General features: G+C 46.3%; 4 protein-coding genes across 11 annotated transcripts in view; 2 read left to right on the plus strand and 2 right to left on the minus strand.

Annotated features, from left to right (window-relative positions):
* Positions 1-4510: 4510 nt before the first annotated feature.
* Positions 4511-52621, minus strand: UBR7 (ubiquitin protein ligase E3 component n-recognin 7). Of its 2 annotated transcripts, XM_068254644.1 has the most exons (13): positions 52324-52621; positions 52096-52249; positions 47903-48036; positions 47763-47823; positions 45803-45898; positions 39484-39537; positions 37656-37761; positions 35846-36042; positions 31690-31854; positions 22293-22452; positions 20126-20187; positions 6978-11079; positions 4511-6751 (listed from the first exon to the last, which is right to left on the minus strand). In XM_068254644.1, the coding sequence occupies exons 1-12, from the start codon at positions 52362-52364 to the stop codon at positions 10987-10989; spliced, it is 1323 nt and encodes a 440-aa protein (XP_068110745.1). In that variant the 5' UTR covers positions 52365-52621; the 3' UTR covers positions 4511-6751; positions 6978-10986. The 2 variants fall into 2 exon arrangements, with proteins under 2 accessions (XP_068110745.1, XP_068110746.1); XM_068254645.1 differs by lacking the exons at positions 4511-6751; positions 52324-52621 and having other exon boundaries at positions 10925-11079; positions 52096-52308.
* Positions 52333-61362, plus strand: LOC137533319 (uncharacterized). The gene is made up of 2 exons (XM_068254646.1): positions 52333-52716; positions 61031-61362. Exons 1-2 carry the CDS (start codon positions 52545-52547, stop codon positions 61159-61161), a joined length of 303 nt encoding a protein of 100 aa, XP_068110747.1. The 5' UTR covers positions 52333-52544; the 3' UTR covers positions 61162-61362.
* A 39366-nt stretch (positions 61363-100728) lies between these two features.
* LYSET (lysosomal enzyme trafficking factor) lies at positions 100729-118635 on the minus strand. 3 transcript variants are annotated; one of them, XM_068252305.1, is made up of 2 exons: positions 118553-118635; positions 100729-101490 (listed from the first exon to the last, which is right to left on the minus strand). In XM_068252305.1, exon 2 carries the CDS (start codon positions 101472-101474, stop codon positions 101079-101081), a length of 396 nt encoding a protein of 131 aa, XP_068108406.1. In that variant the 5' UTR covers positions 101475-101490; positions 118553-118635; the 3' UTR covers positions 100729-101078. The 3 variants fall into 3 exon arrangements, with proteins under 3 accessions (XP_068108406.1, XP_068108407.1, XP_068108405.1); XM_068252306.1 differs by lacking the exon at positions 118553-118635 and adding an exon at positions 114424-114474; XM_068252304.1 differs by lacking the exon at positions 118553-118635 and adding an exon at positions 114265-114317.
* Positions 118636-118888: 253 nt separating this feature from the next.
* PTGDR (prostaglandin D2 receptor) overlaps positions 118889-144179 on the plus strand; it is a 193522-nt gene continuing 168231 nt past the window's right edge. For 2 of the 5 annotated variants that reach the window (XR_011023864.1, XR_011023860.1), the window contains exons 1-2: positions 118909-118983; positions 126351-126476. The gene's annotated coding sequence lies outside the window, so the exon portion shown is untranslated. Of the gene's footprint in view, positions 119066-126350; positions 126477-128426; positions 128521-144179 lie in introns of those variants that run through there. The other 3 variants (XR_011023863.1, XR_011023862.1, XR_011023861.1) reach the window with 3 other exon arrangements.

Here is a 144179-nt window from a genome sequence, read left to right on the forward strand (position 1 = left end):
CTAAATTTTGCGTAATTGTAAATAGCGATCATCACTAGTTAGAAGCCTAATGTTTTCAAAATGTCTCAAATGAACCTCAACCTAATGGAGGTTCATTTACTGTTTAGGCCTTTGGCCCATCCTCCCCCCCCCCCTTCCGGCACCTTACACTTAATGGGGGGGGGGGCAAAGGCATTGCACAGCGGGCACTCTTCTCCCTGCGCTGCCGTAAATCACTGCTTTTATAATGGTCGCCTATGGCAGCACCCTGGGCCGGATTTACCACAAGCACTGTAAGCACGTTCCTAAAGGCGCCTGATGGAAAGGCAGCTCCCAAGTGCCTCCCTCCCTCCTTCCCTATGCAGAGTCCCGAGCAGAGTGTAAGGCCTCTTGCACACTGCACGCGATTCCGATTCAGATTCCGCTTTTTAATCAGTTTTTACATCCGATTCAGACTCCGATTTGCAGTGTGCAAGGAGCAAACTGCAAATCAGAATCTGAATCGGATGTAAAAACGGATTAAAAAGCGGAATCTGAATCGGAATCGCGTGCAGTGTGCAAGAGGCCTAAATGAGGTTACTCACCCTGCTCTCAGCATTCCACTGATCAGATTTCCCTTCAGTTGGGGGGCACCTCTAGCTACCTAATACAGAGGATAGCTCTGGCTAAATAATACAAAAAGCTGGCCACTAACAGTCCAATTTCTAGCGAAAAATCGTTCGAGCGATCAGAAATTCTGATCGGACGAAAAATCGTTCACTACACCATCAACTAACCAATCTTTGCTTCCTATCTATCACGACCACCAAGAAAACTAAAATTTTCATTCGCCGAAAATTCATTCGGGCGACATTTTTTTCACTCGTTCATAATCGATTGTGTCCACCAATGGAGATTATTTACAACCAATCCGATCAGAATTTCTGATCGCTTGAATGATTTTTCGCTAGAAATTGGACCGTTAGTGGCCAGCTTAAGGGGCACCTGTAGCCACATATGATAGGCAAGGAAACTAATGGTGTCCGTACATGGTACAATAAAACCATTTGATTTTTCCGGATTATTCGACAAAAACAATCAAACCGAATGAAAGGTAAAAATATTTATTTTTTTTCCCATTAAGAATAGAAAACAGAACCAAGTGTTTACATGTGGTTACAGGTGTTTCTAAAGCAGGGACGTAGAAAAGCGTGGCAGAAGTTGCTAAGTGGTTAAGCGCCCGTAGGCACGAGCCTACAGTGCCTTATGGTCAATCCATCCCTGGGAGCGTCCACAACACACAATCAAGCACCACCATGAATCATATTCATTGCATCAATGCATGGCCTACAACAATATCAGCAATGAAGTAGGTTTTCTCTGATGCTGTTTACTGGAATCTTTTTTTATTTTCAGTTTAAGAAAATTTTAAGACTGACTTATAAACAGCAGCCATGGCAGTCTGATGTAAAATAAGCTTAATTCAGTTGCAAAACAGAGACGTAATAACTCTTTGAACTTCTCAGCACTAAAACCTTATCAACATTGTTTCCTCAGCCGGATAAAAGTGTTTTGGCTTCCATTTACTTTTCAGGACATCCAGCTGAGTTTGACTTTCTGTTTGATCGTATCATTTGCATTGATAACAGAACAGTGGACCAAAAGGGAAAATAAACTAATGAGATAATGAATTGTAAGTGTAGCGAGGATAATAAATAGATCATCAGTGGCAAAGAGACTCAAATTTTAAAATTCAGTTATGTAGCTTTATTTTTAACATTGTATCAGACTGTCACAGTTGCAGTTTAGAACCCACACTCTGCCTTCCAAGCTATAAAATAAGCACAACTATTGACTCTTTGAGCTGGCTGTTTAAAGCAGAAGGTTCAGCCATAATATGTCAGAAAAAAAACGTTTTGACTTCAGTGATTTTTATACAGTAAATAAAGAGAATTCTGTTCCTGGCATTTGCCATCTTGATTCCCTCTGACTAAAGCTAATACTGATGTAATTTCCTCCCTTACTTTTTCCGCCTAGAATCTGCACTGTCATAGCTAGCTTGCTTTGTAAACGTGAGCACAGCAAGATCGGATTTCAGCCTATCAGTGAGGAGCAGGGATGTGGGATGGGAGATAACAAGCCTCCTTCTTGTCGGCAATGTACCAAATAGAGCCAGTCTGACTGGGATAAGATTTATTACAGCAGAGACATTTCTGATTAGATTGGAGTGCGTGCAATGCCGGGTGAGGCTCCAGGCTGCATAATGAACACAGTGCAGTAGGTAAATGGAATTTGATTTAGTTTGACAAGCTGTCCACCATCTCAGAGAAGCTCTTTTGCATAGATAACGCCAAGATTTTTTAAACTCTTCCCGTACTAGAAACCGTAACTGTCCATCAAATCATTTCTTAGTAGGGCTAGTATCATGTGTATATGATCATCTCACCATGCCACTTCAGGTTCAATTTAAAGTGGACCTGAACTCAGAACGTCCTCTCTGCTCTAAAAGATACACAACAGAATAACAACCTTAAAGAGTAACTGTTAGCCCCCAAATTGAAATTTAAAACACTATTGCAATGTTTTATTTATTATATAAGTGAGCCAAAAAGCCAATGTACAAGTTAAAAATCAATCTAATTTTGTTACTATCTAACCTTTTCCCCCAGCTCCGGACGCAAGCCGCATATCAGATACTGTAGCATGCAGAGCATGCCTATGTCTGGCCGACCCCCCTCTCCCCCCCAGGACCAGGTGCCAATATATTCTCCCCACCGCAGCTGACCGCTCTGACACGGAGACAGAGCGGCAGCACTTCCAGAGCAGCACCGCAGAGCAGCCAGCGCCGTGCATCTCTCTCACATGTGATTCTCTCACGTGACTCGGCGGCGGCTGCTCTGCGGTGACGGTGCTGGAAGTGCTGCCGCTCTGTCTCCGTGTCAGAGCGGTCAGCTGCGGTGGGGAGAATATATTGGCACCTGGTCCTGGGGGGGAGAGGGGGGGGTCGGCCAGACATAGGCATGCTTTGCATGCTATAGTATCTGATATGCGGCTTGCGTCCGGAGCTGGGGGAAAAGGTTAGATAGTAACAAAATTAGATTGATTTTTAACTTGTACATTGGCTTTTTGGCTCACTTATATAATAAATAAAACATTGCAATAGTGTTTTAAATTTCAATTTGGGGGCTAACAGTTACTCTTTAAACAAAAAAACATTTCTTTGTTACGCCTGATAAAGATCCTAAAATAAATCTGCACTATTTCTACTTCCTAATTCATGGAAGACACATTGTTAACAGCCTGTGCTTTCAAATGAGCTTATCTGCCATCTCTGCCGTGGCAGTCATGAGAGACGGGGGAGTTCAAGTTACAACTTGTGATTAGACACAAATTAGGGGGAATTAGACAGGCTAAACTCTCTAAATACATACAGGATGCATTTCTCTCCGTTTTCCTTCTGTCCTGTGCAAGAGTTCAGGTCCACTGTAACACTCCCTGTGCAGGAAGTGCATGTGTGTATCTCATCTTGTTGCATGTCACTTCTGCTATGTTTTAAAGGGATACTGTAAGGGGGGGGGGGGGGGGGGTCGGGGGAAAATGAGCTGAACTTACCCAGGGCTTCTAACGGTCCCCCGCAGACATCCTGTGTTGGCGCAGCCACTCACCGATGCTCCGGCCCCGCCTCCGGTTCACTTCTGGAATTTCAGACTTTAAAGTCAGAAAACCACTGCACCTGCACGCCCGTGTCCTCGCTCCCGCTGATGTCACCAGGAGTGCACTGTGCAGACACAGACCATACTGGGCCTGCGCTGTGCGCTCTTGATGACATCAGCGGGATCGAGGACACGGCAACGCAGGCGCAGTGGTTTTCAGATTTTAAAGTCTGAAATTCCAGAAGTGAACTGGAGGCGGGGCCGGAGCATCGGTGAGTGGCTGCGCCAACACAGGATGTCTGTGGGGGACCGTTAGAAGCCCCGGGTAAGTTCAACTCATTTTCCCCTGACCCCCTACAGTATCCCTTTAAGATCAGGGTAAACCTAGATGTGTTTAAAGGACACCCGAGGCGAAAATAAACTAATGAAAACCGATTGCATCTATCCTCCTCCTAACAAGGACTTTTTAAGATATTCCGCAGTTCTATGTTTAAATCTACTTGTTAAGGTTTAAAGGGAAGATCCGCGCTGGAAATATAAAACAAACTGCACTCACCTGGGGCTTCTTCCAGCTCCTGGCAGTCGATCGGTGCCCTCGTAGCAACTCCTGCGTCTCCCGGTGTCCAGCGGTGAGGAAGCCGACCTCACCAGCACAATGCAGAGTGTGACAGTGGCGTAACAATAGCCCTTGCAAGGGATGCAGCTGCAGGGGGGCCCAGTGATTTCCAGTTACGCCCCTGGTGTGTGAAGTATAACTCCGGTTCCAACACTCTCCATCATGCACTCATCACACTCTGTCATTGACATGCTACCACTGTAACCACAGATTCCTTTCTACACCCAGCAGTCATTACTTCTTGTGGTCGATAATATATCAGAAAGCAACAAGGAAGACAAAGAAAGGTCTGAAACTACTTTATTGCAATGATGCGTTGGTCAACAAAAGATGTACAAGATGCAAATGGATCTATGTCACAAGGAAGAGATAAAGGACATCCGAGGAGAAAAACTGATGAGAAAAATAATTGTTTCTATCCTCCTCCTCCTAAAAAAAAGCCTTTTTTTGTTTAGACATCCCAGTGTTATTTTATATTTAAATCTAGTTCTTAAGTTTTTACTGTTTCATTGTCTCAGCTCAATGACACCTTCATTGAAGTACGCCAGATAAAAAGGGTCAATAATTCATAGATTTGAGCTTTCTTTTCTGCTCTCAGACGCCATTTACTGACAGGAAAGGGTTTATGGCTGTAATTGTCATCAATGAGGGTTATGCTATAGTATGACAGTCCAACCTGGACAGAAACTGTCACTTGCATACCTGATGTTTAACTCTTTCAGGCAGAGAAAGAAAAAAAGGAACACAGCCTACTTATTTGTGCACTTGGCACTGTACATACCCATGTCTATCTCCTCATGTCACATGTCACCTCGGTTGTCCTTTAAGGTTGTGGGGGAGGGGAGGGGGGGGGGGGGAGCATCTAAATACCATTTAAATGATCAAATGCAGCAGTGGCCAAACTGATACAGCTGGGCCGACGGAACGCTACACGCGGCTTCCTGTACGGAACTTCTCTAGCACACGTAGGGGCCCTATCTCTACAAGAGAGAACACAAAGGTTTAGGGGGAATAGAAACGGAGTTCACACCCTAAAAAAAAGGAGAGAGGGTAATATCGCGGATCAGAGGGGGCGGAGCAGCAACCTGCATACTCAGGAAAAGACACGGGATACTGGAGAGATCACTGTACTTTCATCCTCCTGGAAATGTGTGGCTGTCAGGGACCTGCTCATCTTAAAAAGGTAATATCCGAGGACGAAAAAAAAAAAAAAAAGCTACTTACCTGGGGCTTCCTTCAGCCCCTGGCAGCCGTCCTGTGCCCTCTCCGCAACTCCTCTCCCAGTCGGTGGTCCGGTGTCCTCTCCGGTGCAGACATCGCCAGCTTGCGCAGTACAGGTCAGATGACGTCAGCGTGACGGCGAGTCACACGCGCAGGTGCAGTAGATGCCAACATCTGCACCGGAGGGGACCCCCGGGCCACTGACTGTGACCAGAGCTGCAGAGAGGGGACAGGATGCCTGGCAAGGGCTGCAGGAAGCCCCAGGTAAGTCGTCTTTTTTTATTGTATAAACATCCTGGGACATTCCCTTTAAGGTGCCCATTAACGGTGTAATGTTTTTAGCGAACTTTCCCGCACTTGTGGTTGAATGTCCTTGAAGGACCACTATTGTGAAAAATATTATTTAAAATACATGAACACACAAAATCACACATTTCAGAGTAAAATGGGCTTTCAATTACTTTTCTCCTAAGTCGCTGTCACTTACAGTAGGTAGCAGAAATCTGACAGAACTGACAGTTTGTGGACTAGCGCATCTCCTCATTGGGGGAATTCTCAGGGTCTTGCTGAATGGCAGTTTCTCCGTCCAACTGCCAGAATAGTGTGCAGACAGGTGGTGGGGACGGCCTGCATCTTTGAATAGATCCTTCCCCAGGAGTGCTTTTGTAAAGAACAAAAAAAATACTGAGAATCCCCCATGAAGAGATGGACTAGTCAAAAAACCTGTCAGATTTCTACTACCTACTGTAGTGACAGCAACAAAAGAGAAAAGTAATTTATGGTACATTTTACTCTGGATGAACCATACTTCTCATTTGTATGTAATTTAAGTTTTATAATTTTTTGCGATAGTGGTCTTTTAAGCACACAAAACCTGCCTATTTAATTGGCTTTTTCGCTGGTAGCAGAATTCCTATCTCGCTTTCAAGCTGAAACCTGATTGGCTGCTTGAAACCGCTGCTCCTCCTCCTCCAGCTTTCTTTGCACCAGTGATGATAAATCTTCCCCAGATGAGAGGCTCCCTAACCTGTACATACATTAAAGCAGAACCCCAAGTCACATGCTGATCGACTGGAACGACCAACCTTAAAGGACAACTGTAACAAAAGGGATATGGAAGCTGCCATATTTATTTCTTTTTAAAGGACTTCCGAGGCCAAATGTTCCCCCCCCCCAAAAAAAAATCTAGATACCTGCATAACTTTGGAGGACGAGGACGCCGTTCGCGCCCTCCGTGCCATTCCGCCGGGTCCCCGCCACTCACAGCCCCCCCGAACGGCTCACGACCCCACATCTAGGCTCTCTTGCCTGCATAAAGATGGCCGCCGGCGCTGGCTGCGCACTCTGCATAGCCGCTAGTGTGGCTGCACAACTCTAGGGCCAACTCCCCCGATTCATGCTACAGGAAACAGCCTGTTGCGTGGATCGGGAGGGGGGGGGGGTCCTAGAGCTGCGCAGCCACACTAGCGGCTATGCAGAGTGCGCGGCCAGCACCGGCGGCCATCTTTATGCAGGCAGGAGAGCCCTACCCTGGCCGTGGGCCGTTCGGAGAGGGCCTATGAGCGGCGAGGACCCGGCCGAACGGCATCCTCCGTGATCTCCAAAGTTATGCAGGTATCTAACTTTTTTTATTTTATTTTTTTTTGGAACATTTGGCCTCGGAAGTCCTTTAAAGCAATACCAGTTGCCTGGCTATCCTGCTGATCCTCTGCCTCTAATACTTTCAGGCAGAGACCCTGAACAAGTGTTTGTCATTGTCAGATTGACCATATTAGCTGCATGCTTGTTTCTGGTGTGAATCAGACACTACTGCAGTCAGGCAACAGTTATTGTTTAAAAGGAAAAAAAAAATAGGTCAACCTCCATATTCTTCTTACTTCATTTGTCCTTTAAATTTGATATTTTGATATTTTTATTAAAAAAAATCAAAAAAAAAAAAATCAAAAAAAAAATCACAGGAAATCTTTTGCTTTCCTACAAAACGTTCAATGGAAAATGAATAGCCAAGGAATGTGCAGAGTGAAGCAGATGTGAAATGTAATGGCAGATGGATGAAGCAGTACAGTTGCTAAGTATTACAGCAATAACTTTGTGCTGCAATACAGAACTATGACCGGCAATGGGCTTCATTAGACTCACAATATGCAATCAGATTAGCATTGGATTCTCTGCACTAGGGATGGCCAACATGCTAATTATTCCAAGTTCATGCAAAATGTAGCATGTGATTGGTCTAGTTTCACGCTGCATACTTTTCCATAAAATCTGCATTAACTCAGGACAATTAGCATCTCATTGTCAATCCTTAAAGGGAAGGTCCGAACAAAATAAAAAGCAAGTTCTACTTACCCGGGGCTTCCTCCAGCCCCTGGGAGCCAATATGTCCCTCGCCGCCGATCCGCTGCAGATGCCCACCCCGCCAGGTCAACATCCTCTGCGGCTGCGCTGCTCATGTGGTCTGGAGCATTCTGCGCAGAACGCTCCAGGCCACGTGAGCGCGGTTGCGAGCAGTACAGCCATGCGCTCGCACATGTGCAGACGATGCCGGCATCTGCAACGGAGGGGACCCCGGGACTAGCTGTCCTCCCGGTCAGCACCACTGTGTCACTGTCACCCCAAGCACTGTCCTGGCAGAACGCCTCCTAAATCGCTTACATAGCCAGGAGCGTTCTGCACCTGCATTTGTAAAACGTGCAACTGCGCAGGTGCAGAACACTTCAGGCCGTGGTCAAGGAGGCCATGCGCATGCGCATTAGTCAGACTGGCTTAGTCGGTAACTATACTGGGGCTGCAGCACAATGATGAGGATCAGGAGGGGAGCAAGGGGCCAGGTTGACTTTTCACTTAAAGAGAAATCGTAACCAAAAACTAAACTTCATCCCAATCAGTAGCTGATACCTCCTTTTACATGAGAAATCTATTCCTTTTCACAAACGGATCATCAGGGGGCGCTGTATGACTGATATTGTGGTGAAACCCCTCCCACAGGAAACTGAGGACCAGGGTCCTGGCACTTTCCTGTCTGTGAACCTCATTGCATTGTGGGAAATAACAGCTGTTTACAACTGCCAAAAAAGCAAGCAGCATCTCCTTCCACTAACATCACCTACCAGCAGTAAAAAGGTCACCACGTGATAAATGTCAGAATGTAAATCAGGTAGAGGAAAGTTTTTACAATGGGCAAACACTGACTAAATCACTTATACATAATTATTGTAAAAACGAAGCACTTTTTTTATTACATTATTTTCACTGGAGTTCCTCTTTAAGGTTCCCTTTAATCTCAGCTCAGAGGACTTCCAGGAGCCATAGTGCAATCTATGCAGCGCCGCCAATTGTCACAGCGCTACACAACATCCACAGCCCACTGTAGGCAAAAGTGTGATAGGAGCGCATGACCTCTTTTATTCAACACCCGTCGCCAACAGGAAACAGCATGACTGGAGGACTAAAAGTTTAGTAGTTTTAACAAAAAGAATTGACAAGCCTAATTAAAAGAACCTCGTCACCAGGTAAAGGTACTGCACACCCTTCAGTCTGCAAAAGGAACGTCTCTACTGCATTCCATGCATGGAAGGAAGGAAATGTTTGAAAGCTGCTCGGTTTCTTTCCTCTCCTGTGTGTTTAGTAAAAAGAAATAAGGAACTGAACCAATTCAAACTCAACAATCCATGCATCAGTTGCAGTGAGAGGGGCGTCTATTGCAGAAATTCCTCTCCCGCTTTTAAACCATGTAAGCTAGTTCAGCCACAGGGCTTCTGGTGGGCAGGGCAAGTCATGTACTTGGGGGTTGGTCCGGTGTCCCTAAAGACCAGCATGTCGGATCTTCAGGAGATATCGGAGACGTCTGTGCACACACCATGCAATTTTCACTTCAGATGCTATTTGAGCGAGTGATCAGACTGATATTCAGTTCTGACATAGATCAGATATAGAAAGCTAGTAGACATGCATATGCAAATTATCCAAATTCCAATCATATTTCTGATTGGATATGGTTGAAAAATGTATCAAAAAGGACATCCACGGAATGATAGCCAGCGTTTTGAAACAGATCATTTGTGAGCTGGGGATCATTCGCTGGCAATCAGTAGGCTGTCTTCTTTTTTTTTGCCCGATCCGATCATTTTCTCGATCGTAAATGGGATCTTAAGAGAAAATCGCATGGTGTGTACCAGGTCTAACAATGGCTGTTCAAGGTCCTTTAAGGCGGAAGAAAAAGTATAGTGAGGACTGCTATATTGTTAGCGTAGTGGTCCTTTACAAGGGAACCTTAACTGAGAGGGATATGGATGTTTCCGTTAAACAATACCAGTTGCCTGGCAGTCCTGCTGATTTCTTTGGCTGCAGTAGTGTCTGGATCACACACCTGAAACAAGAATGCAGCTAATCCAGTCTGACTTCAGTCAGAGCACCGGATCTGCATGTTTGTTCAGGGGCTGTGGCTAAAAGTAATAGACATGCAGGATCAGCAGGACAGCCAGGCAACTGGTATTACTTTAAAAGGAAAAATCCATATCCTTCTCAGCTTAGGTTCCCTTTAAAGGATCGCTTAAGCCAAACAATAAAACTCAGTTTAGCTTACCTGGGGCCACTTGCAGCCCTCTGGAGTCATCCTGTGCCCCGCTGTCCTTCCACAATTGTCCAGCGAACATCGGTGACCATCTGAAAACTGGCCGGTCGCCGCCAGTTAAAAGACACTGTGCATGCACGGCTTCGAGCCGGCCCCATTGCCAGGAGCGCTCTGCACATGCGCAGAATGCTGCCGGCAACAGGGACGCAATGAGGAGGCACAATGCCGGCCAGCTTTGCGGTAGTTGCCACTGCTGGCAGGAGGGTCTCGGAAGAACTGCGCAGACACAGCATGACTCCAGTAGGGCTGCAAGAAGCCCCCGGTAAGGTAAACCGTTTTTTTTTTTTTTATGTGTGAACCCGAGGTGAGAGGGACATGGATGCTGCCAAATTTAAATTTTAAACAATACCAGTTGCCTGGCTGTTCTGCTGAGCCTTTGCCTCTAATACTTTCAGCCATAGACTCTGATCAAGCATGCAGCAGATCAGAAGTTTCAGATCTGACAAGATTAGCTGCATGCATGTTTCTGGTGTTATTCAGACACTACTGCAGCCAAATGGACCAGCAGGGCTGTCAGGCAACAGATATTGTTTAACAGGAAAAATATGGCAGCCTCCATATCACTCTCACTTCGGGTTCACTTTATGTCAACTTCAGGTTACGTATAGACTTGGATAGTGTGTTTTTACAATTGGCCATTTATAATCACAGGAGCGAGAAAATGAAGGTGTTTTGCAGTCGGTCTCTGGAGTTCTGCTTTAACTAATTCCCAACTGAAAAGGACAGTGATCAACACCATTGCCTAGCCTACAGGAAGCTATGGAAACTGCATCACCCAATAGCAGTGGAGGAATGCTGCCCGGAGAGGAACATTTACACATATAAAAATGAACACAAGGGAAGTGGTCTATGGAGAGTTTACAGGAGTTGATCATGATCACAGGGCGCGGGTTACGCTTCTGCGGTTAGCTGCAGTAATACTGCATGTTGTCCAGCCGCCTTCGCTTCTTGGAGCGCAGGTCTTCGAAGAACTTCTTAATGTCTTCGCTCTGTACAACCTGGAGGAAGAAATAATCCAAGTTAGCAACGCAGCGGATGACAAGACCCCTCCCAGAATCAGGGAAATCCAGGAGCGACCTAAGGCTACCCCATACACTGCGCCGATTTCCGGCCGATATGATCACTGTGAAATTGATAACGCAACTGTTGACCGATCGATTTCCATCCAAAAATCAATTCTGTCAATCTGCCCCGGCGGAAGATTTTGCTTGATCACGGGCGGAACGGGAGCGCGCTGTTAGCGGCGATCAACTGACGCAGCATAGCGGCAGTGATACATTACAAGCTGAAATTTAAACAGTAGAGCGCCCTCTACTGTTTGTACTTCTGCTTGTCACAGGACGGGACAGGAAGTGAAGAGGAGACAGGCCAGCGGGAGAAAGTGTCAGCATGGACGAGGACTCGCGCCGGCGGACAGGTTATGTATCACTGCTGGCCAGGGGAGCACACTTGGGGGGTGGAAGGCGAGCAGGTGGCAGTGGCAGTACCACAGGTTGTGAATCGATTTAAAGTTGACATAGATTCAAAATCTGTGGGCAGTAATGGGCAGCCAATAGAACCCTCTCTGATCAGATTCGATCAGAGAGAGATCCATCTGTCGGTCAGAAAGGGAATCGTATTCTCCCAAATTATACAAAGCTCCATCAGCCACGTAAAATAAGCTATAAAAATATACTAAAAAGATAAAACGCAAGACTGAACAATACAAATTGTAAATCATTAAAAAAGGTCTCAAGTAGTTTACAGCATTATAATCGATAATCTTGCATCAACACTGCTAAACATACAATAAGAAATAATCTTGTGCTGATACCACTACTTAGAGGGAACCTGAAGCGAGAGGAGAGGCTGCCATATGTATTGTTATTTAAACTATACCAGTTGGCTGGCAGTCCTGCAGATCTTTCAGGCATGAATAGTGTTTGAATCACACACCTGAAACAAGCATGTGGCTAACCCAGTCAGACTTTAGTCAGAAGCATCTGATCTGCTGCACGCTTGTTCAGGGTCTATAGCTTAACGTATTCGAGGGAGAGGATCAGCAGGACAGCCAGGTAGTGTGCATTGTTTAAAAGGAAAGATAGAAGGATGAAGCCGGCACCATCGGTAGTATTAATGCTCTTTTAATAAATAAAAAACATGCTAACAGCCAAAATGCGACGTTTCAAGGCACGTAGCCTCTTTCTCAAGCTAGACTGTGCATGACAGAATAAACAGTGTATCATCAGCTTTATATATTCACAACATGTGTTCAAGGCAGCCAATCTGGTTTGCACATACAAACAACAACCAATAGGAACAGGTCCTACCTAGTGGACCTGATAGGGAACTATGTTGCTGCCTACCTGATAGGGACGTTTGAAATGGTATCCCTCCCCTCCAGCATAACGCCTATCTCTGTAGGAGCAGAACTGCTTCACGTTGCCGGGCTGCTGCGCGGAAGTCCGTGCCCATAGGCCTGTTTATTCTGTCATGCACAGTCTAGCTTGAGAAAGAGGCTACGTGCCTTGAAACGTCGCATTTTGGCTGTTAGCATGTTTTTTATTTATTAAAAGAGCATTAATACTACCGATGGTGCCGGCTTCATCCTTCTATCTACTGCTCAGATTCTGGAGTGTTGCCAGAAACGCCGTGGCACATCAAGCCTGATCTCTCAGAGGAGTGCTCCACCACCCACTAACACAAGATTGTTTAAAAGGAAATAAATATGTCAGTCTCCCTATGTCTCTCACCTCGGGTTCCCTTTAAAGGGAACCTGATGTGAGAAGAATATGGAGGCTGCCATATTTATTTCCTTTCCAACAATGCACATTACCTGGCTTTCCTGCTGATCCTCTCCCTCTAATAATTTTAGCCACAGACCCTAAAAAAACCTGCAGCAGATCAGGTGCTCTCATTTAAGTTTTACTGGACTAGCCATATGTTCATATGTTTGTTTTGACTCAGACACTACTTATGTCAGAAGTTCAATAAGGCTGCCAGGCAACTAGCATGGTTTACAAAGAAATAAATATGGCAGCCTCCATACCGTCCTCACCTCCGGTTCCCTTTAAAGTATACCTGACCTGAAGTAAGCAAAGTATGTACATGGTGGATCCAACTAACTTTCGGCTAAGTTAACATTTTCAGCCAGGAAGAATCCAAATGCTGCCGGAAGTGTAGACCTTGATCTGATGCCCAAATTTGGTACAACATTTAACCAAAACCCCAGGCACTGAAGATGGAAGACTGGTATCACTTAGTGTTAGGGAGGGAGGAGGGGGGGGGGGGGGGGGAGGGAGGAGGAGAAAGGTTTGTCTCAGTTGCCTGGCAGTCCTGCTGATCTATTTGGCTGTAGTAGTGCCAGAATCGCACACCTGAAGCAAGCATGCAGCTAATCCAATCAGACTTCAGTCAGACACATCTGATCGTCATGCTTGTTCAGGGGCTGTGACTAAAAGTAGTTGTACGTTGGATTCACACTGCGTTTTGCATAATGTTCATGTTATGTGTGAGAACTGCGATGGACACTGCGCTCATCATACACGCTAATACAAATACAAGTTAGAAGAACGCGATCAGTGACAACGCAGAGAGGTTGACAGCCCCATAGCATTGTACCGGCGGTGAGCGGAATTATTCTGCAACACAACTGAGCACTGTGAAAGCACCCTGAGGGCTGGTTCACACTGGACGCTTTTTCATTGCTTTTCTGATCGTCGGCGATCAGTAATGCGCTGCTACTAATGTATCCCTATGGCTACATTCACACTGCAGCATTTGCGATTTCATTTCGCATCAATCGCAAACGCACTGCATGCAGTCTTTGGGGCGATTGCGCTGTGATTCTCGTTCTATTGACGGGATTTACAAGCACAAATCACGAGATTTTGCCGCTGAATTGCGATCCTGAACACGATCGCCGGGCAAGCCCAATGTGACCCAGCCCTTAGAGGCAGAAGATCATAAGGACAACCAGGTAATCTGCATTGTTTAAGAGAAACTAAATATGGCAGCCTCCATGTCCCTCTCACTTTAATGTTGAGGTAGGTAGGTGTGTGTGTACCTATAATTATGGGATTGTACGTTTCTATGTTACGTTAAAAAAAATAAATAAAAAAGTAGGAGCATGCTTCCAACATGCAACGATAAGTTAACCACTTGAGGACCCACCCTTTACCCCCCCCCTTAAGGACCAGCGCTGTTTTAGCTGATCTGTGCTGGGTGGGCTCTGCAGCCCCCAGCACAGATCAGGGTGCAGGCAGAGCGACCAGATCGCCCCCCTTTTTTCCCCACTAGGGGGATGATGTGCTGGGGGGTCTGATCGCTCCTGCCTGCCTGGGTGTTGCAGGGGGGAGGGGGCACCTCAAAGCCCCCCTCCGCGGCAAAATTCCCCCCCTCTCTCTCCTCCCTCCCTTCCCCAGAGATCCGAGGCTGCACAGGAACGGATCTGTCCTGTGCAGCCTCTAACAGGCTCCTGCCTGTCATGTGACAGCGATCCCCAGCCGCTGATTGGCCGGGGATCGCTGATCTGGTACAACGCTGCTACTGTTAGCAGCGTTGTACGAATGTAAACAAAGCGGATTATTTCCGCTTGTGTTTACATTTAGCCTGCGAGCCGCGATCGGCCCGCAGGCTATTCACGGAGCCCCCCGCCGTGAAACGACAGGAAACAGCCGCTCGCGCGAGCGGCTGCTTCCTGATTAATTAGCCTGCAGCCGGCGACGCAGAACTGGGTCGCTGGTCCTGCAGCTGCCACTTTGCCGACGTGCGGTATGAGTGCGCGGTCGGCAAGTGGTTAAAATAGGAAAACCACCTCCCTAATATAATATAGATACCCCTTGTGCGACCCATTGAGGCCTGCATGCCAGAAGACAGATGAAGGTGTCCTGTGGTATCGGATATCTATAATTCATAAGACACACTATTGGCCAATCGTACAGCTCCATATGGTGGTCATGCCTGGACTACACTAGCCTGTGGTATCTGACTATCATTCATATGACATACTATTGGCTTACCATGTAGCTCCCCCTGGTGGTCATGCCTGGACTCCACTAGCCCTGTGAAGGTGTCCTGTGGTATCTGATATCTATAATTCAAATGACACATTTCACAAGACCAGTGAATTTGTCCTACGGTATCTGACTATATCTATAATTCATATAACACACTTGTGGCCAGTCGTGCAGCTCCCCCTGGTGGTCAGACCTGGACCCCACTAGCCCTGTGGTATCTGACTATATCTATAATACATATGACACACTATTACTGGTCTGTCGTGTAGCTCCCCCTGGTGGTCAGACCTGGACTCCACTAGCCCTGTGGTATCTGACTATAGCTATAATTCATATGACACTATTGGCCTGTCGTGCAGCTCCCCCTGGTGGTCAGACCTGGACTCCACTAGCCCTGTGACTGTGTCCCGTGGTATCTGACACCAACACGTTAGGCATCAGATCCTTTATGTCCTGTAAGGTGCGAGGTGGGGCCTCCATGCATCGGACTTGTTTTCCCAGCACACCCCACAGACGTTAGCTCGGACTAATGACTGGGGAATTTCAGAGAACAAAGAAAACCAGATTCATCGGACCTCCTCATTTTATTGCTCCAATGCCAATTGTGCCGCTCTCCTTCCTACTGTAGGCAGCTACACAGGCCCCCTATAGACAGCAAGCTGCGATGCACTGTGTGTTCTGACTGCTCTCTCTCACTGCCAGCATTATGGCTTTCAGCAATTGTTGCTACAGCAGCACTTTTCTGGGTGTGGACCAGACAAGCTGGCTTTGCACTCCTTATGTATCAATAAACCTTGGGCACCCATGACCCTCTTACTAGTTCACTGACGGCCCATCCCTGGACCACTGCTGATAAGAACTAGTCACTGCATACCAGGAAAACCTAGTGTTTTTGAAATGTTTTGATAAGGCCTGGATTTAACAGGAGTCTATAGGCACAAATGTCCTCACCTTAGACTCCGCCCTCCATGGACCTACAAACCCTCACCAAACCGCACTGCAAGTTTGCTGGCTGTCCCACCTGTCACTTCTCCTTTTCAATATTATGTAACAAGAGGTGCCTCCAAGTATTAGGTAGCTAGAGGAAGCTCAGTATTAACCTCCCTGGCGGTACAATAAATCCGCCGGGGGGGGGGGCAGCGCAGCACTATTTAATTTTTTTTTTAAAGCATGTAGCTAGCCTAGATGCTTCCCCACTCCCTTCGCTATCCCTCCCACCCTTCCGATCGCCACCAGCGCTTTTACCCTGCAGGGAATCCCGTTCTGAACGGGATTCCCTGTATGGGCTTCCTTGTCGCCATGGCGACGATCGCAATGACGTCACCAGCGTCCTGACGTCATCGGGTGTTCCGATCCACCCCTCAGCGCTGCCTGGCACTGATTGGCCAGGCAGCGTACGGGGTCTGGGGGGGGGGGGGGCACGGCGAATCAGCGGGTAGCGGTAGCGATCATTATGCACACGTGTCAAATATATAACATTGCGTTCTTTCCCCATTTCATTAATTTTTATCTTTTGATTTTCTTTTAGGTCATAGACTAAATTACTGTTGAAATGAATAATAATCAGTTCTTGTATGACCAGTTTGTGTATCTGGCTTAAAGGGAAGGTTCAGGGAGGGTGGTTAAAAAATAAAAATCAATTTCCACTTACCTGGGGCTTCCTCCAGCCAGGCTGTGCCCTCGCCGCTGCTCCGCAGGCTCCCGGTGGTCTCCGGTGGCCAACCCGACCTGGCCAGGCCGGCTGCCAGGTCGGGCTCTTCTGCGCTCCAAGGCCCGGCACTTCTGCGTCCCACGCCGGCTCGCTGACGTCATCGGACTTCCTCCGGGCTGTACTGCGCAGGTGCAGTAGTTCTGAGCCTGCGCAGTACAGCCCGGAGAACGTCCGATGACGTCAGCGCGCCAGCGTGGGACGCAGAAGTGCCGGGCCTTGGAACGCAGAAGAGCCCGACCTGGCAGCCGGCCTGGCCAGGTCGGGTTGGCCACCGGAGACCACCAGGAGCCTGCAGAGCAGCGGCGAGGGCACAGCCTGGCTGCCACGGGCTGGAGGAAGCCCCAGGTAAGTGGAAATTGATTTTTATTTTTTTAGCCACCCTCCCTGAACCTTCCCTTTAAAGTGTAATGATGTGAAATTATGCTCATTTATTCCCACGCTGAGAATGACCTAACCAATAGCTGAAATATTTTAGCAAGCACATTAGCTAATACTTGGCAGAGGTCTCATAGTATGACTCATAGGTTAGAAAGAGAAAGTGAAAGCAGATTGCATTCCAGAAATTATTTCTGATGATGTAATATGCTATGACATACGCGTATGTTACTTAGCAGGATGAGTTAGTTTCATTTTCTGTTTAACACTATAAAGAGAGGTAACAGGACAGAACAGGCTGCTGCTGCTGCTCTTGCTTAAACGGTTTTCTGGGAACTGGTAATGTATCTCATGCAATTTTTTGGTGGACCTAATAATATGTTAGCAGATATCTTAGCCATAGGCATCTTAATCATATCCTTTTTATATGTAATATTTGTATATTCTCTGTACATTCTCACAAGAATACATTATATTTAGTGATAAATTCTCTTGTCTGCGTGTTCTGTTTATTTCAACCTGGGATATGCTAAAACAAATATATGCAAGCTTTCAGTGGCTTAATACCCATTGATATTAACAGATTAAAGTAGTAACGCTAAATGAAGAGTTGCACTTCTTTCTGTTAGTAATCCTACCTAATGTGTAGGAGCTGGCACACGCAGCTAGCAAAGTGCTAGCTGCGTGGTGTAGCAAAGAAAAAATGATGTAAATCGGCCCAGCAGGGCCTAAGCAGCACCCTCCGGCAGCTTACCCTGTGTCACACAAGGGGTTACCTCCAAGGAGTTTAAAGAGAATCTGTATTGTTAAAATCGCACAAAAGTAAACATACCAGTGCGTTAGGGGACATCTCCTATTCCCCTGTCACAATTTCGCCACTCCCCGCCGCATTAAAAGTGGTTAAAAACAGTTTTAAAAAGTTTGTTTATAAACAAACAAAATGGCCACCAAAACAGGAAGTAGGTTGATGTACAGTATGTCCACACATAGAAAATACATCCATACACAAGCAGGCTGTATACAGCCTTCCTTTTGAATCTCAAGAGATCATTTGTGTGTTTCTTTCCCCCCTGAGGGGGGAGTGCATAGCAGAACCACAACACTGAAGAACTTGGCAGCCTTCCAGACACAGGCTGACAAGTCTGACAAGGGAAAGATACATTGATTTATTACAGAGACTGTGATAGTACAAAGTGCTGCAGTAAGCCAGAACACATTAGAATAGCTTTTGGAACTTGTAGGATGATAAAAAACAGGATGCAATTTTTGTTACGGAGTCTCTTTAAAGCGGATCAGAGATGAAAAACTAACTATAACAAGTAACTTGTCTATATACCTTATGTTAAGTTTAGATGGTTTACACAGCAAATCTAGCTGCAAACGGTTTTAATAGAATATGATTATTTATTCCGGTGATAAAATGACAGCGGCCATGTTGTTTGTACACATTACACAGAGGCAGGCTTATCTGTATCTTGAGCCATCAGCCTAATCCCCTCTCCTACTCCCTCCTCCCCTCTGCCTCTGAAATCAATGGCTAGTAACACCCCCCTCCTCCTGCCCAGACTGAGCTCCCATGAGCCCTTGCTACTGCCTTGGCTCTCTGAAACCTGTGGGCGTGGCTTTTTTAGTTTATAGGGAATTAGAGTATTAAAACAAAAGTATTTGGCTCGAGGAATGCCCTATAAACAATAGGAAAGGAACACAATTATGCAATGTGTAAAAGTTCATCTCGGATCCACTTTAAGTAGCTACAGGTGCCCCTGGCTGAAGGGAGATCTGGTCAGTGGAATGCAGAGGTGAGTAACCTCTCATTTATACTCTCAGCAGGACTCTGCATAGGGAAGGAGGGAGGGAGGAGCTCTGGGAGGGGTGTGAGCCTTATGGTAAATCTGGCCCTGGTTTTGATCCAGTTGTCTGGAATCCCAATTTGGCCCTTGTTTAATGCTGGGAATACACCATCATTTTTTTTTCAGCAGATAGATGGTTCGATAGATAATTTCTGACATGTCCGATCTTAATTTTCGATCGTTTTTCTGATCGATTTCTCATAAAAAAAAAAAAAGTAAATGGAAATAAGAAAATCGATCGAACAGTAAATCAACTGAAAAATCTCACCGTGTATTCCCAGCATAGGTCACTCAAATCCTTAAGGTGGGTACACACGTCAGATAAAAGTCTTTGGAAAAGGCAAGATCACAGACCAATTTTACCCCCTTCCATGTAGTATGAGAGCCATACCTACACAGTCTATTCTATGGAGCTGAACTCCCCATCAGATAAAAATCTTTGCAAGATGCTGTACACACAGATGCTGTACACATGCAACAGATCAGTATCTGCAAAAGATCAGTTCCTGCAAAATGCATTCATAGTCTATGATATCTACAGATCCCATACACACCTTGTTTAATGGAAATTCATCTGCAGATCAGACAATTATCTGCCGATCTGAAGATCCAACCGGGTGGATCTGATCTACAGATAATTGTCTGTTAAACAAGGTGTGTATGATGATCTGCAGATATCATAGACTATGGATGCATTTTGCAGTAACGGATCTTTTGCAGGAACAGATCTTTTGCAGATACTGATCAGTTGCATGTGTACAGCATCTGTGTGTGCAGCATCTTGCAAAGATTTTTGTCTGATGGGGAGTTCAGCTCCATAGAATAGACTGTGTAGAGTATGGCTCTCATACTACATGGAAGGGGGTAAAATTGGCCTGCGATCTTTCATTTTCCAAAGACTTTTATCTGACGTGTGTATGCACCCTTACCCTTATCCATTTTCTCTGCTTCCAACACATCACCTTCAAGAACTGATTATTCACTTGCTGCCTAATATATGCCACCCATTAACTTGCTGCCCGTTCTATTCTACCCATTAAACACCACTGTACAAAATACTAGACAGGTCTTCTTCTGACAGTCATGCGGCAAAGACAACCAACCAGCTTACCTTCCCCTCATCTGCAAATCTCTTCAGATAATCTTTCAGCTCTGTCTTCAGGTCATTATATTCTGCAAGGGAAAAAAAAAACAAAAAAAACAAAAAAAAAACGAATCAGTAAAATATACCCCAAACAGCAAAGAAAGTTCCATGTGAGCCTGTTGTGTACACGGACAAAATATGGCTAAAGTAAAGACATTTCTCATTTGAAAGTCATTTTACAAATATACAATCTGGAGAGGGGTGGGCCAAGGCAAACCGTGGACCGAGAAAACATAAGGGAGACAAGATACCAGGAGCCAATAGTGCCATGTAGTAACACAGTGGGATAGTGGTTAGAGCTTCGCATTACAGAGCCGGGTGCCAGTTTGAATCCCAGCCAGGTCAACATCTGCATGGAGTTTGTATTTTCTCCCCGTGTCTGGGTGGGTTTCCGCCGGGCACTTCCGTTTCCTCCCACATCCCAAAAACATACAGCTAAGTTAATTGGCTCCCCCTTAAATTGGCCCTAGACTACGATACATACACTACATGATACATACATAGACATATGACTGTGGTAGTGACTAGAGTGTAAGCTCCTCTGAGGACAGTCAGTGACATGACAACAGTCTCTGTACAGTGCTGCAGAAGATGGCAGCGCTATATAAATACTAAATAATAATAATAAAACACCAGGATAAATAATGGAATGCGAGTCGGTCATGAATTTCAGAAAGAACCGACCGCAACCACCAATAAGGTCTGCAGAGAAATTCACGGCCCAGTTCGGGCATGAGAGGATTCTCAAAGGTTGTACTCCTGCCGATTAGGTAAGTCTTGGTAAAAACGGTTACGCTAAAAATACAACTCCCAAGGGGATGTAGTAAGTAACAGGTACATGTTTAACCACTTGAGGACCGTAGGCTTACACCCCCCTAGTGACCAGGCTATTTTACAATTTAGGCCACTGCAGTTTTAAGGCCTAGCTGCAGGGCCGTACAACTCCACACCCCCCCCCCTTTTCTGCCCACCAACAGAGATTTCTGTTGGTGGGATCTGATAGCTGCTGCAATATTTTTTTTATAAATATTATTCTTATTTCCTATTAAAAAAATGTAATTTTTCTTTAATTTACTGTCCCCACCATCCCTCCCTCCCTCAGCTTCTGCCTTAAAGGACAACTGAAGTGAGGGATATGGAGGCTGCCATATTTATTTCCTTTTATGTAATACCAGTTACTTGGCTGTCCTGCTGATCCTCTGAATCTTAGGCCCCATACACACATCAGACTATAGTCTTTTGAAAATGAAAGATCACAGACCAATCTTACCACCCTTCATGTAGTATGAGAGCCATACTCTACACAGTCTTTTCTATGGAGCTGAACTCCACATCAGAAAAAAATCTTTGCAAGATGCTGCACACACAGATGCTGTACAGACAAAAAAGATCAGTATCTGCAAAAGATCTGTTCCTGCAAAAGATCCGTTCCTGCAAAATGCATTCATAGTCTATGAGATCTGCAGATCATCATACACACATGATTTAACTGACATTCATCTGCAGATCAAGCAATCATCCGCAGATCTGAAAATCCATCCTGGTGGATCTGATATGCAGATGAATGGCAGTTAAATAATTTGTGTATGATGATCTGCAGATCTCATAGACTATCATTGCAATTTGCAGGAATGGATTTTTGGCAGGAACAGATCTTTTGCAGATACTGATCTTTTGTGTCTGTGCAGCATCTGTGTGTGCAGCATCTTGCAAAGATTTTTTTCTGATGTGGAGTTCAGCTCCATAGAAAAGACTGTGTAGAGTATGGCTCTCATACTACATGAAGGGTGGTAAGATTGGTCTGTGATCTTTCATTTTCCAAAGACTATAGTCTGATGTGTGTATGAGCCTTAATTCTTTAGCCATAGACCCTGAACTAGCATGCAGCAGATCAGGTGTTTGACATTATTGTCAAATCTGACAAGATTAACTGCATGCTTGTTTCTGGTGTGATTCAGCCACTACTGCAGCCAAACAGACCAGTAAGACTGCCAGGGAACTGGTATGGTTTAAAAAGGAAATAAATATGGCATCCTCCATATAGGTGTCACTTCAGCTGTCCTTTAAAATTCAGGTTTATTAGACCCCCTCTGCCTTCACCTAGCCATCCAAGTATGATCATTATGAATCTTACCGCAGATTAGCTCCACCTGCTGGACGTGGCTCATACTGCTCAGCGCTGCCATCAATGGATCCTTGTTATCCTGCACCTCCGACTTCCCTTTCTTTTCATAAGCCTGAACTGTGTCGTGGTCATCCAACAGGAAGAGAAGTCCATGCTCTGCATACAGTTTCTGGAAAGAAGACAAGCAATGGGGAAATCACAGAATCCGTCCAGCTGAATGTATGGTTTCAGTTAGAGGAGGAAAACTGGCTGACTCTGCAGCTGGAAGATCAGATATACATGGGTGAGCCTGAACAGAACTAAGCCTAGAATGGTAATATATAGGGAGATTCGTACCACCAGGGAGATCTCAATCTTTAGCAGTTCTGAGGCTGGGCGGGGCACTAAGCTGAGCTCCTGATCTTCCCCATTGGACAGCAAAGCCAAACTTCACAATGAAGGATCAACAGGGAGACATAAAAGGTCAGGGGGAGGGAGCTCCTTCTGACACTGCAGAGCTTACTCCTGACAGTTAGCAACAGCGGTGCAAGACCATGGTCCTGACAGTTTGCTGTCTGAACCTTGTTGCATTGTGGGAAATAATGGCTTTTTCCCAACTGCCAAGCAAGCAGTATCTCCCTCTGTGCATAGAACTCTCAGTAACGAACATTCCGTACAGATCACCTGGCCACACACCATACAATTAAAAGATCCAATTTTTCACCAATTCAATAATTTCGATCGGTTGTCCTGAAAAAGCGAGAGCTCTTTGTTTTCAATCGATAAATACAATCGAATTTCCCATTTTTGATTTTTGGAGATTGGACAGGTTTGAAAATTCAGACCAACTTTATCAAGAACTAGCTGATTGCCCGGCGTTGCCCGGGTATGTATTTGGCTAGTGTTGGCTCCGCCCACTTTTTCTAACCCTAACACACAATTACTCAATAACCAAGTTTGTGGGCTTTGCGGTCTTTGGAATCAATTTGCATTGAAATGAAAAAAATCTGATTGGCTGTTTGTGGCTCCACCCTCTTTTCTGAATTTGAACCCCAGTCACCCAATGACCAACTGTAGCAGGTTTAAGGCCTGTGCCATTAACAGTGCAAGAATGGCAGCAATTAAATATTCCCCTTGAGAAGCAATAGGTGAAGTTTGATTCACTTTTGTAGGCTCCACCCACTTTTCTGAATATTTAACCCAGTCACCCAGTGACCAACTGTGCAAATTTTGAGAACCCTGCCATTAACAGTGTAAGAATGGCTGCAATAGACATTTTCCCAGTGAAATTTGTATTTGTCTCCACCCACTAATGACCTGGAACTGCCCGCCCGTGTATGTATTTGACCGGTTTTGGCTCCGCCCACTTTTACTAACCCTAATGCACAAACACTCAATGACCAAGTTTGTGAGCTTTGGGGTCTTTGGCATCAATAATTTGTATATTCCCATAGAAATTAAACAAATCAGATTGGCGGTTAGCGGCTGCGCCACTCTCCAACATTTGAACCCCAGTCACCCAATGACCAACTATAGCAGGTTTGAGGCATCTGCTACAGCCCCGTTTCTATGGGCGTGCGATACGTGCAATCGCCCGGGGCACTTTATTGTGCTGCAGGAGGGGGGGGGGGGGCGCCGGAGCGGGGGAACGGCCATAATAGTTATAACTCACCTTCTTCATCCGTTCCCCCACAGTTTCAATATCTTTCCTCTCCCGGCGTCTGTCGCCTGGTAACAACACCCCCTGTGATGACGTACCGCATGTCATCACAGGAAGCGCTGTTACTAATTAGATAGATGCCGGGAAAGGAAGGACATTGAAGCAGCGCGGGTTCGGCGGAAGCAGGTGAGTTATTACTATTATGTCCGCTCCCCCCGCTCCTGCGCCCAACTCATGCCGCCCATACCTAACTAACCTAAACTGCGGGATCCTACCTAACACCTATATTGCGGGGCACCTACCTAACTAACCTAAACTGCAGGAACCTACCTAGCTAATCTAAACTGCAGGAACCTACCTATTTAACCTAAACTGCAGGAACCTACCTACCTAACTAACCTATACTGCGGGAACCTACCTAACTAACCTATACTGCGGGAACCTACCTAACTAACCTATACTGCGGGAACCTACCTAACTAACCTATACTGCGGGAACCTACCTAGCCAAGCTATACGCCGGGAACCTACCTAACTATCCTATACTGCCGGAACCTACCTATATAACCCATACTGGGGGAACCTACCTATTGAACCCATACTGGGGGAACCTACCTATCAAACCTATACTGCGGGAACCTACCTATCTAAACTATACTGCGGGAACCTACCTATCGAACCTATACTGCGGGAACCTACCTATCGAACCTATACTGCGGGCACCTACCTATCTAAACTATACTGGGAGCACCTACCTATCTAACCCACACTGGTGGCAACTATACAGGCTACCCTATACTGGAGGCACCTACGTAGCTAACCTGTACAACCTGTACTGTGGGCACCTATGCCTGGCTCCATGGGGGGGGGGGGATTTTCCCTTTGAAAATCAACAGGTGAATTTTGATTGGCTATTATAGGCTCCACCCACTTCCCTGAATATTAATCTCAGTCACCCAGTGACCATCTTGGCAAAGTTTGAGATCCCTGCCATTAACAGTGAAGAAGGGCTGCAGTTTACATTTTCCCAGTGAAATTTGTTTTTGGCTCTGCCCACTTTTTGTAAACTGGACACACAGTCACTCAATGACCATGTTTGTGAGTTTTGGGTCCTTGGCATCAATAATTTGTATTTTCCCAGTGAAATGAAACACATCTGATTGGCTGTTTGTGGCTCTATCCCAGGCATGGGCAAACTTGGCCCTCCAGCTGTTAAGGAACTACAAATCCCACAATGCATTTGCCTTTATGAGCCATGACTGTGGCTGTCAGACTCCTGCAATGCATTGTGGGACTTGTAGTTCCTCAACAGCTGGAGGGCCAAGTTTGCCCATGCCTGCTCTATCCCCTTTTCTGAATTTGAACCCCAGTGACCCAATGACCAACTGTATCAGGTTTGAGGATTGTGCCATTAATAGTGCAAGAATGGCAGCAATTTTAATATTCCCTTTGAAAATCAACAGGTGAATTTTGATTGGCTTTTTGTAGGCTCCACCCACTTTTCTGTATAATAATCTGTGCCATTAACAGTGCAAGAATGGCAGCAATGTAAATATTCCCCTTGAAAATCAAAAGATGAATTTTGATTGGCTGCTGTACACTCCACTCACTTTCCTGAATATTAATCCTAGTCACCCAGTGGCCAACTGTGTCAAGTTTGAGAACCCTGCCAACAACAGAATGGCTGAAATCAATCTAACAAATCTGATTGGCTGTTTGTGGCTCCACCGCCTTTAGTGAATTTGGTCCCCAGTCACCCAATTACTGACTATATCAGGTTTGAGGCCTCTGCCATTAACAGTGTAAGAATGGTAGCAATGTAAATATTCCCCATGAAAATCAATAGGTGAATTTTGATTGGCTGTTGTAGGCTCCACCCACATTTCTGAATAATAATCCCAGGCACTCGGTGGCCAATTGTGTCAAGTTTGGGAACCCTGCCATGTAAAAAATTAAGTTTCTTGCACCGCCCACTTTTTGTAACCTTGACATATAGTCACTAAATTACCAAGTTTATCAGCTTTGGGGTCCTTGGTATCAATACTTTGTATATCTGATTGGCTGTTTGTAGCTCCCCCCTTTCTGAATTTAAACCCCAGTCTCCCAGTGACCAGCTGTACCAGGTTTGAGGCATCTGCTATTAACAGTATAAGAATGGTTGCAGTTTAAATATTCCCTTTGAAAATCAAAAGTTGAATTTTGATTGGCTGTTGTAGGCTCCACCCACTTTCCAAAATCTTAATCTCATTCACCCAATGACCAACTGTGCAAAGTTTGACAACCCTGCCATTAACAGTGTAAGAATGGCTGCAGTTTATATTTTCCCTGTAAAATTTGTTTTTGGCTCCACCCACTTTGTGTAACCTTGTCACACAGTCACTCAATGACCAATTTTGTGAGCTTTCAGGTTCCTGGCATCAAAAATGTGTGAATGGAAGCAGTTTATCCAGCAAAGAAATCTGATTGGCTGTTTGTGGCCCCGCCCCTTTAGTGAATTTGGACCCCAGTCACCCAATGACTGACTGCAGCAAGTCTGAAGCCTCTGTCATAAACAGTGTAAGAATGGCAGCAGTTTAAATATTCCCTTTTAAATGCAATAGGTGAATTTTGATTGGCTGTTGTAGGCTCCACCCACTTTCCAAAATCTTAATCTCATTCACCCAGTGACCAAGTGTGGCAAGTTTGAGAACCCTGCGATTAACAGTGTAAGAATGGCTGCAGTTTACATTTTCCCATTTAAAATGAATGGCTGAATTTTGATTGGCTGTTTTATGCTCCGCCCGCTTTTCCTGGATTTGTAACCTCAGTCACCAAGTGACCAACTGTGCCAAGTGTGGGGACTCTGGCTTGATTACTGTGAGAATGGCAGCCTTTTACATTTTTTCCATTGACTTGAATAGGTGAAATCTGATTTGCTGTTTGTAGCTCCGCCCAGGTGTGCAGGGGGGCCGCGAGACCCCCAGAACATATCATCCCAGGTAGTAAGGGATCTGCATACCAAGTTTCGTTCAAATCGGTCAAGGGGTTTTCGAGTGATCGCGGCACATACACACACACACACACACACACACACACACACACACACATACATACACACACACATACATACATCCGATTTTATATATATAGATTGTAAGGTGTGTGATGGATCGTAAATTACTTGGACAGTTCCAATCAATTTTTTACTTAGCTTTCAATTATTTTATTCATGATTGGGGAAATATTGAACATAGGTGTGTGTGGTACATTGGTTAGATTTTTTAATTGTTACAATCAGTCAGAAAAATTGATTGTGATTCTTGAATTGTACAGATATTTTAAAACAAATTGTATGGTGTGTGGCAACCTTAAGATGTCAAAACTAGTGATACAATTCAGAAAATCAGGGAAAGGAAAGATTTTACAACGGGCAAACACCGATTAAAAAAAAAAAAAAAAAAAAAAAGTCTATAAATGAATATTGTAAATAAAATATGCAATTTTCTTTTGTTATTTTCACTACAGTTCCTCTTGAAAGTGTACCTGAGACAAAAAGGAGGAAATGATTTATACTTACCTGGGCCTCCCTCCAGCTCCCTTGCTGTCCTCCTTGTCCCCTCCAATGTGCTGCTGTCAGCCCTGTAAAGTCTGTGTCCCAGCTCAGAGTACTTTGCATGCGCAGGCTGTTAAGGCTGTAACTGCGCTTGCGCAGATTGCTCCCGACAGGAGCGCGATTGCATGTGTGCGCAGCCCTGAACAGAGCATGTGGAGTGGCCCACAACCCAGCCGTATCGTGGACTTCCCAGGAGCACAATGGAAGTGACCAGAAGGATGGTAAGGGAACTGACAGACTACAGGGGATTGGAGGAAGCCCCAGGTACAAAAAATAAAAAATAAAAAAATAAATAAATTATATTTTCCTCCCATCCATCTTGAGTTTATCTTAAAAGGGATACTGTAGGGGGTGGTCGGGGGAAAATGAGCTGAACTTACCCGGGGCTTCTAATGGTCCCCCGCAGACATCCTGTGTTGGCGCAGCCACTCACCGATGCTCCGGCCCCGCCTCCGGTTCACTTCTGGAATTTCAGACTTTAAAGTCAGAAAACCACTGCGCCTGCGTCGCTCTGTCCTCGCTCCCGCTGATGTCACCAGGATTGTACTGCGCAGACACAGACCATACTGGGCCTGCGCTGTGCGCTCTTGACGACATCAGCGGGATCGAGGACACGGCAGTGGTGGTTTTCAGACTTTAAAGTCTGAAATTCCAGAAGTGAACCGGAGGCGGGGCCGGAGCATCGGGGAGCGGCTGCGCGGGCACAGGATGTCTGCGGGGGACCATTAGAAGCCCCGGGTAAGTTCAACTCATTTTCCCCCGACCCCCTACAGTATCCCTGTAAAGCCCACCTGAAGTAAGAGGGATGTGGAAGCTGCCATATTTATTTCCTTTTAAACAATGCAGGTTGCTTGGCTGTCCTGCTGATCCTCTGCCTATAATACTTTCAGCCATAGACCCTGAACAAGCATGCATATCAGAGGTTTCTGACTGAAGGCAGACTAGATTAGCTGCATGCTTGTTTCTGATGTGATTTAGACACTCCTGCAGCCAAAGAGATCAGCAGGGCTGCCACGCAAAAGGCATAATTTAAAAGAAAATCAATATGGCAGCCTCCTTATCCCTCTCACTTCAGGTGTACTGTAAGACAGAACATGCAGCTCTCCTCCCATCTCCATAAGGGCTCTTTCACATTAGGGCAGATTTTGTGCGTTAACGCAAACGGCTAACATTTGCGTTAACCAAGGTAAAATGAAAGTCCATAGACTTTCATTTTACCTTTCACACCAGACGCTACGTTTTGATGCGTTGCGGTTCCGACGCACCCGGGCACAGTTTTTCGTCCAACGCACCCGCGAGCCGGCGTTTTCCGTCGGGTTTAATTACCAGCTACCGCCGCTGATTGTGTCGCACCGCAGATACCCGATGACACGCCGCAGGCAGACAACGCGTGCAGGAGAACGGCTTCTGCACGCGTTGTCTAATGTGAAAGAGCCCTAAGACAAATCAATAGGCTCCTTCTAAATTTGCATCAAACATGTGAATCACTGACAGTAACCTCCGATCATCTATTTTATCCCAATAAACTTCTATTGCTATAAAGTGTAACTGTCGGGCGTATAATCAATTATTTATTTTTATCTGGTAAACAAGTAATAAGGATGCTAACCAAGCAATCCAAAAGTTACAATCACTATTACTTTTCTTGTTGATAAATGATCGTTCCCCAGTTTACCTGACTCTTATTTGGTACACAAAAAGGAAGTTGCAGGGCATGCTGGGTTGTCCTTTTTTTTCTTCTCCACTTCCCCCGAGACGTAAAGAGACTCTGAAGCGAGAATAAATCTCGCTTCAGAGCTCAAAGTTAGCAGGGGCACGTGTGACCCTGCTAAACCACCGCTATCGCGCCGCTAAACGGGGGTCCCTTCACCCCCAAACCCCCCACTGCAACACTTGGTCGCAGACTTGGTCGCTCCTGGAGGCAGGGCTAACCGCCGCAGCCCTGCCTCCAGTCGCGTCTATCAGCGGCGCATCGCCGCCTCTCCCCCGCCCCTCTCAGTGAAGGAAGACAGAGGAGCGGGGGAGAGGCGGAGATACGTGCTGACAGACGCGCGTGGGGCAGGGCTGCGGCGGTTAGCCCTGCCCCAACCAGGAAGTGCTCCCCCGCTGCACCGAGGGGATTTGGGGATCAGGGACCACCGTTAAGCCGCGGGATAGCGGCGGTTTAGCAGGGGCACACATGCCCCTGCTATTTATGAGGTCTGAAGCGAGATTTATTCTCGCTTCAGACTCTCTTTAACTAATGCAGCCTGATTGGCTGAAGCCTCTTTCCCTCCTGTTTTCCCCTCCCACACCTCTGTTCCTCTCTGATTGGCCAATATTTATCATGCGGAGACAATGCACTTTCTAGAGTGAAGGGCGGGCAATGCATACACAATCAGGAGGAGAGTAAGAGAGGGAATTACATCATGATTGGCTTCAAAAAAGCTACACTTAAAGCGGAATAGAACCCTGCATTTCAACTTTGCTCTAAAACATTATTTACAGCATATTATATGCAACCAGCATTTTTTTTTTACTAGACCAGCATTGGAAGGGTTACACAGAGCTTTAAAGTTCCTGGAGATTTCTGCAGACGCATCCGAAGCTCAGATAGTTACATTTTGTTTACATAAATGTATCTAAAGGTAGCCATACACTGGTCGATTTGCCATTAGATCGACCAGCTGACAGATCCCTATCTGATCAAATCTTATCAGAGAGGGATCGTATGGCTGCCTTTACTGCAAACAGATTGTGAATCGATTTCAGCCTGAAACCGATCACAATCTGTTGAGCTGCTCCTGCCGCCTGTCCCCCCCCCCCCGTATACATTACCTGAAGCTGGCTCCCAGGCGTCTTCTCCACGCTGCACCGCACCGCTCTGTTCCGGCTCCATCCCGGCGCTTCCTGTGTCACTCCATGACCAGGAAGTTCAAATAGAGCGCCCTCTATTTGAACTTCCTGGTCACTGCAGTGACACAGGAAGCGCCGGGATGGAGCCGGAACAGAGCGGTGCAGCGCTGAGAAGACGCCCGGGAGCCAGCTTCAGGTAATGTATACCTGATCGGATGTCGCTAGCGACGCGCACCCTACCCACGGGCGATCGAGGGTAATTTCCCGCACGGCGCGATCGACGGACCGATCCGATTTCGGGAGGAAATCGGATCGGCGGGTACGTTTAGCGCGAACAATTGGCAGCAGATTCGATCCCAGGATCGAATCTGCTGTCGAAACGGCCGCAAATCGGGGCAGTGTATGGCCACCTTAAGTGTTGAATGTGACTCACTCTCTCTGACTGAGCTGGAGGACAGCCAAAGTGTGTAACATTCAACACTTAGATACATTTATGTAAACAAAATGTATCTATTTCAGCTTCGATACATCTGCAGAAATCTCCAGGAACTTTAAAACTCTGTGTAACCCTTCCAATGCTGGTCTAGTAAAAAAAAAAAAAAATGCTGGTTGCATATAATATACTGTAAATAATGTTTTAGAGCAAAGTTGAAATGCAGGGTTATATTCCGCTTTAAAATGGGAAATAAGGATTTTCTCTTTTTTCCTGTAGAAAAATCACTATGATCAAAATGTGGACCATGCAATACATGTGTTAAGTAGAGCAAGTATTTATCTACTTATATGTTTTTTTTTCTGAGCTAGTATGGCTGACAGCTCCTCTTTAAGGCCTGATGCACACCAAAAACCGCTAGCAGATCCGCAAAATGCTAGCAGATTTTAAAACGCTTTTTATTCTTTTTCTGTAGCGTTTCAGCTAGCATTTTGCGGTTTTGTGTAGCGGTTTTGGTGTAGTAGATTTCATGTATTGTTACAGTAAAGCTGTTACTGAACAGCTACTGTAACAAAAAACGCCTAGCAAACCGCTCTGAAGTGCCGTTTTTCAGAGCGGTTTGCGGTTTTCCTATACTTAACATTGAGGCAGAAACGCATCCGCAATCCAAAATCTGCAGCAGCCTGGGAGTATGCCAAAACGCCTCCCGCTCTGGTGTGCACCAGCCCATTGAAATACATTATCCAAGCGGATCCGCACCCGCAAGCGGATCGCAAACCGCAGCCGAACCACTCTGGTGTGCACTAGGCCACAGTCAGGGTCACCTTAAAGTGCACCTAAACCCTGTAATATACCCCACACATCTACTTACAATGCTGTAATCCTGAATGTTAAAAAAGGCTGCTTACCATGCATTCCGCACATCGGCAGAGCTGACAGCGCCAGCTGCTTGGCCAGTAGGTGGCGGAGCTGAGGGCCGTCCCCTGGCCCTTTCTGAATTCTTCCAGTTTACAGGCAGAGTTGGCTTTAACTTCTGTCTTCACCGCGCAGGACGTTTCCCCGTTACATGGTTTCTAAAAACAAAAATGGAGACAGTGAAACAAAAGAAAGGTGTACTGCCACAACCAGTCACCTTTAACCTCCTCAGCGGTAATCCCGAGTCAGGTTCGGGATGGAAATCCGAAGCTCAGAGCAGTAACCCTGAGCGAGTTATATGCAGGAGCTGCTGCAGATCTCTCTGTTGTATGCTTTTTTTTTTCCTTCTTGTTTTTAGAGTCTGAAAGCTTGTGAAAAAAAAAAATTGCATGGCTTTTAGACCCTAAATCCGGATATAATCATAATGCACGTCGACACGCAGCAGGCTGTGTTTACCTCTGTACTGTCACTCTTTGTGCACCCCCGCCTCCTGCATAGCTCTGGTCCCTGCCCACAACCCTTCCCTCCCCGGTGATTGGAGGGAAGGGACGTGGGCGGGGACCGGTGCTATGCAGGAGTCGGGGGGGGGGGGGGGTACGAGAGCAGCGAGAGTGACAGTACAGAGGTAAACACAGCCTGCTGCGTGTCGACAGCGCAACTGTGATTTATGGGGCATAGCAGAGCGCAGGGGAAACTTAGGGGGGACTTAGATCGCAACAGAGGCTGGGCAATTTAAAGTGAGCCAGAGATGAAGCACCCTCATGTAGTTTACCATATAGATTAGTGGGAACATTAGAGAAAACACCTACCCTGCTCTCCGTTTCATCCTTCACTGCTCAACCTGCTTGTTTTCAGCCCTGATAACATCCCTGACTGAGCATTCTGTCTGGCTTCGCTATAATGACTCAGCTATAATGATTCCTGAGCAGAGCCAGCAGGGGGCAGGCTTGGACTTGAAAAGACATGAGAGAACACAGACTGAGCTATAAATATTCCTGAGCAAACCCAGACTGAATGCTCAGTCGGTCAGTTTTATCAGGGCTGATTTGAAGCAAGCTGTGCAGTGCAGAATGAAACAGAGCAGGATAGGTGTTTTCTCTAATGTTCCCACTGATATATACAGTGATGTGAAAAACTATTTGCCCCCTTCCTGATTTCTTATTCTTTTGCATGTTTGTCACACTTAAATGTTTCTGCTCATCAAAAACCGTTAACTATTAGTCAAAGATAACATAATTGAACACAAAACGCAGTTTTAAATGATGTTTTTTATTATTTAGTGAGAAAAAAAAATAAAAAAAAAAACAACTCAAAACCTACATGCCCTGTGTGAAAAAGAAATTGCCCCCTGAACCTAATAACTGGTTGGGCCACCCTTAGCAGCAATAACTGCAATCAAGCATTTGCGATAACTTGCAACGAGTCTTTTACAGCGCTCGAGGAATTTTGGCCCACTCATCGTTGTTGTAATTCAGCTTTATTTGAGGGTTTTCTAGCATGAACTGCCTTTTTAAGGTCATGCCACAACATCTCAATAGGATTCAGGTCAGGACTTTGACTAGGCCACTCCAAAGTCTTCATTTTGTTTTTCTTCAGCCATTCAGAGGTGGATTTGCTGGTGTGTTTTGGGTCATTGTCCTGCTGCAGCACCCAAGATCGCTTCAGCTTGAGTTGACAAACAGATGGCCGGACATTCTCCTTCAGGATTTTTTTGGTAGACAGTAGAATTCATGGTTCCATTTATCACAGCAAGCCTTCCAGGTCCTGAAGCAGCAAAACAACCCCAGACCATCACACTACCACCACCATATTTTACTGTTGGTATGATGTTCTTTTGCTGAAATGCTGTGTTACTTCTACGCCAGATGTAACGTGACACGCACCTTCCAAAAAGTTAAATTTTTGTCTCGTTGGTCCACAAGGCATTTTCCCAAAAGTCTTGGCAATCATTAGGATGTTTTTTAGCAAAATTAAGACGAGCCTTAATGTTCTTTTTGCTTAAAAGTGGTTTGCGCCTTGGATATCTGCCATGCAGGCCGTTTTTGCCCAGTCTCTTTCTTATGGTGGAGTCATGAACAATGACCTTAATTGAGGCAAGTGAGGCCTGCAGTTCTTTAGATGTTGTCCTGGGGTCTATTGTGGCCTCTCGGATGAGTTTTCTCTGCGCTCTTGGGGTAATTTTGGTCGGCCGGCCACTCCTGGGAAGGTTCATCGCTTCCACCATCCTCCTGTGTCCCACGGCGGTCTCGCTGCAGCCCCTGGAACGCACAGGCGACAAATCCAACAGCCTGTGCAATAGTTACCTTTTCAGGCTCCAGTGGGGGTGCTGTTGCGGCTCTTCTGACAGATAGGCGGAAACAGCCGATCTCCGTCGGGTCCGCTCTACTGCTGCGCAGGAGACTTGCACCTGCGCAGTAGAGCAGCCCGACAGATTGGCTATTGCCGCCTATCTCCGCGGGAAGAGCGGATACTGCGTCTGCGCTGGAGCCACGGAAGTAAATATATACATCGCTAACGCTCCGGGAGGATTTTCGCCGCTGCCGTGGGACCGAGGAAGCCTCAATAGGATCCAGAGGCTTCCCCCACCCGAGGTGAGTACCCCCCCAGGGGACGTTTTTTCATTACAGATTTTCTTTAAAAGGGAACCTGAAGCGAGAGGGACATGGAGGCCGCCATATTTATTACCTTGTAAACAATGCCAGTTGCCTGGAAGCCCTGTTGATCTTCTGGCATAAAGTAGTGTGCGTCAAAACCCTGGAACAAGCATATTGCTATTCCAGTGAAACTCGAGTCAGAGTACCTGATGTGCTGCATGCTTGTTCAGGGTCTATAGCTAAAAGTATTAGGGCTCTTTCACATTAGGGCAGATTTTCTGCGTTTCAACGCAAAGGATAAAGTTTGCGTTACCCAAGGTGAAATGAAAGTCCATAGACTTTCATTTTAGCTTTCACATATAACGCAGCCTTTTTGTGCGTTGCGTTCCACTGCACCCAGGCGCAGTTTTTTGGCCAACGCTAGCTTTATGCGTTACAATGTTAGTCAATGTAAAACGCACACTATGCGCGTTTTTAATCCGTTAACGCAGGCAATCAGTCCCAGAATGCAACAGAGGAACAATGTAGAAAGTTGACAACTAAAAGAAAAAAAAATTACCTGCGTTTTTCTATGTGCAGTAACGGATTGAAAACGGATTAAAAACGCACACTCACTGCAGTGCAACGCATATCAAAACGCAGTAAAAGGCATACAACAAAACGTATGCTTTGAGCGTTCTCCAACGCAAGCTCTGATGTGAAAGAGCCCTTAGAGAAACAGGATCAGGGGGACTGCCAGGCAACTGGTATTGTTGAAAATGAAATACATATGGCAGCCTCCACATCGCTCTTCACTCGGGTTCCCTTTAAAGAGACTCCGTAACAAAAATTTCATCCGGTTTTCTTCCATCCTACAAGTTCCAAAATCTATTCTAATGTGTTCTGGCTTACTGCAGCACGTTCTACTATCACCATCTCTGTAATAAATCAACTCTCTCTCCTGTCAGACTTGTCGGCCTGTGTCTGGAAGGCTGCCAAGTTCTTCAGTGTTGTGGTTCTGTGATGCATCACCCCCCTCCAGGCCCCTCTCTGCACACTGCCTGTGTGTTATTTAGATTAGGGCAGCTTCTCTATTATCTTTTACAAGCTGGATAAATCCTCCTCTGAGCTGGCTGGGCTTTCACATACTGAGGAATTACATACAGGCAGAGCTGTCTGCACTCTGCAGGAAGAAACAGCCTGACACTTCAGTGGAAGATAGCTGCAGGGGGAAAGAAACACACAAATGATCTCGAGATTAAAAAGGAAGGGTGTATACAGCCTGCTTGTGTATGGATGTATTTTCTATGTGTGGACATACTGTACATCAACCTACTTCCTGTTTTGGTGCCATTTTGTTTGTTTATAAACAAACTTTTTAGAACTGTTTTTAACCACTTTTAATGCGGCGGGGATCAGCGAAATTGTGACAGAGGGGAATAGGAGATGTCCCCTAACGCACTGGTATGTTCACTTTTGTGCGATTTTAACAATACAGATTCTCTTTAAGAGCTTGGAAGTGGAGTTACCCAGCAAACATCTTTTACTTCCTGCTTTCAGCCACACAGAAGCATACCTGATCTGAGCTGGTACTGGCGGAGGGCGTGCAGCTTGGCTTTTCTTCCTCCTTGACTTCTGGTGGCTGCGATGTCTCCACCTTCACCTCTTCAGTTGTTATTGCTGGAGTGTTTGGAGCTTCAGCTGTTTCCACAAAGTCAACTTTAATCTCTTCCTGATCGGTTTCTGCCGGGGTGATTTTAGTGACGCCGGGAACTGTACAGGATCATTCGAGAGGGAGAGAGTTCAGAGAATGCAGCCTATCCCTTCACTAGAGACCAGTGACATCACTGAGAATGCAGCCCATCCCTTCACTAGAGACCAGTGACATCACTGAGAATGCAGCCTATCCCTTCACTAGAGACCAGTGACATCACTGAGAATGCAGCCCATCCCTTCACTAGAGACCAGTGACATCACTGAGAATGCAGCCTATCCATTCACTAGAGACCAGTGACGTCACTGAGAATGCAGCCTATCCATTCACTAGAGACCAGTGACGTCACTGAGAATGCAGCCTATCCATTCACTAGAGAGCAGTGACATCCCTGAGAATGCAGCCTATCCATTCACTAGAGACCAGTGACATCACTGAGAATACAGCCTATCCATTCACTACAGACCAAGACATCACTGAGAATGCAGCCTGAGCCTATCCAGTCACTAGAGACCAGGGACATCACTGAGAATGCAGCCTATCCATTCACTACAGACCAAGACATCACTGAGAATGCAGCCTATCCATTCACTAGAGACCAGGGACATCACTGAGAATGCAGCCTATCCATTCACTAGAGACCAGTGACATCACTGAGAGTGCAGCCTATCCCTTCACTAGAGACCAGTGACATCACTGAGAGTGCAGCCTATCCATTCACTAGAGACCAGTGACATCACTGAGTGCAGCCTATCCCTTCACTAGAGACCAGTGACATCACTGAGAGTGCAGCCTATCCCTTCACTAGAGACCAGTGACGTCACTGAGAATGCAGCCTATCCATTCACTAGAGACCAGTGACGTCACTGCAAATGCAGCCTATCCATTCACTAGAGACCAGTGACCTCACTGAGAATGCAGCCTATCCATTCACTAGAGACCAGTGACCTCACTGAGAATGCAGCCTATCCCTTCACTAGAGACCAGTGACCTCACTGAGAATGCAGCCTATCCCTTCACTAGAGACCAGTGACATCACTGAGAATGCAGCCTATCCCTTCACTAGAGACCAGTGACCTCACTGAGAATGCAGCCTATCCATTCACTAGAGACCAGTGGCATCACTGAGAATGCAGCCTATCCCTTCACTAGAGACCAGTGACATCACTGAGAATGCAGCCTATTCATTCACTAGAGACCAGTGACATCACTGAGAACGCAGCCAATCCATTCACTAGAGACCGGTGACATCAATGAGAATGCAGCCTATTCATTCACTAGAGACCAGTGACATCACTGAGAATGCAGCCTATCCATTCACTAGAGACCAGTGACGTCACTGCAAATGCAGCCTATCCATTTACTAGAGACCAGTGACATCACTGAGAATGCAGCCTATCCATTCACTAGAGACCAATGACATCACTGAGAATGCAGCCTATCCATTCACTAGAGACCAGTGACATCACTGAGAATGCAGCCTATCCATTCACTAGAGACCAGTGACATCACTGAGAATGCAGCCTATCCATTCACTAGAGACCAGTGACATCACTGAGAATGCAGCCTATCCATTCCCTAGAGACCAGTGACATCACTGAGAATGCAGCCTATCCATTCACTAGAGACCAGCGACATCACTGTAGCATGAAGCACATAAGAAGCCTCTTACCCCCTAGCTTGGAATTGTAGGCCCGGAGGAATGTGCAGCGTTCCATACAACCCTGGCACACCATCTCCTGGAAATCCACATGCTCTGGTGGCAATGTCCCAAGATGCTGAAACAAAGCAAAACAACAAACCCATAAGAGTTCAAGCTCAAAGAAACACATACTTAACAGAAATAAGTATCTAAGCAAGAAACACCAAATGCATTACAGGGAACCAGAGAGGAATGATTTTTTAAAATAGAAAAAGTTTATACATACCTGGGGCTTCTTCCAGCCCCATAAGCCTGGATCGCTCCCATGCCGCCATACTCCGCTTCCTGGATCCGCCGGTACCAGGCCCGTCACTTCTGGCGGACGCGGCCAATTGTCCGCATCACAGGGGCTCCCTCCATACCCGTATGCATGCGGCTGCGCAGTAGGCAGCCACACACGTACCTGTATGGAGGGAGCGCCCTGTGATGCGGAGAATTGGCCGCGTCCGCCGGCCGACTGGCGGTAATGACGGTACCCGGTATCGGCGGTTCCAGGCAGCGGAGGACGGCGGCGTGGGAGCGATCCGATGCGTATGGGGCTGGAGGAAGCCTCAGGTATGTATACTTGATCCTCTCTGGTTCCCTTTAAGGATAAGCAACAATCACTTGTGCTGCCTTCCCAGCACGTAATGTTTGTTGGAAGTCTAGTCTGTAAAGAGCATACAAAATGACCGCAGCAGCATCAAGCATGGAAAAGGCAATACAGACAGACCCCTTCTCTCTCCACCCCCCCCCCCCCCCCAATACTGTTTCATGCACTCACGCATGCTTCATCCATTACCATAATCAGCAGCACCCCCCCCCCCCCCAACCACTTACTTAATTGCTACTGTAGTCCTTTGAATATAAGTCATTCTGCTTCCCTCATACCCTGCACAAAGCAGTACATGCTGCGTCATATCTCCAGGGTGGTCATTGATCCCCCGTCACTCAGAACTATCACACGTGTTTTGAGTAACAAAACTTAAAGCACACCTGAAGTGACATGATGAGATAAACGTAGGTACATATAATACTAGCCCTAGTAAGAAACTCTCTGCAGTCCTCTTCTGTTTTCCAGAAACTTGAGTTCTATACAAAATAGATGCTAAAATAGCTCAGAAACAGTGAGATACGACTTCTAATGAGGTTTAAAGTGGACCTAAACTCCTGCACAGGACAGAAGGGAAAACTTAGAGAAATCTACCCTGTATGTATTTAGAAAGTTTAGTCTGTCTGATTCCCCCTCATTTGTGACTAATCACAAGTTGTAATTTGATCTCTCAACCGTGTCAGCTCAGCAATCTCTGCCACGGCAGAGCGCCAATTGGTGAACAAAGGCTTTTAACGCTATGTCTGTTTCCATGAAAGCAGGTAGTAGACACACTGCAGTGGCAGGGGATACAAATACTCACTTTCCGGCAGGTCCTGTACAGGTGTACCGGCTTCATTCTTCTTCCTGTTTTTGCGTATCATCCCCTTGTAATAGCGCCCAGGGGGCGCTATTACAAGGAGATACATGATTACCATGCACAATCAAACCGTAGTATACCGTCAAACCGTGGCAACCCTAAATCGGGAAGTTGCATTGTGTGTACATATCCAAACTGCTCCCGAAAGATAACGGGATACATTTTCTGATAACATTGGAAAATTTATTATTTTATCGAATGGGAGCAGACCGGACATGAAGGAAATAATCGACTAGTTTCCCTTGATCAGACAGGATACTGCATCAAGTGTATTCAGCATTATAGAAGGATCAGTATAACTACCACAATATACAGGAACAATCTGGTTAGATGGATAGCTGACTTACCCTGCCATGAAACCAATCTTCACACACAATACACTGGACCATCTCATCGGGAGTCTACAACACAAACAAGAGGAGTGTGATTTTCCAAAGATATTAGTACAATGCACAAATCTATGAAATAAGCACTTACAGGACAACTGAAGTGAGAGGGATATGGAGGTTGCCATGTTTATTTCCTTGAAGGTAACCTAAACAGAGTGATATAGATGTTTCTTTTTAAACAATACCAGTTGCCTGGCAGCCCTGCTGATCTCTTTGACTGCAGTAGTGACTGAATTACAGACCTGAAACAAGCATGCAGCTAATCCAGTCTGACTTCAGTCAGAGCACCTATTCTGCATGCTTGTTCAGGGGCTGTGGCTAAAAGTATTAGAGACACAGGATCAGCAGGAGAGTCAGGCAACTGGTATTTTAAAAGGAAAAATCCATATCCTTTTCAGTTTAGGTTCCCTTTAAAGCAGCAGGATTAGCCATACGCCAGGGGGGAACACACACACACACACACACACACACACACACACACACACACACACACACACACACACACACACACACACACACACACACACACACACACACACACACACACACACACACACACACGTTTTGATTTCAGTGAACTTATAATGTAAATGGAGAATTCTGGGGGGAGGCGGGAGGATAAAGTCTCAATATGTAGACATGTGGGACCCTAACATTATGGGGGGTGGAGAGGGGGGTGGGGACAGTGTAAAGATTAAGGAGGTTGGTAAAACTTCAAGTAGCCCATTTCATGTAAACAAAATTGGTAAATGTGGTGGTAAAAATATAAAGTGCATGGTAACCAATGCTCGGAGCCTTGCAAATAAAATAGACCAACTAGAGTTCATTCTGAATGACAAAGGCTATGACATTGTGGAAATAACCGAGACATGGATGAATGAAAGCCATGACTGGATAGCTAATTTAAAAGGATACAATGTGTTTAGGAGGGATAGAACAGGGAAAAAAGGTGGAGGGTTTTGTCTCTTTGTTAAGAATTCTTTTACAGCCGTCCTCAACGATGAGATGGAAGAAGATTGCGAAGATGTGGAGTCCGTTTGGGTAAATATTCATGGTGGAAATAAAAGTTGCCAATTGCTTATTGGGGTATGCTACAGGCCACCTCTTATTAATGAAGCTGCAGAACTGCGATTACTACAGCAAATTGAAAAAGCTGCAAGTAAAAATGAGGTCAGTTATGGGCGACTTCAACTTTCCAGACATTGACTGGAGTATTGAGGCTACCCATTCTGGTAAAAGCAGCAGATTTCTGGCAGCACTACAGGACAATAACTTGACTCAAATGGTAACGGAACCAACTAGGGGGAATGCGTTACTGGATATGATCATTTCTAATAGACCAGATAATGCATCAAATGTGCAGGTTCAAGAACATTTGGGAAATAGTGATCACAACATGATAACGTTTGATCTGGTGACTGATAGGCCACGGGGCAGCGGGACCACTAAAACTATGAATTTTAGAAAAGCAAAGTTCAATCAAATTATGCAGGCACTAAGTTTGGTGAACTGGGATAATGTACTACAAGGGGAAGACACTGAAGGGAAATGGCAAGCTTTTAAACTTCTACTCAATCAATATTGTAGTATGTATATACCATATGGAAACAAAATGTCTAGGAATAAAAAAAGGCCTCTATGGATGAATAGAAAGGTTAGGGATAAAATGAAGAAGAAAAAGAATGCCTATAAGGTCCTAAAACAGGAGGGGACCGAGGCTGCACTAAGCAATTATAAGGAGTGCAATAAAAAAGAAATTAGGCTGGCAAAGATCGAAGCTGAAAATCAAATCGCTAGGGAGATCAAATCTAACCCAAAAAAGTTTTACAAGTACATCAACTCTAAAAAAAAGAAAGGTTGACTGTATAGGACTCCTAAAGGATAAGAGTGGGAACTCAATGGTGGATGACCAAGGTAAGGCAGAGTTATTAAACGCTTTCTTTGCTTCTGTCTTCACAAAGGAAACAGCACTGTTGCAAATTACAGAGGCAGAAGAGTCTCAATCTTCAAACTGTAATATTAAATACTTAACGCAGGAAGAAGTGAAGGCAAGACTAAATAAATTAAAAATAGACAAGGCACCTGGCCCGGGTGGCATGCATCCTCGGGTCCTAAGGGAATTAAGTTCAGTTATAGATAAACCCCTTTATCTTATCTTTTGTGACTCTCTTGCAACTGGCAGAGTGCCAGTGGATTGGCGTACAGCCCACGTTTTCCCATTATTTAAGAAGGGCAAAAAAATCAGATCCCGGAAATTATAGACTTCTAAGCTTAACATCAGTTGTATGCAAACTATTTGAGGGGTTACTAAGAGATACTATACATGACTTCATAGTAGAAAATAATCTTATTTCTCAGCATCAACATGGGTTTACTAAAGACAGGTCCTGTTTGACTAACATGCTCAGCTTTTATGAGGCAGTGAATGCTAATATGGATATTGGGAATGCTGTAGATGTGATATACTTTGCAAAGGCCTTCGACACTGTTCCCCACAAAAGTCTAGTGCAAAAGATGAGGATGCAAGGACTGGGGAAGAGTCTGTGTGCATGGATAGGGAACTGGCTAATGGACAGAAAACAAAGAGTTGTGGTCAATGGATCGTACTCAAAATGGGAGACTGTTAGTGGGGTCCCACAGGGGTCTGTACTGGGTCCAGTGCTCTTCAAATTATTAATGACCTAGTAGATGCAGTAGTGAGCAATGTTGCTATTTTTGCAGATGATACAAAATTGTGCAGAATCATCAACTCTCAGGAAGATAGTGTCATATTGCAACAGGATCTGAATAGGATGGCTATATGGGCACATAGATGGCAGATGAAATTCAATGTTGAAAAATGTAAAGTTATGCATTTTGGTCGTACCAATGGTCTAGCACCATACAAAATAAATGGGATACAGTTGGGGACATCAAACTTGGAGAAGGACTTAGGAGTACTCATCGACAACAAGCTAAATAATCATACTCAATGTCAAGCCGCTGCCGCTAAAGCTAACAAAATTTTGGGATGCATTAAAAGGGAAATAAAAACTCGAGATGCTAGCATAATATTGCCCCTGTTTAACTCTCTAGTAAGGCCACATCTGGAATATGGAATTCAGTTCTGGGCACCACATTACAAAAAAGATATTGCAGGTTTAGAGCAGGTGCAGAGACGAGCAACAAAATTGATACGTGGGATGGAAGGTCTCACTTACCAATAAAGGTTAGATAAACTGGGTTTATTTAGTCTAGAGAAAAGACACCTTAGAGGAGATCTAATTAACATGTATAAATACATCAGAGAACAATATAAAAGCTTGGAGGATGAGCTTTTTGTCCCTAGGCTTTCACAAAGGAGTAGAGGACATGATCTGCGCATGGAGGAAAAATATTTTAGACATTTATTTAGGAAAGGGTTCTATACAGTAAACTAAGAGTGATTAAGATGTGGAATGCATTGCCACAGGAAGCCGTTAGTGTTGGGCGAACATCCAGATGTTCGAGAACGTTCGGCCGAACGGTGTCCCGATGTTCGGTACGTTCATGCCGAACACCGAACATAATGGAAGTCAATGGGGACCCGAACTTTCCTGCCTACTCAAAGCTAAACCCAACTTCAAGTGGTGGAGAAATGACGCGGTTCGGGTATTTATTTACCCGAACCACGTGACCCGCTCGGCCAATCACAGCGCGAGCCGAACGTTCGGGGAACGTTCGGCCATGCGCTGTCAGGCCGAACATACGTTCGACCGCATGGCCGAACGCATGGTCGAACACCACGAGATGTCCGGCGGAGGCCGAACCGAACTCGAACAGCCCAAAATCCGGGCGAATCCGAACAGTGGCGAACACTGTTCGCCCAACACTAGTCGTTATGACAAACTCTATACATGCATTTAAAGCGGGCTTAGATGCTTTCCTTGCGTTGAAAGACATCCATGGCTACAATTACTAGGTAATGCCCAGTGATGTTGATCCAGGGATTTTTATCTGATTGCCATCTGGAGTCGGGAAGGAATTTTTCCCTTTTGGGGCTAATTGGACCATGCGAGGGAGGATATGTGAGGGAGCAGGCTGGAGTTGTACTTTGTACTGGTTGAACTCGATGGACGTATGTCTTTTTTCAACCATAATAACTATGTAACTATGTAATTCTATTCCTGGTGGGAACCATGTCTTTTGCCCACAGCTTGAGGCTAAATACTGATGTAATTTCTTCCCTTAACTTTTTTTCTTCTCTCCTCCAATCGCCGAGTCACCTCAGCCTTGCTTGTAAACACAAGTGAGCAGAGGATCATGTTTCAGCTACGCAGAGAAATAAAGGGAAGACGAGGAATATATTATAGATAAAACCCCCCAGCATGCAACTGTTTGGCAATGGCTATTAAAGGGTCAGTGCTCCCAAGTTATGTGATAACTCCAAACCATAACAGCAGAAAAAAAGTTTTGAAAGTTTTAAATGCAGGATTAGCATCTTTATCACTTAATACACTCAGACCAGTTGCTGTTGAAATTTGATTTTTATGGTGACAATCCTGCTTTAAGCAACACCAGTTGCCTGGCAGCCCTGCTGACCCTCTGCCTCTAATACCTTCAGCCATACACCCTGAACAAGCATGGAGCATATCAGGCATTTCTGACATTGTCCATTCTGACAAGATTGGCTGCATGCTTGTTTCTGGTGTTATTCAGACACTACTGCAGCTAAAAAGACCAGCAGGGCTGCCAGGCAACTGGTATTGTTTAAATGGAAATCAATATGGCAGTCTCCATATCCCACTCAGTTTAGGTGTACTTTAACCACCTCCGTCACACCTAACTCTCACCATCTGATTACTAAAACTACTATTGCTTTCATATTACTCATATTACTCACCTCAGGTTAACTTTAAATTACAAAATGAGTAAGACAAAAGATTTAAGTGACTTTGAATGGGGGAGAATCATCAATGCAAGAAGAGCTGTTGCTAGCATCTCTGAAACAACAACTTTTTTAGGATTCTCTCACCCAACAGTGTGGCCCAGTTCACATTAGCGTTTTTTTTCCTGAACGTATACTGTACTAACGGAACGGATGTGAAAGGATCCAATGTTAACCTATGGATCCATTCATATGCGTCCGTTGGTACGGGTACGTTCCAGTCCCCGGATCTAAAAACTGCCACAGGCCCTAATTTTCCGGACCGCTCTGCTTAGTGGAACGAATCCGGACAAAAAAAATGCAGCATCATTGGGGCAATGGGAAACGGAACGTTTCTTTACACTAGTGAAGAAATGGACCGTTCTACGGGAAATGAGGGCATGGGCCGACGCAAACCTGAGCAACGGGAGGGTGCAGCAGCCGGGCGGGTGAGGGAGGTTTCATAGATACCCAATCTTCTGTAGCAGCCGGCAGTGGAGGCTTCCGTCTTCTTCTGCGTCATGTGACTAGTCACATGACGCACTGTGTAGTCACAGCGGAAGAAGAGGAAGCCTCTACCGCCGGCTGCTGCTGAAGATTAGGTATGGATCTGCTGAGTGAAAACGGATCTGATCAATCATTGATCAGATCCGTTTTTCACTATGTGAACCGGGCCGTGGACAGAGCCTTCCGGATCCGGTGAAGGGGAGACCGGATCCGCTCACCGGATCCTTTTGGCTCTATAACGTAATGTGAACCAGGCCTTACTTTAGAGAGTGGCAGTTGAGAATTTTTTTTCTTTTTTAAAGGCTGGTGAACTAGAGAGAGGTAGCAAACATAGTCGGCAGCAACAGAAGGTCAACATCACTAAAATGACAGCTGAATTCAATGCAGGTGCATCACAAAGCATTTCCCAACACATAACAAGGCGGTCTTTACAAAAAATGGGCTGAAGCAGCAGGAGACTATCAAGAGTGCCTTTGGTATCACAGAAAAATAGGAAAAGACTCCTGTTGTGGGCCCTTGCCACCATACTCGATTGGTCTCAAATTGGTTTGAGGAACATCAGATTGATTCGAGTAACCTGCTTCCATGGCCAGCTCAGTCCCCCGGCCTCAATCCTGTCGAGCATTTGTAGGACGAAATCGAAAAATCACTTCAAAGCTTGGAAACGCCACCATCCAATCTGATCCAACTTAGAGCTGCCATTATGTCAGCATCTTGTTTAGTCCATGCCAAGAAGAATACCGACTGTGATCAGACCTTAAGGTGGACCGACTCCTTATTAGAGGTTGCCTCTAATTCTTTGACCACTCTACCCTCTTAATATGATTTTTGTTTCGAGTTTCCTCCCACTTTGAAACCCTCAAGGCCATACGTGGAGGCACTCACCTCATCCTCGGGATCAGGGTAGGGTCGTTTACATATGCAGTAGAGGCCAAAGAAGTTGTCGTTATATTTGTTTTGAGCGTTGCTCTTCTCCTTGTCCTAAAGAAGATGTAATAACCAATTAGTGTATGAATAAAAAATGCATACAATACAATACGAATACAAAATGCATACAGTTCCTAGAGACACCCCAACCTACACAAGAATACATCACACTGTCACATAAATTAATAAAGGGCATCTTCTGGAAAAAATAACTTTCCATTAATCTAATGCTACTGTGACCCCTTCACAGCCCCCTCCCACACACACACACCTTAAAAAAAAGTCAAAAATGACACTTATAATAGCTGACTTATGTCAAAAATATTTTACACAAGTCATGAGTGGGCAGCACGGTGGCATAGTGGTTAGCACTTTCACCTTGAATTGAGTTTGTATGTTCTCTTTTGCAGGTTTCAGCCTGCAATTAATTAAATGAATCAGGCAACAAAAGGAGGATATCCCGCTACACCATTGGCAGGGTAAAAAAAATCTCCAAATATTATTTAACACATTGGTGGATACACAGAAAAAAGCCTGCGCATATCGGAGTACAAATGGCTCCTTAAACATAGCTACGGCTAAGTATGGGTGTATAGGCATAGCTACGGCTAAGTATGGGTGTATAGGCATAGCTACGGCTAAGTATGGGTGTATAGGCATAGCTACGGCTAAGTATGGGTGTATAGGCATAGCTACGGCTAAGTATGGGTGTATAGGCATAGCTACGGCTAAGTATGGGTGTATAGGCATAGCTACGGCTAAGTATGGGTGTATAGGCATAGCTACGGCTAAGTATGGGTGTATAGGCATAGCTACGGCTAAGTATGGGTGTATAGGCATAGCTACGGCTAAGTATGGGTGTATAGGCATAGCTACGGCTAAGTATGGGTGTATAGGCATAGCTACGGCTAAGTATGGGTGTATAGTCATAGCTACGGCTAAGTATGGGTGTATAGGCATAGCTACGGCTAAGTATCGGTAGTTGTAGCAATTCTATTTTTCCTTGCCTCTAGTTAAATGAATGTTTATACTTGGAAAAAATACAATAAAATCCAGGATTCAATATTAAAATTCTATGTTAATTATTGTGCAAGCATGATCAGTTTTTAGCTTTAAATGTGAAATTTTGCATGTGGAGAAAAAAAACAAACAACTCACAGCAGAGCAGCCCATTGTGGGCGTTTTCTCCTAGGCAAGTATTAGCTATTGAGCTCGGATTTAAAATGCGGATGAATGTGAATGGCATCCAAACATTTGCATGCGACAAAATATTAGCAAGTGCTACACAGACAATTGTGAACCCTCCTTTAAAGTAAACCAGAGACGACAGAGATTTGATGCTTACTCTGGGCTTCCTCCAGCCCCATAAGCACATCTGAATCCCTCGACGTCCTCCCACAGTCTGCTGTTCAGCCCCGGTAACTGGTTCAGTCGAGGTCTTCTGCGCATGCGTGGAGGGGCCACACATTCGCAGAAGACTCCGACTGACACAGTTACCGGCGGCTGATTGCGGCTGAGCGGCAGACCGCGGGAGGACGGCAAGGGACTCAGAAGAGCTTATGGAGCTGGAGGAAGCCCCGAATAAGCATCAAATCTTTAGGTTATGCCGTCTCTGGTACACTTTAAATACTACTAACAGAGTAATGTCTGCTTTCCAGTAAAGTCACTTTATAGGACAGCCATCACAAAAATACCAACATTCTGCCAAACTTATGTAAAGACATCTAATGCTCATCATTCTGATTTGACACCATTTTTATGTTAATTTACAGAATTTGGCACATTTGACTAATCCCTTTCCAATTAGCATGAATGTTAATTGTTTTCTTCTCTAAAAGCATCCCTTTTGTTTTTTATCAAATCAATAAGCATCCTTAAACACAGCCTTTGCATTCTGATATTACGAGTTTATACGTACAGGATGTAATTTGCACTCCAGCTGTTTAAATTTGCCATTTCCACAGTCACAACGGAAGTTTCTGTAAAGAGAAATGAAAAGTTAGATAAACACAAGGAGGACATGATGAAGATGGCAGAGATAGAAAGTCACATATGTACCTCTTTGTGTACAGCTCAAACAGTTCATGGCCTTCATGACACTTGTATGAACAAGCCAGACACACCCCAGCCGGCTCCTCTGTCTTTGGGGTGCACGTGTTACATGCATACAACGCCTGTCTTTTCACATAGCCCTATAAAAAAACAAAACACAAAGATCTGTGAGGGCCGGTGGCTAAACAATAAAATACATAACATTTGAAAAGTACATTTCTCCCTTGTCTCAGATCAATGCATAGTTGCAGGATGGACTGTGCTGCAGAGGTATCAGTCAGGTGTTCGTAAATGCCAGAGTAAACAGGTAGTTTTTCAGTTTGAACTTAAATGCTTCCAGGGATGAAGAGATCCTAATTGGGTGTGGCAGGGAGTTCCAAAGTGTAGGGACAGCATGACAGACAGCTCTGGTTTCAAAGGTTTTGAGATGGATTCTGGGAGTGACCACATTATTAGATCCTTTTGATCTAAGAATGTGGGGGGGGGGGGGGGGGGGGGGTGATACAGTTGCAACAAATCCTTGAGATATTCCGGGCCCAGATTGTGCAAGATTTTGAATGTCAATAAGCCAATCGTAAATAGATTTTTCCATTTTATGGGTAGTCAGTGACGTGAGGAAAGTGTTGGAGTTATGTAAAGCGGGTGTCAGGAATAGAAAGGAAGTGGGAGGGTGATCTCCTAATGAAGGCATCAAAACAAGGCATGGGATATCTTAAAGCAAGCCTGAAAAAAAAAATTGTCATTGTATGTGTAGCGTCAATGGTCAACAATTTTCCTGGAGGCTCGTATTATTGTTTTGAATTTTTTTTCATCATAAATCTTTATTTGAAGCAGTTAACATAACAATATAAACATGGAGAATATAAATTGCGTTTAGAAATATTGTTTTGAATAGCCTCAGCACTCTGGTGTAAAATCTGCTGCATTCTGCTGCAAAAGAAATAAAAGACTTGTAAAGTTTTCAGTCCTATCCTGTTATCAGCTGTGTTTGCTCCAGCCAAATAGAAGTGTTTTGACTTTTTAGGAAAGGTGTGGCTATGTTCCAGTGCCTAATTTGCATAGATAAAAGCACTGGTTGATTAACCTAGGAACTTCCTTCATCAATCTTAGCATTACATTGATGCTATGCTTTCTTCCTGCAAGGACCAGGGTATATGGGGGGAGGAGTAGTGTTCTCCCCAGGGCCAATTAGGTGGGCGGGCCACCCGGCTGTTTTCAAACCCCGCCCAGCTGTTAATCACCCACCAGCTAAAAAAACCCAGTGCCTAATAAACTGCAGGCAGTAGCGCTCCATTGCCTGCTAGTAATCAGCACCCAGCTCTCCCTCAATAACGCTGTCTGGTGGAGCAGGGATTAGCTGGGCGGGTTGTAAGGGGCGGCACCATGCACTTCATCTAGCTGGAAACTCCTGCTCCATCTCTCCCTTCCGCCCTCCAATGAGTAGGCTTTATTTTATGTCAGCACCTCTCTGGCCAATGAAAAGAGAGGCAGCCAAGGAAGCACGCCCACACATTCTCGTCAGCAGCCTGCAGGAGTTTTGAGATGAGAGAGACCATGTGTGTTCTGCAATTAGGGAGCTCATTCTCCATCCCCCAAGATAGCAGATAACATCCATGCTGGTGTATTTAGATAAGGAGCTGCTAGAGCAGGAGAGGTGATATAAAGCCCAGTCTACACTTTGAGATGTTGCAGCGATCCGGCGGGATCGCCTCTTCCGTGTGCCCGCCGCATTCGATTCCCCGCTCGTCCCCGCTTACCTTCCGCTCGATTCCCTGCCATTGTCCCCTCGCGGGGAGCGAGCAGGGAATCGGCGGTGCGGAGATCCGTCCTGTCGGATCTTATCAATCGAGCCGCATCAGCGGCTCGATAAGGAGCATCGCGGCCGCATCTACTCGTGTAGATGCGGCTTAAAGTGGACCTAAACCAAACATTTGTTTTAATTAAAAATCTTTAGTTGCACCACTCTGACACATACAAAAATAAACAAACACTCTTTCAAACCTATGATCATTTCAGTGCATGCTTTTCACCCTTCTCTTTTCATAACTAGGATTATACTGGGGGCTGCCATTAGCAATTCCTCCATTGCCGGACACCATCTACTCCACCAGTTTGCCGATTTTGTCCCGGCAATATGAAAGGAAGGGAGGGGTTCCACCAATAAATGTAAAATATTTTATATGTGTCATCATGCAGCTGAAAAAAGGCTATTTATTATTATAATTTAGAAAATAGATTTTATTTCTGAAATCTTGTATTTTTAATTTGGGTCCACTTTAACTTCAGAGCTCAGTTTGTTTATGTTCAGTTCGTGGGGCAGAGGAGAGGTGATATAACTTCAGAGCTCTGCTTCTTTTTTTTTTTTTTATATTTGTTTATGTTCAGTTTGTGGGTTAGAGGCGTACACGGCATGTACAGTGATAGGGTGTTTCCGAGGCAGCCTCCTGTGCACTCATCTCTCCTCTGCTCCCGAGTCCCAAACTGAAAGTAAAAAAAAAATGCAATCTTCTCTCCTGCTGTGTCTGTTAGTCTGTGGCTGTGTCAGCTTACATCCTGTTTGTAGTGCTCCCCCTTCCCCTTCAACAATCATACTGCAGGAACAAAGTGGACCTGAACTCTTGCACAGAAGGAAAACATAGTGAAATGTACCCTGTATGTATTTAGAGTCTAGTCTGTCTAATAACCCCTCTTATCTAATCACAATTTGTAATTTTATTTCTCCCCTGTGTCACCTGACTGCCATGGCAGATAAACTCATTTGAAAGCACAGGAGGTTAACAATATGTCTGCTTCGATGAAAGCAGGAAATGGAAACAGTGCAGATTTATTGTAGAATTTGTATCGGCTGTAACAATGAAATGTTTTTCTTTAAAGCTTATGTTGTTGCTTATCTTTTAGAGGGCAGAGGAATATCTGAGTGCTGGTCTGCTTTAAAGGGACCTGAGCATCATAATCTGAAATAATTTCTCTCTAATGCTAGGTACACACGATGCAATTTTCTGACAGATTTACTGTCAGATGGACTATTTCCAGCATGTCCAATCTGATTTCTGATCAAATTTCTGCTCAATTTCCCATATAAGTGAATAGAAAATCAATTGAAAATCAGATTGAACATGTTGGAAATAGTCGATCTGACAGTGCTGTCAGAAAATTGCATTGTGTGTACACTTAGGCTCATCTCCTCATCCTCCTCCTACACTGTAAGCAGGGTTGGGTGGGGGAGGAGTCAGGGTATATAGGGAGCAGATATAGGGGGTTATAAATAAGGGCAGGGTATACCTGGGGGTAGACGCACCTCTCTGTGTGACTGTCCCCCAACACAGCACATGCCTTAGATATTGGGGTGAAAGGAAAAGTCAGGGTATAAGGGGAGTCAGGGTATAAGGGGGAGCAGATAGTGGGGGTATATGGGAGGGCACAGTACAGGCCTCAGATATTGAGGTGAGGGGAGGAGTCAGGGTATAAGGGGGAGGAGTCAGGGTATATGAGGAGCAGATATTGGGGGTATATGGGAGGGCAGGGTATATCTGGGGATAGGAGCACTTCTCGGCATCACTGGCCCCCAGCACAGCACAAGCCTCAGATATTGGGGTGAGGGGAGGAGTCAGGGTATAAGGGGGAGCAGATATTAGGGGTATATGGGAGGGCAGGGTATACCTGGGGGTAGGAGCACTTCTCGGCGTCACTGGCCCCCAGCACAGCACAAGCCTCAGATATTGGGGTGAGGGGGGGAGTCAGGGTATAAGGGGGAGGAGTCAGGGTATATGAGGAGCAGATATTGGGGGTATATGGGAGGGCAGGGTATATCTGGGGATAGGAGCACTTCTCGGCATCACTGGCCCCCAGCACAGCACAAGCCTCAGATATTGGGGTGAGGGGAGGAGTCAGGGTATAAGGGGGAGCAGATATTAGGGGTATATGGGAGGGCAGGGTATACCTGGGGCCGGAGCACTTCTCGGCGTCACTGGCCCCCAGCACAGCACAAGCCTCAGATATTGGGGTGAGGGGAGGAGTCAGGGTATAAGAGGGAGCAGATATTAGGGGTATATGGGAGGGCAGGGTATACCTGGGGGTAGGAGCACTTCTCGGCGTCACTGGCCCCCAGCACAGCACAGGCCTCAGATATTGGGGTGAGGGGAGGAGTCAGGGTATAAGAGGGAGCAGATATTAGGGGTATATGGGAGGGCAGGGTATACCTGGGGGTAGGAGCACTTCTCGGCGTCACTGGCCCCCAGCACAGCACAAGCCTCGTCCTGCAGAGCCTCATCCTCCTCCAGGACATCGAGCAGGGACAAGACCGTCTCCTCCTCGGCGCTCCTCTTCTCTCCCTGCTGCTCGCTTGCCGCCATCCTGCAGAATAGAAAGAGAGGAGGCGACTTCCGGTGTTGGTGGGCGGAAGTCAGCTGATCTGGTTGACATCTTACCTTCTTCCGGCGCTGCCTCTGAGAAGCCCTGCTGTCGTCATAGCAACCGTGTCTCGCCGCTACTAATCACGTTCATTCCTCAGTGTGGCGTCACCAGCACCTACATTCTCAGGCCCGCCCTCTGCTCCGTCTTCTTATTGTCCTCCGCAGCTACTCTGCCAGTTTCCAAGATGGCGGCGGCAATGTTGTCGCCGGGAAGTGACGTCACGTAGTGCAGCAGCATGGAGCTGAGCGCGGAGCTGAAGGGTCGGGATGGGGGTTCCTGCCCGTTCCGGGTGAGCTGCGAGAAGTCTCTGCCTGGGCTGCTGGCCGGGCTGGAGCGCCTGCAGGGGGAGGTCTCCGCCGAGCTCAGCCGATTGGTGGAGCGGGAGAGGGGCGGAGCTGGGGACACAGGTAGCTGTCAGCCTTCTGCTTGTATATCATATCTGCCAACTGTCCCTCTTTCCTCCTAATTTGTCCCTTTTTCAGGACTTTGTCCCTTTTTCTATGTAAATATAGATATTTATCTACTGAAAAATGTGTTTGACTCTCTAAACTCTATTCCTATCCTTTAAAATGATATATTTCTAATGTTCAAATGTTACTATGGAGGAAAATGAACCAGGATAAAAAGGACCAGTGTGGTTTGAGTTATAAAACAATACATTTTTTGTATGAAATCTTTATGGTATTCATGATTAGGGGTGTGGCGGGGGCGTGGCTAGGGTTGAGGCAGGGCGTGGCTTAAGTGTCTCTTTCTCATCTCATAAAGTTGAGGTATGTAGAGATGGGAAGTTCGGATCTTTTCAATGATCCGGATGATTCGAATCGGATCATTGAAAAGATCCGGATCTTTGATCCGAATCTCGGATCATTTTACTACCAAAGCATTCGGGGTGAGATGACTAGCAGGACAGGTCTTTCCCTGCTGTGGACAGGAGAAGGGGAGGGGGGTGGACACACAGAGAGAAGGGGAGAAGATGGACAGAGGGCAGGGAGTGGACAGAGAAGGGAGGAGGGACGAGCAGAGAGCAGAAATGTTTGTGCACACAATACCCACATGCTGCAACCATATGCTTCACATGTATTTCACCTATATGCTCATCTGTGTACTTTCCATGCAAACGTCACACAGTGAAGGAAAGCATTCCCAGAAGATAAGTGCAGCTGTTTAGTGCCGAGTGCAGGAGGATTATATTACGCTGCAATCACAGTGCCTGCAAAGTTACTGAGCTGTGCTGAGCCAAAAGCTTCCAATGTGTTCACTGTGCACAACTACGGAACAGACAGCCTATAATGAGAAGCACGTTTCAGCCAGTATGTGTGCTCTACACATATCTGGCAGTGCAGGGGCGCCGCGAGGCATAAAGCGAACCAAGCGGTCGCTTGGGGCCTCACAATCTTAGGGGCCTCGGCGGCTCCGTGACGTCGGCGTGACGTCACTTTTTCCCCGCAGCCCCGCCGGGCTGGCAGAGCAGAGCAGGGCTACAGGAAGATGGCCGCCGCCGAAGCCCTGCTCTGGAGACTATGTCTCCAGTACAGGGCTTCGGGTGGCCATCTTCCCGACCCGTAGCCCTGCATGAATCAGCGCGGGAGATTGGAGGAGGAAGCCAGGAAGGGAGCTCCGTGGGAACTGCGCGCCTGAGAAGCCGGCCGGGAGAGGAGACCCGGGAGAGAAGACTTCTGCCAGTGCCAGCCTGCCAGGTGAGTAAATTCTTTTCTTTTTGCAGCCGCAGCCCTAATTGCGAATTTGCGATTGATTTCTGCTGAACTGTGCCCTAATTGCATTTGATATCTGCTGAAAATGTGGCCCTAATTGCGATTGATTTCTGCTGAACTGTGCCCTAATTGCGTTTGATATCTGCTGAAAATGTGGCCCTAATTGCGATTGATTTCTGCTGAACTGTGCCCTAAATGCGTTTGATATCTGCTGAAAATGTGGCCCTAATTGCGATTGATTTCTGCTGAACTGTGCCCTAAATGCGTTTGATATCTGCTGAAAATGTGGCCCTAATTGCGATTGATTTCTGCTGAACTGTGCCCTAAATGCGTTTGATATCTGCTGAAAATGTGGCCCTAATTGCGATTGATTTCTGCTGAACTGTGCCCTAAATGCGTTTGATATCTGCTGAAAATGTGGCCCTAATTGCGATTGATTTCTGCTGAACTGTGCCCTAAATGCGTTTGATATCTGCTGAAAATGTGGCCCTAATTGCGATTGATTTCTGCTGAACTGTGCCCTAAATGCGTTTGATATCTGCTGAAAATGTGGCCCTAATTGCGATTGATTTCTGCTGAACTGTGCCCTAAATGCGTTTGATATCTGCTGAAAATGTGGCCCTAATTGCGATTGATTTCTGCTGAACTGTGCCCTAAATGCGTTTGATATCTGCTGAAAATGTGGCCCTAATTGCGATTGATTTCTGCTGAACTGTACCCTAAATGCGTTTGATATCTGCTGAAAATGTGGCCCTAATTGCGTTTGATTTCTGCTGAACTCTGCCCTAATTGCGTTTGATTTCTGCTGAAAATGTGCCCTAATTGCGTTTGATTTCGGCTGAAAATGTGCCCTAATTGCGTTTGATTTCTGCTGAAATGTGGCCCAAATTGCGTTTTTATTTTCTGGTGTCTGGGGTAACTGTTGCTGCATTTATTATTTAATGGTCATAGTTGGCTATATTTGCTGTGCTACGGTTAAGCTTCGCCCATACAATGTCATGGCCGCGCCAATCTTTCGGCGCGCTACGCGCGCCTCAATCACCCCAACATCCATTTTTTCCCCGCAAACAGCCCCGCCCCAATCCGCCCTCCTGCTCCACCCACATGTCATGGCCACGCCCACTTATGCGGGATAGCCACACCCATTTTTTGCCGCGGCGCAGGATAGGGCCTCTTGCTACAGTCCGCTTGGGGCCACAAAAACCTTAGCTGCACCCCTGTGGCAGTGGCACCCATGTCCCCTCTCTCTCATGTACCTGTCTCCCTGCAAGGCTGGCTCCCATCCAACAGAGCGATCCATCTCAGCTCTGCATCCAGGACCCCGCTGCCCGCTGAGAGGGGGCGTGTCGCGCCTGGCCCCGCCCCTTTTGCGATCCGAATCACTCATTTTGATGATTCGGATGATCGACTCATAAAATAGATTCGGATCAAAGATCCGAATCGTTCATGATCCGGACAACACTAGAGGTATGCTTGTATATTATTTTAAGGGGGGGGGGGGTTGAGCAGCAGGGATGTTTTAAGGCATAGACAAACCAGGCAGATGCATAGTAGTGTTGTCCGGATCATGAACGATTCGGATCTTTGATCCGAATCTATTTTGTGAGTCGAATCATCAAAATGAGTGATTTGGGTCGCAAAATGGGTGGGGCCAGGAGCGACACGCCCCCTCTCAGCGGGCAGCGGGGTCCTGGAAGGAGAGCAGAGATGGATCGCTCTGTTGGATGGGAGGCAGCCTTGCAGGGAGACAGGTAGATGAGAGAGGGGACATCGGTGCCAATGCCAGATATGTGTAGAGCACACATACTGGCTATAACGTGCTGCTCATTATAGGCTGTCTGTTCCGTAGTTGTGCACAGTGATCACATTGGAAGCTTTTGGCTCAGCACAGCTCAGTAACTTTGCAGGCACTGTGATTGCCGGGCAATATGATCCTCCTGCACTCGGCACTAAACAGCTGCACTTATCTTCTGGGAATGCTTTCTTTCACTGTGCGATGTTTGCATTCAAAGTACACAGATGAGCATATAGGGGAAATACATGTAAAGCATATGATTGCAGTATGTGGGTATTGTGTGCAAACATTTCTGCTCTCTGCTCGTCCCTCCTTCCTTCTCTGTCCACTCCCTGCCCTCTGTCCATCTTCTCCCCTTCTCTGTCCACCCCCCTCCCCTTCTCCTGTCCTGCTAGTCATTTCACCCCCGAATGCTTCGGTAGTAAAATGATCCGAGATTCGGATCAAAGATCCGGATCTTTTCAATGATCCGATTCGAATCATCCGGATCATTGAAAAGATCCGAACTTCCCATCTCTAATGCATAGCTCCCAACTGCCCCTCTTTTGGAGGGCTATTTTATTGTAGAACAGGGGCAGTCCCTCTTTGGGAGCCCTGTCCCTCTTTTTTCCTTATTTGTCTCTCTTTCAGGACTGATGTAGAGATCTATGTGAATATTTGTTTTTTTTTTTTCTACTTAAAGCCCGAGGTGGGCTAAAAAAATGAAGGGAAAAAAAAACTCTGCAAGGAGAGACCGTGTGTCTCATAGTGTGCAGGGAGGCGGGCCAATGGCAGCTCAGGAAACCCTGCAGGAACGTCCCTGGCAGATGTTTTGAATAGGGAATCCCTCTCCCTGTGTTTACCTCCAAGATGGCGATAAATATTGTCACTAATCTCGGGGGGCTATAGCACAGCAGTGGAGTCATGAGACAGAGAACATGCTTCTGTGTCCCATCTGCCCACCTCGGGTTCTCTTTAAAATGTGTTTAAAGGTAGTGTAAAATGCATCAATTTAGAGAGTGGGGGCAAAGTTTAAAGTCAATTAAAGTGAGTCTGAAGTGCAAAGAAAAAAAAAAAAAAAAAAAAACGATGTACCCCCAAGGAGAGGGAAGGCTCTTGGTCCTTTTTTTTCCAGACTCACTTTAATTGACTTTACTCCCAACTTTAACTTTACTCCCATCCAGTGGCGTACCTACCATAAGGCTGCAGGTGCTCACAGCACCGGGTGTAGCCATGGCTAGGGGTGCCACTGTGGTGCCCAGCCTCAGATGTCTTCCTGTTATTTCTCCTCTCCCACCAGGCTCCCTGACTTGTGCCTCTAACTCTTACCCCCCCCCCCCCCCATCTATGCCCCTTTTTCTGACTGCCCTCAGAGGAGCTCAAAAATCTAATCATACCATAGTCCTAGTCCTACCATATTATTTTTGTGTATTTATATAGCACTGACATCTTCTGCAGCACTTTACAGAGTACAGTCTGATAACGGTTAGCTCCGTCCACATCCTGGTGACTCCTTTTCCTCAAAAATCCCCCAAAATTTGCAGCGACACACTCGGCGCCCCAACCCGTCAACCCTCCCACCCAAAAATAGTTTTGGCCTAGTAATCCTAATCCCAACATTACTGCGCATGCATGGCCCAGCTGCGTGTGCCTCAGTCAGGATGTTGTGCTTATACAGCTTGGAAAAAGGGTGGATGACCCGAAACAGCGGATCTGTCGCTGTCCTGCTATACACCACAGGGCTGTGGAGTCGGTCCAAAAATCCACCGACTCCGACTCCTCAGTTTAGGATTCCACCGACTCCACGACTCCGACTCCTCTAATTTGCATATTACAATTTTGTTGATTAAAAGTATGTAACATGAAATTCGTCTCTTAACTGCCAACGCTTAGGAATTTTACAAGACTAATGAAGTGAGAAGGATATGTAGACTACTATATTTATTCCCTTTAGACTAAAACTAGTCCTTGGTAAGAGTACTTGTAAAAGGTACAAACCGGAACAAAGAACATCTATCAGGCCCTAGGCAATGTAACTGTGGGTACATGTAAGAGTGATGTGCAGGTACTCTGCAGGGGAATGAGGAGATTCTTCCTCTATTACACATTCTTCATGCACAATCTGAACAAGGTTTATGGGCGACAGACAACACCTCTGTGTTCAATGTGCACAGCATTCTCAGTGGATTCCCTGCAGCTCTGGGGGGAGTGCATATGTAGAGTATAGTACTACTGTGTAACAAAGTAAACCTGAGACAGATGAAATTAAAGTTTTATACATACCTGGGGCTTCCTCCAGCCGCCTTCAGGATAATCAGTCCCTCGTTGTCCTCCTCCACCACCTGGATCTTCTGCTATAAGTCCAGGTACTTGAGCCAGTCAGGCGTAGTGCGCATACACACACTCCAGGAGCATACTACACCTGTGCAGCACTATTGCGCAGGTGCAGAATGTTCCTGGCTGTGGGAGCGGCATGCGGCCGGACAGCGCTAACTGGCTGAATTACCAGGACTCATAGCAGAAGATCTGGGTGGTGGAGGACAGCGAGGCACTGATTAGCCTGAAGGGGGCTGGAGGAAGCCCCAGGTATGTATAAAACTTTACTTTTCATCCGTCTCAGTTACCCTTTAATTTGTAGTCACCAAACCAAATTTTAATAACATATCAAATTATTTGATTTCATCAGCAAAGGGAGTGCACACATTTGCATAAATCAGCATCAATGCAGAATTATTTCCATCTCGTTGACCATCTCTATTAGTGACACAGCTACACATCAGGCTTTATTCTTACAGCATAGATGTTATTTAGTATATATAAGAGATTCCTGTGTACACATCATATATACAGTCACAATCAGATATGTATATCTGACCATAAAAATACGGGGACTGCTTTATTGAAGCAGCACAAGTAACTAATTTTGATTGGTTTATTTCATTTTTGTGGACTAAGCATAGCTATTACTGTATATATACATTATTTTTAATGACTATTATCTGAGAAATAGAACATTTTATCATATTTTCTAATTTAATTACAGTTAACAAATTCATTAGGAGTCGGAGTCGGTGCATTTTTTTCCCAACTCCGACTCCAGGCACCCAAAATTGCCCGCCTCCACGACTCCGACTCCACGACTCCGACTCCACAGCCCTGATACACCATGCTGTTTTTTAACCTTTAATATGGAATAAAGAGCTAATTTTTACTAAGACGGTGCCGACTCTTTTGGAACTGGACTTTACTAGTCACCTGGAAGTGCACAGGTGATTCGAGTCTTGGCACGTCACCTTCTTTGATTTTTCCCCCATTGGTGCATACCACACACAGATGTGCCTCAGTCACACTCCCATCGCCGGGAGTGTCCTGCTCCTGCGTGTGGTCAGGCTGCAAATGCACAGTACAGCATGACTGAACCGATTGGAGGGATAAGGAAAGGTGGGGGGAAAGGCTGCGCATCCCTAAACATGTTGCAATTGAATGGTTAATCGCACAGGAATACACCGCCTCTGCCAGACTGAAAAATGCATGCCCTGCATCCAAAACAAGTGCTAACATGTAACGGTCAGGTTAGCTGCTCCCAGCCCCTCCTCCTGAGTTTCCTGTTTGCATGATAAGTAGTAGCAGATTTGCATATGATTTGCATCTGAATTGAATGTGAAGTGTGCAGAAAATCTATTTAGGTGCTTCACACTGAGCTGGTGGTCATTTCAGATGCAGCCTTAGTGGTATGCGCTGGTGTTCTCCTCGCGATTGGAGGGATAGACCGCGTCGGCTAGTGGACGACCAGAGTGGCCGGGGAGGACGGTGAAGGAGACAATGGGCTAAAACATACATTTCAAATTCTGGCCTGTGGGCCAAATGTGGCCCTCTGAACCATCAGATTTGGCCCTCAGATGGTTTTCCCACTTTGAATTGTATATGGCCCTCTCTAGATCACCAGGGAAGCCATATGGGGAAGGAGACAGCACTAGATACCAGGGAACTGTATAGGAGAGGGAAGGGGGGGGGGGGGGGCACTAGACACCAGGGAACTGTATAGGAGAGAGAGAAGGGGGGCACTAGACAACAGGGAACTGTATAGGGGAGGATGGGGGCCTCTAGATACCAGGGAACTGTGGAGGGGGGCTATTAGACTCCGGGGAACTTTATAAGGGAGAGAGGTGGCCACTAGACATTAAGGTCGGCTCGCAACTTGGTCCCAGAGCTCAATTTCACCCCACTTTGTATTTGCGTTTGACACCCCTGGGCTAAAGGGAGCCTCAGGTAAGTAGTAAATTTGATCTCAGGTACACTTCAATACATGAGTTTTGCGGTAATGTGCTGCACAGCATTATACTGAAATGCCCGGCTGCACTGTGAACGTCGCTATGGGTGTTGCATATAATGGAATAATGCCTTTATAATGTAGCTATAGAAAAGTTGTTGATCCGCATCAAGCCAGTAAAACATACATTTATTGAAAAAAGTTAAAATGACGTGTACGTTTATTAAAAAAAAAGAAGTTAAATGAGGGCTTTTTGGTCGCTAGCGCTGGATCCCCTCTGCTGGGGAAGGGAGGGGTGCCTCTTTAGGATACAGAGACTTCCTCCTCCTGAAGTAAACACCCCTCAGGGGCACTTTTTTCCCCTTCAGGATCCCTTTTGACAGCACTCATAACAGAGGGCCCGTGCACACCAAAAACAGTTAGCAGATTCGCAAAACTCTAGAGATTTTTGAAGCAGATTTTCAGAGCGGTTCTAGGCGAGAGGTTTTCTAAACATGCCTAGCAGTTTTTTTTTTTTTTGGGAGCATTTTTGTGTAGCAGATGTCATATATTGTTACAGTAAAGCGGTTACTGAACAGCTACTGTAACAAAAACGCTTGAAAAACCGCTCTGATGTAGCGTTTTTCAGAGCAGTTTTCCACTTTCCCATACTTTACATTGAGGCAGAAACGCCTCAGAAATCTCAAAAAATGCTGCGGGACCCGAGTTTGCATTTGGGGGGAAAACAAGCCACTCTGGTGTGCACCAGCCCATTGACTAGCATCAGCAAATCAGTTCCCCCCCCCCCGAAAGCATTTTAAAAAATGCTCATGAACCGCTCTTGGTGTGCACTAGTCCATAGAGAGGAAGAGCAGGAGGCTGCAAATACTGTACAGCCAGCCTCCAGCCTTTCCTATGGTAGGAAAAGGTAAAAAAATAAATAAATTTGCACATTGACCATCGCATTCTCTTTTCTGATAACACAGGTGGTGATGCGCTGGGAGAGGAAGAGGCGGAGGAAGATGATGATGATGATGATGATGATGGCGATGAAGAGGACAGTAAAAAGAATGGGACGCTCGCCTCCACCCCTCCTGCCAAACGGAAGAAGGTTTAGGGGCACCAGTGTGTCATCATTCAGGGACTACAAACCCATTACCTGCTCACACACCTCTGAGTGCAGCGCTGGGACTCTGACACTTCCGGAGACGAGGCCTGCAGGTGTCCAATCGCTGCCAGGAAGTAATGAACACTAATTTATACACACAATCTCATTCAAGTGCAACCGGCTATTAAAAATAGTAACATTTGTGAAAAATCCCCGGCTTTCCCTTCCTTCTCCTGTTTTGTCATTCTGTGGGCTGGAATTGCAGACTTTGTATTATTTGGTGGATGCAGCATCTATGATGTGACGCTGTGGCGGACAGTAAAGTGGAACTGTAGCTTTAATGCTTTGCAAGGAAGGGTAAAGGTGGCCATACACTTGTAGATTTGCAGCAGATTCGACCATCAGATAGATTTCTGTCAGATGCCTGTCAAGTCAAATCTGACAGGAATCTATCTGATGTGTGCCACACGCTAGGAATAGATTTCAGAATAAAACCTATTGGAAATCGATCTAAAGGGGCCCATACACCTAATGATTTTCCCGCCAATATACAGCAGATTCGATCACTGATCAAATCTGCTGTGAAATCGTAATGCAAACGATTGATTTCCATCCAAAATCAATCGTTTCCGTCGAGCCGTCCGTGCGGAAGATTTTGCTTGATCGCCGGCGGCTCGGGAGTGTGCGTCGATAGCGGCGTTTGAATGCCCGACGACCAACGCAACACAGCGGAAATACGTTACCTGCTTCAGTCAGGGTGAATGACAAAAAATAAAATCTTCTATGAACTCACCATACACCTAACGGAATACCTTGGGGTGTCTTCTTTCTAAAATGGGGTCACTTGTGGGGTTCCTATACTGCCCTGGCATTTTAGGGGCCCTAAACCGTGAGGAGTAGTCTTGAAACCAAATGTCGCAAAATGACCTGTGAAATCCTAAAGGTACTCATTGGACTTTGGGCCCCTTAGCGCAGTTAGGGTGCAAAAAAGTGCCACACATGTGGTATCGCCGTACTCAGAAGTAGTATGATGTGTTTTGGGGTGTATTTTTACACATACCCATGCTGGGTGGGTGAAATATCTCTGTAAATGGACAATTGCGTGTAAAAATAAATAAATAAAATAAAATAAAAAAAATTGTCATTTACAGAGATATTTCTCCCACCCAGCATGGGTATGTGTAAAAATACACCCCAAAACACATTATACTACTTCTGAGTACGGCAATACCACGTGTGGCACTTTTTTGCAGCCTAACTGCGCTAATGGGCCCAAAGTCCAATGAGCACCTTTAGGCTTTACAGGGGTGCTTACAATTAGGCACCCCCCCACAAAATGCCAGGACAGTAAACACACCCCACAAATGACCCAATTTTGGAAAGTAGACACTTCAATGTATTCAGAGAGGAGCATAGTGAGTCCGTGGCAGATTTCTTTTTTTTTTTTTGTCGCAAGCTAGAAATGGAAACTTTTTTTTTTTTTGTCACAGTGTCATTTTCTACTAACTTGTGACAAAAAAATAAAATCTTCTATGAACTCACCATGCCTCTCAGTGAGTACTTTGGGATGTCTTCTTTCCAAAATTGGGTCATTTGGGGGGGTATTTATACTATCCTGGAATTTTAGCACCTCATGAAACATGACAGGTGGTCAGAAAAGTCAGATTTTTCAAAATGGGAAAATTCACTTTTGGCACCATAGTTTGTAAACGCTATAACTTTTACCCAAACCAATAAATATACACTGAATGGATTTTTTTTCTATCAGACATGTAGCAGAATAAATTTGGACAAAAATGTATACAGAAATTTTACTTTATTTGAAAAATGTCAGCACAGAAAGTAAAGAAAATCATTTTTTTGACAAAATTCATGTCTTTTTTTGATGAATATAATAAAAACAAACTCGCAGCAGCAATCAAATAGCACCAAAAGAAACCTGTATTATGCTGCATACACACTTGAGATAAAAGTCTCTGGAAAAGGCAAGATCACAGACCAATTTTACCCCATTCCATGTAGTATGAGAGCCATACTCTACACAGTCTATTCTATGGAGCTGCACTCCCCATCAGATAAAATCTTTGCAAGATGCTGCACACAAAGATGCCCTTACACATTCAAAAGATCGTTATCTGCAAAAGATCTCTTCCTGCAATAGATCCATTCCTGCAAAATGCATGCATAGTCTATGAGATCTGCAGATCCTCATACACACCTTGTTTAACAGACTTCATCTGCATATCTGGCAATCATCTGCAGATCTGAAAATCCATCCTGGTGGATCTGATCTGCAGATGATATGCAGATGATTGCCTGCTAAACAAGGTGTGTATGATGATCTGCAGATCTCATAGACTATGAATGCATTTTGAAGGAATGGATCTATTGCAGGAAGAGATCTTTTGCAGATAATGATCTTTTGAATGTGTACGGGCATCTTTGTGTGCAGCATCTTGCAAAGATTTTATCTGATGGGGAGTGCAGCTCCATAGAATAGACTGTGAAGGTATGGCTCTCATACTACATGGAATGGGGTATAATTGGTCTGTGATCTTGCCTTTTCCAGAGACTTTTATCTCAAGTGTGTATGCAGCACAAGTGACAAGAAAAGGAGGTAAAATTCATTTAGGTGGTAGGTTGTATGACCGAGCAATAAACCGTGAAAGCTGCAGTGGTCTGAATAAAGAAAAAGGCTCTAGTCCTTAAGGGACGAAAAGACTGTGGTCCTCAAGTGGTTAACCCATTCAGGTTCCGTCGTTTTCATGTGAGAAATGTTCACCTCCCATTCATTAGCCTATAACTTTATCACTACTTATCACAATGCACTGATCTATATCTTGTTTTTTCCGCCACCAATTAGGCTTTCTTTGGGGGGTACATTTTGCTAAGAGCCACTTTACTGTAAATGCATTTTAACAGGAAGAATAAGAAAAACATGGAAAAATTCATTATTTCTCAGTTTTCAGCCATTATAGTTTTAAAATAATACATGCCTCCATAATTAAAACTCGCGTATTGTATTTGTCCATATGTCCCGGTTATTACACCGTTAAAATTATGTCCCTATTACAATGTATGGCGACAATATTTTATTTGGAAATAAAGATGCATTTTTTCCATTTTGCATCTATCACTATTTACAAGTTTAAAATAAAAAAAATATAGAAATATTTCATCTTTACATTGATATTTAAAAAGTTTAGACCCTTAGGTAAATATTTACATGTGTTTTTTTTATTGTAATGGTTTTTTTTTATACTAAACATTTTATTTGGGTACTTTTGGGAGGGTGGGAGGTAAACAATAGATTGAAAATGTAAATGTGTGTTAATTCATTTTTTTTTTCAGGTGTAGTATTACTTTTTGGCCACAAGATGGCGGCCATGAGTTTGTTTACATGACATCACTCTAAGCGTAGCATGCGCTTAGAGTGACGCATCGGGAAGGAGACGGCCAGAAAAAGCTCAGCTTCCGAGAGAAGCGGTCGCTTTTTTTAGCGGGGGAGAGGAATCAGTGATCGGGCTCCATAGTCCGATACATTGATTCCTTGGCTACCCAATCCGCGACCGGGAGTGTGCGTGCACGCGCACGATCGGCCGCGGTGGCGCGCGGTAGCGCGCATGGTTCCTGGACGTAGAAACTACGTCCAGGAACCAAAATAGGTTAAACAATAACAGTGTTCTAGCTGTCCTGCTAATCTTCTGCCTCTAAATACTGTTAGCCATAGACTCTGAACAAGCATGCAGCAGATCCGGTGTTTCTGATATTAATGTCAGATCTGCCTGGATTAGCTGCATGCTTATTTCAGGTGTGTGACTCAAACATTAATGCAGAGACCAACAGGACTTCCAGGTAACTGGTATTGTTTAAAAGGAAATATATATGGTAGCCTTCATATCACTCTCTTTAGGTGTACTATAAGACCAGACTGTTCGATGCTACAGGCTGAAATGTAAAGGTCATTTGTAAGCAAATTAAATTTCAAGATGTTGTTTATGTTTCAGTGCTGCATCTGTTTTGTAATACAAGTGGAAATGGAAATTAAATGAACATGGTCTTTTGTAAATGTGTAATTTCACAGCCTGGTCCCTCGTTGCTATTATTATTTGCCACTAGGAGGTGCTGGTGGAGGACAGGCTTCTCCTTCAGCTCAGTACAGAGCCTGTCTCCATATACAGTTGGTTGCAAAAGTATTCGGCCCCCTTGAAGTTTTCCACATTTTGTCATATTACTGCCACAAACATGAATCAATTGTATTGGAATTCCACATGAAAGACCAACACAAAGTGGTGTACACATGTGAAAGGTTGTAATAATGTGCTGCTTAAATCACCCCGATATTAAAATATATACAGCACATCACAATTTCTTAAAAATGACATCATTGCTTCAGCAGCACATTCCTCCAGACAGTGCTTTACAGATACATTAATAATTAACACTCTAGAAGTTCCAGGCACCTGAATACAAAACCTGTATTTCAATACCCAGTTGGTATATTACCATACAAGCCACTGTGACAGAGATCTGAAGACTCAGACCTATTCATGCATTGTTGTTAAAAAACCTGGTCTATTGAGAAATTAACACATGTAACAAAGTCTACCTCTGCCAGTTGTTTACAGAATAACAAATCCTATTGTCTCTGCTGTCTGTACCATGTCTATGCTATTGTTTCAAATATTTTCTATGTGCACTCCGGTCTAATCTGGTTTTTTCCCTAACATCAGGGTGTATATAAGATTGACCTGTAAATAAAGATTTCAGATGCTGTTCCACCAATTTAAGTGTTTGTGGTTCTGTATCTCCCAGCTGGAAGAGAGGGTATTCACTTGGATTGGGGGAGAACTTTAACCTGGGTTGCAGATTATTCTGCTAAGTCATCTTGTAGCTGCCTCCGCTGAAATTGAGCTAACAGTTTGGTGTCGAGAAGTTGGATCCGCCATATACAGTATCGGGTGAGTAATTCTATTTTTTGATTACCACCCTATACTGTCAGAGCGGATTAATAGAACCCGGAGGGAAAGTGCTTCTGTAGCGCCTCTCCCAGGAATCTGATATTCCTAAAGTAAATAGCGGGTCTGATGCCCCAATTAAGAAAGCAGTACTGTGTGTCTAAGTGAATATTCTCTCTAAACCTTGTATATTGTTGTATAGTCGCTTAAGTGAATTTTAGTTATATAAGATTGCATGTTACTGTATAGATTTGTGTAGATTGTATGTGAGGTTAAGCTGAGATTGAAGGTATAAACTTGTCCACAGAGGATAGTTAAAATTCAAACCATAAATCGGGTGTATTTAAACCTGATTAGAAACTATAGAAGAATCACATAAGCTGGAGACCAGGTTTGCCAGTAAAGTCTAATACTGACGTCACCATCCCTAGATAAACCTTCAAACTCAGCTAATCTCACTCTATTTTTTTTTAGCTTGGCATAATGGGAAAGTCTCAAGGTAAGGGGACTCCCACGGGTTATTTTTGATTTATGATGTATCATATTCTGTGATGCTGTTTAATGCGGATATATAGATTTGTAAGTTTTAGAAAGAATCATGTTCCACAATTTGCTTTGAATCTTATTTCTGACTAACTCTATTTAGGAGTTTCATTTTTTTTCTCGGAGACACTCAGCAGTTGCAGGTGTCTCTCTGGACCAGGACATTTTGAATGGGCATTGCGGCCGCAGGATAACTTTTTTTATCAGTCCCTCCAAAATGTTCTGGCCTGGCTACTAGATGTTTCTGAGCCTTTTTCTTCTAATTACTATAAATGTGTTTGTCTATCTCCTCTCACTGTAGTTTCTGTGGAACTGTGATTTAAATTGCTTGTGTATGACTGGTTGCACTTTTTCAGCTAGGTTGTACTTTAAATATGCATCTCTGGACATTTGCTCAGAGTTGTTGCAGGTTTCTACCCCTTCCCTCAATGTATTAGGAGAGACTTGTGTTAATGCTTTTGTTTTTTCTCTTTCCTCTTCCCTGAAAAGACTGGGGGCAATGAGGAGAGTGTCAGGAAACAGAAACAAAAGAAGATCCCAGCTATATGTTTGTCTGTTTGTGTATGTGTCTGTGCACAGAGAGTATCCAAATATTTTTTTTAGAGTTAGGAATAAACCTCTTAATTTAATTGATCGTTTTTTTCTACAGTCAGAAAAGTCAAAAGCTAAATTATTGTTGGAGTCTAAGGTATGCGGACTGTGGTTATGTAAATGTGCATGTGTTGTCTTTCTTTGTCTACTATAGGAGAGGGTTTGTAAATTGTCTTGAGGCAAGGCAGGTGAGATTGAATGTGTAATTGGTTTTCACCTCATATAATGAATGACCCATGCACAAAGTTGCTGGCCATTGTGATGTTTTGAATTTAGTGTTTTGCATAGGAAACAATTTATTTCAGGTGAACCAGATGTAACATGTCTTAAAATTTGTAATTTAAAGTTGGTTATAAAAAATTAACATACGGAAAGGCATGTTCCATCTGAAGTTTTTTGTTTTTTTATGTGGGTTTTTTTTTTTTGTCAGGTATTTTTGCATATACCTGAGAATTCAAAGCACACAACAGTTTTGCTGTCAATGGGTGAATTAGGTTTGTAAATCTTCCAGTAGGAATTAAGTTGCTGTGAATGAAATGTAATCATTTTAACTTGAGCTTGCACTCATGCCGATATGAATGTAATGTAGAGATTGTGTCCAAAATCATCTTGCTCAAATTACTAGAAGTTATGCTCATGCCAGGTTTTCTGTTCATATTGCCAAGAATAATGCAAACAATTGTGTGAATGTTTGGGTACGTGTATAATATTAATGGTGATGAGTCCCTTAAGCAAAGTGACATACTTATATTTTTTCACTTGTAATTGTGTAAAATTCTAACAAATGCTTTTACAGCAATTTCTTTGTTGGTTTCTGGTCTGTCTCTGGTTACAATCTGAGGGGTGTGGGAAACAAACCCTGGTGTTGTGCATTTGGGGAGGGTTTTGAACAGCAGACGTTGACCCCCTGTACCACCTACTGTGCACGGGGTGAGATGGGGGGCCAACTAAACCTGCAAGTGGCTGAATCACACAGCCTCATAACCGGGCCCACATCAGTGTTCTAACATGCCTGGAGAGGGTGGAGACAAATATGTCATGTAAAATACTTATTGGTTGATTTGATTGTAATTGTCTCCATATGTCTGTTTGTATTGATACTGTGCTGTATAAAGCAAGGTCAGAGAAATGTGTTTAAGTGTCAGAACTCTATAGTACTAGGATTTACAGACAGTATGATGTTAGTAAAAGAAATTTGAATAGAGAGAGTAACCTTTGTCAAAAATATTGTTACATAGCTACGCATGTGGTAAATAGGTTGCACACACCCACTAAGCTGTTTAACTTCTTATTACCATTGAGGACCTCTACATAACTGCTTTGATTGAGACTGAGCTATCAATTACTTGGCTCATGCAGTTTGACAAACCTTGAACTCTTGTCTGATTCATCTTTACTAATTTGCCTGCACAAGTGTTCTTTATTACCTGTTCACTTGGAGACCTGCCTGTGATATCACCTGATTATGGAATACTTTGGAGATCATCTGATATGATTCTCCTGCACTGATGCAGCCCTAGAAGGATGACCCTCTGCTGTAAGGATGAGCCCTTCCTGCACCTGCCCTCCTCCTGTGTTGGTGATGGCTGCTTCAAGCCTTTCTTTTGTGTCATCCTTTGGGAAGAACTCCGCCTCTGCTGTTGCAACTGTGAGGTTTCTCAACTGGGATGAGAAGTTGAGTCTGCCCTTCCCTGCCTTCTACAACCTGGCTGCAATTGCTACATCCTTGTTATAAATCTGTTTCCATTTCTTTTGTGGGTGCCCAATGCCATACAATGAAACTGCTAACAAAAAGGCACTGGGTGTAGCCACGGTGATTACACGGCCAGCTCTCAGCCGCCACTGTCTGTTTGCCCCGAGACAGTGAGAGCTTGGCAGAAAAACATCTGCATTCATCATGAGGGCTTGTGGTGATGAATTCACCGTCCTCCTTCACCCTTCAAATGAACAATATTCTACTCTGCAATAATGAACTGACATTTCCTGGACCCACTCGAGGATCATTTTTTTTTCCAAAATGCATTAAGGAGTTCTAACCTTATGGGTGAGGTGTGGCTTTAGGCAACCTGTTACAGTTTACCACATTCAGTTTTCCATTAAGTTATGCAGGGCTAGATTAGGATGATATACTAGCAAAGCTAACTACTGTTAATTCATCGTGTAGTTGTGTAACCCTTTAAACTGTATATTGTATTTGTGTACCAATGACAACACTAACTCATTGATCTCTAACATACATAGAGCTGTGCATAGTATCTAAGTGATCCCGCCCTTTCCTTTAGAAAAGGTTGGGATCAAAGGTTGGGTTGAAAGGTTGTAATAATGTGCTGCTTAAATCACCCCGATATTAAAATATATACAGCACATCACAATTTCTTAAAAATGACATCATTGCTTCAGCAGCACATTCCTCCAGACAGTGCTTTACAGATACATTAATAATTAACACTCTAGAAGTTCCAGGCACCTGAATACAAAACCTGTATTTCAATACCCAGTTGGTATATTACCATACAAGCCACTGTGACAGAGATCTGAAGACTCAGACCTATTCATGCATTGTTGTTAAAAAACCTGGTCTATTGAGAAATTAACACATGTAACAAAGTCTACCTCTGCCAGTTGTTTACAGAATAACAAATCCTATTGTCTCTGCTGTCTGTACCATGTCTATGCTATTGTTTCAAATATTTTCTATGTGCACTCCGGTCTAATCTGGTTTTTTTCCCTAACATCAGGGTGTATATAAGATTGACCTGTAAATAAAGATTTCAGATGCTGTTCCACCAATTTAAGTGTTTGTGGTTCTGTATCTCCCAGCTGGAAGAGAGGGTATTCACTTGGATTGGGGGAGAACTTTAACCTGGGTTGCAGATTATTCTGCTAAGTCATCTTGTAGCTGCCTCCGCTGAAATTGAGCTAACAACATGAGAAGTGGAACGCAAATCCTACATGATTCCAAACATTTTTTTTTACAAATGAGTAACTGCAAAGTGGTGTGTGCATAATTATTCGGCCTCCTTTGGTCTGAGTGCAGTCAGTTGCCTATAGACAGTGCCTGATGAGTGCTAATGACTAAATAGAGTGCACCTGTGTGTAATCTAATGCCAGTACAAATACTGCTGCTCTGTGACAACCTCAGAGGTTGTCTAAAAGAATATCGGAAGTAACAACACCATGAAGTCCAAAGAACACACAAGACAGGTCAGGGATAAAGTTATTGAGAAATTTAAAGCAGGCTTATGCTACAAAAAGATTTCCAAAGCCTTGAACATCCCACGGAGCACTGTTCAAGTAATCATTCAGAAATGGAAGGAGTATGGCACAACTGTAAACCTACCAAGACAAGGCCATCCACCTAAACTCACAGGCCGAATAAGGAGAGCGCTGATCAGAAATGCAGTCAAGAGGCCCATGGTGACTCTGGACGAGCTGCAGAGATCTACAGCTCAGGTGGGGGAATCTGTCCATAGGACAACTATTAGTCATGCACTGTTTAAAGTTGGCCTTTATGGAAGAGTGGCAAGAAGAAAGGCATTGTTAACAGAAAGCATAAGAAGTCCCGTTTGCAGTTTGCCACAAGCCATGTGGGGGACACAGCAACCATGTGGAAGAAGGTACTCTGGTCAGATGAGACCAAAATGGAACTTTTTGGCCAAAATGCAAAACGCTATGTGTGGCGGAAAACTAACACTACACATCACTCTGAACACATCGTCTCCACTGTCAAATGTGGTGGCAGCATCATGCTCGGGGGGTGCTTCTCTTCAGCAGGGACAGGGAAGCTGGTCAGAGTTGATGGGAAGATGGATGGAGCCAAATACAGGGCAAACTTGGAAGAAAACCTCTTGGAGACTGCAAAAGACTTGAGACTGGGGCGGACATTCACCTTCCAGCAGGACAATGACCCTAAACATAAAGCCAGGGCAACAATGGAATGGTTTAAAACAAAACATATCCATGTGTTAGAATGGACAAGTCAAAGTCCAGATCTAAATCCAATCGAGAGATCTGAAAACTGCTGTTTACAATCGCCTGTCCATCTAATCTGACTGAGCTAGTGCTGTTTTACAAAGAAGAATGGACAAGAATTTCAGTCTCTAGATGTGCAAAGCTGGTAGAGACATACCCTAAAAGACTGGCAGCTGTAATTGCAGCAAAAGGTGGTTCTACAAAGTATTGACTCAGGGAGCCGAATAATTACGCACACCCCACATTGCAGTCATTTATTTGTAAAAATTTTTTGGAATGCTGTATGATTTTCGATCCACTTCTCACGTGTACACCACTTTGTATTGGTCTTTCACATGGAATTCTAATAAAATTGATGCGTGTTTGTGGAAATAATGTGACAAAATGTGGAAAACTTCAAGGGGGCCGAATACTTTTGCAATCCACTGTATGTGAATTGCAGTCCAGTCGAGAGTGAGTGGGCTCCCCAGGCACGATCAGGCTAGACCCATTAGGGCTCAGGCTGCTCACCAAGTCTACTGAAGGCAAGGTATTAAAAAGAGCAAAAATGAGAGAGTGCTTGGAGATCCTCACAAGGTATTAAGCAGTCCTATCCAGGACAGGTCTCACCATTGGTAGTGCGGCTGTAGCAAGTAGCAGCCAATGTTCGCGTGCGTCCCTCTTTCACACAGCCAGGGACCAGGCTTCCGAACTTCCTCCGGTCCCCATGTGATCAGATGACGTAACCGCTATTGGCGTATGTGACGGCAGTATGTGCCAGAGCCTGCCCGTGACTGGAGGATTATAGCAACAGGGCGGTGTCTACTCGGCACACTCTGCTCTGTATGTCTAAATTCAAGTCGCCATTGCTGAGCAGCATAGCGATAAAGGTTAAAATGAGTCGCCAGGGACTATTAAGAAATAAAATGGGAGATATTTATTAAAATAGACAACGCGTTTAACGGAGGTCGGCTCTCCGTTTTATCAAGTCAGAATATATGGGGCAGCGTGTATCGTTTACTGGCATTTGCACGAATGTGGAAAGCGTGGTGAGTGGCGCCCAGTTCTCCACAAAGGGACTGGTAATAGGCAGGAACAGAACGCCACAATTATGCGGTATGGCACAGACACAAAGGGGACTTAAGAAAGTAAAAAAGTTTAATAAAAGGACAACGTGTTTCGCGGAAGAACACCCTCCGCTTTTTCAAGTCATACTACAATACTAGGAATCTCAGAGCACTCCTTTTTCTTCTTTTTCGTATACTTGTTTTAGCGGACTTTACGGGAGCAGCCGAGTGATTGTTGGGTGGCCAGATCGCACCTTTGGGGGGCTCACTACCCCATACTCTTTCTATGGCTACACATCAGGCTTTATACTTACAGCATAGATGTTATTTAGTATATATGTTACGGCCAGAACCCGAAGTTTGGCCACTTCTAGTTCTGGCCGGCCACTTCGGGTTCTGGCCAGCCAATATGCGAAGTGGCCGCAGCGCAGCGGCCAATGTGAGAAATGTAATGTTTAACGCCGTCTCGCTGCGGCCAAATTGATGACAACTTGCTTAATTTAATGAAATATAGCCGGCGGCAATGTAATAGATGAAGCCGCCGGCTTTCGCACTGCCTCTCTCCTCTCCCCGAACCCCCCTCCCTCCTCTCCCCGCCTCCCATACAATACGTAGCAGCCAGCGGGGACATGCAGCCGGAGAGTCGTTCGGCAGCAGAGCGGGGAGGCTGCAGACATTGCTTCTGTCAGCACCCGCTCTGCAGGAACGGCAGAATTCCCCTGCCGCGACGAACGACTCTCCGGCTGCATGTCCCCGCCGGCTGCTACGTATTGATTGGGAGGCGGGGAGAGGAGGGAGGTGGGAGGGATCGGGGATAGGCAGTGCGAAAGCCGGCGGCTTCATCTATTACATTGCCGCCGGCTATATTTCATTAAATTAAGCAAGGTTGTCATCAATTTGGCCACTTCGCATATTGGCCGGCCAGAACCCGAAGTGGCCGGCCAGAACTAGAAGTGGCCACACTGCGGGTTCTGGCCGTAACATATATATAAGAGATTCCTGTGTACACATCATATATACAGTCACAATCAGATATGTATATCTGACTTTAAAAATACAGGGACTGCTTTATTGAAGCAGCACAAGTAACTAATTTTGATTGGTTTACTTCATTTTTGTGGAATAAGCACAGCTATTACTGTATGTATAAATTATTTATGATTATCTGACAAATAGAACATTTTATCATATTTTCTATTTTATTTACAGTTTAAATTCATTAGGAGTCGGTGCATTTTTTTCCAACTCCAGGCACCCCAAAATTGCCCCGACTCCACAGCCCTGGTTCCGATCCGGATCCCCCCCCCCCCCCCCCCCCCAGTTATTCCAGGTTTGATTACCGCCGTGTTTTCGTGTACCCCTGCTGGGACTAAAAACGCAGTTCGCAACGAAAAACTACCGAAAGCCCGCTCAAGCAACCAAACGTGACGACGGCAAAAGGACACCACTAGAAGCCTGTGTGAACTGGCCCTAAACCTCCAAGGAGAACGAATGCAGAGCGGTGCGCAGCGGAAACCACTTACCAGAGCTCCGTGTGCCGGTTCACCTCACTCCTACAGCTCCCAGCTGCATCCGCTCTGTACGGCACCCAATGCAGGTCAGGTGACACATCGGGAGCTCTACAGAGGATGCAGCAGAGAAGAGGAACGGAGCTCTATTTTTTTTTTCCCACTGAGCACTGCTCTGCATAATGGGAGAGCGGCACGCCACCATGGCTCCGCCTCATTTACGACTGGTTATTTGAGACGGTCGGTTAATAGAGTTCCGGTTAACCAGGACTCTACTATAGTAAACTCCAGCTGGGTTTACTCTGAATCAGTTACTTACAGCTGTAATGGAACGAACTGATGAGTAGGACTTTCCAGGTTTCCCTATGGGTAAGTTTACATCTATGCATTATAACATCCGTTATAATATCAATATGGAAACATGAAAAATTCCTTCTCATCAGTTGCCTTTTGCATTATAGCTGACAGCAACTGATTCAGTGTAACCCCCAGCCTTAAAGGGGAACTGAAGAGAGAGGTATATGGAGGCTGTCATGTTTATTTCCTTTTAATCAATACCAGTTGCCTGGCAGCCCTGCTGGTCTATTTCTCTGCAGTAGTATCTGATTAAAACCAGAAACAAGCAGGGAGCTAGTCTTGTCAGATCAGACTTATAAGTCTGAACCACTGAAACACCTGATCTGCTGCATGCCTGTTCAGGGGCTATGGCTAATAGTATTAGAGGCAGAGGATCAGCAGGGCTGCCAGGCAACTGGTATTGCTTAAAAGGAAATAAACATGACAGCCTCCATATACCTCTCTCTTCAGTTCCCCTTTAAGCCACATCTACAAGCGTAGATGCGGCCGCGATGTGGCTTATCAATCGAGCCGCCGATGCGGCTCGATTGATAAGATTCGACAGGACGGATCTTGCTTCCGCCGATTCCCTGCTCGCTCCCCGCGAGGGGACAATGGCAGGGAATCGAGCGGAAGATGAGTGGCGCCGGCGGGGAATCGAATCGATTGCCGCCGCATCTATGCGTGTAGATGCGGCTTAAAGCCTGGTATACACTTTCAATTTTGAGTGGCCAATCACTGACCAATCTTACCACCTCCATGTAGTATGAGGGTCAACAGATATTGAATACTATGAGCAGATTGTGTAGGTAAACCCAGGCCCAGTCCGCCCATGATGCCAGGTGAGGCGACTTCCTCAGACGGCAGAAGTCTGGGGTCAACACCAGTCAGAAACAGGAAGTGAAGAGAGTGCCTGTTCAACCTATACTGGGGGCAACTATACCTGGCCAACCTATACTGGGGGCAACTGTACCTGGCCAACCTATATTGGGGGCAACTGTACCTGGCCAACCTATACCGGGGGCAACTGTACCTGGCTAACCTATACCGGGGGCAACTGTACCTGGCTAACCTATACCGGGGGCAACTGTACCTGGCTAACCTATACTGGGGGCAACTGTACCTGGCTAACCTATACTGGGGGCAACTGTGCCTGGCTAACCTATACTGGGGGCAACTGTGCCTGGCTAACCTATACTGGGGGCAACTGTGCCTGGCTAACCTATACTGGGGGCAACTGTACCTGGCTAACCTATACTGGGGGCAACTGTACATGGCTAACCTATACTGGGGGCAACTGTACCTGGCTAACCTATACTGGGGGCAACTGTACCGGGCTAACCTATACTGGGGGCAACTGTACCGGGCTAACCTATACTGGGGGCAACTGTACCGGGCTAACCTATACTGGGGGCAACTGTGCCTGGCTAACCTATACTGGGGGCAACTGTACCGGGCTAACCTATACTGGGGGCAACTGTACCGGGCTAACCTATACTGGGGGCAACTGTACCTGGCTAACCTATACTGGGGGCAACTGTACCGGGCTAACCTATACTGGGGGCAACTGTACCGGGCTAACCTATACTGGGGGCAACTGTACCTGGCTAACCTATACTGGGGGCAACTGTACCGGGCTAACCTATACTGGGGGCAACTGTACCGGGCTAACCTATACTGGGGGCAACTGTACCGGGCTAACCTATACTGGGGGCAACTGTACCTGGCTAACCTATACTGGGGGCAACTGTACCGGGCTAACCTATACTGGGGGCAACTGTACCGGGCTAACCTATACTGGGGGCAACTGTACCGGGCTAACCTATACTGGGGGCAACTGTACCTGGCTAACCTATACTGGGGGCAACTGTACCTGGCTAACCTATACTGGGGGCAACTGTACCGGGCTAACCTATACTGGGGCAACTGTGCCGGGCTAACCTATACTGGGGGCAACTGTACCTGGCTAACCTATACTGGGGGCAACTGTACCTAGCTACCAATACTGGAGGGCAACTATACCTGTGCATCGTTCTAACAACGTTGTACACACTTGGCCAACTGCACGATATATCAGCCCAACAGTCGTGTGAGTCAATCTGCCAGATGGATCGGGCAAACCGCCCGTTATCACTTGCCCGTTTAGTCATTTGCCACGCCTACACACGCCAGATTGTCGTCTAACATCAGACGATAATCGGGTTTGGCTGAGCATGTGTAGGTGCCTTAAAGAGAGTCTGAAGCGAGAATAGATCTCGCTTCAGACCTCATAGCTAGCAGGGGCATGCGTGCCCCTGCTAAAACGCCGCTATAGCGCGGCTTAACGGGGGTCCCTGATCCCCCAAATCCCCTCCGTAATGCGGGGGAGCGCTTCCTGGTTGGGGCAGGGCTAACCGCCGCAGCCCTGCCCCACGCGCGTCTGTCAGCGCGTATCTCCGCCTCTCCCCCGCCCCTCTCAGTCTTCCTTCACTGAGAGGGGCGGGGGAGAGGCGGCGATGCGCGTCTGATAGACGCGACTGGAGGCAGGGCTGCAGCCGTTAGCCCTGCCTCCAGGAAGGATATCTCCAGCGACCATTTTCCGACCAACATTTGCGGGGGGTGGGTTGGGGGTGAAGGGACCCCCGTTAAGCCGCGGGATAGCGGCGTTTTAGCAGGGGCACACGTGCTAAAACACGTGGGCTGATATATCGTGCAGTTGGCCAAGTGTGTACAACGTTGTTAGAACGATGCTATATATGAGACCTGAAGCGAGATTTAGTCTCGCTTCAGTGTCTCTTTAAAGAAAACCTGTAACGAAAAAAAACCTTGTGGGGGGTACTTACCTCAGGAGGGGAAAGCCTTTGGATCCTAAGGAGGCTTCCCCCGTCCTCCTCAGTCCCGGCAATCCAGTGTTGCAACCCCCCCAACAGCGGCGAGGTAAATATTTGCCTACCGTGATCCTGCGCAGGCGCACTAGTGGATCTCCGGTTTGGGCTAAGGCAGAAATAGCCGAGCCTGATCGTATCCGCTCTACTGAACAGGCGATAGTGTAAACACACACTTAGGATAACATTAGCAAGAGCTTTTAACCATTTCAGCCCGCCGGGAATTTTTCACCTTATGCATCAGAGCAATGTTCACCTCCCATTCATTCGCTAATAACTTTATCACTACTTAAAACAATTTATTGATCTATATCTTGTTTTTTTCCGCCACTAATTAGGCTTTCTTTGGGTGGTACATTTTGCTAAGAATTATTTTTTTATAAATGCATTTTAACAGGATTACTAAGGGAAAGAATTGAAAAAATTCATTATTTCTCAGTTTTCGTCCATTATAGCTTTAAAATCATCCACGCTACCATAATTTAAACCTATGTATTTTATTTGCCCGTTTGTCTCGGTTATGACACCATTTAAATTTTGTCCCTAACACAATGTATGGCGCCAATTATATAAAGGTGCATTTTTTCCGTTTTGCGTCCATCACTATTAACAAGCTTATAATTTAAAAAATGTTCGTAGTATACCCCCTTCAAATGCATATTTAAAAAGTTCAGACCCTTAAAGAGAGTCTGAAGCGAGAATAGATCTCGCTTCAGACCTCATATATAGCAGGGGCACGTGTGCCCCTGCTAAAACGCCGCTATAGCGCGGCTTAACGTGGGTCCCTGTCCCCCCAAACCCACTCCGTGCAGCGGGGGAGCGCTTCCTGGTTGGGGCAGGGCTAACCGCCGCAGCCCTGCCCCATGCGCGTCTGTCAGATGCGTATCTCCGCCTCTCCCCCGCCCCTCTCAGTCTTCCTTCACTGAGAGGGGCGGGGGAGAGGCGGCGATGCGCGTCTGATAGACGCGCTGGGAGGCAGGGCTGCAGCCGTTAGCCCTGCCTCCAGGAAGAAGATTACCAGCGACCATTTTACGACCAACTTTTGCGGGGGGTGGGTTGGGGGTGAAGGGACCCCTGTTAAGCCGCGGGATAGCGGCGTTTTAGCAGGGGCACACGTGCCCCTGCTATATATAAGACCTGAAGCGAGATTTAGTCTCGCTTCAGTGTCTCTTTAAGTAACTATGTCTTTTTATTGTAATTTTTTTTCATTAAAAATTTTATTTGGGTAATATTTTGGTGTGGGAAATAAGCAGTTAATTTTTAATGTTATATGTGTAAATTGTAATGTAAAAAATATGTAGATGTAGTTTTACTATTTGGCCATAAGATGGCCACTGAGTTTTTTTTCCTCCTTGTGCTTCTCGCTAACCGGAAGCACAAGGAGTACGCGGAAAATTTTACATGCAGAAAGGCTGAAGCCTTTAGTAAGAGCTCTTCTGTTTTTCTGCTGATTCCCGTTCACTGATCCCAGGGCTACCAGGGGACAGCATGGGGGCGTGCCAAAGCAGAGCAGCCGCCCGGATGTGAGGATCACGTCCGGGCAGCAGAAATGGTTAAAATCACAAGCGCTTAGAAAAGCTCTTGTAGTGTGAACAAGCTCTTAGTCGGTTTACTTGGGCTTGCGACGACATCTCGTTTAGCTGATGCTAAATCCTTTTCTGCAACCTAGAGAAAAGCATTTGGCATCGGTTCACGTCTTTATATTGTTGGATTCTGGGCTCCTTAGGGGGACAAGCAAGTGTCAAACCGATCCTGGACGTGAAAAGACAACAGGATCAAGCGCAAAGTTTATACCAACGTGAAAAGCTGTAACCATTGTTTTAAAAGTGCGTCTATTCATTTGAATGGACAGCACATGAATGATGAATGCTGCGCATTAGGGCCCTTTCATACCGGGGCAGTGCGGTATTTTTACTCCACCCCACCACCGGTCAATGAAAGTCTATGGAGACTTTCTTACTGTCACGGTACAGCACGACGGAAGTGACTTTTTCACTGCATCCCTGACACTAGGACAAAACTACGTTAATGTGCGTACTTGCTTCACTCTGCGTTGGGCCGGAAGTCCTGTTAGTTTATGGCGACTCAGGGTTTTTGAAAACGTTGCGGCGTGAGAAAGCGTACTTTTACAATACTCTTCTGTGCACTTCCGCATACCCTGAAGCAGGAAGTGATCTCAAATTAGCATCACTTCCTGCTTGGCCAGATGGGGAATATCACTTAGTAACATGGTATTCCCCAAAGGCCTGTTTTTGGAGGTGCGACAGGCATGCCGCACCACCAGCTTGCAGCATGAAACCGGCCTCAGGCACCCATGTGAACTGGTCCTAGTTTTCATGACCTGTATATGCATGGTTTTTTTTCCCCTTAACACATATGGCAAGTTTATTGGTTAGATGCACTGAACTACTGCCACATGATTGGCCAATTAGATAATTGCAGACTCTCAAGTATTAACAGCTTGGTGATGTCAGATTACCAGTTATCAGTTCACTTCAGAATGTTTTCTGGATATCAAAACTTTGCAATAAAAAGAAGATCCACTCAGTGTTTGCAAAATCCTTTACTTCCACCGCGGCTACAGAATAACTTATCAATAACATTATAAGGCATCGTTTTCCCTTTACCGGCTGTGATTGACAGAGACAGACAGGAGAGATAACAGCCCAACTACCATGATTATTCTACCCAGATAACATAAACCTGAGTGTGCCTGACCTGCAGCAGCCAACAGTACTCCCAACACAGACTCCGCAGGGGGAAAGATGGCTGCTGCCAGGGACAGGTACACTTTAAGCAAAATAAAATTATATCACAAGAGCGCAATTAGTGCAAGGTGGCAGGAGTCATCTAATTTTCATAAAACACAAAAAACTGGTCATCTGAAGCGAGAGAGATATGGAGGATGACATTTACTTCCTTTTAAACAATGCAGATCGCCTGGCTGCTCTGCTGATCACCTGCCTCTAATACTTTTAGCTATAGCCCCTGAACCAGCATGCAGATCAGGTGCTCTGACTGAAGTCTGATTGGATTAGCTGCATGCTTGTTTCAGGTGTGTGATTCAAACACTACTGATGCCCAAAAGATCAGCAGGACTGCCAGGTAACTGGTATTGTTTAAATGGAAATAAATATGGCTGCCTCCTTATCCCTTTCATTTCAGGGGTTCTTTAAATGACGGGGGGGGGGGGGGTACTGAAGGGTTAAAAGGGCACTATTGATATTGGTGCCACTCTAAGGAAAAGGGCAGTGATGGAAGGCACCATACTTTTTTTTCCCGTTCTGGTTGAACTTGATGGACGGATGTCTATTTTTGAACCAAACTGTTACTAAGTTAGATGGGTGGGAAGCACTAGAACAGGCATTATAATGCTGCAATGCCACCTTTCACAACAGCCCACTCTTGTCCTGCTACCCTTACTGGGAAGCCTGCAGGTTGTGTATATAGGAAACACTCTGCTGCAGCACCAGTAGTATCATCCACTAAGCATTTTATGGCTTCAGCAATTGGAGGATGACCAAAATCAGGGGAGAACTGTGCCATCTCCAGGCTCCCTTCTGATATGATAGCTTAAAGGGAATCTTAAAGGACAATTGAAGTGAGAGGAATATGGAGGCTGACATTAATTATAAGCAATACCAGTTACCTGGCTGTCCTGCTGATCCTCTGCCTAATATTTTTAGCCATAGCCCCTGAACAAGCATGCAGCAGATCAGGTGTTTCTGAAATTATTGTCAGATCTGACTGGATTAGCTGCATGCTTGTTTCTGGTGTGATTCAGACACTACTGCAGTTAAATAGACCAGCAGGGCTGCCAGGCAACTGGTATTGTTTAACGAAGTAAATAGGGCAGCCTCCATGTTCTTCTCACTTCAGTTGTCCTTTAAGCCTAAAAAAACCCAGTTTAACTTAGCTGTGGCTTCTTGCATCAACCTGCAGCCATCCTGTGCCCGCACTGTCACTCCATGATCCTTTCGTGAGCTGTATCTGCGTTCGATCAGCTGTATGCGGGGCCCTGGCCACAGGCCTCCTCATCGCACTACCATGCACGGCAACGTTCTGCGCATGCGCAGTACAGAAAATTGCTATGGCCCAGGTCACGCGGTGCGCTCAGGATGTGCGCAGCCATGCAGCTTTGGGGGGGGGGGGGGGGTGTCAAGGGGTAGCCGCTGCTGACTGGAGCATCGTGGAGTGACCGCGTGGACACATAGTGACTCCAGGAGGGTGCAAGAAGCTCCAGGTAAGTTAAACTGCTTTTTTTCTTATAGGCTTAAAGGAATACTGTAAGGGGGGGGGGGAATTAGTTGTACTTACCCGGGGCTTCTAATGGTCCCCCGCAGACGTCCTGTGCCCGCGCAGCCACTCACCGATGCTCCAGCCCCGCCTCCGGTTCACTTCTAGAATTTCAGACTTTAAAGTCTGAAAACCACTGCACCTGCGTTGCCGTGTCTTCGCTCCCACTGATGTCACCAGGAGTGTACTGCGCAGGCACAGACCATACTGGGAGCGAGGACATGGCAACGCAGGCGCAGTGGTTTTCAGACTTTAAAGTCTGACATTCCAGAAGTGAACTGGAGGTGGGGCAGGAGCATCGGTGAGTGGCTGCGCGGGCACAGGATGTCTGCGGGGGACCATTAGAAGCCCCAGGTAAGTTCAACACATTTTCCCCCCAACCCCTCTACAGTATATTCCTTTAAGAGAACAGCACTCTTCATGTTACAGTGCCATAGAGGTCATACAGAATTACAGACGAGTTAATAAATAATCATTACTGTCAGAGCTACATGATAGGAGTTGCTACAAGTGATGTAGAATGTTCTTACACTTCTTTTTAACTTCCTTTCATTTTTTAAACAGGAACTGTAGTTAAAATACCATAATGAAAATTGCTTATTTTTTTATATTTTTTTCTTAAAGGACAACTAAAGAGAGAGGTATACGGAGGCTGCCATGTTTATTCCCTTTTAAGCAATGACAGTTGCCTGGCAGCCCTGCTGATCATCTGCCTCTAATACTATTAGCCATAGCCCCTGAACAAGCATGCAGCAGATCAGGTGTTTATGACTTTAGTCAGATCTGACAAGACTAGCTGCATGCTTGTTTCTGGTGTTATTCAGATAGTAATGCAGAGAAATAGACCAGCAGAGCTGCCAGGCATCTGGTATTGATTAAAAGGAAATTAATATGGCAGCCTCCAAATACCTCTTACTTCAGTTCCCCTTTAATCATTCACAGGTGGTGACATCTCAACTGCTGGCAGGTGCATCACTGCAACATGTTTGTTTACTGAGAGTTCTAAAGTCAGTGAAAATAATGCCTGGTGTCCAAGAATGCTCTGGGAGGAGATTTCTGCATAGCTAAACAGCCTAAGCTAAATGACACTGGGAGGGTGGGGCTATATACCAATATACAGCAATCTATAGATATAGGCAGCGTTTCTGATGCTGAAACCAGGAAATGACGGTAAAAATTAGTATCCTGAATAATTTACTGCATTCTACTATATGTCACTACAGGGTCTCTTTTAGAACATGTCGGAAAAGGGATGAGGCAGCTGCTGCTTTCGTTCTTACAGACGCAAGCTCCTAGGCTGTAAGCAGGGGCAGCCCTGGAGCTTGCATCTTTAAACCTGTCCAGATTCGCAAGATTTGTCAGCCGTCGCTGCTTACAGGAATTCCTGAACAGAGAGGGATATGGAGGCGGCCCTCTCTACTTCATTCAAAACAATGCCAGCTTCCTGGTTGTCATGGTGATATGTTCAGTAGTTTGAACCTCACCCCTAGAGCACACATGCTGCCTGTAGGGCCAGAATGGCTGATCTGCATGCTGGGTCCAGGGTTTGGGATAGAGACAGTATAAAAAGGTGCAGGATCAGCACAATAGCCAGGCAACTGGCATTTTAAAAAGACAATCAGTAATGACCAATTCCTTAGTTCAGGTTTTCTTGATGTGGGATAAAACTCAAATTTCATCTATGGTCTATAACATTAAAAACACAGCATAAAACTAATGGGGGATGGGGATATAAATGGTTTTGAAGCTACTGGATGGGTTAATACTCAAACCTTTACTTCACTCTTAAAGTGAAGCAGAGAGGAAGCACCCTCGTGTATTTTACCATATATATCAGTAGGAACATGAGAAAACACCTACCCTGCTCTCTGTTTCATCCTTCACTGCTCAGCCTGCTTGTTAACAGCCCTGATAAAATCCCTGACTGAGCATTCAGTCTGGCTTTGCTCAGGAATCATTATAGCTGAGTCATTATAGCAGAGCCAGAAGGGGGCAGGCTTGGGCTTGAAAAGACATCAGAGAAGACAGACTCAGCTATAATGATTCCTGAGCAAAGCCAGACTGAATGCTCAGTCGGGGATTTTATCAGGGCCGATAACAAGCAGGCTGAGCAGTGAAGAATGAAAGCGAGCAGGGTAGGCGTTTTCTCTAATGTCCCCACTGATATATATGGTAAAATACAAGAGGGTGCTTTGTCTCTGGTACACTTTAAAGAGAAACTCAGACAAAGAATTGAACTTTATCCCAATCAGCAGCTGATACTCTCTTTTACATGAGAAATCTTATTCCTTTTCACAAACATCAGGGGTCGCTGTATGACTGATATTGTGGTGAAACCCCTCCCACAAGAAACTGAGGACCGTGGTACTCCTGGCAGTTTCCTGTCTGTGAACCTTGTTGCATTGTGGGAAATAGCTGTTTACAGCTACCAAAAAAGCATGCAGCAGCTACATCACCTGCCAGCAGTAAAAATGTCACCATGTAATAAATGTCAGAATGTAAATCAGGGATTTAAAAGATATTACAATGGGAAAACACTGACTAAATCATTTATACATAATTATTGTAAAAATGAAGCACTTTTTTTATTACATTATTTTGACTGGAGTTCCTCTAAGTCCTGATCGGAAATGGCCAGTGAGATGCTAAGAATTTCAGCTTGCAGGGGCGTAGCAATAGGGGGTGCAGAGGTAGCGACCGCATCGGGGCCCTTGGGCCAGAGGGGCCCCGAAGGGCCCTCCCTCAACTACAGTATTAGTTCTGTATTGGCCCTGTGCTCATAATAATCACTTCTATAGATACTTTGAATAGTAATAATCATTAACACACTGCTCCCCATCCCCCTCTTGCACCCCTGACACTGTAGTTGCCATTGGCAGGTTTTGGTGCGCCGTATCAATTGTTATGTATTGAGTGCTTAGGGGGGCCCCATAATAAAACTTGCATCGGGGCCCTCAGCTCCTTAGCTACGCCACTGGGGGGCGCATTAATAGTCTTTGTCCCCGGGCGCTGAAAACCCTAGCTACGCCTCTGGACACAGCAACCATGTGGAAGAAGGTGCTCTGGTCAGATGAGACCAAAATGGAACTTTTTGGCCAAAATGCAAAACGCTATGTGTGGCAGAAAACTAACACTGCACATCACTCTGAACACACCATTCCCACTGTCAAATGTGGTGGCAGCATCATGCTCGGGGGGTGCATCTCTTCAGCAGGGACAAGGAAGCTGGTCAGAGTTGATGGGAAGATGGATGGAGCCAAATACAGGGCAAACTTGAAAGAAAACCTCTTGGAGACTGCAAAAGACTTGAGACTGGGGCGGAGGTTCACCTTCCACCAGGACAATGACCCTAAACATAAAGCCAGGGCAACAATGGAATGGTTTAAAACAAAACATATCCATGTGTTAGAATGGACCAGTCAAAGTCCAGATCTAAATCCAATTGAGAATCTGTGGCAAGATCTGAAAACTGCTGTTCACAAACGCTGTCCATCTAATCTGACTGAGCTGGAGCTGTTTTGCAAAGAAGAATGGACAAGGATTTCAGTCTCTAGATGTGCAAAGCTGGTAGAGACATCCCCTAAAAGACTGGCAGCTGTAATTGCAGCAAAAGGTGGTTCTACAAAGTATTGACTCAGGGGGGTGAATAATTACACACACCCCACATTGCAGTTATTTATTTGTAAAAAAAATTTGGAATGCTGTATGATTTTCGATCCACTTCTCACGTGCACACCACTTTGTATTGGTCTTTCACATGGAATTCTAATAAAATTGATTCATGTTTGTGGCAGTAATGTGACAAAATGTGGAAAACTTCAAGGGGACCGAATACTTTTGCACCCCACTGTATGTGAATTGCAGTCCAGTCGAGAGTGAGTGGGCTCCCCAGGCACGATCAGGCTAGACCCATTAGGGCTCAGGCTGCTCACCAAGTCTACTGAAGGCAAGGTACTAAAAAGAGGAAAAATGAGAGAGTGCTTGGAGATCCTCACAAGGTATTAAGCAGTCCTATCCAGGACAGGTCTCACCATTGGTAATGCGGCTGTAGCAAGTAGCAGCCAATGTTCGCGTGCGTCCCTCTTTCACACAGCCAGGGACCAGGCTTCCGAACTTCCTCCGGTCCCCATGTGATCAGATGACGTAACCGCTATTGGCGTATGTGACGGCAGTATGTGCCAGAGCCTGCCCGTGACTGGAGGATTATAGCAACAGGGCGGTGTCTACTCGGCACACTCTGCTCTGTATGTCTAAATTCAAGTCGCCATTGCTGAGCAGCATAGCGATAAAGGTTAAAATGAGTCGCCAGGGACTATTAAGAAATAAAATGGGAGATATTTATTAAAATAGACAATGCGTTTAACGGAGGTCGGCTCTCCGTTTTATCAAGTCAGAATATATGGGGCAGCATGTATCGTTTACTGGCATTTGCACGAATGTGGAAAGCGTGGTGAGTGGCGCCCAGTTCTCCACAAAGGGACTGGTAATAGGCAGGAACAGAACGCCGCAATTATGCGGTATGGCACAGACACAAAGGGGACTTAAGAAAGTAAAAATGTTTAATAAAAGGACAACGTGTTTCGCTGAAGAACACCCTCCGCTTTTTCAAGTCATACTACAATACTAGGAATCTCAGAGCACTCCTTTTTCTTCTTTTTTGTATACTCGTTTTAGTGGACTTTACGGGAGCAGCTGAGTGATTGTTGGGTGGCCAGATCGCACCTTTGGGGGGCTCACTACCCCATACTCTTTCTATGGCTACACATCAGGCTTTATACTTACAGCATAGATGTTATTTAGTATATATAAGAGATTCCTGTGTACACATCATATATACAGTCAAGCTTGGTGTAATTGCCTTCTTAAAACAGAAGGAAATTTGCAATAATTCAGTTATAAATGAACATTTGTGGTTACCCACAATGCACTACCACTAAATATGCAAATTATCCCTTTTCGCCCTTGTTAAGCCAAGCAAGCATCCAGAACCGCTGCTGTATAGCAAGCCTATAGCTTTAAGTTTTACACAGCAATATCAAACCCACATGTAGACAGCCTGTTTCAGACTTTTGGTCCTCATCAGTACATGGCAGGGATTGATAAGGCTGTATGAGATAGGGCTTGGACGAGTACAACAGAGTAACCAAGCAGCTCAGGGTGACCCAAACTACTAGGAATGTATAGGGGGATAAAAGGAACCAAAAAGCTCTCCTACTAAAAAAAATATATACAGTCACAATCAGATGTGTATATCTGACTTTAAAAATACGGGGACTGCTTTATTGAAGCAGCACAAGTAAGTAACTAATTTTGATTGGTTTACTTCATTTTTTTGGACTAAGCACAGCTATTACTGTATGTATAAAGTATTTATGATTATCTGAGAAATAGAACATTTTATCATATTTTCTATTTTAATTACAGTTTAAATTCATTAGGAGTCGGTGCATTTTTTTCCAACTCCAGGCACCCAAAATTGCCCCGACTCCACAGCCCTGGTTCCGATCCCGATTCCCCCCCCCCCCATTCCAGGTTTGATTACCGCCGTGTTTTCGTGTACCCCTGGGACTAAAAACGCAGTTCGCAACGAAAAACTACCGAAAGCCCGCTCAAGCAACCAAACGTGACGCCGGCAAAAGGACGCCACTAGAAGCCTGTGTGAACTGGCCCTAAACCTCCAAGGAGAACGAATGCAGAGCGGTGCGCAGCGGAAACCACTTACCAGAGCTCCAGGTGCCGGTTCACCTCACTCCTACAGCTCCCAGCTGCATCTGCTCTGTACGGCACCCAATGCAGGTCAGGTGACACATCGGGAGCTCTACAGAGGATGCAGCAGAAAAGGACCGGAGCTCTAGTAAGTTTTTTTTTTTTTTTCCACTGAGCACTGCTCTGCATAATGGGAGAGCGGCATGCCACCATGGCTCCGCCTCATTTACTACAGGTTATTTGAGACTGTCGGTTAATAGAGTTCCGGTTAACCAGCACTCTACTATAGTAAACTCCAGCTGGGTTTACTCTGAATCAGTTACTTACAGCAGTAATGGAACGAACTGATGAGTAGGACTTTCCAGGTTTCCCTATGGGTAAGTTTACATCTATGCATTATAACATCCGTTATAATATCCATATGGAAACATGAAACATTCCTTCTCATCAGTTGCCTTTTGCATTATAGCGGACAGCAACTGATTCAGTGTAACCCCCAGCCTTAAGCCACATCTACAAGCGTAGATGCGGCCGCGATGTGGCTTATCAATCGAGCCGCTGATGCGGCTCGATTGATAAGATTCGACAGGACGCATCTTGCTTCCGCCGATTCCCTGCTCGCTCCCCGCGAGGGGACAATGGCAGGGAATCGAGCGGAAGATGAGTGGCGCCGGCGGGGAATCAAATCGATTGCCGCCGCATCTACGCGTGTAGATGCGGCTTAAAGCCTGGTATACACTTTCAATTTTGAGTGGCCAATCACTGACCAATCTTACCACCTCCATGTAGTATGAGGGTCAACAGATATTGAATACTATGAGCAGATTGTGTAGGTAAACCCAGGCCCAGTCCGCCCATGATGCCAGGTGAGGCGACTTCCTCAGACGGCAGAAGTCTGGGGTCAACACCAGTCAGAAACAGGAAGTGAAGAGAGTGCCTGTTCAACCTATACTGGGGGCAACTGTACCTGGCCAACCTATACTGGGGGCAACTGTACCTGGCCAACCTATACTGGGGGCAACTGTACCTGGCCAACCTATACTGGGGGCAACTGTACCTGGCCAACCTATACTGGGGGCAACTGTACCTGGCCAACCTATATGGGGCAACTGTACCTGGCCAACCTATATTGGGGCAACTGTACCTGGCCAACCTATATTGGGGGCAACTGTACCTGGCTAACCTATACTGGGGACAACTGTACCTGGCTAACCTATACTGGGGACAACTGTACCTGGCTAACCTATACTGGGGACAACTGTACCTGGCTAACCTATACTGGGGGCAACTGTACCTGGCTAACCTATACTGGAGGCAACTATACCTGGCTAACCTATACTGGGGGCAACTGTGCCTGGCTAACCTATACTGGAGGCAACTATACCTGGCTAACCTATACTGGGGACAACTGTACCTGGCTAACCTATACTGGGGACAACTGTACCTGGCTAACCTATACTGGAGGCAACTATACCTGGCTAACCTATACTGGGGGCAACTGTGCCTGGCTAACCTATACTGGAGGCAACTATACCTGGCTAACCTATACTGGGGGCAACTGTACCTGGCTAACCTATACTGGGGGCAACTGTGCCTGGCTAACCTATACTGGGGGCACCTATACCTGGCTAACCTATACTGGGGGCAACTGTGCCTGGCTAACCTATACTGGAGGCAACTGTGCCTGGCTAACCTATACTGGGGGCAACTGTACCTGGCTAACCTATACTGGGGGCAACTGTACCTGGCTAACCTATACTGGGGGCAACTATACCTGTGCATCGTTCTAACAACGTTGTAAACACTTGGCCAACTGCACGATATATCAGCCCAACAGTCGTGTGAGTCAATCTGCCAGATGGATCGGGCAAACCGCCCGTTATCACTTGCCCATTTAGTCATTTGCCACGCCTACACACGCCAGATTGTCGTCTAACATCAGACGACAACCAGGGGTTTGGCTGAGCATGTGTAGGTGCCTTAAAGAAAACCTGTAACGAAAAAAAAAAACCTTTTGGGGGGTACTTACCTCAGGAGGGGAAAGCCTTTGGATCCTAAGGAGGCTTCCCCCGTCCTCCTCAGTCCCGGCAATCCAGTGTTGCAACCCCCCCAACAGCGGCGAGGTAAATATTTGCCTACCGCGATCCTGCGCAGGCGCACTAGTGGATCTCCAGTTTGGGCTAAGGCAGAAATAGCCGAGTCTGATCGTATCCGCTCTACTGAACAGGCGATAGTGTAAACACACACTTAGGATAACATTAGCAAGAGCTTTTAACCATTTCAGCCCGCTGGAATTTTTCACCTTATGCATCAGAGCAATTTTCACCTCCCATTCATTCGCTAATAACTTTATCACTACTTAACACAATTTATTGATCTATATCTTGTTTTTTCCGCCACTAATTAGGCTTTCTTTGGGTGGTACATTTTGCTAAGAATTTTTTTTTTTATAAATGCATTTTAACAGGATTACTAAGGGAAAAAATTGAAAAAAATTCATTATTTCTCAGTTTTCATCCATTATAGCTTTAAAATCATCCACGCTACCATAATTTAAACCTATGTATTTTATTTGCCTGTCTCGGTTATGACACCAATTAAATTTTGTCCCTATCACAATGTATGGCGCCAATATTTTATTTGGAAATAAAGGTGCATTTTTTCCATTTTGCGTCCATCACTATTAACAAGCTTATAATTTAAAAAATGTTCATAGTATACCCCCTTCAAATGCATATTTAAAAAGTTCAGACCCTTAAGTAACTATTTATGTCTTTTTATTGTAATTTTTTTTCATAAAAAATTTTATTTGGGTAATATTTTGGTGTGGGAAATAAGCAGTTAATTTTTAATGTTATATGTGTAAATTGTAATGTAAAAAATATGTAGATGTAGTTTTACTATTTGGCCACCTTGAGTTTTTTTTTTTTCCTCCTTGTGCTTCTCGCTAACCGGAAGCACAAGGACGACGCGGAAAATTTTACGTGCAGAAAGACTGAAGCCTCTTGCAAAAGCGCTTTGGTTTTTCCGCTGGGGACATGGATCGGTGATCGGGAACCATGTTCCCGTTCACTGATCCCAAGGCTACCGGGGGACAGCATGGGAGCGCGCTGAAGCAGAGCAGCCGCCCGGATGTGAGCATCACGTCTGGGCGGCAGAAATGGTTAAAATCACAAGCGCTTAGAAAAGCTCTAGTAGTGTGAACAAGCCCTTAGAGTCAGTTTACCTTGGCTTGTGACGACATCTCGTTTAGCTGATGCTAAATGCTTTTCTGCAACCTAGAGAAAAACATTTGGCATCGTTTCACGTCTTTATGTTGTTGTTGGATTCTGGGCTCCTTAGGGGGACAAGTGTCAAACCGATTCTGGATGTGAAAAGACAACGGGATCAAGCGCAAAGTTTATACCAACAATGTGAAAAGGTGTAACCTTTATTTTAAAAAAGTGCTTCTATTCATTTGAATGGACAGCACGTGAACGATGAATGCTGCGCATTAGGGCCCTTTCATACCGGGGCAGTGCGGTATTTTTACTGCACCCCACCGCCGGTTAATGAAAGTCTATGGAGACTTTCTTACTGTCACGGTACAGCACGACGGAAGTGATATTTTCACTGCATCTCTGACACTAGGACAAAACTATGTTAATGTGCATGCTTGCTTCACTCTGCGTTGGGCCGGAAGTCATGTTAGTTTATGGCGACGCAGGGTTTTTGAAAACGTTGCGGCGTGAGATAGCGTACTTTTACAATACTCTTCTGTGCACTTCCGCATACCCTGAAGCAGGAAGTGACCTCAAATTAGCATCACTTCCTGCTTGGCCACATGGGGAATATCACTTAGTAACACGGTATTCCCCAAAGGCCTGTTTTTGGCGGTGCGACAGGCATGCCGCACCACCAGCTTGCAGCGTGAAACCGGCCTCAGGCACCCATGTGAACTGGTCGTAGTTTTCATGACCTGTATATGCATGCTTTTTTTCCCTTAACACATACGGCAAGTTTATTGGTTAGATGCACTGAACTGCTGCCACATGATTGGCCAATTAGATAATTGCAGACTCTCAAGTATTAACAGCTTGGTGATATCAGATTACCAGTTATCAGTTCACTTCAGAATGTTTTCTGGATATCAAAACTTTGCAATAAAAAGAAGATCCACTCAGTGTTTGCAAAATCCTTTACTTCCACCGCGGCTACAGAATAACTTATCAATAACATTATAAGGCATCGTTTTCCCTTTACCGGCTGTGATTGACAGACAGACAGGAGAGATAACAGCCCAACCACCATGATTATTCCACCCAGATAACAAACTTGAGTGTGCCTGGCCTGCAGCAGCCAACAGTACGCCCAACACAGACTCCGCAGGGGGAAAAATGGCTGCTGCCAGGGACAGGTACACTTTAAGCAAAATAAAATATCACAAGAGTGCAATTAGTGCAAGGCGGCAGGAGTCATCTAATCTTCATAAAACACAAAAAAACTGGTCATCTGAAGCGAGAGGGATATGGAGGATCACATTTACTTCCTTTTAAACAATGCAGATTGCCTGGCTGCTCTGCTGATCACCTGCCTCTAATACTTTTAGCCACAGCCCCTGAACCAGCATGCAGATCAGGTGCTCTGACTGAAGTCTGATTGGATTAGCTGCATGCGTGTTTCAGGTGTGTGATTCAAACACTACTGATGCCCAAAAGATCAGCAGGACTGCCAGGTAACTGGTATTGTTTACCAACACAAATTATCAAAGCGCTATAGCCAATTACACAATGTCCTCCAGGGTGCGCCACCACCAGGTTTAGGCAAACCTTTCACAGATCAATATAGTTTGTATTTAGCGCACACCCTTGAACAATGATCTTCAACACTTTCTTTATATCTCCGGAAAAAATTTGTCCATAGACTTGCATCAATACCAGCAGCACCTCCACCATAGACACCCACTCGTGATCAGACTCACCGGACGTATTGGCCACTGCTAGACTGGCCAATCATGCACGATTCCAGGAAGCCTAGGCGCCTCAGGATCCTGGTGCAAATGCTGCTCTGTATCTTTATCCCTTTTCAAGACCTGTAATTTGCTCAGCCCGGCTGAGCAAATTACAGGTCTTGAAAAGGGATAAAGATACAGAGCAGCATTTGCACCAGGATCCTGAGGCGCCTAGGCTTCCTGGAATCGTGCATGATTGGCCAGTCTAGCAGTGGCCAATACGTCCGGTGAGTCTGATCACGAGTGGGTGTCTATGGTGGAGGTGCTGCTGGTATTGATGCAAGTCTATGGACAAATTTTTTCCGGAGATATAAAGAAAGTGTTGAAGATCATTGTTCAAGGGTGTGCGCTAAATACAAACTATATTGAACTGGTATTGTTTAAATGGAAATAAATATGGCTGCCTCCTTATCCCTTTCATTTCAGGGGTTCTTTAAATGACAGGGGGGGGGGGGGGGGTACTGAAGGGTTAAAAGGGCACTATTGATATTGGTGCCACTCTAAGGAAAAGGGCAGTGATGGAAGGCACCATACTTTTTTTTCCCGTTCTGGTTGAACTTGATGGACGGATGTCTATTTTTGAACCAAACTGTTACTAAGTTAGATGGGTGGGAAGCACTAGAACAGGCATTATAATGCTGAAATGCCACCTTTCGCAACAGCCCACTCTTGTCCTGCTACCCTTACTGGGAAGCCTGCAGGTTGTGTATATATAGGAAACACTCTGCTACAGCAGCAAGTAGTATCATCAACTAAGCATTCTATGGCTTCAGCAATTGGAGGATGACCAAAATCAGGGGAGAACTGTGCCATCTCCAGGCTCCCTTCTAATATGATAGCTTAAAGGGAATCTTAAAGGACAATTGAAGTGAGAGGAATATGGAGGCTGACATATTAATTATAAGCAATACCAGTTACCTGGCTGTCCTGCTGATCCCTCTGCCTTTAATATTTTTAGCCATAGCCCCTGAACAAGCATGCAGCAGATCAGGTGTTTCTGACATTGTCAGATCTGACTGGATTAGCTGCATGCTTGTTTCTGGTGTGATTCAGACACTACTGCAGTTAAATAGACCAGCAGGGCTGCCAGGCAACTGGTATTGTTTAACAAGAAGTAAATAGGGCAGCCTCCATAGTCTTCTCACTTCAGTTGCCCTTTAAGCCTAAAAAAAACCCAGTTTAACTTAGCTGTGGCTTCTTGCATCCCCCTGCAGCCATCCTGTGCCCGTGCTGTCACTCCATGATCCTTTTCATGAGCTGTATCTGCGTTTGATCAGCTGTATGCGGGGCCCTGGCCGCAGGCCTCCTCATCGCACTACCATGCACGGCAACGTTCTGCGCATGCGCAGTACAGAAAATTGCTATGGCCCAGGTCTAGAATGATGGCAGTGGAAGTGCACGATCACGCGGTGCGCTCAGGATGTGCGCAGCCACGCAGCTTTGGGCGGGGGGGGGGGGGGGGGGTCAAGGGGTAGCCACTGCTGACTGGAGCATCGTGGAGTGACCGCGTGGACACAGTGACTCCAGGAGGGTGCAAGAAGCTCCAGGTAAGTTAAACTGCTTTTTTTCTTATAGGCTTAAAGGAATACTGTAAGGGGGGGGGGGGGGGGGGCAGGGGAAAATTAGTTGTACTTATCCGGGGCTTCTAATGGTCCCCCGCAGACGTCCTGTGCCCGCGCAGCCACTCACCGATGCTCCGGCCCCGCCTCTGGTTCACTTCTGGAATTTCAGACTTTAAAGTCTGAAAACCACTGCACCTGCGTTGCCGTGTCCTCGCTCCCACTGATGTCACCAGGAGCGTACTGCACAGGCCCAGACCATACTGGGAGCGAGGACACGGCAACGCAGGCGCAGTGGTTTTCAGACTTTAAAGTCTGACATTCCAGAAGTGAACCGGAGGCGGTGCAGGAGCATCGGTGAGTGGCTGCGCCAACACAGGATGTCTGCGGGGGACCATTAGAAGCCCCAGGTAAGTTCAACACATTTTCCCCCAACCCCTCTACAGTATATTCCTTTAAGAGAACAGTACTCTTCATGTTACAGTGCCATAGAGGTCATACAGAATTACAGACGAGTTAATAAATAATCATTACTGTCAGAGCTACATGATAGGAGTTGCTACAAGTGATGTAGAATGTTCTTACACTTCTTTTTAACTTCCTTTCATTTTTTAAACAGGAACTGTAGTTAAAATAACATAATGAAAATTGCTTATTTTTTATATTTTTTTCTTAAAGGACAACTGAAGAGAGAGGTATACGGAGGCTGCCATGTTTATTTCCTTTTAAGCAATGCCAGTTGCCTGGCAGCCCTGCTGATCATCTGCCTCTAATACTATTAGCCATAGCCCCTGAACAAGCATGCAGCAGATCAGGTGTTTATGACTTTAGTCAGATCTGACAAGACTAGCTGCATGCTTGTTTCTGGTGTTATTCAGATACTAATGCAGAGAAATAGACCAGCAGAGCTGCCAGGCATCTGGTATTGACTAAAAAGAAATTAATATGGCAGCCTCCAAATACCTCTTACTTCAGTTCCCCTTTAATCATTCACAGGTGGTGACATCTTAACTGCTGGCAGGTGCATCACTGCAAAATGTTTGTTTACTGAGAGTTCTAAAGTCAGTGAAAATAATGCCTAGTGTCCAAGAATGCTCTGGGAGGAGATTTCTGCATAGCTAAACAGCCTAGGCTAAATGACACTGGGAGGGTGGGGCTATATACCAATATACAGCAATCTATAGATATAGGCAGCGTTTCTGATGCTGAAGCCAGGAAATGACGGTAAAAATGAGTATCCTGAATAATTTACTGCATTCTACTATATGTCACTACAGGGTCTCTTTTAGAACATGTCGGAAAAGGGATGAGGCAGCTGCTGCTTTCGTTCTTACAGACGCAAGCTCCTAGGCTGTAAGCAGGGGCAGCCCTGGAGCTTGCATCTTTAAACCTGTCCAGATTCGCAAGATTTGTCAGCCGTCGCTGCTTACAGGAATTCCTGAACAGAGAGGGATATGGAGGCGGCCCTCTCTACTTCATTCAAAACAATGCCAGCTTCCTGGTTGTCATGGTGATATGTTCAGTAGTTTGAACCTCACCCCTAGAGCACACATGCTGCCTGTAGGGCCAGAATGGCTGATCTGCATGCTGGGTCCAGGGTTTGGGATAGAGACAGTATAAAAAGGTGCAGGATCAGCACAATAGCCAGGCAACCAGCATTTTAAAAAGACAATCAGTAATGACCAATTCCTTAGTTCAGGTTTTCTTGATGTGGGATAAAACTCAAATTTCATCTATGGTCTATAACATTAAAAACACAGCATAAAACTAATGGGGGATGGGGATATAAATGGTTTTGAAGCTACTGGATGGGTTAATACTCAAACCTTTACTTCACTCTTAAAGTGAACCAGAGAGGAAGCACCCTCGTGTATTTTACCATATATATCAGTAGGAACATTAGAGAAAACACCTACCCTGCTCTCTGTTTCATCCTTCACTGCTCAGCCTGCTTGTTAACAGCCCTGATAAAATCCCTGACTGAGCATTCAGTCTGGCTTTGCTCAGGAATCATTATAGCTGAGTCATTATAGCAGAGCCAGAAGGGGGCAGGCTTGGGCTTGAAAAGACATCAGAGAAGACAGACTCAGCTATAATGATTCCTGAGCAAAGCCAGACTGAATGCTCAGTCGGGGATTTTATCAGGGCCGATAACAAGCAGGCTGAGCAGTGAAGAATAAAAGCGAGCAGGGTAGGCGTTTTCTCTAATGTCCCCACTGATATATATGGTAAAATACATGAGGGTACTTCGTCTCTGGTACACTTTAAAGATAAACTCCGACAAAGAATTGACTTTTATCCCAATCAGCAGCTGATACTCTCTTTTACATGAGAAATCTATTCCTTTTCACAAACATCAGGGGGCGCTGTATGACTGATATTGTGGTGAAACCCCTCCCACAAGAAACTGAGGACCGTGGTACTCCTGGCAGTTTCCGGTCTGTGAACCTTGTTGCATTGTGGGAAATAGCTGTTTACAGCTGCCAAAAAAGCATGCAGCAGCTACAACACCTGCCAACAGTAAAAATGTCACCATGTAATAAATGTCAGAATGTAAATCAGGGATTTACAAGATTTTACAATGGGCAAACACTGACTAAATCATTTATACATAATTATTGTAAAAATGAAGCACTTTATTACATTATTTTGACTGGAGTTCCTCTTTAAGTCCTGATCGGAAATGGACAGTGAGATGCTAAGAATTTCAGCTTGTATGCGAACAACTATGCAATTTAGTAAATTGTATGCAGGTTGGAGCTAGGCCAAACGAAACAGACAAAGTTCCTATGAGTGGCCCCAATTCGGAGCAGCATGCAAATTACATGCAGTCTGGAATTAAAAGCATCTCATTTGGCATCTGTAATCCTGACTCTTCATAGAGCTCTGCCACGCCTCTTCCTGTTGCCCACCAACCAATCACATCATTGTCCCTGGCAGCTGAGGCGCTCTCATTGGTTTGAGGAAAAGAGGCGGGTACAGGACAGAGTTCTAAACAAGTGAAAGTAAATCCTTCACTCATGATTGGGCGACCTCCACGGCGGGCAAACAGGAAAATATCTGGTGTATAATAAGGAGGTACCAACATATTCCTGCTGATTCCTTTACCAAATTGGAAGCCCTCACTACACTGAGTGCGTTTACTACGTTCATGCTTACTAATTTAAAGAGTACAGTGAAATGTAAATTATAGTAAATGTAAATCTTGTAGTCCCTTAACACAGGATGTGCGTACACATAACTGACCTGTTTGCTGTGAAATGGTCATTAATCTTAAACCCCGCCCTCCTGTCGAAACCCAAAGCCTTAAAGGACACCTGAAGTGAGAGAGATATGGAGGTTGCCATATTTGTTTACTTTTAAACAATACTAGTTGCCTAGCAGTCCTGCTGTTCTTTCATTCATCAGTAGTGTCCGATACACACACCTGAAACAAGCATGCGGCTAATCTAGTCACACTTCAGTCAGAGCACCTGATCTGCTGAATGCTAGTTCAGATTCTACGGCTAAAAGTATTAGAGGCAGACGATCAACAGGGCAGCTGGGTAATGTGCATTGGTTAAAGGAAATAAATATGGCAGCCTCCATGTCCCCGTCACTTCGTGTTCCCTTTAATGTTCGGAGCTCTGTGGCCACTCCCTCAAGTGTTGTGGCCCGCCCCCCAGCTTAACATAATAGACCGGTCTCTGCTAACAGGAAATAACAGTTTCTTATGACAGATGTAGAGTGAAGGTCGGCACATGCATGGATATCAGCATAAAAGTAGCTTTATTTGTCCGGCTAATGCAGCAAGCAAAAAGCAGTCAGCAATAGACAGTCAGCACTGAGTACAATTGTACAAATGGTGCTACCCGATATTAGATGGCTGTGGGGTGAGGTGGGAGCGATGCGGGCCGCCTTACGACCGTTTCGCTCTCCTGAGCGTCTTCAGAGGCAATGCGCACGCCGAGCCGTACGCTTCCGCTACTTTTAAATGTGAAGGGATCCCTCCCATATTGCTCGGCGTGTCCGTCCCCGCCGCTCACTCGTCCTTCTGGGGATGGATCGCGTCATTTGACAACTTCCGCCCGGAAGAGAGAGCGTTCCACCCTGGTTATTGTTCCATGCGACCAAATTAAACATGCGTGTGCAATAAATTTGGTCGCATGGAGCAATAACCAGGGTGGAACGCTCTCTCTTCCGGGCAGAAGTTGTCAAATGACGCGATCCTTCCCCGGAAGGACAAGTGAGCGACGGGGACGGACACGCCGAGGGAGGACAAATAAAGCTACTTTTATGCTGATATCCATGCATGTGCAGACCTTCACTCTACATCTGTCATATTGAACTGTTTTATTTTCTAGGCCTGAGCACGCAATTCTACAGCACATGTACCCGATTTAGCCTCCATATAAGCGAATATTAATGCCATCTTGTCACTGAGAACTGCAGTACCGGTTCTTTGTATCTTTTCTGGGACTAGTATAAATAACACTTTCTACAGGTGAAACTCTAAAAATTAGAATATAGTGCAAAACTCCATTTGTTTCAGTAATTCAACGTAAAGGACACCGGAGGTGAAAATAAGCTGATAAAATAAAATAAAATATTTATCCTCACCCTCCTAAAGATGACTTTTTAAGATACCCCAAAGTTTTATTTTATATTTAAATCTACTTTTTACATTTTTACTCTTTCATTGTCTCTACTCAATGATACATGCATTGAAGTATGCCAGAGCTCAAATCTATGTACGAATGACCCTTTTTATCTCTTTCCTGCTCTCAGAAGCATTTTGGCTGTAATTCCTTATCAGTGAAGGTTACACTATAGTCCTACCCAGTCTCGACCTGGAAAAAAAACTGTCACTTGCTTACCTGATTTTTAACTCTTTCAGGCAGAGAAAAAAAAGGAACATAGTATAGTTATTAATATGCTTAGTACTGTACATACACATGTCTATCTCATCATGTCACATGTCACCTCCGTTTAAAAGGTGAAACTAATATATAAAATAGGAACCCTTTGCAGGTGTTTTGGATGAATTAGCTGATTAGGATCTGACACTTTGAGCCGAGAATATGGAACATTTTCACAATATTCTAATGTAAGCCATAATAATCAAAATTATAACAAAAGCTTGAATTATCTCCTTTTGCATATAAGAAGTCTATTTTATATATTAGTTACACCTTTAAAGTTGAGTTACTGAAATAATTGGACTTTTGCATGATATTCTAATTTTTTGAGTTTCACCCGTAGAAGCCCGACTCCTGTACAAACAGCAAGACCGTTAAGAAAAAAAAAGTTACAACAAAAAGCTAAATTTAGAATTTAATGAAAATGAATGTTTTCAGAATTGACCTTGTCTAATCAGGGTTAGTTGGACTTCCTGGCCCTTTCTCTGTGCCCTCGGTCCACCGCTGTCCCCACGGGAAAGTCTGCGCCTCCAGGAGTCCTCGGGAGACTGGTGCATGTGCACTGCGCATGTACTTGCACGCACTCACGCTCAGTACGCACCCTCGTCTTCAGAAGCACTTGGGGACGCAAGTACTCTGGAAGGCCACAAGGACTCCAGAAGGCGCAGTGTTCTCCCCAGAAATTTTTTCCAGCCGGGTGGCATGAAAAAGTAGCCGGGTGGGGCAATATGAGAGAATGCAGGGCGGGCACTTCTCTCCACAACTCTGCTTACAGCATAGGAGGAGGCGAGTCGATGACAGCCGGGTGCTCATCAAAACTAGCCGGGTGGAGCACCCGGCTAAATGAGCCTGGGGAGAACACTGAGGCGTATTCGATCCTTGGTTGAATAACTTTCACGGCGACAGCGGTGGAACAAGGACATGGCGGGAGAATCAGGAAGGCTCTACGGGACCCAAAACCTCAAAACTGAGCAAAATGGCACAGGGAAATTTGGGTGTGCCATCATAGGCCGTAACGTGAATTACGTCTGTAAGCGGGGCTCAGGCAGTAGTTTGTGCAGCGTCAAACGATGGAGCCCAAATTACGATAAAAACAGCGCAATTCGGACGACAAATGCGTCCATGGCAGCCCAGAGGGGGAATAGTAATTAACGCCGCCGGGACTATTGCAGGAGCAGGGCGAGCCATTTTTCAGCTTCATCCCGCGCCTAAATTTCCCAGCGCCATTTTTGCATGAATGCCCGGAACCTTCCCTCTCCATAGGCAAGTATAACCTTTTTTTCAGGTTTGCTTCAGTATTACTTTAAAAGGGAACCCGAGGTGAGATGGATGTGGAGGCTGCCATATTTATTTCCTTATAAACCATGACAGTTCCCTGGCAGCCCTGTTGATCTTCTGGCATAAGTAGTATCTCAGTTAACCACCCTGGCGTTCTATTAAGATCGCCAGGGCGGCTGCGGGAGGGTTTTTTTTAAATTAAAAAAAAACTATTTCATGCAGCCAACTGAAAGTTGGCTGCATGAAAGCCCACTAGATGGCGCTCCGGAGGCGTTCTTCTGATCGCCTCCGGCGGCCAAAAGTAACACGGAAGGCCGCAATGAGCGGCCTTCCGTGTTTTGCTTACTTCGTCGCCATGGCGACGAGCGGAGTGACGTCATGGACGTCAGCCGACGTCCTGACGTCAGCCGCCTCCGATCCAGCCCTTAGCGCTGGCCGGAACTATTTGTTCCGGCTGCGCAGGGCTCAGGCGGCTGGGGGGACCCTCTTTCGCCGCTGCTCGCGGCGGATCGCCGCAGAGCGGCGGCGATCAGGCAGCACACGCGGCTGGCAAAGTGCCGGCTGCGTGTGCTGCTTTTTATTTCGTAAAAATCGGCCCAGCAGGGCCTGAGCGGCAGCCATCGGCGGGGATGGACGAGCTGAGCTCGTCCATACCGCTAAGATGGTTAAACCCCTTGAACAAGCATATGGCTAATCCAGTAAATCCTTAGTTAGCCGAGTCAGAGTACCGGATCTGCATATGCATGTTTAGGGTCTATGGCTAAAATTATTAAAGACACAGGGTTAGCAGGGCTGCCAGGCAACTGGTATTGTTTAAAAGGAATTAATTATGGCAGCTTCCATATCCCTCTCACCTCGGGTATCCTTTAAGCAGCAGAGCCAATGTACAAATATTGCAAATCATGAAAAGATCACTTTAAAACTTAACCATAGGCGGCTGCCATATTTCCATCCTGGCAGATTCCATATAACAGTCAGTGTTTTATCAACGACCCACCTAGAAATCTTAGAAATCACGGGAAGGTACAAAATCAAGTTACAGGACAATCCTTGGTGGTGTTTTTTGGGGTACAAAAAAGAAAAACGATAGTTTAAAACAGAGTCAGCGATCACACAGGAGGACAGACACTTCAAATGGACAATCTGCTGCCAGTCGTGTTCATCTTGGAGAGGTCTTTCCCTGCAGTGTGACTTCGATAGGTGAGCGAAACCTCAGACCCAACTCCATCGTAAGAAAAAAAGTCCCAAGTGCAGCAGATGCAGCTACCAGAAGATGGGCCGTAAAAAGGGATCATAAAAATAGATTTCTCTGTCCGGCTTCCTGGATTCCGAAGCCATGTGGATCGGGTTTCCCCCAAGTTCTCCCAACAGGCGGGACATCCTAAGTGTCAATCAGCTGCAATCTGCTGATCTGATTGGAGGCTTTGGTGAAGGACTGGTGTCGGTTGCAGGTGACAGCCAGGCATATAGGAATTATACAGTAGCCTACAGTGCGAGGGTCGGCCCTGGTGCAGGAGTACAGGAACAGGAAGAGCTGGAAGTAGGGGAGGAGGAAGAAGGCCGCCCACACCCAGAAGGGCAAGGAGAGCAGCCGCGCCTTCAGCGAGTGCATCCATGACGCCCCGCTCTCCGGGACCTGCGGCTTCACCTGGACGTGCTCCAGAGCCAGTCTGTTGTAGGTCTCGTTAATCTCAAAGACGTAATAGAAAGCGGCGGCGCTGGCGAAGAGGTAGAGGCCGACTCCGATCCATCCCATCCTCTGGCGAAAATTCATCATTCTCCATGCTCTGTGTCTGCAAACACAAGATAAGCCCGTGAGAGCCAGAATATGCAAAGGGTAAAGAGGGTCTGTAACCCAGGATTGCACTTCATTCCAATTAGTAGCTGATACCCCCTTGATCTCAAATAGATCATCGGGGGCTCTGTGTGGCTGATACTGTGGTGAAACTCCTCCCATAGTGTGATGTCAGGACCATGGTGCTGACATCACACTGTGGGAGCCTTGTTGCATTGTAGGAAATAACAGCTGTTTCCAACTGCCAAAAATGCATCATCTCCTTCCACGGACATCACCTGCCAGCAGTAAAGATGTCACCATGTGATAAATGTCAGAATGTAATATCAGGGAGAGGAAAGATTTTACAATGGGCAAACAGTGACTAAATCATTTATGCAAAATTATTGTAAAAATTAAGCACTTTTTTCATTATGTTATTTTCACTGGAATTCCTCTTTAAAAACGAACTGTAGTCAAATATACAGGATCTTCTAAAAAAAAATTGCATATTGTGATAAAGTTCATTATTTTCTGTAATGTACTGATAAACATTAGCCTTTCATATATTTTAGATTCATTACACACAACTGAAGTAGTTCCAAGCCTTTCATTGTTTTAATATTGATGATTTTGGCATACAGCTCATGAAAACCCAAAATTTCCTATCTCAAAAAATTAGCACATTTCATCCGACCAATAAAAGAAAAGTGTTTTTTTAAAGAAAAAGTCAACCTTCAAATAATTATGTTCAGTTATGCACTCAATACTTGGTCGGGAATCCTTTTGCAGAAATGACTGCTTCAATGCGGCGTGGCATGGAGGCAATCAGCCTGTGGCACTGCTCACGTGTTATGGAGGCCCAGGATGCTTCGATAGCAGCCTTAAGCTCATCCAGAGTGTTGGGTCTTGCGTCTCTCAACTTTCTCTTGACAATATCCCACAGATTCTCTATGGGGTTCAGGTCAGGAGAGTTGGCAGGCCAATTGAGCACAGTAATACCATGGTCAGTAAACCATTTACCAGTGGTTTTGGCACTGTGAGCAGGTGCCAGGTCGTGCTGAAAAATGAAATCTTCATCTCCATAAAGCTTTTCAGCAGATGGAAGCATGCTTCCACTTTTGAACCAGAAACAGCGGCAGAAGCGCCTGACCTGGGCTACAGAGAAGCAGCACTGGACAAAATCTACCTGTTTCCCAGAATGCTTGGGGCGGGGGGAGGGAGTAACATAATAAACAGCCTAGGCTAAGCATCACTGGGAGGGTGGGGCTACATACCATTATACAGCAATATATAGATATAGGAAGTGTTTGTGATGCTGAAACCAGGATATTTAATGTAAAAATGGGTATCCTGAATAAATGACTGGATTCTACTATACATGTTTTTACAGTTCCTCTTTAATCAGCTTCTTTCATGTTTCGGTCTAGAAGAAGTTTTGTCACTAGCACAAGTGTCTTCATCAATTCTAATGAAGTTAAACTGTAAAAAGTCACTTGTTTTAGTGATGAAATGGCATTGCCCGGGTATGTATTTGGCTGTTAGCTCCACCCACTTTTTCTAATCCTAACACACAATTACTCAATGACCAAGTTTGTGAACTTTCTGGAACTCAAGACTGTGTCCCTCTGAAATTCCTTCCTTCCTCTTTGGCCATACCTAGATCTGAAACTCACTGATATTATAAATGTGAAAGTTTGGATGTTTATTACTCACGCAACAATGGCTGAACGGATTTGAATGAAATTTGGCACACACATAGTACATTACCTGGAATAACATATAGGATACTTTTTATCCTCAACCAAAAAGTGGGCGGAGACGAATACAAATTTCACTGGGAAAATGTACAGTGCAGCCATTCTTACACTGTTAATGGCAGGGTTCTTAAACTTTGCACAGTTAAGATCAATATTCAGGAAAGTGGGCAGAGCCTGCAGCAGCCAATCAAAATTCACCTATTGTTTTCAAGGGGAATATTTAATTGCTGCCATTCTTGCACTGTTAATGGCACAAGCCTCAAACCTGGTTCAGCTGGTCATTGGGTGACTGGGGTTCAAATTCAGAAAAGGGGTGGAGCCACAAACAGCCAATCAGATTTGTTTCATTTCAATGCAAATTATTGATGCCAAAGACTGCAAAGCTCACAAACTTGTTCATTGAGTAATTGTGTGTTAGGGTTAGAAAAAGTGGGCGGAGCCAACACCAGCCAAATACATACGCGGGCAATGCCGGGTCATCAGCTAGTAAATAAAAAACCCTCACAGGGGCTGCTAAAAGAATGCTCTATGTACAATGCTCTTTTAAAGGATGGTTAAAGGGGAACATATGGAGGATTCCATCTTTTCTCTTAGGGCCTGAGCCCACTAATGCAGTTGTACGCAGTTGTGTCCACTTTTCTGCATCTGTAACATTGATGTGTTTCTGAAAAGCACACACAACTGCGTTAGTGGCTGGATGGTGTAATGGTTAAGGGCTCTGCCTCTGAGGCAGGAGACCAGGGTTCAAATCTCAGCTCTTCCTGTTCAGTAAGCCAGCACCTATTCAGTAGGAGACCTCGGGCAAGTCTCCCTAACACTGCTACTGCCTATAGAGCGCGCCCTAGTGGCTGCAGCTCTGGCGCTTTGAGTCCACCAGGAGAAAAGCGGATATAAATGTTATTTGTCTTGTCTTGTCTAGTGGGCTCAGGCCCTCAATGAAAACAGCACCAACCTGGCTGCTGTGCTGATTAGTGATGATCAATGAGATGCAAATAATTTTGAGTTGATGCAGGATTATGCACATTTTATATGTAAATTTATGCAGCTTGAAGATGGACCATTCCAATTCTACCTCAGCAGGATTTGATTGGTTCATTTTCAAGCTGCATAAATTTGAAACAAAATTTGCATAATGCTGCATCAACTCAAAATTAACTGCATCTTATGAACCATCAGTAGTGCTGATGCAGTACAAAACATGTATGTAGATCACATGCTCCATACGTACGAGACACCAAAGCTCTGCATGGTAGTCTGACAGCTAATGTACAGGAACAGTGTTCTCCCCAGAATTTTTTTCCAGCTGGGTGGCATGAAAAAGTAGCCGGGTGGGGAGTGATGGGGAAAAGCAGGGTTGGTGCAGCTCCGCTTACAGCATAGGATGAGAAATGTGGAGGCAAGCTGATGACAGCCGGGTATTCACCATTATTAGCCTGGTGGAGCACCCAGCTAAAAGAGCCTGGGAAGAACACTGAGGAGCTATACTCACTTGTAAGGATGGGTCAATGAGATGTTCATAACTTCGAGCTTATGCAAACATTCTGCTGCATACAAATGGTCCAATCAATGAAAGAGTTGTCTTAATTCAAAGACACAAAAATATGCAGAACATCAGCCTGCGCCCTTGAAGAGACTATCATGTGGCTCCTCCCCCAGCTACAGGAGAGACTACCCCCTGGAAGAGACTATCATGTGGCTCCTCCCCCAGCAACAGGAGAGACTACGCCCTGGAAGACACTATCATGTGGCTCCCCCCCCCCCAGCTACAGGAGAGAAGCTACAGGAGAGACTACACCCTGGAAGAGACTATCATGTGGCTCCTCCCCCAGCTACAGGAGAGTCTACGCCCTGGAAGAGACTATCATGTGGCTCCTCCCCAGAGAGACTGCACCCTGGAAGAGACTATCATGTGGCTCCTCCCCCAGCTACAGGAGAGACTGCGCCCTGGAAGAGACTATCATGTGGCTCCTCCCCCAGCAACAGGAGAGACTGCGCCCTGGAAGAGACTATCATGTGGCTCCTCCCCCAGCAACAGGAGAGACTGCGCCCAGGAAGAGACTATCATGTGGCTCCTCCCCCAGCTACAGGAGAGACTGCGCCCTGGAAGAGACTATCATGTGGCTCCTCCCCCAGTTACAGGAGAGACTGCGCCCTGGAAGAGACTCATGTGGCTCCTCCCCCAGCTACAAGAGAGACTGTGCCCTGGAAGAGACTATCATGTGGCTCCTCCCCCAGCTTCAGGAGAGACTGCACCCTGGAAGAGACTATCATGTGCCCCCCCAGCTTCAGGAGAGACTACGCACTGGAAGAGACTATCATGTGGCTCCTCCCCCAGCTACAGGAGAGACTACGCCCTGGAAGAGACTATTGTGGCTCCCTCCCCCCAGCTACAGGAGAGACTGCGCCCTGGAAGAGACTCATGTGGCTCCTCCCCCAGCTACAAGAGAGACTGCGCCCTGGAAGAGACTATCATGTGGCTCCTCCCCAGCTACAGGAGAGACTGCGCCCTGGAAGAGACTATCATGTGGCTCCTCCCCCAGCTACAGGAGAGACTGCGCCCTTGAAGAGACTATCATGTGGCTCCTCCCCCAGCTACAGGAGAGACTGCGCCCTGGAAGAGACTATCATGTGGCTCCTCCCCAAGCTACAGGAGAGACTGCGCCCTGGAAGAGACTATCATGTGGCTTCTCCCCGAGGTACAGGAGAGACTGCGCCCTTGAAGAGACTATCATGTGGCTCCTCCCCCAGCTACAGGAGAGACTGCACCCTGGAAGAGACTATCATGTGGCTCCTCCCCCAGCTACAGGAGAGACTGCACCCTGGAAGAGACCATCATGTGGCTCCTCCCCCAGCTACAGGAGAGACTGCACCCTGGAAGAGACCATCATGTGGCTCCTCCCCCAGCTTCAGGAGAGACTGCACCCTGGAAGAGACTATCATGTGGCCCCTCCCCCAGCTACAGGAGAGACTGCACCCTGGAAGAGACCATCATGTGGCTCCTCCCCAGCTTCAGGAGAGACTGCACCCTGGAAGAGACTATCATGTGGCTCCTCCCGCAGCTACAGGAGAGACTACACCCTGGAAGAGACTATCATGTGGCTCCTCCCCCAGCTACAGGAGAGACTGCGCCCTGGAAGAGACTATCATGTGGCTCCTCCCCGAGGTACAGGAGAGACTGCACCCTGGAAGAGACCATCATGTGGCTCCTCCCCCAGCTTCAGGAGAGACTACACCCTGGAAGAGACTTTCGTGTGGCTCCTCCCCCAGCTACAAGAGAGACTGCGCCCTGGAAGAGACTATCATGTGGCTCCTCCCCAGCTACAGGAGAGACTGTGCCCTGGAAGAGACTATCATGTGGCTCCTCCCCCAGCTTCAGGACAGACTGCGCCCTGGAAGAGACTATCATGTGGCTCCTCCTCCAGCTACAGGAGAGACTGTGCCCTGGAAGAGACTATCATGTGGCTCCTCCTCCAGCTACAGGAGAGACTGCGCCCTGGAAGAGATTATCATGTGGCTCCTCCCCCAGCTACAGGAGAGACTGCACCCTGGAAGAGACTATCATGTGGCTCCTCCCCAGCTACAGGAGAGACTGCACCCTAGAAGAGACCATCATGTGGCTCCTCCCCCAGCTACAAGAGAGACTGCGCCCTGGAAGAGACTATCATGTGGCTCCTCCCCAGCTACAGGAGAGACTGCGCCCTGGAAGAGACTATCATGTGGCTCCTCCCCCAGCTACAGGAGAGACTGCGCCCTGGAAGAGACTATCATGTGGCTCCTCCCCCAGCTACAGGAGAGACTGCGCCCTGGAAGAGACTATCATGTGGCTCCTCCCCCAGCTACAGGAGAGACTGCGCCCTGGAAGAGACTATCATGTGGCTTCTCCCCGAGGTACAGGAGAGACTGCACCCTGGAAGAGACTATCATGTGGCTCCTCCCCCAGCTACAGGAGAGACTGCACCCTGGAAGAGACCATCATGTGGCTCCTCCCCCAGCTACAGGAGAGACTGCACCCTGGAAGAGACCATCATGTGGCTCCTCCCCCAGCTACAGGAGAGACTGCACCCTGGAAGAGACTATCATGTGGCCCCTCCCCCAGCTACAGGAGAGACTGCACCCTGGAAGAGACCATCATGTGGCTCCTCCCCCAGCTTCAGGAGAGACTGCACCCTGGAAGAGACTATCATGTGGCTCCTCCCGCAGCTACAGGAGAGACTACACCCTGGAAGAGACTATCATGTGGCTCCTCCCCCAGCTACAGGAGAGACTGCGCCCTGGAAGAGACTATCATGTGGCTCCTCCCCGAGGTACAGGAGAGACTGCACCCTGGAAGAGACCATCATGTGGCTCCTCCCCCAGCTTCAGGAGAGACTACACCCTGGAAGAGACTTTCGTGTGGCTCCTCCCCCAGCTACAAGAGAGACTGCGCCCTGGAAGAGACTATCATGTGGCTCCTCCCCAGCTACAGGAGAGACTGTGCCCTGGAAGAGACTATCATGTGGCTCCTCCTCCAGCTACAGGAGAGACTGTGCCCTGGAAGAGACTATCATGTGGCTCCTCCTCCAGCTACAGGAGAGACTGCGCCCTGGAAGAGATTATCATGTGGCTCCTCCCCCAGCTACAGGAGAGACTGCACCCTGGAAGAGACTATCATGTGGCTCCTCCCCAGCTACAGGAGAGACTGCACCCTAGAAGAGACCATCATGTGGCTCCTCCCCCAGCTACAGGAGAGACTGCGCCCTGGAAGACACTATCATGTGGCTCCTCCCCCAGCTACAAGAGAGACTGCACCCTGGAAGAGACTATCATGTGGCTCCTCACCCAGCTACAAGAGACTGCACCCTGGAAGAGACTATCATGTGGCTCCTCCCCAGCTACAAGAGAGACTGCACCCTGGAAGAGACTATCATGTGGCTCCTCCCCCAGCTACAGGAGAGTCTACGCCCTGGAAGAGACTATCATGTGGCTCCTCCCCAGAGAGACTGCACCCTAGAAGAGACTATCATGTGGCTCCCTCCCCCCAGCTACAGGAGAGACTGCGCCCTGAAAGAGACTCATGTGGCTCCTCCCCCAGCTACAGGAGAGACTGCGCCCTGGAAGAGACTATCATGTGGCTCCTCCCCCAGCAACAGGAGAGACTGCGCCCTGGAAGAGACTATCATGTGGCTCCTCCCCCAGCTACAGGAGAGACTGCGCCCTGGAAGAGACTATCATGTGGCTCCTCCCCCAGCAACAGGAGAGACTGCGCCCAGGAAGAGACTATCATGTGGCTCCTCCCCCAGCTACAGGAGAGACTGCGCCCTGGAAGAGACTCATGTGGCTCCTCCCCCAGCTACAAGAGAGACTGCGCCCTGGAAGAGACTATCATGTGGCTCCTCCCCCAGCTTCAGGAGAGACTGCACCCTGGAAGAGACTATCATGTGCCCCCCCAGCTTCAGGAGAGACTACGCACTGGAAGAGACTATCATGTGGCTCCTCCCCCAGCTACAGGAGAGACTACGCCCTGGAAGAGACTATTGTGGCTCCCTCCCCCCAGCTACAGGAGAGACTGCGCCCTGGAAGAGACTCATGTGGCTCCTCCCCCAGCTACAAGAGAGACTGCGCCCTGGAAGAGACTATCATGTGGCTCCTCCCCAGCTACAGGAGAGACTGCGCCCTGGAAGAGACTATCATGTGGCTCCTCCCCCAGCTACAGGAGAGACTGCGCCCTTGAAGAGACTATCATGTGGCTCCTCCCCCAGCTACAGGAGAGACTGCGCCCTGGAAGAGACTATCATGTGGCTCCTCCCCAAGCTACAGGAGAGACTGCGCCCTGGAAGAGACTATCATGTGGCTTCTCCCCGAGGTACAGGAGAGACTGCGCCCTTGAAGAGACTATCATGTGGCTCCTCCCCCAGCTACAGGAGAGACTGCACCCTGGAAGAGACCATCATGTGGCTCCTCCCCCAGCTACAGGAGAGACTGCACCCTGGAAGAGACCATCATGTGGCTCCTCCCCCAGCTTCAGGAGAGACTGCACCCTGGAAGAGACTATCATGTGGCCCCTCCCCCAGCTACAGGAGAGACTGCACCCTGGAAGAGACCATCATGTGGCTCCTCCCCAGCTTCAGGAGAGACTGCACCCTGGAAGAGACTATCATGTGGCTCCTCCCGCAGCTACAGGAGAGACTACACCCTGGAAGAGACTATCATGTGGCTCCTCCCCCAGCTACAGGAGAGACTGCGCCCTGGAAGAGACTATCATGTGGCTCCTCCCCGAGGTACAGGAGAGACTGCACCCTGGAAGAGACCATCATGTGGCTCCTCCCCCAGCTTCAGGAGAGACTACACCCTGGAAGAGACTTTCGTGTGGCTCCTCCCCCAGCTACAAGAGAGACTGCGCCCTGGAAGAGACTATCATGTGGCTCCTCCCCAGCTACAGGAGAGACTGTGCCCTGGAAGAGACTATCATGTGGCTCCTCCCCCAGCTTCAGGACAGACTGCGCCCTGGAAGAGACTATCATGTGGCTCCTCCTCCAGCTACAGGAGAGACTGTGCCCTGGAAGAGACTATCATGTGGCTCCTCCTCCAGCTACAGGAGAGACTGCGCCCTGGAAGAGATTATCATGTGGCTCCTCCCCCAGCTACAGGAGAGACTGCACCCTGGAAGAGACTATCATGTGGCTCCTCCCCAGCTACAGGAGAGACTGCACCCTAGAAGAGACCATCATGTGGCTCCTCCCCCAGCTACAAGAGAGACTGCGCCCTGGAAGAGACTATCATGTGGCTCCTCCCCAGCTACAGGAGAGACTGCGCCCTGGAAGAGACTATCATGTGGCTCCTCCCCCAGCTACAGGAGAGACTGCGCCCTGGAAGAGACTATCATGTGGCTCCTCCCCCAGCTACAGGAGAGACTGCGCCCTGGAAGAGACTATCATGTGGCTCCTCCCCCAGCTACAGGAGAGACTGCGCCCTGGAAGAGACTATCATGTGGCTTCTCCCCGAGGTACAGGAGAGACTGCACCCTGGAAGAGACTATCATGTGGCTCCTCCCCCAGCTACAGGAGAGACTGCACCCTGGAAGAGACCATCATGTGGCTCCTCCCCCAGCTACAGGAGAGACTGCACCCTGGAAGAGACCATCATGTGGCTCCTCCCCCAGCTACAGGAGAGACTGCACCCTGGAAGAGACTATCATGTGGCCCCTCCCCCAGCTACAGGAGAGACTGCACCCTGGAAGAGACCATCATGTGGCTCCTCCCCCAGCTTCAGGAGAGACTGCACCCTGGAAGAGACTATCATGTGGCTCCTCCCGCAGCTACAGGAGAGACTACACCCTGGAAGAGACTATCATGTGGCTCCTCCCCCAGCTACAGGAGAGACTGCGCCCTGGAAGAGACTATCATGTGGCTCCTCCCCGAGGTACAGGAGAGACTGCACCCTGGAAGAGACCATCATGTGGCTCCTCCCCCAGCTTCAGGAGAGACTACACCCTGGAAGAGACTTTCGTGTGGCTCCTCCCCCAGCTACAAGAGAGACTGCGCCCTGGAAGAGACTATCATGTGGCTCCTCCCCAGCTACAGGAGAGACTGTGCCCTGGAAGAGACTATCATGTGGCTCCTCCTCCAGCTACAGGAGAGACTGTGCCCTGGAAGAGACTATCATGTGGCTCCTCCTCCAGCTACAGGAGAGACTGCGCCCTGGAAGAGATTATCATGTGGCTCCTCCCCCAGCTACAGGAGAGACTGCACCCTGGAAGAGACTATCATGTGGCTCCTCCCCAGCTACAGGAGAGACTGCACCCTAGAAGAGACCATCATGTGGCTCCTCCCCCAGCTACAGGAGAGACTGCGCCCTGGAAGACACTATCATGTGGCTCCTCCCCCAGCTACAAGAGAGACTGCACCCTGGAAGAGACTATCATGTGGCTCCTCACCCAGCTACAAGAGACTGCACCCTGGAAGAGACTATCATGTGGCTCCTCCCCAGCTACAAGAGAGACTGCACCCTGGAAGAGACTATCATGTGGCTCCTCCCCCAGCTACAGGAGAGTCTACGCCCTGGAAGAGACTATCATGTGGCTCCTCCCCAGAGAGACTGCACCCTAGAAGAGACTATCATGTGGCTCCCTCCCCCCAGCTACAGGAGAGACTGCGCCCTGAAAGAGACTCATGTGGCTCCTCCCCCAGCTACAGGAGAGACTGCGCCCTGGAAGAGACTATCATGTGGCTCCTCCCCCAGCAACAGGAGAGACTGCGCCCTGGAAGAGACTATCATGTGGCTCCTCCCCCAGCTACAGGAGAGACTGCGCCCTGGAAGAGACTATCATGTGGCTCCTCCCCCAGCAACAGGAGAGACTGCGCCCAGGAAGAGACTATCATGTGGCTCCTCCCCCAGCTACAGGAGAGACTGCGCCCTGGAAGAGACTCATGTGGCTCCTCCCCCAGCTACAAGAGAGACTGCGCCCTGGAAGAGACTATCATGTGGCTCCTCTCCCAGCTTCAGGAGAGACTGCACCCTGGAAGAGACTATCATGTGCCCCCCCAGCTTCAGGAGAGACTACGCACTGGAAGAGACTATCATGTGGCTCCTCCCGCAGCTACAGGAGAGACTGCGCCCTGGAAGAGACTCATGTGGCTCCTCCCCCAGCTACAGGAGAGACTGCGCCCTGGAAGAGACTATCATGTGGCTCCTCCCCCAGCTACAGGAGAGACTGCACCCTGGAAGAGACTATCATGTGGCTCCTCCCCCAGCTACAGGAGAGACTGCGCCCTGGAAGAGACTATCATGTGGCTCCTCCCCCAGCTACAGGAGAGACTACGCCCTGGAAGAGACTATCATGTGGCTCCTCCCCAGCTACAGGAGAGACTGCGCCCTGGAAGAGACTATCATGTGGCTCCTCCCCCAGCTACAGGAGAGACTGCGCTCTGGAAGAGACTATCATGTGGCTCCTCCCCCAGCTACAGGAGAGACTGCGCCCTGGAAGAGACTATCATGTGGCTTCTCCCCGAGGTACAGGAGAGACTGCACCCTGGAAGAGACTATCATGTGGCTCCTCCCCCAGCTACAGAAGAGACTGCACCCTGGAAGAGACCATCATGTGGCTCCTCCCCCAGCTACAGGAGAGACTGCACCCTGGAAGAGACTATCATGTGGCTCCTCCCCCAGCTTCAGGAGAGACTGCACCCTATAAGAGACTATCATGTGGCCCCTCCCCCAGCTACAGGAGAGACTACGCCCTGGAAGACACTATCATGTGGCTCCTCCCCCAGCTTCAGGAGAGACTACACCCTGGAAGACACTATCATGTGGCTCCTCCCCAGCTACAGGAGAGACTGCGCCCTGGAAGAGACTATCATGTGGCTCCTCCCGCAGCTACAGGAGAGACTACACCCTGGAAGAGACTCATGTGGCTCCCCCCCCAGCTACAGGAGAGACTACGCCCTGGAAGAGACTATCATGTGGCTCCTCCCCCAGCTACAGGAGAGACTGCGCCCTGGAAGAGACTATCATGTGGCTCCTCCCCGAGGTACAGGAGAGACTGCGCCCTGGAAGAGACTATCATGTGGCTCCTCCCCCAGCTACAGGAGAGACTGCGCCCTGGAAGACACTATCATGTGGCTCCTCCCCCAGCTACAGGAGAGACTGCACCCTGGAAGAGACTATCATGTGGCCCCTCCCCCAGCTACAGGAGAGACTGCACCCTGGAAGAGACTATCATGTGGCCCCTCCCCCAGCTACAGGAGAGACTGCACCCTGGAAGAGACCATCATGTGGCTCCTCCCCCAGCTTCAGGAGAGACTACACCCTGGAAGAGACTTTCGTGTGGCTCCTCCCCCAGCTACAAGAGAGACTGCGCCCTGGAAGAGACTATCATGTGGCTCCTCCCCAGCTACAGGAGAGACTGTGCCCTGGAAGAGACTATCATGTGGCTCCTCCCCCAGCTACAAGAGAGACTGCACCCTGGAAGAGACTATCATGTGGCTCCTCCCCCAGCTACAAGAGAGACTGCACCCTGGAAGACACTATCATGTGGCTCCTCACCCAGCTACAAGAGACTGCACCCTGGAAGAGACTATCATGTGGCTCCTCCCCAGCTACAAGAGAGACTGCACCCTGGAAGAGACTATCATGTGGCTCCTCCCCAGCTACAGGAGAGACTGCACCCTGGAAGAGACTATCATGTGGCTCCTCCCCCAGCTTCAGGACAGACTATCATATGGGCCCACCCCCAGCTTCAGGAGAGACTGGCCTGGAATACACCATCGTGTGGCTCCTCCCCCAGCTACAGGAGAGACTGCACCCTCCACAAGTGACTGTGTGCCAGTTTTGCAGAAGCCTCTAAACGGTAGAAAGTAGGGGTGCCGCATGCTATATATAGCAGAGCCCCCAAATGACCAGAAAAGCAAAGTACACTGGATGGGAAAGTCAAACAGACCACTCAGGCAGCTATAAATGTATGGCGAAGCAGTACGGTACTTGCAAACCAAGCATAATTTTGCTCCTAAATACAGCTAGACCCCCAACCAGAAACCTGATGCAGAGAGAAATAAGGCTGCCATATTTATTTCCTGTTAAACAATGCCAGTTACCTGGCAGTCCTACTAATCTATTTAGCTGTAGTAGTGTCTGAATCACACACCTGAAACAAGCATGCAAATAAGCCAGTCACACTTCAGTTAGATCACTTAATCTGCATGTTTGTTCAGGGGGTATGGCTAAAAGTATTAGAAGCAGAGGATCAGCAGGACAGACAGGCATTCTTCAAACCAAGGTGAGAGTTTATGGAGGCTGTCATATATTTATTTCCTTTTAAACAATAAATGTTGCCTGGCAGTCCTAGTCCTGTGTATGTAATACTTTTAGCCACAGACCCTGAACAAGCATATGCAGGTCAGGTACTCTGACTCAGCTATTCCAGGTTTAACTGGATTAGCCATATGCTTGTTCCGGGGTTTCTACTCAGACACTACGTATGTGAGAAGATCAACAGAACTGCCAGACAACTAGCATTGTTTACAAGGAAATAAATATGGCAGCCTCCATATGTCTCTTACCTCGGGGTCCAGCTACTGTCAGCATTGAACAAGCGCTCTTCCATATGGGCACGGAAGCTGAGACAGGGCAATTCAAGGACAGAGTACGATAAATACACTTCATCTCATATTTGCTTCTGGCACGTAAAAAGCAGAACAGCCCGGCAGACAGTTACTCACCAACGATCTCTCAGAGAAGCAGAAAAGGAACGAGGTAAAAGAGGAAAGACAGACACCAAGATTGTAACAGGAAGTGTCTCATCTAGCGGTCTTGTGACCAGAAAAGTCACATGGAGCAACTGGCAGCTCTGTATCAACAGGATCTAAAGGAACGATCTTATCTGTATGTACACAGCTTAAAGCCAAGGGCCTTCCACACCCACACTACAGCACAGCGGGCCTGGGGAAGATGCCCATCCCCACTGAATAAACTTTTACTCATTGCATTGTGTTCCTTTCCTATTGTTTATAGGGCATTCCTCAAGCCAAATACTTTTTTTGTTTTGTTTTAATACTCTAATTTCCTATAAACTAAACAAGCCTCGCCCACAGCTTTTTCAGAGAGCCTTAGCACTGTAGCAAGGGCTTATGGGTGATCAGTCTGGGCAGGAGGAGGTTACTAGCCAGAGATTTCAGAGGCAGAGGGGAGGAGGAAGAAGGAGAGCAGAGTGACTGTCACAGGCAGAGAGCTGGAGATGCTTTCAGCTTTGCCTGTGTGTAATGTTTAACAAACAAAACATGGTGGCTCTCATTGTATCACAGGAAGAAATAATCATAATCTGTTGAAGCTGTTTGCAGCTAGATTTGCTGTGTAAACCATCTAAACTTTAGATAAGATATATCGACAAGTTACTTGTTATAGTTTTTCATCTCGGATCCGCTTTAAAGGACGACTATCGCGAAAATCGTAAAATTTAAAATGCATGTAAACATATTTAAATAAGAAGTAAAATTAGTCATAAATGACTTTTCTCCTATGTTGCTGTCACTTACAGTGGGTAGTTGAAATCTGACAGAATCAACGAGTTTTGGAGTAGCTCATCTTCTCATGGGGAGCTCTCAGGGGTTTCTTTATTTACAAAAGCGCCTAGCAAATGGCAGTTGTTCCGTCCAACTGCCAAAAAAGTGTGAAGCCAGCAGGAAGCCTGACCAACATCTTTGTATAAATCCTTTTCAGGGAGTGTTTTTATTAAAAATAAAGGCCATGCTGAGAATCCCCCATGAAGAGATGGACCTGTCGGTTCTGTCAGATTTCTACTACTTACTGTAAGTGACGGCAACATAGGAGAAAAGTAAATTATGGCTCATTTTACTCTGGAAGAAATGTATGTCTTATTTGTATGTGTGTACATGTATTTTAAATTTTTTCCTGATAGTGGACCTTTAAAGCGGACCTGAACTCAGAACTGCCTCTCTGCTCTAAAAAGATAAGCAACAGCATAATAACCTTTAAATTAAAACATTTCTTGGACCTGACCTCTTGCACAGGACAGAAGGAAAACAGAGAGAAATGCACCCTGTATGTATTTAGAGAGTTTTGCCTGTCTGATTCACTCATCTGTGACTAATCACCATTGTAATTTGCTCTCTAAACTGTGTCAGCTAGCTGGCTGCCTTGGCAGAGAGTTAATTGGAAAACACAGGATGATAACAATATGTCTGCTTCCATGAAAGCAGGAAGTACACACACTACAGATGTATTGCAGGATTTGTATCAGTTGTAACAAAGAAATGTTTGTCTGTAAAGGTTATAATGCTTTTGCATATCTTTTAGAGGAGAGAGGAAGTTCTGAGTTCAGGTCCGCTTTAAAGCGGATCCGAGATGAAAACCTAACTATAGCAAGTAACTTGTCTATATATATTATCTAAAGTTTAGATAGGTTACACTGTAAATCTAGCTGAAAACAGCTTCAATAGTATATGATTATTTCTTCCTGTGATACAATGAGAGCAGCCATATTCTGCTTATCATTACACACAGGAAAGCTGCTCTGCATCTCCACCCCTCAGCCTGTGAAAACTCCACTCATCTCTCCTTGCCTCTAAAATCTGGTGTATGCTTTAGCAAAAGCCACCTCCTCCCCAGGCTGAGCTCCCATGAGCACTTGCACCATGGGACTCAGAATGCCTAGGCACTAGAGGAGCTGGGGGCGTGGATACATTCATTTACATGCAATTTGGTAATAAATAAAACTAAAAAAAAAATATTGGGGGGGGGGGGGGGGGGGGGAGCATACCCAATAAACTATATGTAAGAGGCAGAAAAATGAAGGCAGCAAAAGGTAGTCTCGGATCCACTTTAACTGCTGCTAAAGCTGGCCATACACATATAGATTTAGAACTAATGTTCCAAAACGATAGATTCCATTCAGAATGGAATTGATTCAGAAGTAATACATTCATACCACACACAGCACATTGATTATCAATAGATTCTAGCAGAGAAACTATTGAATATCGGCCGAACCACAGCCTTGCCCTGTTTGATTCAGTGCAGCGCTACAGGCAAGCTGATCCATCACCGCTCCAGCCCCTCCCCGATGTACCTAGATTTTGAGACTTGACTGATTTTTGTTCAAAAAAATTTGATCGGCATGTCAAGAAATTGATTCCCATTCGATTCAATAAGTGATCGAATCTGCAGGGAATGGAATGCGCAAATCAATTTGTGTATGGGCACCTTAATTCCCGTAATAATTATATTCAATCATATCAGATCGGGGAAGAAGCAATTATATTCCATTCTGCTCGATCGATGGAAATTGACCGATATCTAGTCCAATGGACAATTTACTTGATCGGGCTGGACGGAAAATATTGATTGGCCGTAAAGGAATTGGCTAATGTTCACATGAGTTCAATCGATTTTTAGTTTAGGAGCATGGAAGCGCAACATCGTTTAAATCAATTAGTGAAGGAGTAATGTAAGGGTTTCAGTTGTAGTGTGTGAGCTACTAGTCGATAGACTTTCGATCAATCACACTATTATTGATCAATCAATTAAGTTGATTGCTAAATCGCTTGATGGAAAATTGAGTAATGTATAGGTACGTAAATCTTCATGATTGAATTCATGAGGGTATTGTGTTGAGTCCTGAGACATTCCCTAACTTCTTGTCCTTGTGACGAGTATCAGAGATCGCAAAAGCAATAAATATACATTTTCTCTCTCTTTTTTTTTTTTTTTTTTTTTTTAGCAGAGTGGGAAATTGGTTACAAAATACAGCCTTGAACCATGTTAGTACTATTTCCTGTCATTTCCTTTCTGTGGCTACTTTTCATGATTTCTGTAACTTCCAACAGGTAGGCCAGGCTTCAGACGCTCCTTAAAAGGCTAAGAACTGACACAACTAGTTATACAGCTAAAATCTGACCAATGTACCACACGTGTTAAATTTTTCCCCAATTATGGAAAAAATGATTGGTGGCGGGTTCACCAGTCTCAGGAGGAGGGTCTCTCTTTTTCCCCCCTCTAGCAATGTCAGGAGGATGGTATGGTCTATCACCTAAAGCTACGTATACACGTGCACACATGGGCAGCACGGTGGCGTAGTGGTTGGCGCTCTCGCCTTGCAGCACTGGGTACCTGGTTCGAATCCCAGCCATCTGCAATGAGTTTGTATGTTCTCCCCGTGTCTGCGTGGGGTTCCTCAGGGCACCCCGGTGTCCTCCCACATCCCAAAAACATACAGATAAGTTAATTGGCTTCCCCCTAAATTGGCTCTAGACTACAATAAATACACTGCACAGATATGTACGACTATGGTAGGGATTAGATTGTGAGCTCCTCTGAGGGACAGTTAGTGACAAGACTATAGTCTCTGTATAGCGCTGCATAAGATGTTGGCGTTATATAAATAGTAAATAATAATAATAATGCAATAATTGTCACCTGTCAGGGATCAGGATATGGGCATGGTGCTGTACAGATGCATCGCTAATCTTCAGGCTAGCAATGCATTCTGTTGCTATAGGAGGGACGGCGATCAGTGCACGCAGGCGGTCGATGTACACACACTTGTTGCACGTACAATCATCGGCCGACAATTATCGCACCTGTGTACGTACCTTTACCTATCAGGCAGGTATGGGGGGGGGGGGGCGGAGGTCTCACCTGAGGTCCAGGTAAGGAGGGTCTGTAGTGAACCCAGTGCTCTCTCCCTCCACACATAACAAGGGAAGGGAGAGTGTCTCCTGAGACTCCCATATGTGGAGAAGTGTAGGGCTGCCTAGGTGAAGGACCTGTCCTGCCAGTCTCCGCACTTAGACAGGGTCTCTTTCCTTCTTTTCCTGGAGTGGAGGGTCTCACCTGTTTCGGGGACGGCTGTGCTGTGGCCCCGGGCCCGCCGGTTTCAATTCCTGCTCTTCCTTCTCACCATCTCTGCACTGTGTGCACCTCGGCCGGAAGTGGTTGCTCCAGCCTGAAGACCCTGGCGGCCATTTTGGCTCCGGGCAAAGGAAGTGCTTCACTCCTTATTCTGCGCTGAGACCTATGACCGGAGACCGGGATGCGGAGCTCTGTCTTTCCGACGGTACTCTGTCTTACTCTGACAAGTTAAAGTTTGTCACGGCAAAATACATTTCTCCCTCGCTTCCATCTGTGTTGCCCTTAGTCAACATGGCGGCGGAGGCGCATCATTGCGGCTCACGTGACGTCACGGCGCCGCTCAGCTGAGCTGCCTGTAGGAGTCTGGCGCTCTCTGCGCGCGCATCCGGGTACTTCAGGTGAAGCAAGAGGAAGTGTGTATTTGTGGAGGAATTTGCTGGTGGGGGGTGATTTAGTAAAAACAGCATGTGGCTGGTAAATTATTCCTCAGAAAAGGTATATTTCAGTCACACTGAGGCCTGGAACACACTACAAAACGCTATCGCTAATCACAATCGCTAGCGTTTTGTATGAGCGGTTTCCAACCGATTTCATGAGCGTTTTCTCAGTAGCGATTTTAAAAAGTGAATTCTGTTTGCCAGCGGTTGTATATTTCAGTCACACTGAGGCCTGGAACACACTACAAAACGCTATCGCTAATTGCTAGCGTTTTGAATGAGCGGTTTCCAACTGATTTCGTGAGTGTTTTCTCAGTAGCGATTTTAAAAAGTGAATTCCGTTTGCCAGCGGTTGTGTAGCGAGTAGCATTTTTAATTCTGATTGGTCCTTTCAATTATTTGTAATTTTGTTACAGTGTTCAGTAACTTCAAAACGCTTGCAAAAATCGCTCTGTGCAGGTTTTGATGAGCGATTAGGCCAGAGTTTGTATACTTTACATTGCAGAAACGCTAAACGCCAAAAATGCTGCATGTCCTGCTTTTTGCAATTTGGTAATAGCAATCACTCCAGTGGAATTTGGCCTATCCATTAACCTCTTGACGACAGGGCCGGGCCGAGGCATAGGCTGGAGAGGCTCCAGCCTCAGGGCGCAGTGTAGGAGGGGGCGCACAATTCATTCAACTGTCATTCCTAATTGTGTTTGAAGCAGAAAGAAATAAGAAAAGGGGATACATGGCGGTGACTGCAAGCCGGATAACTAGGGGGCCCTGGGGTGCCTCTTAGTCTAATAGCAATCAGTGTGTGACGGTTGGGGTGGGAGGGGTGGAGGGGCGCACTTTGGTGTCTCAGCCTTGGGTGCTGGAGGACCTTGTCCCGGCTCTGCTTGACGACCAGCTAACGCCGATTGGCGTAAACTGGTCATCTGCCTGTTTCCATGGAAACGGCCGCTTGTTCGAGCGGCCTTTCCATGTCCGTTCACGGAGGGTGTCTCCGTGAACAGCTGGAGAGCCGCCGATCGCGGCTCGCCGGCAAAATGTAAACACGCGGGGAATAAATCCCCGCTGTTTACATCATACAGGCTGTTGCGCAGCAGCGCCGTAAGGCAGATCGGCGATCCCCGTCCTCTGATTGGCCGGGGATCGCCGGCCTATGATAGGCTGAAGCCTATCCTACAATGCGCAGGACGGATATCCGTCCTGCGCCACTCAGAGGGGAAGGGAGAGGGATGGAGCGCCGAAAACGCTGCGGAGGGGGGCTTTGAAGAGCCCCCCGCAAAGCGCAGCAAGCCGGCGGCGATCAGACCCCCCCAGCAGGACATCCCCCTAGTGGGGAAAAAAGGGGGTAAGTCTGATCACCCTGGCATAATCCTGATCTGTGCTGCGGGCTGGTGAGCCCACGCAGCACAGATTAGACAGAAATTCCCTGGTCGTCAAGTGGTTAACATTAGCTGAGCGTTTAGGGAAATCGCTAACAGTTTGAATCGCTCCCTAAACACTCATAAAATCGCTCTAGTTGGTTTCAGCCCTGAAAGTGAACCAGAGCTGAGCCTATATAAAATTTTTATACATACCTGGGGCTTCCTTCAGCCCCATCCGCGCATATCGCTCCCATACCGCCGTCTTCCGCTGCCCTCAGCTTCGGGAACCGGGTCCCCGCACTTCCGTCAATCACAACCCGCACTTCCGTCAGTCGCAGCCAGTCTACACAGAAGAAGTGCGCTCTTTGCGTATCTCTCCAGCAGCCGCTGGAGAGATATGTAGAGGGTGCACTTCTGCGTAGACTGGAGCTGACTGACGGAAGTGCGAGGTCTCGGTTCCTGAAGTGGCGGGCAGCGGAAGATGACGTCAGAGAAATTGTGAGAAAATCGATTTTAAAGTTAAAGGGAAAATATAGCAAAGTCGATGTGCTAAAATGACAGATAATGTATTAACGTATATAAATGTAATTTTTTTAATGTTCAGAGTGTGGGTAATTAAAAAAAATAATGTGGGGACCCCCTCCCAAGGCCCTTTACCCCTTGTCTGGCCAAGTTATACCAGCCCACATGGTCCATGCTATGGGGAGGCTCTGAGGGAGAGGGGTGGTCAAGCCTCCCCCTCTTCCCCAGAGCCCTTGTCTAATCCATGGACAAGGGGCTCTTCCCCACCTCCGGTGCCCCAGGAGGAGGTGAGGGCAATGACGCCCTGGGGGGGGGGGGGGGGGGGGAAGTTAAGGTGGCATCTAGGAGTCCTCTTTAAAAAGATCAATTGAAAAGTTCTGGGGTAGTGAGCCCCTCAAGAGGCGATCTGACTACCCGACAATCACTCGGCTGCTCCCATATCAGTCACTAAGAAAAATATGTAAAGAAAGGAGAGGAGCGCTCTGAGTTTTCCAGCCTGCTTACGGGAACTACAGCAATGGATGAATGACAACTGGCTGAAACTAAATGCAGACAAAACTGAAGTCCTTCTGATAGGAGGGCAGAGCATGATAACAAAACAACTTAACTTGCAGTCTTCACCACTGGGAATAGGAGGCACGGATCTACGCAGCTCTGATCATGTGCGTAGCCTGGGAGTTCTAATTGATTGGGATTTAAACTTCAGAACTCAAATCTCTGCTGTGGTGAAATCATCCTATTTTCACCTGAAGAACATTGCAAAAATCAAGCACCTCATTCCCCCAGAAGATCTGCCAACCTTAGTCCACGCCTTCATCACATCCCGACTGGACTACTGCAATGCTCTCTACACTGGCCTTCCAAAAAAGGACTTGTACCGACTACAGCTGATACAGAATACTGCTGCCAGACTGCTAACCAACCAACCCCGTCACTGCCACATAACGCCAGTCCTGCACTCCCTTCACTGGCTACCTATAGAATGGAGGGTCCTATTCAAGATCGGCCTACTGACATTTAAATCCCTGAATAATTTAGGCCCTGGATACATGAAAGGTATGTTGCAGCTGCATAGCAATCCCCGCATTCTCAGATCAACAGGTTCTAATAATCTAGTCATACCCAGAGTCCACTTGGAAACTTTTGGTCCCAGAGCCTTCTGTCATGCTGCCCCTACGTTTTGGAACTCCTTACCTCAACAGATCAGGACAGCCCCATCCCTGGACATGTTTAAATCCAGACTGAAAACCCACCTGTTAAGTTTGGCATTTGCAGAAATATAACTTTTGTTGTGTGAATACTTCATCCTACTAATTACTGAATCTGAGAGAGCCTAAGCGCTTTGAGTCCTATGGGAGAAAAGCGCTATAGAAATGTTATTGTATTGTATTGTATTGTAATGTAAATTCAAATAACACTAGGAAAGGTCTCACCTTTCCCACATTGTAGTCCCACATTGTATTGTGCCAGATTGCTATCTGTGGCCACCGTACTCCTTGTTTCATCCCCACCCCTTGCGGAGAACTGGACGCCGCTCACCACGCTTTCTAGCGTGTGTTTGAGCAAACGTCCTTGCTCCCATAGTAATCAGCGCAAGGAGGCCTGGAACCAGTGACGTCACTTCCGTTTCTCTTCCGCTCCACTGCTACGGAGAGCCCAATCCCCCGCTGCCTAAGAGGGACGCATGCGAACCACGGCTGAGTACGGGGTACCAGCCACACTAATACTAGGTGAGACCTTTCCTAGTGTTATTTGAATTTACATTGCTGGAAAACTCAGAGCGCTCCTCTCCTTCCTTTACATATTACTCTTTAAAAAGAGGACTCCCAGATGCCTGCCCCCCCCCCCCCCCCCTCCCAGGAGAAATTAGTATAGGGGTACAAAGTACCCCTTACCCATTACCACAAAGGATTAATTGAAATAAAAACAACAATGAAAAAAGTCCTTTATTTTTCTTACTTAACCAGAAATACTTACCTGTACCTTTAAGAAAATGTTCCCATGCCAATATCCTCAGAAAAGTCCCACGCCAAACTGTAAAGATGGGGGCTTTGCTATTTATCGCAAAAGCCAGCGGCCGCTAAAACATTGACCTCCCTCTGAAGGAGAATTTTAAAATCGATTTTCTAAAAATTTTTCGTGTTTCTAGCACGTAAGGGGGCTTGGCTATTAACCGCTAAATTCGGTGGCCAGTGATTTCAATGTAAAAAATGCAAACGCCAATTTTTTAAAAGAAAAATTGGTGTTAAATGCAAATGGCGAACAGTTCTTGTTCAGCCAAACTGTTCAGGCCATCTCTAATGGGCAGCAGTCCTCATTCCTAATGTTCCACCCGCTCACCTCTGTCCCCCTCTGTTGCATTGCAACAGCCCCCGTATATCTCGTCAGATTGCACAGTACTGCACAAGCGCTGATCTGGTGGCACGCGTCCTTGATTGCGCTCCCATGGATAAGGAGCACTCTGCGCATGTGCACAACAAGTCCTTACATAGTGCGCATGCGCAGAGCATTCCCAACCACAGGAGCGCGATCAAGGACGCATGCAGTCAAGCCAGTGCCTGCACAGTAGTGAGTGACCTGCCAAGACGTACAGGGGCTATTGCAAGGCAACGGGAGGGGACAAAGGAGAACGGCGGGGGAGTTGTGGTCATGAGGGCTGCTGCCCATACATGCCTGTCCTCCAGTTTCTGCACTTTAAAGCGGAACTGTAAATACGTTTTAACCACATTGTTTCACTTACCTGGGGCTTCTGCAAGCCCCCAGCAGCCGTCCTGTCCCGCGCCGGTCCTGCCCGAGCCTCCGTTCTCCCGCCGCAGTGCCGTAGACTTCTAAGTCGACCCCAGCGCAGCCCTGCCAAGCGAATCTTTTCTTCACGTTTCCCTCTGCATTAGCAGGGGACACGAAGAAAGGATACGCGTGTCCAGAGCCGCGCAGGCGCAGTGGCCCGGCGGCGAAACCGAAAGTAGCTGGCGGCAGGAGAACGGAGGCTCGGGCAGGACCGGTGCGGGACAAGACGGCTGCTGGGGGCTTGCAGAAGCCCCAGGTAAGTGAAACAATGTGGTTAAAACGTATTTACAGTTCCGCTTTAAGACGCCTCAAGTATCCTTTAACCACTTAAGCCTAACTGGACGGATATATCCGTCCAGTCTAGTTGTGGAGACCGCATCACCAGTTTGTAACTAAATGAGGCATACGTGGTATCATTTTAACCGGGTCGAGTTATAGAATTCATTTTGGTGTGTCTTAGAGCTAGGACGCATGTCACATAAAAAATGGGTAGGGACAAACTCAATCCAACATTAAAAAGTAATTTTCCCATAATTATGGTCAAACTTGGGAAAGTCTTAGCAAAACTACAAGAGACATATGTGGTAACATTTTAAGCCTGATAAGTTGTAGAATAGAATTTAGAGAGTTTTAGGGTTGAGGCCCATGTCCTGTATATTCTTTTTAGCCACAAACTTAATCAAAAGCAATTACATTTTCGCATATTCTGTACCAAAATAAAATACTTGCATGTAAAATGAAAACAAAGTGACAGAATATCTGAGAAAAAAAAACATATATTGTTACCTTAGGAACTTAGCTTTTTAAATATGTATGCCATGAGAGTATATCTATATATATAATAGAGTAAGTGCCTCAATCATCAAGCAAGAAGAAGAAGTAGCCCCCTGCCCCCAGGGCGTGCCTCAACCTTCAGGGCCCATTTCCTCTTGTGCGGTGTGAATCGCCGCGGAAAAAATTTGCATGCAGATGCAAATTTTGCATGCGTTTGTACGCAAATTTTCATGCGAATTCACGTGAATGGCGCTGTATGCGAATTTAACCATGGCAGTGCCTGTGTGCTTTTCAACAGATTCCATGAATTCGCATGAAAATTCGCATATACCTGCATAGCGGCATGCGGTATGCGAATTCTGATGGCTCTGCCATGCAAATTTTTGACGCGGACGAAAACGCTCAGAAATCCTGACAAGTGGAAACAGTCCCATCCACTTGTATTGGCTATGCGAATTTGCATGCGGCAAAGGCATGCGAATTCGTGAAAGTGGAAATGGGCCCTCAAGCAAGAAAAAGTACTTTGCATGAGAAAATGTATGCATGTGCAAACACCAAGTTTAACCCTAGCAAGTCTGGATTTGCAAATCTGGACTAATTGGCTATTCATGAGGCAATGCTCATGCAAATATGCATTTGCTTTCGCATGCCAAACTTTGCAGGGTCAAAAAACCAATACCGCAAAGCGGTTGCCCTGCGGGAATTAGTTCATGCTACATTAGCAATATCCAGGAGCGCCACGGGGAGGCTTCCCAATGCCCCCATACAACCGGGGGGACCGCGGGGTCCCAAGCCCTTTCACTGCCTGGGAACCACAGCGGCACCCCGGAGGGGAGGCTGGGTGGCTCAGGCGACCCCTCTCCCCAAGCGTGGCCAGCGCCGGGGAGAGCCGTCCGCACCCACCTCCCAATATTAAAAACAGTCACTTACCTTAACGTTCATTGCGTTGTAAAAAACAATAAAAAAAATCAATTGCCCATTTATAAATATGGCAATCTTAAAAGGGTGATATCACTGCTCCCAACTGTCCCTCTTTTGTAGGCACAGTCCCTCTTTGGGAACTCTGTCCCTCTTTCTTCCTAATTTGTCCCTCTTTCAGGACTCTTTTACAGATCTGTGTAAATATATGTATTTTTTCTACTGAAAAATGTGTTTCATTGACTCTAAACTTAATTCCCATCCTTTACATTGATATATTTCTTATTTTCACATGTTAATATGAAGGAAAATGAACCAGGATTGAAAGGACCAGTATAGTTTGAATTATAAAACAACATATTCCAATTTTAGTGTTATGTGGGTCTAGCGGTGTGGCAGGGGTGTGATTAGGGGTGTGGCAGGAGCGTGGCTTAAAGAGACTCTGTAACAAAATTTTGAGCCTTATTTCTTCTATCCTATATGTTCTTATAGCTGTTCTAATGTGCTCTGTCTTACTGCAGCCTTTCCTATTTGCACAGTGGCTGTGTTATCTCTGTTACATGATCTTATCTTCTCTTTTCTGTCGGGCTCTGTCGGCTGAGGCTGGAATGTGTGGAATGTGCTGCACTGCTTGTCATTGGCTAGAAGCTATACACACCCTCTCCAGGCCCTCTGCACACTCTGTATGACTCACACAAGCGTATCAAATTGCTATGCCTTTTGTTTGTAAACACTGCATAAAGTATGGCAATTACAAGCCAGGATTGCAGCAGGGAGAGGCAGAAACAGCACAGAGGGGCCCAGGAGAACATAAGGAATAGAATGGTATGCTTTTTATTGTAAGAATTTTACAGTACAGATTCTCTTTAAGTGTCCCTCTTTCTAATCTCACAAAGTTGGGAGGTATGGTGATATGAGTTTTAAGATTGGAGAAGTATCAATAATCTACAATCAGTTATTAATCGGCCTCTTTGTCTCCACAAGACTGGAAGGAGGAATGATGGCGACAAACAGGGGCATCTGTGATGGGTGCACTTGAGGTCTTCGCTAGCTGCCATCTTGCCCTGAAAAAGCAAGCTACCTGACTGTACTGCGGATCCCCTGGTTACGGTAAGTTTGTGCACAATATCACATATTCACATAAACCATCAGCTGAGAAAAGAAATGTCTATTACAAAGCCCTGTGTATCAATTGTATCAGTTGTTCGGTGTTGTAATTTTTCTGTATAATCTCGTTATAGTAAACTCTCATATAGTTAAAGAGACTCCGTAACAAAAATTTCATCCGGTTTTCTTCCTTCCTACAAGTTCCAAAATCTATTCTAATGTATTCTGGCTTACTGCAGCACGTTCTACTATCACCATCTCTGTAATAAATCAACTTATCTCTCTCTTGTCAGACTTTTCGGCCTGTGTCTGGAAGGCTGCCAAGTTCTTCAGTGTTGTGGTTCTGTGATGCATCTCCCCCCTCCAGGCCCCTCTCTGCACACTGCCTGTGTGTTATTTAGATTAGTGCAGCTTCTCTCTGCTTTATTATCTTTTACAAGCTGGATAAATCCTCCTCTGAGCTGGCTGGGCTTTCACATACTGAGGAATTACATACAGGCAGAGCTGTCTGCACTCTGCAGGAAGAAACAGCCTGACACTTCAGTGGAAGATAGCTGCAGGGGGAAAGAAACACACAAATGATCTCTTGAGATTAAAAAGGAAGGCTGTATACAGGCTGCTTGTGTATGGATGTATTTTCTATGTGTGGACATACTGTACATCAACCTACTTCCTGTTTTGGTGGCCATTTTGTTTGTTTATAAACAAACTTTTTAAAACTGCTTTTAACCACTTTTAATGCGGCGAGGAGCGGCGAAATTGTGACAGAGGGTAATAGGAGATGTCCCCTAACGCACTGGTATGTTTACTTTTGTGCGATTTTAACAATACAGATTCTCTTTAACTTAGTTCAGGTATGGGTGCATAATAAATTTCATTTCTATATGAAGTTCTCTTTATCGAGGTTAGCCACCACCTTTTTGCACCTTTAGTTATTTTTAATCTAATTTTATATACCTCTGGGTGCCTCTTTAAAGAGGAGCTGTCAGCCATACTATCTCAGGAAAAAAAACACATATATATAAGTAGAGAAATACTTGCTCTACTTACATAACAGATGTATTGCACTGTCCACGTTTTGATTTTAGTAATTTTTCTACAGTAAAAAAAGAAAAAATCCTTCTTAGCATTTCCTATTTTAAGTGTGGCTATTTTGAAGCCTATCCTGATGTAATTTCCTCCCTTACTCTCCTCTGTCTGATTATGTATGCATTGCCCGTCCCCCCACTATAGAAAGTGCATTGTCTCAGCATTGAGAAATATTGGCCAATCAGAGAGGAACAGAGGTGTGGGAGGGGAAAACAGGAGGGAAAGAGGCTTCAGCCAATCAGGCTGCATTAGTTAAGTCTGAGGGAAAGTAGAGAAGCAAAAAAGACAACCCAGCATGCCCTGCAACTTCCTTTTTGTGTACAAAATTTTCTGTGTACCAAATAAGAGTCAGGTAAACTGGGGAATGATCATTTATCAACAAGAAAAGTAATAGAGATTTTAACTTTTGGATTGCCTGGTTAGCATCCTTATTACTTGTTTACCAGATAAAAATAAAGAATTGATTTTTGATTTTATGCTCGACAGTTACACTTCAAGGCAAACCTGGGAGATACTTACCTCGGGATCCTCTGGATCCTCCCACTTCCTCTTCCAGATTACGGACTCAGTGCTGGGGCCTTGAGAATTATGCAGCCACTCTCAACCAGCATGGCTGCACTACGCAGGCTCAGGACAGCTTGTGCCTACTCTGCAGCTGCCGCTCAGACTTGGTGGAAACAGTAGAGCCTATTTGGCTCTGTGCCACTACGCAGGTGTGAGCTCTCTGCCCCCTGAGCAGTGAGGCCGAGTTCAGTCGACAAGCCCTTGTCACAGCGTTTCAGGGGGTCCGTGAAACTGCGAGGAGGAGGGGGAGGATGGGAAAAGTCTTGGTATTATTTATATATATATTTTTTTCCCCTTCAGGTACAATTTAACAAGAAAAGAAGAAAAAAACTTGAGTAATTTCAGCAAAATGACGCTACCATCAAGTCTAATATTACTATCTTCATGGAAAAGTTTAGAGAAAATTTTACGTACCAGATAAAAATAAAGACTTGATTTTATATTTTATGCCCAACAGTTACACTTTAACCACCCTGGCGTTCTGATAAGATCGCCAGGGAGGCTGCGGGAGGGTTTTTTTTAAATTAAAAAAAAACTATTTCATGCAGCCAACTGAAAGTTGGCTGCATGAAAGCCCACTAGAGGGCGCTCCGGAGGCGTTCTTCCGATCGCCTCCGGCGCCCAGAATAAACAAGGAAGGCCGCAATGAGCGGCCTTCCTTGTTTTGCTTACACCGTCGCCATAGCGACGAGCGGAGTGACGTCATGGACGTCAGCCGACGTCCTGACGTCAGACGCATCCGATCCAGCCCTTAGCGCTGGCCGGAACTTTTTGTTCCGGCTGCGCAGGGCTCAGGCGGCTGGGGGGACCCTCTTTCGCCGCTGCTCGCGGCGAATCGCCGCAGAGCGGCGGCGATCGGGCAGCACACGCGGCTGGCAAAGTGCCGGCTGCGTGTGCTGCACTTTATTTGGGGCAAATCGGCCCAGCAGGGCCTGAGCGGCAGGCTCCGGCGGTACTGGACGAGCTGAGCTCGTCCATACCGCCCAGCTGGTTAAACCCCTTCCAAGTTATTGACTGAGTTAAGATACAGTACTATAGTATCCTTTATGCGCTTCAGTATGACTATATCTGATGTAGTAAACTATTTTCCCGGTCCTTGACGTTTACTATAATGGGATTCTACCATATTGTCTCTTTGCAATCACAGTTGGATGCTGTAATCAATATTTCCACTAGAGGTCACCCTTGTCATAATAATAATTATTATATTTATTTATTACAACAGTGGGGAGCACAGATATTGTAAGTGGCTCTACACTAGAGATGGGAAGTTCGGATCTTTTCAATGATCCGGATGATTCGAATCGGATCATTGAAAAGATCCGAATCTTTGATCCGAATCTCGGATCATTTGACTACGGAAGCATTTCGGGGGTGAAATGACTAGCAGGGCAGGAGAAGGGGAGGGGGGTGGACACGAGAGAAGGGGAGAAGATGGACAGAGGGCAGGGAGTGGACAGAGAAGGGAGGAGGGACGAGCAGAGAGCAGAAATGTTTGCACACAATACCCACATGCTGCAATCATATGCTTTACATATATTTCACCTATATGCTCATCTGTGTACTTTCCATGCAAACGTCGCACAGTGAAAGAAAGCATTCCCCAAAGTAAAGTGCAGCTGTTTAGGAGGATCATATTGCGCTGCAATCACAGCGCCTGCAAAGTTACTGAGCTGTGCTGAGCCAAAAGTTTCCAATGTAATCACTGTGCACAACTACGGAACAGACAGCCTATAATGGGCAGCACATTGCAGCCAGTATGTGTGCTCTACAAATATCTGGCAGTGGCACCGATGTCCCCTCTCTCTCATCTACCTGTAACTGCAAGGCTGCCTCCCCTCCAACAGAGCGATCCATCCCTGCTCTGCTTCCAGGACCCCGCTGCCCGCTGAGAGGGGGCGTGTCACTCCTGGCCCCGCCCCTTTTTCTATCCGAATCACTCATTTTGATGATTCGGATGATTCGACTCACAAAATAGATTCGGATCAAAGATCCGAATCGTTCATGATCCGGACAACACTACTCTACACACAGTATAATCAGAGCACCCAACAGCACAAGTACACAATACATACATAGTTCATGTGTGGTTTAAAACATCACAAATACTGCTACATTTCCATTTCACAGAGTACAGCAGAAATGGGAGACACTAGGAGGAGGAGCCTGCCCTTTTGCGCTTACGATTTAGAGGTTACTGGGGTAGAGATACAAGGTGAGGAGTTGAAGGGGTAGCAGATGAGGCAATGAGCCTCAAGACCTCTGACAAATTATAAGCTTGTCTGTGGTCAAACATTTTCAGGGTACATTTAAAGGTTGTCAGGTTGAGACACTTGTGAGAAGTCGTGAATGGGAAAGTGAGAAGAGGTGACCAAGCTGGATGACAAGAGGATCTCGTGGGAGGAGCGAAGGTTCTGGGAGATATTGTATCTGGAGGATAGTAAAGAAATCTATGGAAGGGACAATTTATGCAGGGATTTGTAGAGGGGCAGCATCAGAGGAGCATGAGGAGGCAGAGCAGGGGAGGAGGTGGGCAGCTGAGGTCAGTAGTTATTGGCAGAGAAGGGCAGCATTAGAGGAGCAGAAGGAGTGGTGGTGGAGATATTCAGCATAGGTCAGTAGGGATTGGCAGAGAGGGGCAGCATCAGAGGAGCAGGAGGAGAGGTGGATGAGATGGGCAGCAGAGTTCACTAGGGATTAGCTGAGAGATACAGAATCAGAGGAGTGGGAGGAGAGATTGAGGAGATGGGCATCAGAGGTCAGTAGGGATTGGCAGAGAGAAGCAGCATCAGAGGAGCAGGAGAAGAGGTGCATGAGACGGACAGCAGAGGTCAGTAGGGATTAGCAGAGAGGGGTGGCATCAGAGGAGCGGAAGGAGAGAGATGAGACAGGCAGCAGAGTTCAGTATGGAGTAGCAGAGGGGGCAGCATTAGAGGAGCAGGCGGAGAGGTAGATGAGACAGGTAGCAGAGTTCAGTATGGAGTAGCAGAGGGGGCAGCATTAGAGGAGCAGACGGAGAGGTAGATAAGACAGGCAGCAGAGTTCTGTATGGAGTAGCAGAGGGGGCAGCATTAGAGGAGCAGGAGAAGCCGTAGATAAGACGGGTAGCAGAGTTCTGTATGGAGTAGCAGAGGGGGCAGCATTAGAGGAGCAGGAGAAGAGGTAGATAAGACAGGTAGCAGAGTTCTGTATGGAGTAGCAGAGGGGGCAGCATTAGAGGAGCAGGAGAAGAGGTAGATAAGACAGGCAGCAGAGTTCTGTATGGAGTAGCAGAGGGGGCAGCATTAGAGGAGCAGGAGAAGAGGTAGATAAGACAGGCAGCAGAGTTCTGTATGGAGTAGCAGAGGGGGCAGCATTAGAGGAGCAGGTGGAGCGGTAGATAAGACAGGTAGCAGAGTTCAGTATGGAGTAGCAGAGAGGGCAGCATTAGAGGAGCAGGTGGCTTCAGCACCAAAGCTCGGTACCACTTTAGCAGTAATGCTATAGAGCGTGCAAGAGGCATTCGGGGTTCCAGCGATCACTACAGTGAGTGGCTACTACTCAGACGGGGAATACCGTAGTATTTAGGGCCGCTGGGAATTTGAGCAGCAGCAGGGTGAGCCATCAATTGTCTCATCCTGTGCTCAGATCACTGAGCCAGCGGTGTAACTAGAAATCACTGGGCCCCCTTGCAAAACTTTGGATGGGGCCCCTTCCCCCTGCTTTCTGCACAGGTAAACTGAGAACCAATGTCATTCATTTGGCTAGTGCACACTTGAATGTGTGTTCTTTATTCAAATAAAATCAGACAGCAGTGAAGCACTGCAGGCATTTTCTCTATCAATTACCTTAGCTTCTGTGATAAAAGGTGCATTTTCATGGTGTGCAGAAAGCCCATACAGAAAACTGACAGACAGTCCCAGCCTCAGCTTATTACACTCACTCTGTCCATCTCTGATGGAGCAGAACTGGCTCTGCAGACTCCTCCAGCATCACTGCAGTACAGAGCACTTGGGGAGGGGTGGAGAGGGCGCTGTACACAAGAGCCTGCTGCACACTGAATAGGGACTGTCTACAAATCTGTCTACAAAACTTTGTATGATTCCTTATCAGTGGCTGAGCAGAAGCAGTCATTAGAAAAATTGTAGAGAGCAGAAAGTTTTTTTTTCCTCCATGCCCTTAGTTATCAGTCTCTCAGGACAGAGAAAAGAAACTTCTCCCCCCCCCACTGGCCCCTGCAGCTTCTGGCACCCCCTGCGGCTGCATCCTCTGCAGGGTCTATTGTTACGCCCCTGCTTCAGTGTTGATATATTTCGAGGTTGTGACAGACAGTCATTATCGCCAGTAACGATTAGGACGACATTGCAGGGTAAATGTGCTAAAGCCAAAGAATATGTGCTTCAATAAAGGGGGCCTGGGTAGAAAGGGGCGTTATTGCTCATTCATCAGTGTCATTTAGAAATCCAGTCAAGGGACGCCTGTGCATGAGTTAGATTGTGGGCCGAGATGGATGACAGAGTTTGTCTAGTGTGTGCTTGAGGCTCTGGTTTGTACTTCCAGGAGTTCTTGACGCTTGGTGTCAGCTGCTCCCATCCACTGTCTGGGCGCTTCCTTACAGGAGGCCCACCCATATTTGTCATTCTCTGATGTGACGCTAGACGTTTTTCGCCGCTTGGTAACACCACCGCTGCCTTTTAAAAATAGCCTTAAATCAGGCTTTCAATATCTTGAACTAGGCACTAGGTGGCAGCAGAATACCTTATAGCAGAGGCGTCCGCACTTCCAGCTCCCAAGATACTTTGATCAACCAACATACTTATAGAAACTCCATCCAGTGTGCAGAAGGTCCAAGCTCTAAAAAAAAACAAAATCCACTTACATGGGGCTTCCTCCAACTTCTGGCTGCCATCCTGTGCCCTCGCTGATGAGGTCAGCCGGACCACGTGACTCGCGCCGTGGAGTGCACAGGAAGCCGACCTGGCGAGGGAGCCACTTGAGCTGCGGCGAGTTCACAGGACGGTAGCCAGGGGTTGAAGCCCCAGGTAAGTGGATTTTGCTTTTTTTAGAGCATGGATGTTTCCTTTAACTGCTTGCCGACCACGTCACGGCGATGGGCGTGGCCGCGGCGGCAGCCCCAGGACCGCCTAACGCCGATCGGCGTAAAGTCCTGGGGCAGCAGTTTGCAGGAGATCGCGTACATCTCCTGCTCGGGCGGGAGCTCCGCCCCGCTTTCAGTCTCCAAGCGGCAATCGCCACTCGGGAGACTGTGCATAGTACAGCCGTGTGACACGGCTGTCCCTCTGGGGGACCTGAAGGTGATCGGCTGTCGTAGGCTGAATGCAAATAATAAAACAAATAGTAAGATTTATTAAAAAACAAAACAAAAAAATAATAACAGGAAGTGCATAGGACTGGCCCATTCCAAACTGCTTAGAATTTGCATTAAATTTACAAGTAAGTCAGAGTTATTTGCATCTCATTGTTCCCGATACGTAACCCAAAACACTAAAGAAAACAGACCAGCATTCATAGCTCAGCCTGGGGTACTCTGATGAAATCTGTGAAGAGGAAATGGGGCATTTCTCCATCCCAGAGGCCAGTGTCTCAGAGGTACATGTGCTGTTGCTCAACCCCCTATCTTTTCCTGTTGACATACGGTAATTGCTTGAGGCTGTGTGTGGTGAGAGCTGCTGCAAATCCCTTCATCTGTTCAACCAGGAATTACACTAACCGCAACCCTGTACTATGAACGTCGCTTTGTGTTCTGTCTGCTGCTGCAGGGAGACAATTATACCCAGTATTACAGAGCCGCTACAATGCTCAGATCTTCCTCCATTCACTTCCGCTGCCTATTAGGATTACGTACTGAAAACCATCAAATGCAGCCATAATGCCCCCCAAGTGTAAGAAGTGCAGCCATAATGCCCCAGCCCCACCCCAGCATAACAAATGTAGCCATAATGCCCCCAAATATAACATGTGCAGCCATAATGCCTCACTAACAAGGGCGTAAAAATAGACCCTGCAAGGGATGCACCCGCTGGGGGGCCCAGAAGCCAGGCGGCCCTGTCCTGAGAGACTGACAACTAAAGGCTGCTGACAGCTTGTACTCACATGCAACTGTCAGAACGACCGCCCTGCGGCCACGGGAGGGTTTGATGGACCCGTCGTTTGAAAAAGTATGGCGTGTGTACGCACCTTAAAGAGAACCAGAAAGGATAAAAGAAAAGCTTTTATACATATCTGGGGCTTCCTCCAGCCCCATACGCACGGATCGCTCCCACGCCGCTGTCCTCCGCTGCCTGGATCCGCCGGTACCGGGTCCCGTCATTCCCGCCAATCGGCTGGCGGACGCGGCCAATTGTCCGCATCACAGGGGCTCCCTCCATACACTTACGCTTGCGGCTGCCTACTGCGCAGCCGCATGCGTAAGGGTATGGAGGGAGTGGGACTGGGAGCAAGTTAAAAGTCACATTACTGCAGATACATATATATATATATATATATATATATATATATCTACATATATATATATATATATCCACACACATATATATATATATATATATATATATATATATATATATATATATATATATCTCGACATATATATATATATATATATATATATATATATATATATATATATATCTCGACATATATATATATATATATATATATATATATATATATATACACACATTTTTTAATTATTACACATAGATATTACTAATCTAAATACTAATAATCAATACAGTCCTTCTAAAGAGAGAAATAGTTATTGTTAAACCCTATATAATTTAATACTTTGAAATACATTTAAAAGCTGGTGATGTTTTGAGACAGTAAAACATTCTCGTGAGATTGTTATGATTCTGGAGAATTGTTGACGTGTTCTAGTCTCAGCTAGCTGATAAAACATGATGTTTTGGGAACAAGACTTATAAAAAATATAAAACAAGGTGTTTTCCCAATTAGTTAAAGATGATTCAATGATGCCACCTGGCGGTTTAATAGTCTTATAAAATTAATATTATTAATACAGATTGTTATGAAATGCTGACCTCTGCCGGTTGAAGTTATTATATTTATTCATAAGAAAGGCAAATACCTAATTGGCAGAGAACACGTTATCAGAAATGCATCATGAATGACATTGTTTAGTCTCAATGTCTGGGGCAAAAAAGTCAACCAGCAGACAAGATGGCTGGTAATGTCCATCTTTAATTAACTGCGTCAGAAATGACCCTATATCAAAATGTCAAGCACTCCAAATGACGTTAATTCCCACAAGATAAGGTAATTAAGGAGTTTATAAACAAAAATGTTATGGTTATTTTAAATGTCAACTATTTACAGTATTTAAAACAAAGATAAAGCATTGACGCACGAAGTTTTAGCCAATCAGAACCTGGGATTCAGGGAAATTCCAGATTAGGCAGCCATATTGCTTCCTATCCCTATAAAAGTAGGAGCTGAAAGCTCATAGTTTGCAGAAGCCCAACAATCTCCTGAGAAGACACATGAGGCAGAAGCTACCTTCCCACACGTGGTTCTAGATGCTGAAGAGATGACAGAGAAGGGGTAATATGCTTAATATTCTGGTGATTTACTTTATTAATTTTTCAGCATTAAGTTCTGTTAAGATGTTAGCAAGAAGTTTTTTAGAAGCTATTTCTTTAAGAAGATTACTACAAGTTTTACACAGCTATTATATACACAGCAATTGATACAGATGAGACTACTTTTGAGCTTATTCTACATAACACAACTGTTATATTCTTTTTTGAATGTACTTAGAAGATTGATGATCGCTTGGCTATAAAGCCTTGATAAGATGGAATACTGTTAGAAGGAAACACTACTTGGAACTGTTCATATTTTGTATATATGCTGTATGATAAGCAAATACAATTTTTATATAAAATCAAATACTGAGTGCTCTGATTTATTTCAAGGTATACCGTCAATCTATAATTACTGTTATAGAGGGTTCAGACCCCGCTATGTCGGATTTATATGATAGCAACGCTTTAAGGGCTGGTCCTTTACTCAGTTAGCAATCATGAAAAAGGCAAGAACCGCTCAGGTTTTTGACAGTGGGGTCCCTGTCACTACCTGAACTCGCGGGCTCCAGTCACTACCTAAACTAGGAGGCACCTGTCACTACCTAAACTAGGAGGCACCTGTCACTACCTAAACTGTCCAGGCTAGCCAGCCCAGCATCACAGAAAAACCAGGCCAGCCCAGCATCACCGCCAGCCAGGCCAGCCCAGCATCACCGCCAGCCAGGCCAGCCCAGCATCACCGCCAGCCAAGCCACAGCATCACTGCCAGGCCTTTCGGCCCACACATCTTCCCCAACCCAGCCAAAAACAGTATTGCCAGGCCAGCCAAGCACAGCAGCCAGTAGAGGCGAATGCAGAAGCCAGGTGAGAGGTGTTCACCATACTAAGGGGGCATTCTGCCTATTTATGTGAAATGTTGTCTATTTATGTGCCTCATGACTGCTGAATTTATCTGGTTGGGGGCCTCATGGCTACTGAATTTGTCTTGTTGGGGCCTCATGATTGCTGAATTGTCTTGTTGGGGGCCTCATGATTGCTGAATTTGTCTTGTTGGGGTCTCATGATTGCTGAATTTGTCTTGTTGGGGGCCTCATGATTGCTGAATTTGTCTTGTTGGGGGCCTCATGATTGCTGAATTTGTCTTGTTGGGGCCTCATGATTGCTGAATTTGTCTTGTTGGGGGCCTCATGATTGCTGAATTTGTCTTGTTGGGGGCCTCATGATTTGTCTTGTTTGGGGCCTCATGATTGCTGAATTTGTCTTGTTGGGGGCCTCATGATTGCTGAATTTGTTTTGTTGGGGGCCTCATGATTGCTAACTGCGAGAGTCATAATTGATTGCTGAATTTGCCATGTTGGGGGCCTCATGATTGCTGAATTTGCCATGTTGGGGGCCTCATGATTGCTGAATTTGTCTTGTTGGGGCCTCATGATTGCTGAATTTGTCTTGATGGGGGGGCCTCATGATTGCTGAATTTGTCTTGTTGGGGGTCACATGATTGCTAACTGCGAGACTATGGAACAAGCTGAATCATCATCATATGAGACAATAGCATTAAACCTACTTTTTTAGCTTTTTAAAACAAAAATGAATCTGGGAGGTTCTAAAAAGATGAATACATTTTTCAGGAGTAGGATGGATGAAATTGTTTATCTTCACAGTTTATTTTCAACTTGGATTTTCCATAATGCTCATGTATGAGTTAAAACGTTTGTACAGTATTTAGTTGAAATTGCTGTTGCCACTTTGCGATAGATAAGTGACTTTTGGGTTGCAGTTTGGGCACTCGGCCTCCAAAAGGTTCACCACCACTGTCCTAATCTAATGTCCCACCATTGCTAGGTTCATGTAAATTTGTCTCCACTCGTGACCAAACCCACATTCTGGTCCATGGCCACACCCATTTTTCGGCACGGCGCAAACATACCCCCAATTTTTGGCGAGCCACGCTATGCGCGCCACATCGCTTTCCCCCTCCTTTTTGCCCCCCCCCCCCCACCGGAAATTTTTCTTCGGGTGCCCATGGCCATAATGCTTCACTAAGTATACCTCATGCATGCCATAATGCACCCCAAGTATAGCAAGTGCAGCCATAATGTCCCCCAAGTGTAGCAAGTGCAGACATAATGCCTCACCAAGGTAATAATCAATCCCTACTGCGCTAAGTAGTGATGATCATAAATGTGCTAATTTCGCTTACGTAACATTTTGCGTAAAATGTCCCCATTTCCATTGCACATAATTACATTTGCGATATTGAATTGATTTTTCTGTAATCCATTTGTAAATGTTGCATGTTACTACGCGGCAGACATAAATGATTTATCATGTAAATTGTAGCAAAAAAAAAATTCCGCAAACTAGAATGGTTATGGGGAATTGTGGGATTAGTCATAACATTTTTTTTTTTTTCAAAAGATTTGCAGTTCTTGAGAAAATCGATTTTAAAGAAAAAAATATTTTGTAAACTCAATGGGGGGCATTTATCAAGAGTGTCTGAGACAAAATATTGGTAGGTTTTTTTAGAAATCCGTGCAGAACTGTCTCAGGCATCTTAAGAAGTAACTAGATGGTGCAGTTTCCTTCTAAAAAAGGAGTTAGGAAGGTCTCTCAGGCAGTTCAGTGTGAGGGGAATTTCTGTTACTGTGGTAACCAATATATCTGCTGTATATTGATACCAGCAGGCTCTGAGGAGAAATTCCGTAGGGGGGAGGAGCACGTCACAAATCATGCCTAGTCTGCATTGCTGCACTATCTGTAGAACTGCTATGAAACACTTCTTAACCACTTGAGGACCGTGGTGGTTAACCCCCCTAGTGACCAGGCTATTTTTTTTACTAAAATGGCCACTGCAGCTTTAAGGCCAAGCTGCAGGGCCGCACAACTCAGCACACAAGTGATTCTCCCCCTCCCCCCTTTTCTCCCCACCAACAGAGATCTCTGTTGGTGGGGTCTGATTCCTCCACAATTGTTTATTTATTTATTTTCTTATAAATATTTATTATTATTTTTTTTATTTATTTTCTGTTGTGTCCTCCCTCCCCCCGCCAGCCAATCAGCGTGATCGGCTGTCATAGGCTTCAGCCTATGACAGCTAATCACTCCCCAGCCTATGGAGGGGACAGCGGTGTCACACGGCTGTCCTCAGTACAGCGCTGCTGTAGATCGCAGTGCTGTACACAGTAATTAGACGGCGGTTTCGCCATCTAACAGTCTCCCGAGCGGCGATTGCTGCTCAGAGACTGAAGGCAGAGCGGAGCTCCGCCTTCCAAGCAGGAGATGCGCGCGTAGCCTGCTAGACCCATAGAAGGCCGTTCACGCCAATCGGCGTGGAGCGGTCCTGGGGCTGCTGCCACGTCCACGCCAATCGGCGTGGAGCTCGGCAAGTAGTTCATCTGCGACAGTTTAGGGACAGATTTACACTTTTCCTAATTGTATTGCAGCTCTAGAAATTCACGCTAAACTGCCACTATTATGTACGATTTAAGAAGTTTCTTATTACCATGCAGAACAGTCCCTCTTCTGGTTAGAACTGTTTAAGGAGAAAAAACTGTTGCTAATGCTTTGATAGATCTGGCCCAATGCACTTATACATATATACCGCATTTCAAGTCCTGTATACTTATTTTGCACAGGGCACCGGAGGGGAACTTAGCCTAAATGAAAGTTTTTATGCAAATAGTTAAAAATAAAGTTATGAAATATCTGTTTTGTTTACAAACATTCATGAAGCAGAGAAGAAGAGGAAGGAAAAGTCGTTGCACTTGGGCGTAAGTAAAAGTAGGAAGGAGAAATGCGGGCGGCATACTAAACAGCTCACCAGCGCCACGCAGTCCACTTCTCACCACACCATGCGTTTCTTGGAAACGAGGGGGACAGGAAGACACAAGTCTTAAAATAAATGTGACAGTCCGTTATAAAGAACATGCAATCAACAGTCCAGCGAGCGCTCCATACGACTTAAAGGGACCCTGAGCTAAGGAATAAAATGGAAATCTGAACTTACCTGGGGCTTCCTCCAACCCCCTGTAGCCCGCAAGGTCCTTTGGCGTACTAACGCCGTAATCCCTGAAGGCCTGTTTTGGCAGAGCGATTGCTTGTTAATCTGATATTCCTAACAATAGTTATTGCAAGTGTGTAGGTAGCTTAAAGGAGCCATCAGGGCGATTATAACGAAAATAAGTGCTACTTACCCAGGGCTTCGTCCAGCCCCAAGCTCCCAGCATGTTCCTCGCTGCAGCTCTCCCCGCAGCCGTTTGCCACCGCTGCCTCCCGGTCCCCGGCGATGACGTCAGGTTGACCTGGAGGTCGGCCTGTACTGCGCCTGCACGAGCGGCGCTGTCAGTCACTGCCACGTGGTTCGGAGCGTAGTGCGCAGGCACAGTAGTTCTGCGTCTGCGCAGTACGCTCCAGTTCATCTGGCGGTGATTGACACTTTCCGCTCGCGCAGGTGCAGTACAGGCCGACGTCATCGCCAGGGACCGGGAAGCTTCATAGGCGAACGGCTCACAACGGAGCTGCAGCAAGGGACATGCTGGGAGCTTGGGGCTGGACGAAGCCCTGGGTAAGTAGCACTTATTTTCCTCCTATCCCCTGATGACACCCAAGGGTGCATAAAAACATGCAAATTTGATTGTCCAATTACTGACCAATGTTACCACCTTCATGTAGCATGAGGGCCAACAGATTTTGAATACTGTGAACACATTGTGTAGGTAAGCTGAGAGTATATAGCATAGAGTATAGGGGGTTCTCAGCAAGGCTTTTATTCTTTATAAAGATATTCCTTAACCTCCCTGGCGGTAAGCCCGAGCTGAGCTTGGGCTATGCCGCGCAGGAGGATTTCTCAGGGTCTGCTGGGGCGATTCGCCCCATTCAAAGTGCTGTGCGCGCAGCCAGCACTTTGCTAGCCGCGCGCACAGCTCGATCGCCGCCACTCTGCGGCGATCGCCCGCACGCAGCGGCGGAAGAGGGCCCCCCCGCTAGAGCCCTGCGCTGCCCGGACCAATGAGTTCCGGGCAGCGCTATGGGCTGGATCGAGTGCGCATGACGTCAGGACGTCGGCTGACGTCCATGACGTCATGTCGATCGTCGCCATGGCGACAGGAGAAGCCAAACAGGGGAACGCGTTATATACGCGCTCCCCTGTTTGCTATTGATGCCGGCGACGATCGCACTAGAGGGCCACATGCGCCCTCTAGTGGTGTTTCATGTAGCTACCACTCTGGTAGCTTTACATGAAACCAAAAAAAAAAAAAAAAGGATTTTTGCCCATTTTGAAAAATAAATTAACCGCCAGGGAGATTAAAAAGGATTTAAACAATGATGCTGGCCAGCCTCCCAGTTCGCTACACAGTTTTTTGGCAGTTGGACAGCGCAACTGCCATTCATTAAGGGCTGGTTCAGATGGGCGTTTTTGTGGCGTTTAACGCAGCGTTTCAGACGCAGCGTTTTTTGGGATCTACTGCCATCCCATGCAAGTGAATGGGAGCGTTTAGAGCTGGCTTTTGCAGGCTTTCATGAAAGCCTGGCAGTAGATCCCAGCGTTGCGTCTAGTCTCAAAAGCAACATGCTGCTTTCAAAGGCAGTAAACGCGAGGAAACAATAGCAGAGACCAGAACTGCTAGCCTTGAACGCTTTTCAAAAGCTAGCTTTTAAACGCTGGCGTTTAAACGCTGGCGTTTGAACGCAATGCCAAGCAAAAGCTCAGCAGACGCCCGTGTGAACCAGCCCTAAGTGCTTTTGACAATAAATAAATTCCTGAGAATCCCCATGAAGAGATGGACTAGTCCAGAACCTGTCGGTTCTGTCAGATTTCTACTACCTACTGTAAGTGACAGCAACATAGGGGAAGATGAGAAAACTCAGGAGAAAAGTTCATTGCATATGGCCCCTAGTCAGAGGCTGAGCAATTCAGCCATATACAGGAGAGGGTTTAGGCGCATGTGGTAATACACCATATGACCAGCAGGGGCACCTCATGCAGGAAATTCCCTCTCATTCGCCGCCTCCTAACTAAACTTCATAAGGAGCTGCAAAAGAAGTTTAAAAACAAGCAAACATGAGTTCACATGACTGGCAGGGGCCCCCGAGCTCTGCCACAGCTCTGCGTCTCATCTGTGCTCCCCCTTGGTATTGCGTGCAGGTTTGGGGGCGGGCCCAAACCTGAGCTTGGGGCCCCCGCCTGTCATGTGAACTCATTTTTACTTGAAGGGAGCTCTCGTCAGTGGAATGCAGAGAGCCGGGTGAGTAACGTCTCATTTACACTCTGCTCAGGACTCTGCATAGGGAAGGAGGGAGGAGCTAGGGGAGGGGAGGGAGCCGCCTTTTCATCCCCTAGCGCCTGTAGGCACGTGCCTACAGTGCCTTATGGTAAGTCCAGCCCTAATTACAGGTGCTGTTTATCTGGCTGCGGCAGTGCGGGTACCCAGCAGGCCATCATCCAAAAAGGAGGGCTGAAGCCACACACTGACATTCAAGTGAAATGTTACCTTCCTCCACTGCTTCCGAGCTCTGTGATTGGGCTAAAAATACCGCAACAATTTGATTTCCACTGAAAAATTCTGCATCCTCTGATTGGTTTTTCTCGATCGTTAAATCGGATATCGGAATTCTGCAGAAATTTCCAGACCCTCCGTAATGCTGGATTTTCACAGGAAGTGATCATGAACTCTGATGACTTTAGCGTTTGTACATAGCCTCAGTATCAGCAAGTTGTCATAACTTTCTGCTCTCCCACAAAAGGCTTATTGTGCCAAAGTATTTCAAACTGGAAAGCAAATCAGGTGGAGAACATATTCTGTTTATCCAGTAACCCGACCGGCCTGATGGCGAGAAATAAAACCAGGCCGCAGATAAGCCAAGTCCCTTCACAAACAATCTGCATTTAATCTCTCCGGAATTCTCTTCAGCAGAAAATAATAGCAATCTCTGTTGCAACTTTGATGGATTGCAGATGCCGGCACACAATGCCCCGCCTCCTGCAGGAAGTGGTTTGCAGCCTGTGGGGGGAAGGGGGGTGCTGTCAGCGTTCGTGGGTCCAGCACAGGTGAGAATCAAACGAAGACAACGACCCTTGTTCAATTCACTTTTCCTCTTAATAAAGCGGACCTGAACTCAGAACTTCCTCGCTGCTCTAAAAGATAAGCAACAGCATAATAACCTTTAAGGAAAAACTATTCTTTGTTACAGTTGATACAAATCCTGCAATAAATCTGCATTGTGCCTACTTCCTGCTTTCATGGAAGCATTTGTCAGGATTTGTATCAACTGTAACAAAGAGTTTTTTTCTTTATAGTTTATTATTGTTCTAAGTTCAGATTCCACATTCGCTTTCAGGTTTTAAAAGTATATTATTATTTCTGTGCGCCTCTATCTCTCTCTCCCCCCCCCCCCCCCCCCCCCAATACAATACAGCAGATAAAAGTGAGGCAATAAACATTGAGCGGCCATCATAATATGAGCGGCCATCATAATACACATGCTTGATGGAAATGTCACATGAGACTGTTGACTCTAGATATTGGTTTTAGGTTCTGGTGGATAGGGCATCCCCATGATACACTAGTTGTTTATGAAAGTTGAGGTTAAATCTTAGTTATTAAACTTTGTTATTAAACTTATTCTCACCTATGATAGGTGTTAAGTGGAGGAGAAAGTACGTATATCCCCATAGGGGCAAAAGGCCAACTACCTATGGGGAACAAGGTGAGAGGAGCAAAACTATAAGTGTTCTTTCACTCTTTATCGGAGGGTGACCATAGTTCAGCACTCCGCAGCTGCCAATCCCAAGCGAAATACAGCAAAGTCCCCTGTACTCGAATGGAGACAGTTAAGGTGCCCATGCATCAGGCGACTTTGGCGGGCGATCACCCAACCAATTCGATTATTATCAAATTGGTTGAAAATTGGTGCCGCCAAGTGCAGGCTTGATCGATGTGACCAATTTTGGGCGATAATTGGTTGCGTTAGTTGATCACGCCTGGTGCAAGATAGATGTGCCTCCCGTGTGTGTGTTTATACATTACCTGTCCTGTGTAAGCCTCCGCACGGTGTCGGTAACCTCCGAGCGGTTTTCCGTACACGCCACTGGAGCATAGTGTCTGACGTCAGCGCATAGCATCCTCTATAATAAAATGCCTGTGTCCCTGCGGGTGCTGTCTCTGTGCAGCTGAGTCCGTGCTTTTTGCTACTGCGCATGTGTGCAGCATGGACCCAGCCTCACAGAGACTGGAGGACAGGGCCAGGGAGCCAGGAGGGCTGGGTGACCAGGTGTGTGGCGAGTGTGCGCGCTCGTGCGCAGTACATGCGGCGGTGAGAAACACAGACCCTGCAGCCCGTTTTCAAATGGGCTTGGTTCTACTAGTAAAAAAATAAATAAACAAACAACACTACAGAAAGCTCTGTTGGTGGGTAGAAAAGGGGGGGAGGGGGGAGAAATCACTTGTGTGTTGTACGGCACTACAGCGAGCCTTTAAAGCTGCAGTGGCCTAATTTGTAAAAAAAA

The sequence above is a fragment of the Hyperolius riggenbachi genome, chromosome 9, assembly GCF_040937935.1.
Source record: "Hyperolius riggenbachi isolate aHypRig1 chromosome 9, aHypRig1.pri, whole genome shotgun sequence".
In the NCBI taxonomy this organism is placed as follows: Eukaryota; Metazoa; Chordata; class Amphibia; order Anura; family Hyperoliidae; genus Hyperolius; species Hyperolius riggenbachi.

What these genes read in the sequence shown, in the direction of transcription:
- UBR7 (XM_068254644.1), bottom strand. Translation starts at nt 52,364, where the DNA reads ATGACGACAGCAGGGCTTCTCAGAGGCAGCGCCGGAAGAAG. An exon ending in CTACAATTCCAAGCTAGGGG is followed by an intron (nt 36,043 to 37,655) that starts GTAAGAGGCTTC and finishes GATCCTGTACAG; the next exon opens with TTCCCGGCGTCACTAAAATC. An exon ending in CCAGTACCAGCTCAGATCAG is followed by an intron (nt 31,855 to 35,845) that starts GTATGCTTCTGT and finishes TTTTGTTTTTAG; the next exon opens with AAACCATGTAACGGGGAAAC.
- LOC137533319 (XM_068254646.1), top strand. Translation starts at nt 52,545, where the DNA reads ATGGAGCTGAGCGCGGAGCTGAAGGGTCGGGATGGGGGTTCCTGCCCG. An exon ending in GGGCGGAGCTGGGGACACAG is followed by an intron (nt 52,717 to 61,030) that starts GTAGCTGTCAGC and finishes CTGATAACACAG; the next exon opens with GTGGTGATGCGCTGGGAGAG.
- LYSET (XM_068252304.1), bottom strand. Translation starts at nt 114,308, where the DNA reads ATGGAAGAGCGCTTGTTCAATGCTGACAGTAGCTGGACCCCGAG. An exon ending in GACAGTAGCTGGACCCCGAG is followed by an intron (nt 101,491 to 114,264) that starts GTAAGAGACATA and finishes TTGTGTTTGCAG; the next exon opens with ACACAGAGCATGGAGAATGA.